Source organism: Megalobrama amblycephala, linkage group LG13 (assembly GCF_018812025.1).
Source record: "Megalobrama amblycephala isolate DHTTF-2021 linkage group LG13, ASM1881202v1, whole genome shotgun sequence".
In the NCBI taxonomy this organism is placed as follows: Eukaryota; Metazoa; Chordata; class Actinopteri; order Cypriniformes; family Xenocyprididae; genus Megalobrama; species Megalobrama amblycephala.
Window position 1 is genome coordinate 20,212,559 of NC_063056.1, and position 114,987 is coordinate 20,327,545.

The 114,987-nt window shown below is 36.2% G+C and overlaps 6 protein-coding genes and 1 long non-coding RNA gene across 20 annotated transcripts; 2 read left to right on the forward strand and 5 right to left on the reverse strand.

Annotated features, from left to right (window-relative positions):
* Nucleotides 1–12,477: 12,477 nt before the first annotated feature.
* Nucleotides 12,478–14,948, reverse strand: LOC125243532. Of its 2 annotated transcripts, XR_007179061.1 has the most exons (4): nt 14,004–14,948; nt 13,217–13,633; nt 13,016–13,108; nt 12,478–12,639 (listed from the first exon to the last, which is right to left on the reverse strand). It is a non-coding gene; the product is annotated as an uncharacterized LOC125243532 (long non-coding RNA). The 2 variants fall into 2 exon arrangements; XR_007179060.1 differs by having other exon boundaries at nt 12,478–13,108; nt 14,004–14,947.
* Nucleotides 14,949–16,983: 2,035 nt separating this feature from the next.
* LOC125243919 (V-set and immunoglobulin domain-containing protein 10-like) lies at nt 16,984–26,982 on the forward strand. The gene is made up of 10 exons (XM_048153778.1): nt 16,984–17,165; nt 17,799–18,113; nt 18,213–18,521; nt 18,615–18,701; nt 18,895–18,987; nt 23,636–23,719; nt 24,081–24,109; nt 24,864–24,939; nt 26,191–26,259; nt 26,337–26,982. Exons 1-8 carry the CDS (start codon nt 17,114–17,116, stop codon nt 24,885–24,887), a joined length of 993 nt encoding a protein of 330 aa, XP_048009735.1. The 5' UTR covers nt 16,984–17,113; the 3' UTR covers nt 24,888–24,939; nt 26,191–26,259; nt 26,337–26,982.
* Nucleotides 26,983–28,932: 1,950 nt separating this feature from the next.
* On the reverse strand, nt 28,933–32,493 carry LOC125243854. Of its 6 annotated transcripts, none has more exons than XM_048153698.1 (8): nt 32,341–32,493; nt 31,340–31,657; nt 30,927–31,226; nt 30,428–30,487; nt 29,903–29,980; nt 29,463–29,491; nt 29,271–29,329; nt 28,933–29,086 (listed from the first exon to the last, which is right to left on the reverse strand). In XM_048153698.1, exons 1-8 carry the CDS (start codon nt 32,396–32,398, stop codon nt 29,074–29,076), a joined length of 915 nt encoding a protein of 304 aa, XP_048009655.1. In that variant the 5' UTR covers nt 32,399–32,493; the 3' UTR covers nt 28,933–29,073. The 6 variants fall into 6 exon arrangements, with proteins under 6 accessions (XP_048009655.1, XP_048009654.1, XP_048009652.1 ...); XM_048153697.1 differs by having other exon boundaries at nt 29,442–29,491; XM_048153695.1 differs by having other exon boundaries at nt 29,423–29,491.
* Nucleotides 32,494–37,901: 5,408 nt separating this feature from the next.
* Nucleotides 37,902–46,777, reverse strand: LOC125243855. Of its 6 annotated transcripts, none has more exons than XM_048153701.1 (7): nt 40,467–40,652; nt 40,044–40,349; nt 39,406–39,498; nt 38,884–38,961; nt 38,443–38,471; nt 38,240–38,298; nt 37,902–38,055 (listed from the first exon to the last, which is right to left on the reverse strand). In XM_048153701.1, the coding sequence occupies exons 1-7, from the start codon at nt 40,627–40,629 to the stop codon at nt 38,043–38,045; spliced, it is 741 nt and encodes a 246-aa protein (XP_048009658.1). In that variant the 5' UTR covers nt 40,630–40,652; the 3' UTR covers nt 37,902–38,042. The 6 variants fall into 6 exon arrangements, 1 of the variants encoding a protein (XP_048009658.1); XR_007179152.1 differs by lacking the exons at nt 37,902–38,055; nt 38,240–38,298; nt 38,443–38,471; ... (2 more) ...; nt 40,044–40,349; nt 40,467–40,652 and adding exons at nt 44,402–44,491; nt 44,666–44,734; nt 44,882–44,956; ... (2 more) ...; nt 46,172–46,250; nt 46,638–46,726; XR_007179151.1 differs by lacking the exons at nt 37,902–38,055; nt 38,240–38,298; nt 38,443–38,471; ... (2 more) ...; nt 40,044–40,349; nt 40,467–40,652 and adding exons at nt 44,402–44,491; nt 44,666–44,734; nt 44,882–44,956; ... (2 more) ...; nt 46,172–46,250; nt 46,638–46,726.
* Nucleotides 46,778–50,894: 4,117 nt separating this feature from the next.
* setdb1b (SET domain bifurcated histone lysine methyltransferase 1b) lies at nt 50,895–75,693 on the reverse strand. The gene is given in 25 exon segments (XM_048153426.1): nt 50,895–51,560; nt 52,237–52,325; nt 52,479–52,717; nt 53,000–53,087; nt 53,275–53,321; nt 53,324–53,446; nt 55,721–55,885; nt 56,595–56,837; nt 57,175–57,344; nt 57,455–57,571; nt 58,056–58,408; nt 58,658–58,946; nt 64,445–64,576; nt 64,673–64,808; nt 65,215–65,344; nt 65,527–65,717; nt 66,010–66,083; nt 66,169–66,370; nt 66,490–66,784; nt 67,155–67,198; nt 67,275–67,438; nt 68,338–68,564; nt 73,979–74,083; nt 74,636–74,774; nt 75,212–75,693. Coding segments are annotated over 25 exon segments (3,945 nt in total). The 5' UTR covers nt 75,277–75,693; the 3' UTR covers nt 50,895–51,442.
* Nucleotides 75,694–75,725: 32 nt separating this feature from the next.
* On the forward strand, nt 75,726–88,724 carry znf687a (zinc finger protein 687a). Of its 3 annotated transcripts, XM_048153430.1 has the most exons (13): nt 75,726–76,449; nt 76,560–76,673; nt 77,283–79,317; nt 80,564–80,633; nt 80,760–80,844; nt 81,128–81,312; nt 81,400–81,591; nt 81,966–82,128; nt 82,210–82,434; nt 84,817–84,929; nt 85,212–85,308; nt 86,645–87,107; nt 88,296–88,724. In XM_048153430.1, the coding sequence occupies exons 3-13, from the start codon at nt 77,298–77,300 to the stop codon at nt 88,316–88,318; spliced, it is 3,636 nt and encodes a 1,211-aa protein (XP_048009387.1). In that variant the 5' UTR covers nt 75,726–76,449; nt 76,560–76,673; nt 77,283–77,297; the 3' UTR covers nt 88,319–88,724. The 3 variants fall into 3 exon arrangements, with proteins under 3 accessions (XP_048009387.1, XP_048009385.1, XP_048009386.1); XM_048153428.1 differs by having other exon boundaries at nt 86,645–88,724; XM_048153429.1 differs by having other exon boundaries at nt 76,565–76,673; nt 86,645–88,724.
* An 847-nt stretch (nt 88,725–89,571) lies between these two features.
* On the reverse strand, nt 89,572–112,442 carry otoa (otoancorin). Its single transcript, XM_048153427.1, has 30 exons — nt 112,303–112,442; nt 110,771–110,861; nt 110,524–110,627; nt 109,075–109,096; nt 108,619–108,655; nt 108,378–108,510; nt 108,009–108,077; nt 107,358–107,548; nt 105,338–105,501; nt 105,150–105,221; nt 104,558–104,682; nt 104,255–104,397; nt 103,064–103,172; nt 102,750–102,971; nt 102,500–102,661; nt 101,502–101,642; nt 101,366–101,421; nt 101,072–101,192; nt 100,833–100,951; nt 100,546–100,681; nt 99,255–99,448; nt 98,893–98,983; nt 93,746–93,911; nt 93,370–93,554; nt 92,760–92,912; nt 92,270–92,412; nt 91,760–91,896; nt 91,577–91,674; nt 90,297–90,495; nt 89,572–90,100 (listed from the first exon to the last, which is right to left on the reverse strand). The coding sequence occupies exons 1-30, from the start codon at nt 112,405–112,407 to the stop codon at nt 90,021–90,023; spliced, it is 3,768 nt and encodes a 1,255-aa protein (XP_048009384.1). The 5' UTR covers nt 112,408–112,442; the 3' UTR covers nt 89,572–90,020.
* Between the last annotated feature and the right edge of the window lie 2,545 nt (nt 112,443–114,987).

Sequence of the window (114,987 nt, forward strand, 5' to 3'; positions counted from 1 at the left end):
TCACAATTGCGAGTTATAAAGTCCGAACTGGGAGTAATAAACACGCAAATGCAAGAAAAAAAAGTCAGAATTGTGAAATAAAAATTATTATGTTTAAAAGTTATCTATGTAAAATATTATAGGTTTAAATTATTTTAATTATAATTATTTCACGCTGTAACTGCTATGTATGTATGTCCTCTGAACTGCATATGTGAATATTATGAAGACTTACTGTTTACATCAAATTCCTGCTTTAATAGTAGACTAATCCTTGCAGGTGTCATCAGTCCAGGCTGTGAAACGTCTCTGTTTATCTTCAAAGGACGTTTTCAACGATGGTTTTCTTTAAAAATGAAGACTATATTTTTTGCATTCCGATTCCAACATCCAGAGGCACAACAAAACATTTTTCTCTTATTCTGTGGATTTTGCACATTTTCCTTCAATTGCTACCACTATTTTTCTGCAACCAGTATGCGCGCGCAGCTGCAAGTGACGTAATTGTGACGTCTGCTCCAAAGTGGTCTATAGATTTTAATTTTTAAATTCAAACAAGAACTGGAAATATAAACAATCATGTCTAGAGATTTTTGAAAAACAATTATTTCAATCCAAACAATACACATTTCAATCAGAACATATTAAGTGGCAAGACCACTTTACTTTGAACTTTAAACTCAAACGTTCTCTGGCACATAGATCCATGATTGAATGAACTTAACATGTTTAACCTCTGAACAAAACAGATGCACTGTATCTGACTAATCAGACTCATCTTCAGAGTCACAATTCTGGCACACATAAATTGCCTGGCTTAAGGTGCAAGCATCATGGGCCCATTTGTTGCATTTTACACATTTTACGTCTCTTTTGGACGACTGTTTGAAAATGGCTCCACACAGACGAGGCAGAATCTGATGATTCTTGTCCAGATACTTTCCCTTTTCTTAGTACCAGTCAGAAGTCTAGAAGCAGCATTCTGGTAAGCTGTATGAGTGAGGCACTTCCTGATTTTGCTGAGTTAGATGTGCTACTGGGTCAACAAATTTTGATTCTGGAACAACATTCCTGTCCAAAAATATATTCCTAACTCTATCCCTACCCCTAAACCTAACACTACCCATAAGTTATTGTGATACACTCATGTGTAGTCACAAGGTAATGTGTCTTTTGGTATTAATATTTATTTATTTATACATTTATTTAATTATTTATGTATTTATTTCTTTATTTATTTGACAAATAGTTTATTGTACACTGAGTCATTAATTAACACTACTTAAGACTGAAGTTGTAAAAGAATACAACTGTTGCCACTAGAGGGAGTCCGTTGTGGGTTGCTATGGTGATTCATAGCTTATATATTCATTTAAAAAAAAAGAAAATATGTGCCATTGCCATTATAAGACATGTCAGTTCACATTTTCTATGTGTTCTAAACCAATAACTTGTTTGTGTTAAATGTGAAAGTAATTACAGGGTAAAACGGTTGATTGTTGTGATGTAGTCAATTCACATGTAAATAATACACTTTTATTTCAGTTGCGCTAATTTATTAATATAAATATATATTTATAAATGTATATTTGTACGTTATATTTGTTCAGACTTAAAGCAGTGTTTATGTGTTATGAGAGTGACGGTGATCATTTTGTGCAGTAAAACAGTTTCATTTTAAAAGTTACTAATATAACAGTAAAGGCTACAGATGTGTTAATAATGTGTATTTTGTGATATTGATAAGCATAAAGTCAAGATGATATGATGTCAATAAAGAGATGCTACAAGCTGCGTTTGAGGAAAGCCACTGATCTTTTCTTGTGTTTACTTCTTCTGATAATTCAGGGGTTTTTTTGTAATCTGTTTACGTGTTCCACGCCCGGGACTCGTAACATTATCTCTAAAATCAGGGGGAAATGAGAGATAAATAACACAGATGTGAAAGACTCTGACACTGGTTGTAAGCCTAAACTTGACATAAACTTTAAACTTGTCCCTCAAATCTGATCGGCTGAATGGAATTCCATATTCCAGGACCAAAAAAGATTAAATAAAAGCATGTATACAGACTCCAGGGGCCGTATTCACAAAACATTTTATCTTACCACTAAGAGTTCTCCTAAATAGCAGTAAAAGTTCTTAGCTAAGAGTTTTCTCTTAAAACCTATTCACAAAGCTGCTGAGACAAACTTTTACTAAGGAATAGACTGAAGTCTTAAGCTAAGAGTAAGGGTGGGGTTGACCTTGTTGCTATGGACTATACACACAGTGATTGGCTGATGGGGGAGGAGTCAGCGATTTAATCATAGAAATATTGTAGAATGAGGTGTCATGTTTCCATATTAAAATAAAGGTTTTAAAATACAAATGTTGCCCTATTCAAAATAAAATGTTGCCATATTGTTGCCATAAAGGTTTTAAAATGTAGGCTAAGTGTCACTAATTAAACTAGTATATACAGTTAATATATATATATATATATATATATATATATATGTGTGTGTGTGTGTTTTTTTTTTACTCTATTCGATCATTTGTAAGTGTGAACTAATGAAAACCACTGGCACAGGTAATCAGACAATCTTTATTTATTTGTTAAAGATTTTTTTTGGCATCTCATCGTAGATTCAAATCTATAAATCAAAATGTATTGCATTTATGAAGAAAAGGTTCAGCACCTAAGGCTCTGTCGCTATTGTCTCAATGGTGTTCAGTGTCTTTGGGTGGATTAGGACTTTTTGTGATTTGGTCTTACCCACGTAGAAGGCAACGTTCTCAGGACCTTACGCAATGTTTCCTAAAAGTTCTCAAAAGGTGATGAAATTTCTGAACCTTTACAGAACATTCGGGACGTTCCTAAAACGTCCTCTTTTGGTAATGAAAGTGCTGCAGTTCAAGGTTCCTTATATGACTTTAGGGGGACGTTCCATTTTGGTTATTTTATGGTCAAAAAAAGAACGTTACAAAGAGGATATTTGGGACATTAACAGAACGTTCCCACATGGTCCTGTGTTGGTCATTTAATAACGTTCCCGATATGAGTTTAGGGGAACGTTCCATTTTGGTTATTTTATGGTCATGCATGAATGTTACAAAGAGGACATTTGGGAAGTTATCAGAACGTCCTATAGTAATAGTCCCCTAAACATTCCCAGAATGTCCTGAATGTTCCCTGAAGGTCCACCAAATAACATTCCCCAAACCTTAAAAGAACTCCACATCGTGACCGTCTCTGAATGTTCTGGGAACGTTACTAGGTGACAGCCTCGCTAGAAATTTTACGTTCCCAGAACATTCTCAGAACGTCCCCACTGGTGTTGAGTAACGTTCCCAGTATGTTCACAGACGGTCAAGATGTGGAGTTCTTTAAAGGTTTGGGGGACGTTATTTGGCGGACCTTCAGGAAACATTCAAGACGTTCTCTGAACATTTAGGGAACCATACTTTATTTGGAAATGTTCTCAGAACCCTGCTGCCCGTTTCAAAAAAATGAACTGAAAATTAGAGCTGAATTGACTAATAAAAGTGGCTGTTCAAACGAAAACTATTTTTTCTTAAAGGTCTTTACAGGTTATTTCTTGATTAATATTATGAAACCGCTTCTTTAAATTTCAAATCTCTTGCAGTAAGTCATTAGCTGCAGCACATGCATGAACTAAGGTAACTGCTATATCACTGCATCAATAACTACACAGTTACTGTCTTTAAATAAATCAACATGCAGCAAAACATCAATGTTTCTGGATCATCACTGACTGAAGCATAGGCTCTACTCTCCTGCACAATGGTGACCCACAAAACTCAGATAACAGAAACAGAACATTAAACTCTAACAGATCTCTCTAGATCTCTGCATCTTCACTTATTACAAACCACTCTGACTTTGTTTCTTTCATACACATATTCTTAATGAGTATAAAAAACTTTTTTTCAAAATTTGTGTTGTTTTAGACCTCAAAATTTATAAATGTCCTTCCACCGCCCCCAAAACGCATGAACGTGTGACTCCGACCACTGAGCTGGAAGACGCATAAGCGCGGAGAGGAAGGAGCACAGTTGCTTTAGTTGTAATAAAAATAACTTTAAAATTATGAAGATAAACAAACAAGATGTATTTTAGTACCACTATCAAGCTACCGCTAACGAGCTGACAAAGGCAAAGCTAAAAACAGGTTGACACGTTTATTACCATCATTTACACTGTTTTCTGTAAGATTCATAACAATTGTTCTACAGTAACTAACATACACTCAAATATCAACTCACAACTGTGTCTACAACAAAGTTCGACACACACAGATAAAGCATTTGGTGCAATAAAAAATTGTGAGAAAATTAAAATCTGATCAAATGGGTTTGGATGCTTAGTCATTGATGATGATATGAAGTCATACAGTGGTCTTATTCACAGATCTTTGAATATTGTATTTTCATTCACCTAGACATCATAATGCAGGAGAACCTGTCCTACTTTGAAATTATGAAAGTTTTTATCCTTATGCAGAAATTATTCAGACAGTGTCACGTAGATTCACACAGACATCAAGATTCTGCATATGATCCTCAACAATGGTGACAAAATTTTCAGATAAACTCTGAACATCACAAAACAAGCTACCAGAGGTGGAAAGTCCAGGGGTCAGAAAGTAAAAGTCCTGCCATATTTTTTTTCCCACCCACTGAAGCAGTGTTAAAGTTAATGAGATAATTAAGTGATTAATTGAGTGATGATTGAGCATTATTGAAGACACCTGATGATAACAAGCAGAATCACCAAAGGAGAAAAATCACAATTTTTAAGACACCATCACAGAGGTCATTGGTTTGCTTTAGTTGGGCTCTTGACCCTTGACTTTTTAATATTAGATCTTGTTTGGGTTGCTGTAACTGAGTTATAACAGCCAGACAAGCAAAGAGAAAAGATGGTCAGGTAACGTTGGTTATGTTATCACATAATCATTATTTAATCTGAATCACTGAACTCATTTAGAGTCCAATCTCTGAGTTAAATTTACATTATTGATTACAGCAGCACTGTGATTCTACAGCACAAGATCCAGTTTTTTTTCAAAATAATTCAAAGGTTTCATCAAAAGTTGTTCTTAGAAAAAAAGACTCTTATTTAGACACACAGATATCAAGAATCAGTCTGTGAATCTCAACAATGGTGAGAATAATTAAGCAATGTTGCAGTGCATTCTGGGTGCCACCAATCAAAACTCATCCACAGCTCCCATCATGCATTGCTGCATGAATAAATTATGAGATGAATTGTCTTAGTAATTTTCTTTATTCTCACTATTTAAATTTTGCTGTTTTTCTGTGACTTTTTAGTAGCTTGTTTTTTAATGTTCACAGTTGATCTGTTGATCAGAATATGTTGCTTGTCACCGTTGTTGAGATTCACTGGCTGATTCTTGATGTCTGTGTGTGCCTAAAAGACAGACTTTTCTTTTTTTTTGATCAGAACAACTTTTTAAAAAATTCTTATTTTATTGATAAAGCTGATCTTGTGCTGTAGAATCTCAGTGCTGCTGTACTCAATAATGTAAATCTAACTCAGAGATTGGGCTCTAGATGAGTTCAGTGATTCAGATCAAATAATGATTATGTGAAACCGTAACCAACGTTACCTGACCATCTTTTCTCTTTGCTTGTCTGGCTGTTATAACTCAATTACAGCAGCCCAAACAATTTCTAATATTAAAGAGTGAAGGGTCAAGAGCCCAACTAAAGCAAACCATGACCTCTATGGTGTCTTAAAAATTGTGATTTTTCTCCTTTGGTGATTCTGCTTGTTATCATCAGGTGTCTTCAATAATGGTCAATCATCACTCAATTAATCACTTATTTATCTCATTAACTTTAACACCGCTTCAGTGGGTGGGAAAAAAAATATGGCAGGACTTTTACTTTCTGACCCCTGGACTTTCCACCTCTGCAAGCTACTAAAGTCACAAAAAAGATATTTTAGTGTCACCATCGCTGAGGATCATATGCTGATTCATGATGTCTGTGTGAGTCTAAAAGACACTGCTCAAAACTCTGCATAATGTATAAAAAAACCCTAATAAAAAAGGGGGTAAAAAACCTTCAATTAATGCAAAAGTAACATTTAACACACTCAGATTAGATTTTGGTGATGATCAATGAATCAGGACACTCCATGATGATTGAATCACCAACACAAAACAACCAAACTCATCTGATCAGACTTTCTCCTGCTTTTTTTGCAATAACTAATGTGTTTTGAAAACACAGTTAAAGCAGCCAGAGAAAATCAAATGTTAAAAATGTCAAGAATCAAGAGCCCATCTAAAGCAAACGCTCTCCTCTATAACGGTGACTTCAAACTTTATTATTTTCTATAAAACACCCACACAGGAGGCGACATTCTCGTGACCTTGTGCAGCTTTGTCTAAAAGTTCTCTAAAAGTGACTAAAATTCTAAAACTTTACAGAATATTTGGGACATAAAACGTCCTCTTTTGGTAATGAAAGTGCTGCAGTTAAAGGTTCCTTATATGATTTTAGGGGGACGTTCCAATTTGGTTAATTTTATGCTCACAGAAGAACGTTACAATGAGGATATTTAGGACATTAACTGAACGTTGCTACATGGTCTTCTGTTGGTCATTTAATAACGTTCCCGATATGAGTTTAGGGGAACGTTTTATTTTGGTTATTTTATGGTCACACAAGAACGTTACAAAGAGGACATTTGGGAAGTTAACAGAACGTCCTATAGTGAAAAGGTGCGTTCACGTGGCCTCGTAATTCCTGTAGTTACGAGATTCTAGCTTGTAAAAAGCGTTCACGTCCTCGTAGAGCTCGTAATTACAGCTTGTAAGCTGGGAGTTTTCTGAAAGCTCCCAGATATACCACGTGGCTGCGCTGTACCACCTGACAGCTGTAGATTCATTTAGGCGTTGACAGTGCTGCCATGGAAACGCATAATTCCCAGTTCAAGGACCAAAAGGACGTGAACAGCTCCGAATATAACGTCACGTGTTGTCATTTCAAGATTCCGGTAAATACGAGGTGACGTGAACGCAGCTATAGTCCCCTAAACATTCCCAGAACGTCCTGAATGTTCCCTAAAGGTCCACCAAATAATGTTCCCCAAACCTTAAAAGAACTCCACATCGTTCTTGCATGACCATAAAATAACCAAAATAGAACGTCCCCCTGAAGTCATATCGGGAACGTTATTAAATGACCAACAGAGGACCATGTGGGAACGTTCTGTTAATGTCCCAAATCTCCTATTTGTAACGTTCTTTTTTGACCATAGAATAACCAAAATGGAACGTCCCCCTAAAGTCATATAAGGAACCTTAAACTGCAGCACTTTCATTACCAAAAGAAGACGTTTTAGGAACGTCCCGAATGTTCTGTAAAGGTTCAGAATTTTCATCACCTTTTGAGAACTTTTAGGGAACATTGCGCAAGGTCCTGAGAACGTTGCCTTCTATGTGGGAGGTTGTCCTGCTAAAAATTTTACGTTCCCAGAACATTCTCAGAACGTCCACTGGTATAAGAACGTTGTCTAGTAACGTTCCCAGAACGTTTAGAGATGGTCACGATGTGGAGTTCTTTTAAGGTTTGGGGAACGTTATTTGGTGGATCTTCAGGGAACATTCAGGACGTTCTGGGAATGTTTAGGGGACTATCACTATAGGACGTTCTGTTAACTTCCCAAATGTCCTCTTTGTAACGTTCTTGCGTGACCATAAAATAACCAACATAGAACATTCCCCTAAACTCATATCGGGAACGTTATTAGATGACCATGTAGCAACGTTCAGATTAATGTCCTAAATATCCTCATTGTAACGTTCTTATGTGACCATAAAATAAACCAAATTGGAACGTCCCCCTAAAATCATATAATGAACCTTGAACTGCAGCTCTTTCATAACCAAAAGAGGACATTTTATGTCCCAAATGTTCTGTAAAATTTCAGAATTTTCGTCACTTTTAGACAAAGTTGCACAAGAACTTCACCTTCTGTGTGTGTTTTTTATAGAAAATAATAAAGCTTGAAGTCACCGTTATAGAGCACCGTTATTTTGTGACTTTAGTAGCTTGTTTTGTGATGTTCAGAGTTAATCTGTTTATCTGAAAATTTTGTCACCATTGTTGAGGATCATACGCAGAACCTTGATGTCTGTGTGAATCTACATGATGCTGTCTGAATAATTTCTGCATAAGGATAAAAACATTCAAAGCAGGACAGGATCTTATGCATTATCATATATCTACATAAAAGAAAACACAATATTCAAAGATCAGTGAATAAGGTCACTGTATGATGATCAAATCAACAATGACTAAGCATCCAAACCCAATTGCTCATATTTATTTTCTCACAATTTTTTATTGTAACAAATGCTTTAGAAAAACACAGTTACAACAATGGGAGAAAAAATAAAGTCAAATTGTCAAGGGTCAGGAGCCCAACTAAAGCAAGCGCTTACCTCCGTAATGGTGATATCTATAAATTTTGATAAAACATCAACACCTCATTAAGAAGATTTGTATGAAAGAAACAAAGCCAGAGTGGTTTGTAATAAGTGAAGATGCAGATATCTAGAGAGATCTGGGGCCTGTACCATGAAGCTGGATTAGCTGGCTAGCCAGGTAAGTTTCAGATTAGTTTGCGCCAATCCTGAGTTTTAGGTACCATGAAAGTAACTTGACTTTTAGCGGTGTTCATCGCCATGGTAACTTAGGCTCCACGGCTAACCTGCTCCAGGGCAGGTTATGTTCTGGTTCAGAGATCAAACTGAAATTGGACCAATCAGATGTGAGCAAAGTGACACTGACACACCCAACGCAATAAAGTCACTCCCCCAGTTTCTCTTCCTCCAAATTAAAGGTCATTATGTAGTAAAAACAAATATTTAATGATGAAATTGTCTGGTTTTAATGATAATTACCTAGAATTATTTTATGATTTATATATGATTTGTATAATTATATGATCTATATTTTTATTAATCCATTACACAAGTTTAGTTTAACAGTTGTTGTTTAGCATTTAGTTTCAATGAATATTAATATATATATGTAATATAAATAAGCTGTAAATAAACTTTAAATATGACTACATGTGACCTTGTATGTTTAAGTCTCTATCGCTATATATTATCAACTATATAAACTAACTTCACAACTTTCACTTGCAATGATAGAGAAAGATCATTTCTTTTATTTGTCCTCTTTCACAGACAAGTATTTTCCATTAGTGTGAATGCATCTAAATTCTTCATTTTCAGCAAAAGAGTTTTGAATCGCGCTGGCTCTCTCGCGAGAAGTGAATCAGAGTTTATCTCTGCTGCAAGGCATGTGATTGGCTGTTCACCACTGATGTCATGGATTCATGTGCACGCGCTCCCCAAACTCAGGATCAAAGCCTGAGTTGACAGAGAAAGTTGATGATCAGCATCATGGTACCAACAAAGCCAGATTGGAGTGGTTTGGTTTTGTCAACTCGAAACTAATCCTATAACCCTGAGTTTGTTCATCTACCATCATGGTACAGGCCCCAGGGGCCGTATTCACAAAACATCTTAAGGCTAAAAGTAGCTCCTAAATTGCAGATTTAGGAGAAACTCTTAAAAATAATGGGCGTGTCAGTCCTAATTTTAGGACTCCTAAATTTTTGCTCTAAGAGTATTTCACAAAGCATTTTAGCGCTAAAACTAGCTCCTAAATCTGTGAAACATTAGGAGTAGTCAAGAGGACTCCTAAGTCACTAAGACCAAATCACAAACAATCCTAATCCACCTAAAGACACTGTTCACCATTGAAGGAATAGCAATAGAGCCTTGGGTGCTGAACCTTTTCTTCCTAAATGCAATAAAATGCAATGCAATAAAAAAAAAAAAAATTGATTTATAGATTTGAATCTATGATGAGATGCCAAAAATTAATCTTTAACAAATAAATAAATAATAAATAAATATTGTCCGATTACCTGTGGCAGTGGTTTTCATGGGTTCACATAATTTAATAGAGTAAAAAAAAAAAAATATATATATATATATATATATATATATATATATATATATATCTCGTCTGTGTATTTATTCCTCTTCTCATGCTGATTAGAAAGACCGTTTGAATGTGTTTCTCCCAAACTTTGTTTATAAAACATAATTTGTCGGTTGAATTCTGCATTCTCATCCAAGAGGTGGACAATTAACTGTATAGTTTAATTAGTGACACTTAGCCTACATTTTAAAACCTTTATGGCAAAAATATGTCAACATTTTATTTTGACTGTGGGAAAATTTTTATTTAAAAAACATTTATTTGAATAGGGCAACATTTGTATTTTAAAACCTTTATTTTAATATGGAAACATGACACCTCATTCTACAATATTTCTATGATTAAATCGCTGACTCCTCCCCCATCAGCCAATCACTGTGTGTATAGTCCATAGCAACAAGGTCAACCCCACCCTTACTCTTAGCTTAAGACTTCAGTCTATTCCTTAGTAAAAGTTTGTCTCAGCAGCTTTGTGAATAGGTTTTAAGAGAAAACTCTTAGCTAAGAACTTTTACTGCTATTTAGGAGAACTCTTAGTGGTAAGATGAAAATGTTTTGTGAATACAGCCCCTGTTATTGTTTAATGTTGTTTGTGTTATCTGTTTTTTATGTGTCACCATTGTGCTGAAGGGTAGCTCCTGTGCTTCAGTCAGTGATGATCCAGAAACACTGATGTTCTGCTGCATGTTGCTTTATTTAAAGACAGTAACTGTGTAGTTACTGATGCAGTGATATAGCAGTTACATTTAGCTCATGTGTGTGTTTTTGTCAGCTAATGACTTAATGCAAGAGATTTGCAATTTAAAGAAAAGTTTTCATAATATTAATCCAGGAAATACCTGTAGAGAGCTTTAAGTGAAAATAGTTTTTGTTTGAACAGCCACTTTTATTAGTCAAGTTTTTGACAAGGGCAGCGGGGACGTTCTGAGAACATTTCCAAATAAAGTATGGTTCCCTAAACGTTCAGAGAATGTCTTGAATGTTCCCTGAAGGTCCACCAAATAACGTCCCCCAAACCTTAAAAGAACTCCACATCGTGACCGTCTGTGAACATAATGGGAACGTTACTCAACACCAGTGGGGACGTTCTGACAATGTTCTGGGAACGTAAAATTTCTAGCGGGGTAGTGACTTAGGAGTCCTCTTGACTACTCCTAATGTTTCACAGATTTAGGAGCTAGTTTTAGCGCTAAAATGCTTTGTGAAATACTCTTAGAGCAAAAATTTAGGAGTCCTAAAATTAGGACTGACACGCCCATTATTTTTAAGAGTTTCTCCTAAATCGGCAAGTTAGGAGCTACTTTTAGCCTTAAGATGTTTTGTGAATACGGCCCCTGGTCTTCAAATGACAAACATTTTAGCTATAGAAATGATAATAATAATACTTGCACTTTCCCAGTCTTACAGTACTTGGCTACAATCAAGATTCAAAACTCACTAAAGTAGGCTATAGCAAAATTATGCTAACAATACATGGCCAAAAACTGAACAAACATCAGGGTAAAAACACTAAACAGTTTGCACACATAGCGACCTCTAATGGTCACTTTCAAAAAGAGCATCTTACAATGCTTATGTCACAGAGACGAACTCCGTGATTCCCTCCTCTGACCATCGGAGGGAGCCCTCGCCTGAATACTAACAAACACACACACACACACACACACACACACACACACAAACATTACATTTCCCGCAAACCCGTGCCTCGGACTAATTATCCCGCCAGCTGTTGCCCATAACCCGGACTATAAAAGACTCTCATACACATCTCACCTTCGCGAAGTCTTGTATTACCACGGTGTACATTTCTGAACGTTTATATCCTGTCTGATTGTCTGTTGCTGAACCTTCCATTTACGATCCTCTGCCGCCTACCCTGACCCTTGCCTTGTCTGCTGTTCTGTGAGTGATATCTGCCTGTCCTGACCAGTGCCTGTGTATTGACCACGAGTCTGCCTGTCCCTTGCTGTACCTGTTTGCCCCTGTTTGACTTTGCCTGTCTGACTACGCTCTTGTACAATAAAGCATGCAAATGGATCCCAGTCCATGTGATGAATTATTACAACTTACAATATTATACTGAAATATCTTAAACTGCTTACATGAATTCATTTTGTTCCTGTTAACAGAGTCCATATTTTAACATTACATTTCTATGATACAACCTGAAAGGGAATTTAAGTATTTAGGTCCAACTTTATATTAGGTGGCCTTAGCTACTATGTACTTGCATAAAAAAATAAATAAATACAATGTACTTATTGTGTTCATATTGGTAGGTAGTTTTAAGGGTGGGGTAAGGTGTAAGGGAAGGGTCAACAGTGTAATTATAAATTACAGAAATTAATAACAGATGTAACTACATGCAGGTATTTTTTAAAATATAAGTACAATGTAAAAACATGTAATTACACAATAAATGCATTGTATCAAATGATTAGTTTAATTGTAAGAACATAAGGCCACCTAATATAAAGTGGGACCAGTATTTGTTGTAAAATATTAATAATTATGAAAACTCACCTTTTTTACAAATCACTCAAAGAATAACAGCAAGGAGAACAGCTAATGCAGTAACTACAACAATCACAGTCACTGAGGGAGAGAGCAGAGAACAGTACATTCAGACTTGAAAATAAAAAAAAATATTCGTGTAACAAATAGGATTTAATTTCATAGTCTTTTTCAACAGTTATAGTTGGCGAGGAGCAGTTCTGCACACAATCATACTAAGTGCCATGACAAACAGACATGATTATTTTAAAAGTTACACAGTATCGGGCATTGTGGTCATGATGCATCTAAAATGATATATCATGACCATAATATGTTCCTTGAGCAAATAAGAAAATAGATGCTCAAGTACATTAACAAACATTAACGTTCATTTAATTCACAAAGATTGTGATCTGCTGTACTCTCTGCTGTGTCTCTTAAAGCTTGAAGAGAAACAGAGTAAGACAGTGATTACCTTGTATTGGCCTTTTTGATTTGTTTCTAGTTAAAGGCTCCTCAGAGTTTGTGGTGTGGACCGGAATCACTGGAGTCATTGGATCATCTTGAGCTGTACAGGATGAGTGTTAGTTCAGATGCATCATACTAGAAAATATGACAATCATATTTTAATAATTAGCTAACACACAAGATAACATTAGCATTATGCTTGTCTAACCTGAATACTTGTTACTTGTTGTGGTTGAGGTCTTCAGCTCATTTTTATAACCTGACATCTCCACTCTCTGTTGAGATCTTCATTCAGGAGTGTTGTAGTCAGATTGCTGATACAGTGTGTTGAGGAGAATAATATCTGATATCTGGAGTCTGTCATCACACTAACACCAGCCTGATTCACCCAGATCAACTGAATTCCATCAATACAGATCAAAGTTTCACAAGGAAAATCATTATATGAATTTAACTGGCAGAAGACAGTCACAGAGCTGGGCTGTGATTCCCAAAAGCATCGTAAGCCTAAGTTGATCGTAGAACCATTGCCACCAATGGAGCTATGATCAACTTAGGCTTACGATGCTTTTGGGAAATGCTACCCTGCCTGGTCTGATCTCAGTCTGTGAGGATGATGAAGAGACTGAAATAGAAAATAAACAGAAATCATACAAGAGTTTTCACTCTTTTCATTACATAATTTAAAGAAAGAATTTTAAGAACGCTTTTTAAGAACTCAATACTATCTCTGTTTTTAAAAAAATATATTTAGTTACCACTTGTAGTGCATTATGGGTTCAATAAGTAGTATCTAAATACATTTTTTAAATACATGAGAGATAGTATATTAAAAGTATATTTCATGGTGTCTAAAAATAGCACAGTTGAGTACACTTAGATGTTCTTAATATTATCTTAAGTACTAAAGAAGAATTTTTAGTATATTAAGTACAAAATTAGCGTGCGAAAATAGAGCACTTTAAGTACATTATAGAAATGTATTTTTCTTTCACCTGGGAGTCTGACCCCAGACTCAGTCTCTCACGTCCCAGCAAACATTTGGACGTTTAATGACTGTTGAAAAGACATCCCTCCGACACGTCCTGTCATGGTTGACAAATAGTTCCAAAATGAAATCTGAATGGAAGTCTTTGACATTATCTTATTAATCAATTTATTCATTGATTATTATATATTGAAGTAAACGTAGCTAAAAGTCAAAGTAACAATTAATACATGCAACCCCAGAGAATTGTAGCCATGTACAAACGTAACTGAATGCATTTTTAGGAAAAGTTCTGTGTTACATATTTTAACTGATTTATGCCGTCCTATGGTGACTATTTTTGGCCAGGGACACAATATTGCTGTCGGACCACTGTTTGCCGGGGTCTTTCTCTGTCATTCCTCTTTATCCCTAAAGTAGTTCAACTGTAGCTGAATTTTGATCTGTTATAGATCCCTGTAGTTGATGTGCGGTCAGAGCGAGCATTATTACAGAGCAGACGCACATTTTCATCAGAACCGCACAACACATGAGTCTCATCCACTCCACTGATATGTATGTATTTTTAAATATAATTCTTTCACAGATGTCTTAGAGTGTGTAGAAATGTTTTACCTGTGAGAAATGATTATCAGTCCCAAAAGAAACAAACAACACTTTTCAACCATTTTCTGTTTCTGTCAATCTGTCCCTTCTGTTTAAAATCATCAGTTCCTCCTCTGCTTGCTTCTTGTGGTCACACAGACACAGTTTTTGGAATGCTTGTCTCACAAAAAAGTTTTGTGAGAAAGATGTGTGCTTCTCCCACATGCTTATGAGCAAACTGGGTTAAACACTGAGGGAATGAACAGTGCAGACTAGATTGTGGGAATCCTTCACTTCATGTGTAGACTCATAAAGACTAGCATGAGTGTCCAGTTCCTCACCAGCTTCTACAGTTAAAAAGTTGACAAATTCAGTGCTATGAAGCAACTTGCTTAAAAAAAGAAGATGAGGAACTACCAACAGAATTCACACCCATCATTCTACAGACTAATTAAGGAAAAAAGGATTGCATGGGAAAAATACAATATTTTATTTCTTGCTTAATAATGTTTAGGAGGAAACAAGGATTTGTTTTTTCAGTGAACACACACAAACACACAAACAAACAAAAACAGATGTTTACTCGCATCATATGATGTAATATTCTTACATTGTATTAAACATTATTAAAATGTCAGTGGAAACTGATCAGGTGGATTTACAATCCTTTCCTCTTATTTTATATAATCAATAGGCGATCGTAGTCTTCTTAAATCCTGTGCATTCTGACTTACTAATATTATGTTTGTTTATTTGGTCTCTGAGATTAAACTGTTTGTCTGATTCATGTCAAGAACAAATAAGAAAGTTTACTCATTTAGCTCAGTTTCCAAAATAAATATGCACTTGTTTTGTTTTATTTTACTGATCATTATATGATCTACTTAATTGAAGAAAGAGAGTTTACAGTTTGACTTTTGTTCGATTTTAAGAAGTCTTCTGTAAAAAAAGTATTGCAGGACTTAAGTTAAAAAAGTACATTTACAATTGAAAATATATATTATATATGAGACGTGTGCTTCTTTTTTAACTGGCCTATGGGAGAATTTGTTTATTACAGTGGCAGAATTAACATTAGTGTCTTTGTGATTAATGATTTTTTTTTTTTTTAATGACTGATGCAGATAACAGAGAGCAGGGTGGCTGATAAAATTACACTTGTTCATTTGGATTCCTGTAACACTTCAAATAAAGAGAGTAAAGGTAATGAAATGAGTGATTGTGTCTTGGACGAGATGCTAATTTTGTAAAAGTGCACTGTATTCCTGTCACATAAGGGTTCAGTCACTGGCTATGTTTCCATGATCAACCTATTTTTATGTGAATTTTGAGAAATGCTGGATGTGCATGATGTGCATAAATTCTAATAATGTGCACAAAAAACTTCTATTGAGGAAGTTCTTTTTTAAGACATGCACACAAACTATGGAAGCACATTTACAGAATAAGCCCTTTAATTCCTCAACAGAGGATGTGATTCAAAACTTGACTCATTGGAATCATTATATGGGTAATGGGTTGGTTGTAACATTTTTAATAAACTGTTACAACTATTCCCACCCCAAACAGTCATAACATAGCTAACTGTTTTAGCATGTGGATTTGAAGTTATCATACAAAGCATCAAATTAAACTAGAGAAAAAGCTACTTCAGGTTATGTAAGTTAAATAATTAAATTCAATGATTGCTAGGTAAAAAATAATCTTGATGAAAAAATTTACTTTCTTACCTGAAAATCTTTTTTTTTTTGGTCATAAAATTTACAAATTTGCTCACAGTCGCAAGCAATTTTTCTTGTAAGCTCAAAAAGACGATATGAAGTGTATGATATTGATGACGTTACCACAGCTCTTTTCTGACCCTTTAAACTTACACTGTTACATCAGGATTTAAAGTTTGAACTCTCCTGTCAACATTCGGTTCACACAGACGCAGTCTTTTCTGCAGTGTACAGATGCACATTTAAGAAGATCTCACAGCTGAATTCAAACAAGTCTAGATATTCAACACATTAGATATTCAAAGATTTGTTTAAATTATATAAATGCATACTTGCTCAATGCTGATGTAAATAAGAGAGTATTATATTTATGGCAAATAATATGAAAAAAAAGTGAACATTATAATACTTTTTGTTTATTTTGTTTAATAGTACTTACTAATAAAGGAACAGGGACCATAAACTAATGAAGACAAAAGAAATAAAAAATTAAAAAAAATAAGTCAGGCACACCGCTTCCAACACATCGTCCACAGAAAAACATATGCTGATAAATATCGACCGATATATACCAGTCTTGGCGATATATCAGCCTACAACCAAAATTCATGTTCATTGGTCAATGCATATTTTTCATTCTGTACAAATAGGCCTATAGAATGACATAAGTGTCAGACATCTGTAAAATTGAAATACATGGGCATGTGACACACTTCTCCATTACACACTTCCTCTGTCAGTGAAATGCAGCTGTTGCGTGAGAGTCAACCTCAGTTGGACAAGTAAGAGGAAAGTTTGTTAAAAAGATAAAATGTGTCATATGTGTCTGCTGGAAATGATCATTCTCTGTCCACTTCTAACAGGTAATGAAACATATTTTTAAAAACACACACATATATATATATATATATATATATATATATATTAACATTTTTTAAATCTGTATAATTGGAACAACCATTTATTAAAAAATATTAAAAAAGAATTTTTAAAATTTAGATTGAATTGATTGTTATGATCTCATATGCTGTTTGGTACATACCATTTTATTATAGAATGCCCTGTCCATGCAATAAAAGTCAATGTGGTCCAAACCTGATGTTTTGATGTTTGGTTTTCATTTTGTATAAATATAAAGACCAATGTTGCTTTGGACCACACTGACTTTTATTGCATGGACAAAAACAGTTGAAACTGTTGAAAATATTTTTTTATGAAATGCATACAGGTTTGAAACCACAGAAGTAATTGTAATAATTGCTACATAAGATTATATTTCAGTGGTATTCACAATGTCCAGTTTAAGTTAATTAATTTTCTGCCTAAAACAGGACAAAATCATTCTAATTTGTGTCTCATTTAAGACATAGCCTACTTTGTTTTTTACACGGACTATTTTTATCTGCTGTGTCATTAAAGGTTAAATAATTAACGCAGATTTTTTAATTCCCTGTTTTTATATATTAATAAGTAATATGAAATGAACTGTGTTTCAGGTATGACTGTAGCTGAAGTAAATCATGTGTTCTGCAGTTCTGGTGAAAATGTCCATCTGCCCTGTAATAATACTCTTTCTAACTGCACATCAACTACATGGATCTATACCAGACATTCAGAGACAGTTGAACTGATTGGTTTAGGGATAAAGAAGAATGACATAGAGAGACGTGAGAGACTGAGTCTGGGGTCTGACTGCTCTCTGAACATCAAGACAATCACACAAGAAGATTATGGGCTTTACACCTGCCAACAATATGTGAATGAACAAAAACAAGGAACTGATGCACCTGTTTATCTGCATTTTCTTCATGGTCAGTGTTTCTGTAATTTTTTTAATAACACCTTAAAACTCACATGTAATGAAAAGAGTGAAGTCTGTAGTATGACTTCTGTCTTATTTTCTGTTTCAGTCTCTTCATCATCCTCACAGACTGAGATCAGACCAGGCAGCTCTGTGACTCTCTACTGTCAGTTGTATTATTATGGAGTGGATTGTGATTATTTAGTCCATTCTGAGGGAATTCAGCTGGTCTGGGTGAATCAGGCTGGTGTTAATCTGACGACAGACTCCAGATATCAGATATCATTCTCCTCAACACACTGTGTCAGCACTCTGACTACAACACTCCTGAATGAAGATCTCAACAGAGAGTGGAGATGTCTGGTTATTCAGAGAAATCAACCAAAGACCTCAACCACTTTTACTGTCAAGTATTCAGGTAAATTATTTTTATTCATAATGTTATTATTTTTAACTTTGTATTGATCATCAAGTATAAAAATGTGATTTTCTACAAATTCATCTTTTACAGCTCCAACTGAGACAAAGACATCGAATCCAGTCATCAGCTCAAAGACAACCACAACTGTAAATAAACCAGTAACTTCTACACAATCAGGTACATAATCAGCTGTTGAATGTTTATTACTAAATGTAATTTAAATATGTTTTTGTATGTATGTCTTTCTCATTTAAACTGATTTCAATAGCTCTAATTTGGAAAATGAGTGTCCTTAACCTGATATTGTTCATGCATTCAAATATTATTTTTCTTTTTCCACAATATGGCACATCTAACCCAAAATTCATAGCATCAGCTACATCTTCAGCATTGATCCTAGCTACCACATCAAACTCTGAGAAGAAAACAGGACCTACAGCACCAGCACGTCCAAAAAAACTAGGTAGGCCTATGTACTGGCATTCTCATTTCAGTAAGGTTTTTTTTTTTTTTTTTTTTTAACTCATTTTGATTTGGAGAACTTAAAGGGGCTCTATGTAGGAATGACACTCAGTGGTCTAAATAGGTACTGCAGTCCAAATTCAAAATATTGTTTGCCCCTCTATTCAATATTCTGTTTCACTTGGAAATATGTCACAACACTGGAGAAAAGATGTTTGCAACTTCTGGTTCACGCAGACTTTAAGGCAACAGCACGTGACAAAATGACGTCCGCATACTTCTGAGTCAGTGCCAGTCTATGGTCAATGCAAGTTTAATTCTTATCACTGTTATAATATCAGAAGTGAAAACTGGCAGAACTGTAAGCTTTCATGGTATCCTACATGCAAAAAGCTCTGCTTAAGGCGGATTCGCACCCAGTCAATTGCATTAGATCCCCCCAGGAAACAAGACTAATTATCTTATATCATTTTCTTATATAGAAAATCCATCTTAATTTAACAATTTTTACATATTTGTACTTGAAATAGGACAAAAAAATACTTAGTAAGAAAAGCATTTTTGCAGCGTGAATGAATGAATGAACTATTTAAACATCACTTGCACTTTAAAAAGGGGGAGGAGACCAAAAGAAACTCTGGGTTTACCGAAGAAAACCTGCTCCTGGCCAGGGTAGGTTCACAGAGTAAGATACCATGGTAACTGACTCTGAGTATAAGTTACCTCTCTTTTAGAAAAGGGCTTAACTTACCCTGCTTTCTCGGGTTTGACATACCTCCCATTCTGAAACAGAAAACCCAGAGTTTCCCTCAGTTCAGGGTTAACATACTCACAGTTCGCACTTAACCTCCTTTCTGAAACGGGCCCCAGCAAACGCAAATCAAAAGCCATGTGCTGAAACAAAACAAGACATGAGCCTTGTCCAAATACTCACACTTGTGGTCTTTTCACTTGACCACTTTTCTACTTACATGACGTATTTCCTGTATTTGGCAGGAAAAGTGTTCAAGTGGGCATGAAGACCACAAGTGTGTGTAGAACTTTTGATTACCCAATAGGACACACTTATAGTGTTGCAAAAAAAATGCAAGCGTTTACAGAGCTTTTTTGTTTTAATGTGTGATAGTTGTAATTTGTGATAAAAAAGCAGTTGCAAATGATGTACAAAATACAAATAGCCTACTCATTTTTGCATCAATAAAATGTGCAACACTTTATATTTTACTACTAAATTATATGTGGGCTATCATAATAATTAATTTAACTTACAGTTGTAGCGAATTAACTTAAAGGGGAAATATTAATAATTATTATAACTCATTATGATTATTAATTATGATTAATTATGAATATGTAAATCTGTTAATCAGATTAACTGGATGTAGCTACATTAAGATTAATGTTACAATCAATTAACCTGTTCGTCCAGTGAACACTTCAGTGTTGATTGTTTATTAATTCTAAGAAATGGTAATTTCCAGGTTATGGAAAAACATTCTTATTGTACCGTGCTACTTAGAGCATGTAGTCAGGATCTAAATCACTTAACAGGCAATGTTATTAGCAGACGGAGTCTTTATTAACTAACTCACAAACACATAACTAAACTAACAAACACATAACATAACATAACATACACAAAGGTCACACACATACGTAGGTAAGAATGAGCAATGATAGAGTTGAACCGGAAGTGGAACTGAAGAGTTTGGTTCCAAAACGCGATAAACGCCATTTTCAAAAAATTGAGTTTCCACCAAAATCAGTATTGTATCTGGTCGGTATTGAAAAGTCATTTATTAATTTTGCGCAAAATGCGATATCCGTCGTGTTATTCTGTCATGTTTTCTCCCCTTTCTTTCCAAAACGCGACAAACGCCAGTCTCCCTTCTCTACAGAACGCGATATATCCGCTCAACCGATCACAGCGCTCCATTCCACCCACTGTAAACATTGAAGGCTTTTTTAAAAGCCATTTTTTAATACCAATGTACTCGGCAAATGTGTTTATTTAACTGTGCGGTGGCGCCAGATACTCTTTAATCGGTAATGACAAATAATTTATAACATTAACAAGATTCATTTTGGGAGTGACGGCTGAATGTATTTTTAGTAAAATGCCTGTATATAAGATAAATATTGGCAAAGTTTAGACTCTGTCATGTATATGAATCAACTTACTTTGTTGTGTATTTTCAATTTGAAAAATAACTTTTATATTGATGGATTCATTGCATTTTGAAAAAAAGTGTCATGGATTTATTGCATTTTGGGGAAAAAAATAATACGTTTTTATAATAAACTTTTTAAAATCAAAATGTAGATTTGAATTTTTTATGTTTTTATAACCAAAAGATGCTATGTGAAAGTTTGAAACAGAAAATAGTGATTTTCATCTTGCCACTTTCTTGGTAAAGAAAACACCTTTTTACTCAAATTAATCAAAATGGAGTTATTGCGTTTTGGAACCAAACTCTTCAACTATTAATGGAGCTATAGGAAAAAGTCAAAAACAATTTGGAAATGAATCATCAGTTTCCTCAGTAATAAAACACATTTGCTGACAAAGGTAAGTTTTACAAATCAATACTAAATCGCTGTTTAGTGTTCAAATGTATGATGCTTGCAAGATGCCTTTAGGCTGAGGAGCCTCGGATCTGCAGGTTGAGGAGAAATCTTGATGATTCGGTCTGAAGTTGTTGCCAGTATCTTCTGCGTTGGATGATGAGCACATGGCTGGGTTGTAGGCTGAGGCCTGCAGCAAGGAGGGGTCTGTTCAGTCATCCAAGAAGCAAGGAAAATGCGAGGGAAGGTCTTTGTGCTCTACTTTTACCCTCTGGTCAAAGTCCAACCTCTTAGGGTTGATGTGGCCAATAAAGATGTTGTATTTCCAGGTGACAACACACCCCCTGTCAGGGCTTTTACGACCGAGCAAGATTAACTGGCCGAGTTTTTGAAGAAGAATTATTAAAGATTCTTGTAATACTGATGTGTTGCACAGGTATGGACATACCGCATACACAAGCATTTAAATCTTCTCGATATTAACCCATAGACACTAAACATGGCATAACTGAAGTTACCTTAAATGTATCATAATACAATGAGTGTAATACAACAACAGTAATAATGGATACCATTTCCTGGGGATGGGCATGTTCATTTATAGAACAGTCTGTCTATAAATTAATGCAGGAAAGTCTGTGTTTCTGTGGGGATAATGCAGGAAAGATGCACGTTTCGTGGGTCTCTTCTCTGCTCTCAATGTAGCAACCACATTCTTTAGTGCAATAAACTTGTAACTGAGAACTTCTCGGGGGATGGGGGACAGGCCCCAGAGTGCTTTAGGGTGCTTTCACACCTGCCTCATTTAGTTCGGTTGAATCGTACCAGAGTTCGTTTTCTCCTTTGGTGCGGTTCGTTTGGGCAGGTGTGAAAGCAGCAATCGCACTCGAGTGCGCACTAAAAGCGGACCAAACAAGCGTACCGAGACCTGCTTGAAGAGGTGGTCTCGGTACGCTTTCAAACGAACTCTGGAGCGGTTCGCTTGAGATGTGAAAGCAATCCGACCCAGTTAACGGACCAACGAACCAAATGACATCATAATTCATAACGGAAAATGTGATATAAAAAGCGGTAGTGTCTGATTCTGTGAGTGAGCACATTATTTACCACAGATGTAAACCAACGAGCGCCTCTGTTGTGTAATTGCAATTCTCCGTGTGAGAATGCTGTCCCGACAAAGCCTTTTTCCTGCTCTGCTTCATTATAAAATGTATATAGTCTCTCTCGACACGCTGACAACAGGTCGCTTAGTACACAGCGCTGGGAAACCAGAGACGGACCGAGAGAGACAAAGAGCGCGCGTTTGAATTTGCCGCAGTATTAATATGAATGTAGTATATAATTTAACAGCTGGAAAGACGGCTACATTTATAAAGTGTTTGCGTGTGTCTCGACAGTTACAAATAAAGCCACAATAATCTCATGGAGCGAACTTGTCAATCATTATTTTGATGGATGACGCAAAGAAAACTCTGACCAATAAGAGGACAGTTTTACTCGCATGTGACTTGCCTAAACGCATTTTGGTACGCTTTGAAATGTTGCCATGTGAAAGCGAACCGAACCAAGAAGAAAATGCAACATTGTAACAAATTTAGTCCCTGTTTCGGAACAAAACAAGCGATCCATAGGTGTGAAAACACCCTTAAACAATTATTGGTTAACTATAACAAATAATTGTGTCTGATTTGTCTCAGTCGTTACACAGTGGAATGTTTTCTTTGACATCTCGTGATTTCGGGGCATGTGAGAGCTCGAAACCGAATGCTCGCAACAAGACAAAGCGTACGAGGACAAGCGAATGCGTGCGCACACAACAGTATCCCGACACAGAGCCGAAACCAAACTAAACCGAAGTGCGGGGTCCGAACACCACGTCCCACACACAAGACAACTCACATGGACAGGAAAGCGTACGGCCAGAGCGAACTCAGAACCGCACGCTCAACATGACAAGACAGTCAGAGCTCTATCACAAAACCAAGAATACATAGACCGAAGTGACAGAACCCTGACAAATATATATATCTGCTGCTGTTTTCATCTGGATCTGAATGTGTCCCTCTATATTATCTTTCTTTCAGTGATTGTAATTGTTGGTGTTGTTGCTGCATTGGCTGTTCTACTTCCTGTTGTTATTTTTTGGGTGATTTGTAAAAAAAGAAGAGGTGAGTTTTTAATTTTAGCTCATATTTTGGGAAAACAGAGAAAAACATTCAAAGAATTTACAGACAGTTTTATCGTATAAATATTAATTTGGAAAAATGTCATCATAAAAACATTTGCTTTTTGTGACATTTTGCTAATTTGATATTTGTGTAATGTCTGAAAATTTGGTCATCATTTACTAACACTGATGTTGTTCTGAACCTGTATGACTTTATTCTGTTAAATTTAAAAGACAATATTTTGAGAAATGTGTTAATAATAGTTCTATTCTACAGCATTAGAATTCCTCTAGAAAATTGTCAAAATCAATTAATGACATGCTGTATTTTACACTTCTGTTTTGTGATAAATATTCCTCAGATAACAGAAGAGGGACTAATGAATTTCTGGTAAGTACCATAATGGCAAAACCCATGAGCCAATTTTTTATTATTTATTTATTGTCTCTATACAATGTAAAAAAATATTCCATAGTTTTTACAAAATAATTTTGGCAGCTGTGGTTGCCAGAATAATTTTGTAAAAAATACAGAAAAACTTTAAACACATTTACAGAAAAAACTGTAAATTTGACAGAATAAAACTGTAATTTACAAACAAGAAAATTTGAATGTAAACCAGTAAATTCAACAATGCACACTAATACTAAAATCTGTTTTGTACCTTTAACATATACTGACAACCAGCATAATAATGTAGGTGGTAAAAGAGAAAGCCACATGAAGAACTAATAAGAAACATGATTTTTTTTAAATAAAATACTTTCAAATGTGGAGTGTCACACAGGGAGTTAAGGGAATATCAGTTTACAGTTTTTGACTGTAAATTATACATTGACTTGTTCTTTTTTACTTCTAAAAATTGTAATATTTAAGGCATTTTTCTGTGAAAATTATATAAAATGTCTGGTAAGATGCGGGAACTTACTGCTAACCAATTTTTGGTTAACAGTAAGTTAAATTTTTGGTTACAATTTTTTCCCGTAGCGTTTTTACAATATTTTGCCGTTAAAATCACATTTACTTTTTACAGTGTAAGCTTGGATGGACTGACCCTATTATATGTATACTGTTTTTTCTCACATTAGATAAATGCAACAGCTAAATATCAAGTTAGTTTATTTGTACTATTTCTTGTCTAAAGGTCACAGATATGAAAAAAATATAATGGAACCCATGATACAATCAACATTTCCATTCATCCTACAGCCAGCACTAATGTAAGTGAACCATATGATTCATCTTTAATAAGCGATTCATATTTGTGTATATTTGACCGTTTCTGTTGCCCATATTATCCTCTGTAATGTTAAGTATACTATAATGTACATTAAAACTGTTACACGGCTACTCACCACCAAAAATCAGACTCATTCTGACCCTGTCTGAAATGTTCAGTTTTTAAGGGAAGGCTCCTTTAAGGCTTGTCAAGGCCACTGTTATGATTGGCTAACGTTATTGCATAGGAAACAGTATCAACGCCCTCTTGCTATTGCATGTGAGTTGTGGCTTGTTTCCATCGAACGGTATAGTACAGTACTATATGATTGGGGTCAGTAAACCCTGAAACGGCAACAGTACCCTTACTTGATAGGCATGCTGTATGCCGGGAAGTAGCAATCGACATCATTCTCAAGCGAAGAAGAAAGTGACACAGTAAACAACAATGAAGGACATGCAGCAGATCTTGTTCTTGCTTCTCGGCATGGTATATCGCTGCGTGCCGACATGCAACAGTATTGTTTCTCAGCTCTATATTTAAAAAAACGGCAGCTCTTATGTTGTCATTTCCCTTGTAGCCTGTGAAAGTGACAATTCTTTGTCAACCAATCAACATGTCTCGCTCCACCCTTTAGGTACCGGACTACTGTGTTAGGCACCCCAACGGAAGGGTCCCAAAATATGGTTTGGAATTTTGGTACCATTCAAATCTTCTAACAATCGAAATGGAAAAAATAGGGTACTGTACTGTACCTTACAGCTCGATGGAAACAAGCCATAAGTGTTTTGAAAACATTATCCATATAAAACCATCATTTAGCCTAAGCATTATGAATCATTTACTTAATGTTTGAACGCTGTCTGTTGGGGTGTGGGGTATAGGGTTAGGGGTTACTTTCTGTTTTGTCTTTTTTTTTTTCTGTAGCATTGTGTATCTTCTGGCACACCTATTACTCCGACCAGCAGCTAAGCATGTCTTGGACTTGTCGCCATCTATCTGCAAAATGATTTAATGTGCAGAAAAAGTCACTAAAAAGCCATCACTAGCTTACACAGACAAGTGGAGTAACACAAACAATGAATGTCCTGTTTACAAATATTACATTTTCACGAAACCTTTAGGTGAAAATGTCACATGACACAACATCTTTTAAAATATTTGCAGCACCTGCATAATAATTAGCCTACTTTAAAAGTAGTGATGGATAAGCTTTTGTACTTTGGTTCACCATGTTTCCACTGATGTTTAGGAGCAGAAAGATGATGTGACTTATACTGAGGTTTTCATATACAGTAAAATCCAAGCCAAAAAGAACAAGGTGGGTAAACACTTCCTTGTATTTCCATCATCTTTTTTTTTTTTTCAAAATTGACAATATCTGTGATGTTTACTCAGGTTCATGGTGAAGATACAGTGACTTACGCTTCCATCAGTGGAGCAACAGCTGGACCTCAGGATAACAATAGTCAACTTTATGCCTCTGTGAACAAGAACTGTGACAAATCAATCAGTCATTAATCATACAAAGACCTCATAATATCATGAGGAGAGAAATGCCTAACTTTGTTAACCTGTTGACTTGTTAAATACAGTCTTTAAATGCATGTTAACAAACAAACTCAAGTGTTGAACACATGTTTTTTTTAGGACGTTGAGTAACAGTTTTAAATTATAAATCATTCCAAATCTTCTATTTCTCTTATTTTTGCAACTCTTCATTCTCCAGTAGTGTTTTTAACAGTCATTCTGAATTACGTACTGGACAACATCCTCATTTGTGAATAAAGTAGAGATGATCGGAAGTGTTTTACTCAACAGAGATGTAGAGGAAGAGCTTTGCTGTCAAATTCTGCACTGTCAGCCAATCATCTTTCTGGTGATTATGTACTATGTAGGGTACAACTAAAGTCACACCCTAAGAAAAAAGGACCTTTCCCTTCTCCCATAGTTTTTGATTGCACTTTTTTTTAAAAATGTTTTTAGTGAAGTGAACTGATGAAGCAACAGATTTTATGTGAGAATAAATCATAAGTGTTTGTTTGTTTGTTTGTTTGTTTGTTTGTTTGTTGTTTATCGTACAAATATATGAGGTTGTATTTTTTTTTTTCAGTAAATAGTCATTAAAATGTCCATTTAAAAAATACAGAAACAAAATTATTTAAAAAAGTAAAGATTCTGAAAACATTGAATGAGATCCCATAATAATTTTAAAATAGCTTTACAATAGTAATAATTAATGTGATATTTTATTATATGATTAATATAATATTTTTAAATATAATGGTTTCATTATAATATGGTGATTATTACACACAAATTAATACTGTATGATTTACCATCTGAATCTAACTATGTCAAATAGAAAATTCTGGTATCAGTTGCAACATGGCTTATTTCTCCAATCAGGAATGAGCATAAGAGATTATATTCATATTACGTATGCTCAGTTAGTCCCTCTTGGAAGAAAGCATCCACATGTGACCAATCCTTCTGCAACAAACAAATTTCAAGCTAAAAAAGTTATTTTTTTTTATGATCAGATTTGCAGATTTTCTAAACTGTTTGCATGAAGCACTTTAAAGTCATATTATTTTAACCAGTGTTTTCTTAGCTTCTAAAAGACATAGCTTGCATATGTCAAAGCTATTGTGTCAAGCTAACATAGCAAGTTTGTCATGGTTGTCAGTGTGGGGACATCTCTTATCACAACATTGGCGTAAAACCTTGTCATCACAAAATTGTATGTATTATTATTAAAGAACACCTTTTAATAGTTATGTGTCTCTCCCTTCTTTAAGTAAACAGCTTTTATTTAAATTAAAATCAGACTAGACATACATTTGATCTGTTTTGTGTTTTCATTATGCCACAAGAGAGAAAATGAACAGATAATGGTTTCCCTCTGTTCTGATGTTAGCAGCAAACATATGAAGTGTAAAGCTAGGACACTGAGGTCTGAGGCAAAAGACTGCCATTTTCCACATAACCTTGCAAGAATAAGAATATATTCCAATATTTACTTAAACACACAGTTCAGTAAGCTAAGTTCACGGGAGTATAATTCAATTTCAGTGTGTTGATTTTGATTTTAAAAAATGTTTTGTAGTAAGTTACCAATGGTATTGTAGTAATTTATCAAAACCTGGATGTCACTTGATTTCCCTTTTACAAGTCTTTGTCTTTATACAGCCAATTTAACTTAGTGAAGAAGACCCAGTCAGTGTACAAGTAACATAAATAGATTTGAAAATGATGGTAAATACTGGTTTTATTACATTTTAATAAATGTTGCAACTGCAGCTGTGGACTGTTGCAACTGTCCCGTTATGGGGGCAGTTGCAACATTTGACTTTGTCTATTCAAGTATAAATTATACATATATTATATACACATGGCAGTGTGGGTGGGTAACTGACAGATGTATTGTATTAAAATTTTCAAAGGAAATGCAAAAAGTGTTGCAATCGTCCCTACTCTCCCTCTAAATGACATCTAAACAAAAACAGAAGCAGTTCAAATCAATATAAATTTATATATATTTATAAATGATTTTAAATAATTTATAAATAAATTGATATTAATGCTAATTATTACATATCAGCGATTTAAAGTCTAATAACAGCATATATATATATATATATATATATATATATATATATATATATATATATAATTCTAAATCGGACATGAGCTGCGGTGTAGGTGGAGTCGTAGGCAGTGAATGGTGGTGATTGCAAGTGATGTCACTTGGTAAGGAAGTGGTTACTGAGAGTTTATTTTGCACATTGTGATTTCATCGACATCCAGCTGCTTAAAACTTCCTGTTCTCTGTAAAATCATGAAGGGTTTGGTGCAGAGGTTGCTGGGTTCCTGTGACTCATCAAGAGATGTATCTAAATATGGATATTGCTAAAGGACAAACACTTCTGAGAATAAGACACAAATAATCCATTATAGTCAGATAGTACAAGAATAAACAGCTGAGATGATATTAGGATATTGACAAGTCTTTAATATGCGATTCATTCTTAAAGGCAGCATTCATAAACAAACGCATTGATCACAAACATTTTGACTTTTCCTGATTCTCTTCTCTCCACCAGCCACTGAGTTTGTTTCCATGTGGTAAATTCTAGAAAGAGTATCTTGAAATAAAAAATATGAGAGTTACTTATATATTTTTTTATCCTATAAAATAAAATACATTTTGTTGTGATAAAATCTCTTTGTGTCTATTTATTTTTGTTTTATTTGGTGAATCTTGGGTCATTTCCTCTGATTCGGAGCATCAGTGGACACTGATGAATGGATGTGGCAGTATCTACTCACATTGCTCTCTTTGACATGTTTTCTGCAGGAATCCCAGAATACGTCACATGTGTCAGCAGCTAAACATCAACAGACACATAAACAAATATGGTACATGTGATCTTGTATTTTTTTTTTATTGTATACAAGTGCTAGAGTATATAATTATTTACCTTCATGAATTGGTCTTACCAAATAAGAAATAAAACTTACATCAGAATCAACGACTTCTTCTTTGCTATCTGAAAAATTATAACAAAATAAAAATATTGGACAACAAATAGCACATCCACATTTCTTGATCAATGCTATAACTTGAAACTGTTGAGTTCACTTTTACTCCTGTTGTCATGAAGTGACTTTTTATTTGGGATTGTATTCTCTATAAAACATTTAATGTAGCCGTCATTTCATCATGTACCCTTTTTTTTTAAGTCTCTTGGGCTCACCAAGGCTGCATTTATTTGATCAAAGATACAGTAAACAGGGATATTGGGACATATTTTTAGAATTTAAAATAACTGTATATTTTCTGTATATATAAATTTTTAAGTCACTGATATCCCTTCACAGCAATTCTACAACCTGAAAGTGACGTTTAAGCTTATATTGTTTCAACTGTTTGTTAAATATTAAGAATTACAATAACCTACCAGCCTTTTTTGTATGAATCACCCAAAGCATAACAGCAAGAAGGAGAACGGCTAATGCAGGAATGATAACAACCATCACTAAGGGAAAGACACATTCAGGGTCAGTTGTGTTTAATCCACCTTGTTATTTTGTACCCTACATATTACTAGAGCATTTGGAAATGAGGTTCTTTCAGAGTATGGAATGTGTTTTGGTGTATGAACTGAATTGAATCAATCATTTGAATTATTTGAATGTCTGAGCACAACATTAAGCTAGAAACACTCTTTTGACAAATTGTATTTAATCTTATTTTAAAGCTCCACAGACATGATTATTTAAGTTTTCATTAACACAAACTACAGATTGACATATTGTGTCTCATTTTAATATTTCTTGAGCAAAATTCAAAGATTTAAAGTTTCAAGCACACTGACAAACTTGTTATAAGAAAGTTTGTAATCCACTGTACCTGAGAGAAATCAGTTATATTTGAGAAGAAAAGAGACACGGTAAAACACTGAGGTGAGAGAGACAGTGATTACCGAGTGTAGGAAGTTTTGGTGTGGTGTGGACCAGAATCACTGGTGTCACTGCAGATTGAGCTGTGTAGGATGAGTGATAGATTAGATCATACTCCAAAATATGACAATTATAAAAATAAAAAAAAATGTTAATTATGACAAAATCACAATGAATAACAATTTTTATAGCATTTGTTTGTTTACTTTTTAAAATAAATTATTTATTATTCCTATTTTTATATAAGCTATTTTTATAATACATCATTGTTCATTGTTCATTTTTTTCATAATACATTGTTAATTTATTCAATTTTAAATGTTAAAAATGTATTAGTGAAGGTAAAAATTAACATTAACATTAATAAATGCTGTAAAAGTATTGTCATGTTATTGCATTAAAGAATTGAACCTTATTGTAAAGAATTGCCTCAAATTTAATAATATTTCTGACATTATTTCTATTTCTATTTCTGACATTATGAGGGCCTACTAAAACTGGTTTATAATATTGTTTTCTCACCTGAATTCTTGTTACTTTTTGTGGTTGAGGTCTTCAGTTCATTTTTCCTAATGAGACATCTCAAATCTCTGTTGAGATCTTCACTCCGGAGTGTCAGATTGCTGATACAGTGTTTTGGGGAGAATGATATCTGATATCTGGAGTCTGTCATCACACTAACACCAGCCTGATTCACCCAGATCAGCTGAAGTCCCTCAGTACGGACCAAAATATCACAAGAGACTCCATAATAATACAACTGACAGGAGAGAGTCACAGAGCTGCCTGGTCTGATCTCAGTCTGTGAGGATGATGAAGAGACTGAAACAGAAAATAAGACAGAAATCACACTACAGCCTTCACTCTTTTCATTACACATATAAGTTTAATGGAAGAATGTGGTCTTTTTAAATTATATGCAATCGTAAAATTACCAAGAACATGCAGATAAACACGTGCATCAGTTCCTTGTTTTTGTCCATTCACAAATTGTTGGCAGGTGTAAAGCCCATAATCTTCTTGTGTGATGTTCTTGATGTTCAGAGAGCAGTCAGACCCCAGACTCAGTCTCTCATGTCTCTCTATGTTATTCTTCTTTTGCCCTAAAGTAATCAGTTCATCTGTCTGTGATTCTTCGTATTTATTATAGGTCCATGTAGTTGATGTGCAGCCAGAAAGAGCATTATTACAGGGCAGACGGACATTTTCACCAGAACTGCATAACACATGAGTCTCATCCACTCCACTGGTGCCTGAAACACAAAACTCTGAGTGATCATTATGCTGATCACTGATCATTATATTGTATAAAATAAAACCACATAAACAATGGTACATGAAGTAAAAAAAATTTTTTTAAATCACTCTGCTAGCCAATATAAACCAGTGTTTTAACAGAGAAAACATTTGTAGATTTGTTAAAATCACCAACATGCTCTTAATATGAAAATAAAATTGCATCATGTCTCAGCGTGCACCATTGTGTCCAGTGCAGGATACACTAGTCTGGTTTCACAGACAGGGCTTATACTAAGCCAGGATTTGGCCTTAGTTCAAATAGGATATTTATAGCTTTTATAAACATACCCTAGAAAAAAAAATTACTGGTGTGCATCTTGATACGAAACAATGGCTCATTGCCATTGATCATATTTTAAGATATGTCAGTACAAGCTACTTGCAGTTAAAACAGCTCAAACATTGTATTTTAGTCTTGGAGTATAGCTTTGTCTGTGAAACTGGGGGAGTATGTACACAACTCAGAGATCACAACATGAATAGCTTCAAGAATAAAGAGCTGATGTTCAAACAAACTCTTTACAAGTTTAATTCCACTAAACAAGGAACTGTAATAGCATGTTATAATACATAATATAATAGTACAATATAATACCATAATATAATAGTCTTGTAGAGGAAATATGGATTTCTTTACCTTTGAAAAATGAACAGAGAATGATCAGTCCCAGCAGACACACATGACACTTAGCCATTTTATCATCCCTTTCTGTCAGTCGTCCTCTACATTATGTGGTCACGACTCTTTCTTTAAACATCATCAGCTCCTCCTTTCTTTAACTTCCTCTAACATGACCATCTGAGAGTTTACAACTTGCTACAGTTGTTATTCAGTGACATTATGGCAGTGCATAATGGAGAGGTGCTGCTTCACAATCCTCTTTTATATATTTACTCACATTCAAGTGGATTTTACAACAAATTTGCCTTTTCACTCATGCTTAAAATTAATTTACAGTACATATTCTCTAGGAACTGTCACTCAGAGGGACTTCTTGTACCAGGGACTTTGTAGCGAATTAACTCAAAGGGGAAATATTAATAATTATTCATAACTCAATATGATTATTAATTATGATTAATTATGAATATGTAAATCTGTTAATCAGATTAACTGGATGTAGCTACATTAAGCTTAATATTACAATCAATTAACCTATTGTCAAGTCAGTCAAGTCAAATTTATTTATATAGCGCTTATAATTGTTTCAAAGCAGCTTTACATATTTAGGAGCACAGAAAAAAGAGAAGTGGTTAAAAATAAGCTGTACAAGCAAGCGTGGTAATATGTAACATATACAAGATGGTGCTACATTAAGCCAATGTCGGCTGACTCCCAGGGGTGGAAAAAAGCCCCTAGGAGAAAAACCCAGCATGCTAACACTGGGAAAAAAGTCCTAGGAGGGAAAAAACCCCTTGGAAGATATATATAATACATGTAAATGGATATGGAGATCAAAATCTGAATTATACATTTTTATTATAGAGATTAAAAATAGATTATATATAAATATATGTAAGCGGATACGGAGATTTAAAAATCTGAATTATAGGTGCAGCCAGAACTGGATCTGTAGGCCCATTGTCTCCTGGGCTACGTTGTAGTCAGGTCCAGACACAGGTTCTCCATCTGATCTGGATACGGCCTGGATCCAGCACCCGGCAAACCTCAGGATAAGCAGAGAGACTGATATTAGCGTAGATGCCATTCTTATTCTGATGTACAGGTATATCTAGTGTTATAGGAAATGTTCTCGGTTCCGGCCGACCTAATTATTGCAGCGTAACAATCCTTTAACGGATTTGAAAAATGTTAATGTATTGATAATGTGTTATGTGTATGCAAGAGCAAAGAGATGTGTTTTTAGTCTAGATTTAAACTGACAGAGTGTGTCTGCTTCCCGAACAATGCTAGGAAGATTGTTCCAGAGTTTAGGTGCTAAATAGGAAAATGATCTGCCGCCTTCAGTTGATTTTGATATTCTGGGTATTATCAACTGGCCTGAATTCTGAGATCGCAATAGACGTGAAGGACTATAATGCACCAAGAGCTCGCTTAGATATTGGGGAGCTAAACCATTTAGAGCTTTATAAGTAAGTAGCAAGATTTTAAAATCTATACGATGTTTAATAGGGAGCCAATGTAATGTTGACAGAACTGGGCTAATATGGTCATACTTTCTGGTTCTAGTAAGAACTCTAGCTGCCGCATTTTGGACCAACTGTAGTCTGTTTAAAAGCCGAGCAGAACAACCACCCAGTAGAGCGTTACAGTAATCTAGTCTTGAGGTCATGAATGCATGAACCAACTGTTCCGCAATTGTCAGTGAGAGCATATGTCGTAATTTAGATATATTTTTTAGATGGAAGAAGGCGGTTTTACAGATACTAGAAACATGACTTTCAAATGAAAGATTGGTATCAAAGAGCACACCCAGGTTCCTAACTGAGGACGAAGATTTAATGGAGCACCCGTCAAGTGTTAGAGAGTATTCAAGGTTTTTTCGTGAGGAAGTTTTTGGTCCAAAGATTAGAATATCAGTTTTTTCTGAATTTAATAATAAGAAATTTCTTGTCATCCAGTTTTTAATGTCAGCTATGCATTCTGTTAGTTTTGTGAATTTGTAGGTTTCGTCAGGGCGCGAGGAAATATAGAGCTGAGTATCGTCAGCGTAGCAGTGAAAACTAACACCATGCTTCCTAATTATCTCTCCTAAGGGCAGCATGTACAGAGTGAAAAGCAACGGTCCTAGTACTGAGCCTTGTGGTACTCCATATTGAACTTGTGATCGATACGATCACAAGTCCCGTGAACACTCAGTGTTGATTGTTTATTAATTCTAAGAAATAAGAAATGTTCATTTCCAGGTTATGGAAAAATAACATTCTTATTGTACCGTGCTACTTAGAGCATGTAGTCAGGATCTGAATCACTTAAGAGGCAATTTATTAGGAGACGGAGTCAGAACCAAACAGGTATTGTGCACAATCTTTATTACCTAACTCACAAACACATAACTAAACTAACAAACACATAACATACATGCAGGTCACACACTAGGTAGGTAAGAATATGAAATGATAGAGTTGAACCGGAAATGGAACTGTTACTGGAGCTATAGGAAAAAGTCAAAGACAATCTGGAAAAGAATCATCAGTTTCCTCAGTAATAAAACACCTTTGCTGACAAAGGTAAGTTTTACAGATCAATACTAAATCGCTGTTTAGTGTTCAAATGTACGATACTTGCAAGATGCCTTTAGGCTGAGGAGCGTCGGATCTACAGGTTGAGGAGAGATCTTGAGGATTTTGTCTGAAGTTGTTGCCAGTCTTTTCTATGTTGGATGTTGAGCACATGGCTGGTTTGTAGGCCGAGGCCAGCAAGCCTAGGCCTACAGGCCTTGGCCTGAAGAGGCCTGCAGCAAGGAGACGTTTGTTCAGTGGTCCCAGAAGCAAGGAAAGAGAGGGAGTGGCATTGTTCTCTAGCTTTTAACCTCTGGTCAAAGTCCAACCTCTTAAAGCTTTTACGACCAAGAAAGATTAACAAGCTGAGTTTTTGAATAAGAACTATTAAAGGTGCTAAAGAGGATGTTTTGTTTTATACATTTTTGCAATATTACTTGAAACTGTCTTCACGAACTGATAAAAGACTATTTATTAGGTGCACTGAAAGGAATAATATTAATATACATCATCTGTGCACGAGGTAGGGCCTTAAAAACATCAGCCAATCATTTACGCGATCATCGCGTAAACGATTGGCCCTCTGGCTTGTCAATCACTGCCGTGACGTTCCTTGTGAGAGAGGAGCGCGGCTGCAGTAACTTTCCACACTCCACAGGCGCCGCATGCAATGTTTTTGTCAGGAGACAGGAGTAACAACTGCAGATTATGAGTTACCTGCGGTGAGTCCGACATAATGAATCCACTAACACAACACAGTGAATGCCGGTGGTAAACACTCGTGTTCCGATACTCGTGCACGAGTATTGGGAGGCGTTCCTTTGAAATGAGCTTTGAAGGAGGGGGGCTGTTCTTACGCATGCGCTCATTTCAAAAACTCACTAACAGTCTTTGGATTCTCAGTCGACGAAAAAATCCTCTCTATCACCTTTAAAGATTCTTGTAATACTGATGTGTTGCACAGGTATGGACATACTGCATACACAAGACACTAAACATGGCATGATTGAAGTTACCTTAAATGTATCATAAAACATACACATACATACGTGAATACAATGATTGTAATACAGCAACAGTAATAATGGATACCATTTCCTGGGAATGTGCATGTTCATTTATAGAACAGTCTGTCTATACATTAATGCAAGAGAGTCTGTGTTATGTGTGGATAATGCAGGAAAGAGTCTCTTCTCTGCTCTCCATGCGGCAGCCACATTCTTTGGTGCAATAAAACTTGTAAATGAGAACTTCTCGGGGGATGGAAGCCAGACCCCAGAGTGAGCTTAAAACTATTGGTTAACTAACAAATAATTGTGTCTGATTTGTCTCAGTCATTACAACTTTTAGCGTACAGTTTTTCTGTTACAAGCTCAATATGTCACATCTCCTCTAGAGCAGTGAATCTCAACCTTTTTTGAGTAATGGACCCCCATCATATTTGGAGCCATCCTCAAGGACCCCAGAATAAAATTGGCTAATTGGTATCATTAATGTCTTTGTGATGACCAAATGCAATCATGTATAATTTACTACTATGTTGTTGATTGTCCTATATTTAGAAATGTTAGTTCTTCAAAAATTCTTATTCAGTATTTTATAAGGACCCCTGGCATTCTGTCAACCACTAGGGGTCCATGGACCCCTGGTTGAGAAACACTGTCTAACGGTGTACTGTTGTTGATTGTGAATATGAGAACTCACCTCCCAAATGAACCTGTGAACCCAATTTAGAGACTTTTGCACACAAGTCACTCCTTTTAATATTTTTCCACATGATATTAAATTCTAGTTAAGTTATTAAAAAGGTGCTCACTATCCATGACTCTTAAAAATACTCTAAAAGAATCATCACACTCTGCTAGTGTTCATGCAAAATTTTCTCACAATAAGTGCTGTTTTTAGCCATGTGAATACTAAGAATCAAACCACAGGATGACATTTTTGGTCTTTGGAGAAATTGAGACAAAAGTACAATTTTGTCTGTTTTTATAAACTTGTTGACCTACAAAAGCACATTTACACAGTATACACTGCCAATCACAAATACAAGAGTAAAATGAAAAGAAAAAAAAAAAAAAAAACTTGATCAAAACTACATATATGAATGAGGAACAAAAGTTAAAGGATTAGTTCACTTTTAAATAACATTTTCCTGATAATTTACTCACCCCCATGTCATCCAAGATGTTCATTTATTTCTTTCTTCAGTTGTAAAGAAATTAAGGTTTTTGATGTAAACATTCTAGGATTATTCTCCTTATAATGGACTTCAATGGAGCCCAAACAGTTGAAGGTCTAAATTACAGTTTCAGTGCAGCTTCAAAGGGTCATTTTCGGAAAAAAAAAAAAAAAAAGTAAAAGTATATGCTTTATATAAACAAATGTTCACCTTCTAAGTGCTTCCGCCAAAACTGCGTTTCCGTATTCTCCAAAAAGTTTACGCTGATTGTCCTACACCTTCCCTATTCTACTTACAGAAAAAAAATGTAACTAGTGCTGCGTTCGTTCTGTAAGTAGAATAGGGAAGGTGTTGGACATACAGCATAAAATTTTGGAGAATATATGAAGACTTCAGATGCAAAAGCCTCTAAGTGCCATCTGAAATTTTCTTATAAAATGAACAGTTTTATCAAGCTTGTATGTTTATGTTGAGTTATTTCACATTAATGGAAAAGAAAATGACCTATTAATTGCCATTAAAGTGAAATTACTGAACCTAAACATATGAGCTTGATAAAACTGTTCATTTTATAAGAAAATTTCAGATGGCACTTAGAGGCTTTTGCATCTGAAGTCTTCATATATATATCAATTCTAAATCGGACATGAGCTGTGGTGTAGGTGGAGTCGTAGGCTGTAAATCATGAAGGGTTTGGTGCAGAGGTTGCTGGGTTCCTGTGACTCATCAAGAGATGTCTCTATGGATATAGCTAAAGGACAAACACTTCTGAGAATAAGACACAAATAATCCATTGTAGTCAGATAATAAAAGAATAAACAGCGGAGATGATATTAGGATATTGACAAGTCTTTAATATGAGATTCATTCTTAAAGGCAGCATTCATAAACAAACGCATTGATCACAAACATTTTGACGTTTCCTGATTCTCTTCTCACCACCAGCCAGTGAGTTTGTTTCCATGTGGTAAATTCTAGAAAGAGTATCTTGAAATAAAAAATATGAGAGTTACTTATACATTTCTTTATTCTATAAAATAAAATAAATTTTGTTGCGATAAAATCTCTTTGTGTCTATTTATTTTTGTTTTATTTGGTGAATCTTGGGTCATTTCCTCTGATTCAGAGCGTCAGTGGACACTGATGAATGGATGTGGCAGTATCTACTCACATTGCTCTCTTTGACATGTTTTCTGCAGGAATCCCAGAATACGTCACACGTGTCAGCAGCTAAACATCAACAGACACATAAACAAATATGGTACATGTGAAAAATGACTGTTATCTTGTATTTTTTTAATTGTATACAAGTGCTAGAGTATAGAATTATTTACTTTCATGAATTGGTCTTACCAAATAAGAAATAAAACTTACATCAGGATCAACAACTTCTTCTTTATTATCTGAAAAATTATAACAAAATAAAAATATTGGACAACAAATAGCACATCCACATTTCTTGATCAATGCTATAACTTAAAACTGTTGAGTTCACTTTTACTCCTGTTGTCATGAAGTGACTTTTTATTTGGAATTGTATTTTCTATAAAACTTTTAATTTAGCCGTCATTTCATCATGTACCCTTTTTTTTTTTAAGTCTCTTGGGCTCACCAAGGCTGCATTTATTTGATCAAAGATACAGTAAACAGGGATATTGGGACATATTTTTAGAATTTAAAATAACTGTATATTTTCTGTATATATAACTTTTTAAATCACTGATATCCCTTGCAATTCTACAACCTGAAAGTGACGTTTAAGCTTATATTGTTTCAACTGTTTGTTATAAAATATTAAGAACTACAATAACCTACCAGCCTTTTTTGTATGAATCACCCAAAGCATAACAGCAGGAAGGAGAACGGCTAATGCAGGAATGATAACAACCATCACTAAGGGAAAGATACAGAAAGACACATTCAGGGTCAGTTGTGTTTAATTCACCTTGTTATTTTGTACCCTACATATTACTAGAGCATTTAGCATTGAGGTTCTTTCAGAGTGTGGAATGTGTTTTGGTGTATGAGCTGAATTAAAACAATAATTTGAATTATTTGAATGTCCGAGCACAACATTAAGCTTGAAACACCCTTTTTACAAATTGTAATTAATATTATTTTTAAAGCTCCACAGACATGATTATTTAAGTTTTCATTAGAACACAGACTACAGATCATTTTAATATTTCTTGAGCAAAATTCAAAGATTTAAAGTCTCAAGCACACTGACAAACTTGTTAAGAGTTAGTTTGCACAAAGTTTCTAATCCACTGTATACCCAGAGAGAAATCAGTTATATTTGAGAAGAAAAGAGACACTGTAAAACACTGAGATTACCGAGTGTAGGGAGTTTTGGTGTGTTTGTAGTCGAGGGATCCTCATAGTTTGTGGTGTGGACCAGAATCACTGGTGTCACTGTATCAGATTGAGCTGTGTAGGATGAGTGATAGTTCAGATACATCATTCTCCAAAATATGACAATCATTTAAAAAAATGACATCATATGAAAATATGGCAAAATATGACATCATTAAAAAATATGACATCATTAAAAAAAATGTTAATTATCAACATGAATAACACTTTTTATGGCATTATTTAGTTTAATTTTGTTTACTTTTTAAAATAAATTATTATTACTATTTTTATATAAGCTGATTTTGATTTATAATACACTATTGTTCATTGTCAACTTTTTTCATAATACACTGTTAATTTATACAATTTGAAATGTTAAAAATGTATTAGTGAAGGTAGAAATTAACATTAATAAATGCTGTAAAAGTATATTCATGTTATTGCATTAATGAATTGAACCTTACTATAAAGTATTGCATCAAATTCAACAATATATTGTTAAATATATGCTTTTTATTTCTGCAATTCTTGTACACTCTTTATCCTCGCTGAAAGATAATATAATTTCTGACATTATGAGGGCCTACTAAAACTGATATATGAGATATTGTTCCCACCTGAATGCTTGACAGTGGCTGAGGTCTTCAGTTGGTTTCTCTGAGTAACCAGACATCTCCACTCTCTGTTGAGATCTTCATTCAGGAGTGTTGTAGTCAGAGTGATGATACAGCGTGTCGAGGAGAATGATATCTGATATCTGGAGTCTGTCGCCAGATTCACACCAGCCTGATTCACCCAGAACAGCTGAAGTCCCTCAGAACGGACCAAAGTATCACAAGGGTATCTATCATATGAATACAACTGACAGTAGAGAGTCACAGAGCTGCCTGGTCTGATCTCAGTCTGTGAGGATGATGAAGAGACTAAAAGAGAAAATAAGACAGAAATCAAAAGACATACTTAATTTTTTTCAGTAATGTGTGGGTTTAAAGGGAGAATTTGGCACTTTTTAAATACAGTTTGCATTATCCTACAATTACCATGAAGAACATGCAGATAAACATGTCCATCAGATCCTTGGTGTTGTCCACCATTTTGTTGGCAGACGTAAATTCCATAATCTTCTTGTGTGACTTTCTTGATGTTCAGAGAGCAGTCAGACCCCAGACTCAGTCTCTCACGTCTCTTTATGTCATTCTTCATTTTCCCTTTGGTAATCAGTTCAACTGTCTCTAAATATGTTAACCTGAACTACCAACAGGATTTAAACTGGGTTCAGAGATGGTTTTTGCTCTATGTGGGTTGAACAATGTGGTCAAACTTCCATGCTCAGCAGTCACATGTTTCGAAACAGTGAGGGCACAGCTCTGAAAACACATTATTATATTATATATATATTATATTATAACACAGTAAGCATAACATGTAGCATAAAACACAACCTTAAAGGTGCCCTAGAATTGAAAATTGAATTTACCTTGGCATAGTTGAATAACAAGAGTTCAGTACATGGAAATCACATACAGTGAGTCTCAAACACCATTGTTTCCTCCTTCTTATGTAAATTTGATTTGTGCAAAAGACCTCCGAAGAACAGGCGAATCTCAACATAACACCGACTGTTACGCAACAGTCGGGATCATTAATATGTACGCCCCCAATATTTGCATATGCCAGCTCATGTTCAAGGTATTATGCTGTGTTCATGTCACACGTGATGTTATATTTGGAGCTGTTCGCGTCCTTTTGGTCCTTGGACTGGGAATTATGCGTTTCAGAAAACTCCCAGCTTACAAGCCGTAACTACGAGCTCTACGAGGACATGAACACTTTTTACAAGCTAGAATCTCATAACTACAGGAATTACGAGGCCGCGTGAATGGACCTTTAGACAAGCCAGTATTAACATCTGGAGCTGTGCACAGCTGAATCATCAGACTAGGTAAGCAAGCAAGGACAACAGCGAAAAATGGCAGATGGAGCAATAATAACTGACATGATCCATGATATCATGATATTTTTAGTAATATTTGTAAATTGTCTTTCTAAATATTTCGTTAGTATGTTGCTAATGTACTGTTAAAGGTGCCCTAGATTATGTTTTTAAAAAATGTAATATAAGTCTAAGGTGTCCCCTGAATGTGTCTGTGAAGTTTCAGCTCAAAATACCCCATAGATTTTTTTTTATTAATTTTTCTAACTGCCTATTTTGGTGCATCATTATAAACGCGCCGATTTATGCTGTGGCCCCTTTAAATCCTGTGCTCTCCGCCCACAAAGCTCACGCTTGCCTTAAACAGTGCCTTAAAGGTGCTAAAGAGGATTTTTTCGTCGACTGAGAAACCAAAGACTGTTACTGAGTTTTTGAAATGAGCGCATGCGTAAGAACAACTCCCCTCCTTCAAAGGAACGCCTCCCAAAACCCGTAAACACTCGTATTGGAACACGAGTGTTTACCACCGGCATTCGCTGTGTCGTGTTAGTGGATTCATTATGTCGGACTCACCGCAGGTAACTTATAATCTGCAGTTGTTACTCCTGTCTCCGGACAAAAACATTGCATGCGGCGCCTGTGGAGTGTGGAAAGTTACTGGAGCGAGCAGCCGCGCTCGTCTCTCACAAGGAACGTCATGGCAGTGATTGACAAGCCAGCGGGCCAATCGTTTACGCAATGATCGCGTAAACGATTGGCTGATGTTTTTAAGGCCCTACCTCGTGCACAGATGATGTATATTAATATTATTACTTTCAGTGCACCTAATAAATAGTCTTTTATCAGTTAGTAAAGATATTGCAAAAATGTATAAAACAAAACATCCTCTTTAGCACCTTTAACAAAGTTTACACAGCTAATATAACCCTCAAAATGGACTACAAAGTGTTCGTCATGCATGCGGCATGTATGCGTCGGATTATGTGAGTATTGTATACTGTTATATTGTTTACATTTGATTCTGAATGAGTTTGAGGCTATGCTGCGTGGCTAAAGCTAACATTACACACTGTTGGAGAGATTTATAAAGAATGAAGTTGTGTTTATGAATTATACAGACTGCAAGTGTTTAAAAATGAAAATAGAGACGGCTCTTGTCTCCAAGAATACAGTAAGAAACAATGGTAACTTTAACCACATTTAACAGTACATTAGCAACATGCTAACGAAACATTTATAAAGACAATTTACAAATATTACTAAAAATATCATGATATCATGGATCATGTCAGTTATTATCGCTCCATCTGCCATTTTTCGCTGTTGTTCTTGCTTGCTTACCTAGTCTGTTGATTCAGCTATGCACATCCAGACGTTCTGCCCTTGTCTAATGCCTTTCATAATGATAATGTTGGGAACGTGGGCTGGCATATGCAAATATTGGGGGCGTACACCCCGACTGTTATGTAACAGTCGGTGTTATGTTGAGATTCGCCTGTTTTCCGGAGGTCTTTTAAACAAATGAGATTTATATAAGAAGGAGGAAACGATGGAGTTTGAGACTCACTGTATGTCATTTCCATGTACTGAACTCGTTATTCAACTATGCCAAGATAAATTAAATTTTTCATTTGAGGGCACCTTTAAATGTGGTTAAAGTTACCATCGTTTCTTACTGTATTCACAGAGACAAGAGTCATGTTGTTATTTTCATTATTAAACACTTGCTTTCTGTATAATTCATAAACAGAACTTCATTCTTTATAAATCTCTCCAACAGTGTGTAATGTTAGCTTTAGCCACGGAGCATAGCCTCAAACTCATTCAGAATCAAATGTAAACATCCAAATAAATACTATACTCACATGATCCGAGGCTGCATGACGAACACTTTGTAAAGATCCATTTTGATGGTTATATTAGCGGTGTGAACTTTGTTTATGCAATATATTATAGAGTTGCGAGCTTGGGGGTGGAGAGCGCGAGCATTACTATAAACAATAAACATAAACAATGCCATAAACAAACAAACAAACACCTTTAAAACAATGATTCCAAAGTTTTTTATATGGCACATACATATACAGTACATATAAATACATTCATGAATACAGTAAGAGAACAGATAAGAAGAAGTTGCAACCAAGAAATTAAAGATAATTAAAAATGTAAACAACCCAAAGTAAAAGTTTAACAAAGTAAAGCAAAAATAAAAATGGTTTAATAAGCAATGCCACACACTTTTGGTTATTTGACACAAGAAACTACCAGGGTACATCTGACATATCTGAGATAAATATTTGTATTAGTTCAATTCTGATGATTACAGATTTGTTTTTACAGATGTTTTACATATTTTCTGGAAAAAATATAACAGCATTCATTTAAAGTGTAAATTCCCATTTTAAACATTTCCAGCAAACAAGAGCAAGTTCAGTATCTTCTGTTTTTACTCAAAGACACAAAAACATTTGATTTAACTTTTGAAATTTTTGCTCAAAGTACGTTTGAAAAACCCCTGAAATTTCATATGCACACTGCAATGTCATATTTAAAATATTTAACACTCACACTGTCTACCTGGTATATTTTTGTATAAGAGACAGTCTATACATGCTAAAAGCAAGAGTACAATCTTTACCATGTTCTTCTCCAGGAATATGACATGTTTTAAGACAGACATCCAACTGATAAACCTTCTTTCCAGTTGATGGAGTTGGTTTGTCTTATTTCTATGAAGACTAAATCAAATCAAATAAGATAACATTTCTGACCCTGACTACAGATTCAGAATAAATCTGAATTATACAAAATGTTTTTCCCCTTCTAATACACGTGGTTGAAAATTTGGTAAACATTTTTACAGTATTACTTTTGAATTGTGTCTTTGTACCCTTTCACAATACATTTACCAAAATATTAATAATATAAATTAAAATAAAAGTTCTGTTCCTTCACATACAAATATATAATACTCCCAAATTCTCTTAATAGTTTGGAAAAACTCCTTATCTGCTCATAATATGAAGGGGTATTTTTTTCTACTTTTTCACAGAGGCGTGAAAGTCCATCCTGAGCTGCATATTCTGTTCCTCTGATGGTAGCGTAAGTCACTGTGTCATTAGAATGATCCTGAAAGAACATCACAGATTTTGTCAATCAATGTGGAACCCACAGCTATTATTACTTAATTTATCTACAAATTCAGAGCTACATATCAACAGCAAAGGAGGGTGTTATTTTCTCTGAACAGGATTTTCATTGGCACTGATGGAAGAACAAGTGAATTTGGTGTCTTCTACTCACATTATCCTTTTGTACTTGCTTATTACTGGAAGAAGTAACCTCAGAATAGGTCACATCATCTGTCTGTTCCTAAACATCAATGGAAACATGGCAAATCAGGTTTAATACAGAAAAAATACATCTGTCACTACACTGCTCTATTATAGAATAGACAAATAGACATATAATGAATGAACTTCAAACTTAATTAAGTTTTAAGTCATTTTGTTCACTCACATTGGTGTTTGGTGTAGAAGGAGTGGACATGTTGATTGTTTCGTATGTCCTTTTATGTTCATTCACATCTTTGCCCTTAGATAAATAGTTATAAGGAACTGCATGAATTACAAACTTCATTGAACTTTAAAGACAGTAATCCAGTCTAAACCACTGTCATTACTAAACTCACCACAGAGCTGTCAGTTCCTCCTTTGTCTGAAAAAAGTGATGAAAAGTGATTTGATGTGAGTATTTACATGCAAAACACAATGTTTCCAATGGTAATCACATTCAAATAAAAAAGGCAAGAAGTTTGTTGCAGTGTTAAAATTGATGAGGAAAAAGTTTCTATTTTCACTTGATAGTTCTTTGTGATTGATCTCACAGAAGTTCTCAGCAGGAAAACAATTCAGAAGTTCATAGTTCAATATCCACATAATCCAATTCTGTTATTCATACACTTACCAGGTCTTTTTTTATAGATTACACAGAAAACAGCAACAAGGACAACAGCTAATGCAGCAGCCACAGCAGAAATCACTACTGTCAAACGAGAGGACATAAGGAAACAGTCATATACTGGTGAATACGGGTACCATCTGTAATGAGTGCGTTCCCTGATCTTTTGCCTCATCTTGCCCTGGATTCTGGTTTGCAATTGTATTAAATATATTCTGCAAACGCATCAATGTCAATATACAGACAAATACAGTGATAAAAAGCACCATTCTTTTCAATATTTCTGTGACAGGTTTTATTCCTCAAAGTTAATTTTACTCAAAGTTTAGATCTGGAATCAGTCCGATAGTATTCTATTCTATTTCATGAATAATTCATTTATATGATGCTTTATGTTCTAACAACATTTTTGAATTTTCACAGAAAATGGTTTTGGGAATTTTGCCATAAAGCAGAGGTCTCAAACTCAGAGTTTAAAAACAGAGTTTAGCTCCAACCGCTCCAACTCATCTACATTTCTAGTAATTATTAAGACCTTGATTAGGGTGTTTAATTAGGTTGAATTAAACTTTGCAGGACAGGGGCCATCCAGGAACTGAGTTTAAAACTACTGGCCATAAACTAAACAAACTGCAGAAAAGTAAACATTAAAAAATAGTTGTTTCTCATCTAAAATAAATTACTGCAGTACTATGACTGATGCCCCTACTGTAAAAATATCCAATAAGAAAATGCACAACTGTATTGTGGTAAAGTATTTTTTTTCTGTTTTCTGTGGATTTATGATAGACAAAGTTAATCTGTAAATAACATCATAAATTGTCATGTTGCTTGACCATCATTATGTACCTTGTACATGAAAATCCTGATGTGTTTGTATTTCCTCCAGAGTTTGTGGTGTGGACTGGAATCGCTGTTGTTGTATCAGCTTGAGATGTACAGGATGAATGTTAATTCAGATGCATCATGCTGTTTAATATATGATCATATTTATCAATTTTGATTACTTGACCATCACATACCATAAAAGTTACAAATTCTTGCTGTTATGTTTCAATTCCATTATGTACAGAAGAATTTGTTGGGCTCTTATTACTGAGTGTTGGAAGCGATGCTTTGAGTTCACTGTCAGAGTGAAAGAAACTTTTGATTTTTTGTTTTAAACCCTTGTTTGTTTGTTTTTTCTGATTATATTACAAAGATGAACCATGGTTTTACTATATTTTACTATAATAAAACAGTTGATTTTCATAAGGGTAGTCCTTGACATTATATGAGGGTTTTTTAAAACTGGTTTATAATATTGGTTTCTCACCTGAATTCTTTGTTACTTTTTGTGGTTGAGGTCTTCAGTTCATTTTTCCTAATGAGACATCTCAAATCTCTGTTGTAATCTTCCTTCCGGAGTTTCAGAGTGCTGATACAGTCTGTTGAGGAGAATGATATCTGATATCTGGAGTCTGTCGCCAGATTCACACCAGCCTGATTCACCCAGATCAGCTGAAGTCCCTCAGTACGGACCAACATATCACAAGAGACTCTATATGAATACAACTGACAGGAGAGAGTCACATAACTGTCTGGTCTGATCTCAGTCTGTGAGGATGATGAAGAGACTGAAACAGAAAATAAGACAGAAATCACACTACAGCCTTCACTCTTTTCATTACAAATCTAAGTTTAATGGAAGAATGTGGTCTTTTTAAATTGACCATACAATCGTAAAATTACCAAGAACATGCAGATAAACACGTGCATCAGTTCCTTTTTTTTGTTCATTCACATATTGTTGGCAGGTGTAAAGCCCATAATCTTCTTGTGTGATGTTCTTGATGTTCAGAGAGCAGTCAGACCCCAGACTCAGTCTCTCATGTCTCTCTATGTTACTTCTTCTTTTGCCCTAAAGTAATCAGTTCATCTGTCTGTGATTCTTCGTATCTATTATAGGTCCATGTAGTTGATGTGCAGCCAGAAAGAGCATTATTACAGGGCAGACGGACATTTTCACCAGAACTGCATAACACATGACTCTCATCCACTCCACTGATACCTGAAACACAAAATACATCTGAGTGATCATTATGCTATATATTTTATAAAATGAAACCACATAAAATACTGGCACACAAAGTAAAAGATTTAAAACGTTATTTTTGTTTTGTTTGCTTAAGGCAATCACTCTGCTAGCCAGAATAAACTAGTGTTTTATCAGAAAAAAACCTTTGTAGATTTGTTAAAATCACCAACATACTCTTAATATAAAAATATGCACCATGTTTCTGTGTGTGCCTCTATGTCCAGTATTAGTGCATTCAGAAAGAATACAATATGTACTGACACTATAACAGATCACAACATGAATAGTTTCAAGAATAAAAAGAGCTGATGTTCAAACAAACTCTTTCCCAGTTTAATTCCTCTAAGGAACTGTAATAGCATATTATAATAGATAATATAATAGTACAATATAATACTATAATATAAGTCTTGTGGAAATATGGATTTCTTTACCTTTGAAAAATGAACAGAGAATGATCAGTCCCAGCAGACACACATGACACTCAGCCATTTTATCATCCCTTTCTGTCAGTCGTCCTCTACATCATGTGGTCACGACTCTTTTTTTAAACATCATCAGCTCCTCCTTTCTTTAACTTCCTCTAACACGACCATCTTAGAGTTTAAAACTTGCTACAGTTGTAATTCAGTGACGTTATGGCAGTGCATACAACAAATTTGCCTTTTTTTTTTTTACTCATGCTCAGAGGAACTTCTTGTGCTCAGGGACTTTTAGGGTACAGTTTTTCTGTTACAAGCTCAATATGTCACAATTCCTCTAGAGAACTGTGTGGCTGTTGTTGATTGTGAAATGAGTTCTTTGGTGTGAGAACTTGCAGACTGTTTAACATAAATATGGTCATCTCTGAACCCAATTTAGAGACTTTTGCACACAAGTACATCACTCCTTTTAAAGTTACTTTTTTCACATGTCATTAGTTATTAAAACAGTGCTCACTATCCATGATTCTTAAAAAAAAGTATTTTGAAATTATTAAAGGTCCCGTTTTTCGTGTTTTTTTGAAGCTTTGATTGTGTTTATAGTGTGCAATATAACATGTTCATGTTTCGCGTGTAAAAAAAACACAGTATTTTTCACATAATTTACTTATCTGTATAACCGCTGTTTCCACTGTCATAAAAACGGGCTGATGACTTCCTTGTTCTATGAAGTCCCTCCTTCAGAAATACGTAACGAGTTCTGATTGTGCCAGCGGTTCCTGTGTTGTGATTCGACAGCAGTTTAGCGCATCTTGCCCGGAAAGGTCACGCCTCTTACCATAACGTGGAGATGCATGCGCTCAGTGTTATTGTAAACATGTCTTTAATTTTACCCTATCAATTTGAGCCGGAATCAGACCCGGAGATTGGACTGCGGGATGAAAATAACAGCGTTTCGACGACATGGCGACAAACACACTCTACAAACGCAACTCTTGTGTATTCCTGTGGGCGGAGGTTAGTCAAAAAACTGTTTTAGTGACGTCATTAAAGAAGGAAGTAGAGGGATGTAGTCCAAACTGGCCGTTCGATGTAGGCGACTTCTGTTAAATAAAATATCTCGCTCGGCATTGAACTTTGAGCTTTAAAATTTTACAGATTTTATTTATACTCTAACAACAACATTACACACTAACTAAAGTTTGAAACATGGGATCACGAAGAACGGGACCTTTAACATTGACTCGTTTTAATTAAAATAAAAAATGAATTAAAGTGAAATCCACAAAATGATCCCATGATGGGAACCCCTAAAGGTTGTATATATGAAGCAGCTCCAGAGCCTTTTAAGGTTCTTGTCTTCTAGTGTTTTAACATAATGATTATAATGTGCTTTGCTCTCTCCAGCCCTGAAGAAATACGCCAGATCCAGGGTCCTAAATTAAAATGAACAAATGAAATTTAGCCTTTGAATTTCACAGTGGCACATGTCACTCAATTAGTTGGATGTGTGTGTTGTGGCTAGTTCACCCAAAAATGAAAATTCTGACATTTATTACTCACCCTCATATCTTTCCACACCTGTAAGACCTTCGTTAATCTTCAGAACACAAATTGAGATATTTTTGTTGAAATCCGATGGCTCCGTGAGGCCTCCATAGGGAACAATGACATTTCTTCTCACAAGATCCATTAATGTACTAAAAACATATTTAAATCAGTTCATGTGAGTACAGTGGATCAATATTAATATTACAAGAATATTTTTGGTGCACCAAAAAACCCCCAAAATGACTACTTATAGTGATGGCCGATTTCAAAACACTGCTTCAGGAAGCTTCGGAGCCTTATGAATCAGCGTGTCGAATCAGCGGTTCGGAGCACCAAATTCACGATTTCAGCAGTTTTGCGGTTTGACACGCGATCTGAATGCAGTGTTTTGAAATCAGCCATCACTAAATAATTTGTTATTTTGTTTTTGTTGGCGCACCAAAAATATTCTCGTCGCTTTATAATATTAATAATGAACCACTGTACTCACATGAACTGATTTAAATATGGTTTTAGTACATTAATCAGGGTTTATGCAGGTTTCAGTAAGTCAAATTTAAGACCTTTTTAAGACATTTTAAGACCATAAAGATTGAAATTTAAGATCTACACGACGCATTACCAAAAAATATTCAAATCAAAGAAATTCTGAAAAAATCATTTTATTTCAATGAATTCAGTCATTGAAAAAGCATTAATTTAATTTACAGATAAAGCAATCACATTAGTAACCTTCCACACACATCAATGTGCCAAATGTCCAAAACCTTAGGCCCAAAATGAAAATAGGCTAAAACAAACTTGCCCTCAAATAGAATAGATTTCATCTCATATTTATTTACATTACAAAACAGCATATTAATAGCCTAATAAAGATTGAACAGGCTACTCCAACCCATGTAACAACCAATGTAGCGCACACACACACACACACACACACACACACACACACACTCACACCAGATAATCCATTTTAGATAGATAAATACTTACCTCGGGATAATTAGAGTATCTATCTAACATGGATTATCTGTCCCATGAACTGTGAGCCCAGGTACCTCGACTTAACAATTCCATTGTTCCAGAACAATGGCCTGGTGGTCTGATTTTGGCTTTCATTGAACGTTACGACATACGGTGATAAACTCCCCCAATCCAAATCTCGTAATAGATGACAGAATCTTCATTTTTGGGTGAACTAACCCTTTAAAGCGCTTGAAAGATGGTTTCCCAAGCATAAAATAATTTTCATTTTATTGAAGACTTCCAAGATAACTGTTGTTGATGCTTATAGCTATTTTTCTGTCAAGGACATAATTAACATGTTTTTTTGTTTATTTTCCATATTAGCTAACAAGTAAAACTAAGACTCACAATCTCTGACTCAGTTTAAATGACGTGGTCATAAATCTGTTGGCTGTTTTTTTTGACTCATCACACTCTGCTAGTGTTCATCAAAGTTTCTCACAATAAGTGCTATTTTTAGCCATGTGAATACTAAGAATCACAGCACAGGATGACATTTTTGGTCTTTGGAGAACTTTAATTCAAATTGCGACAAAAGTACAATTTTGTCTGTTTTTATAAACTTGTTGACCAACAAAAGCACATTTACACAGTAGCATATACACTGACAATCACAAAACCATGAGTAAAATGAAAAAAAAAAAAAAAAAACTTGAATCTTCATAATCAAAACTACATGTATAAAAGAGGAACAAAAGTTTGACTAAAGCAAAACATTAGAGTCTTGAGATTGACATACGTATGTAAAAACTAAACGGCTGTTTCCAGTAAGGATTGCGTAAACCACAGTGATAGATGCCATGGGCCATTTGGGGTTTAAGGCGGAACTCTGTGAAGTGGGACAGTTGAAAACACGCAAACATACAATGTTTTTTAATTACTTCAGTAAGTTCCTGAACAAATTCCTCTTCGTTCTGTGTCTGCTCAGTTCTTATCAGTAGCACAGACCTTACCGGACAAATCCAACTTCCAGGAGCTCCAAGTAAGTGTTCACTGGCACGTCTACAATAGGAGACCTTTAGTTCGTGTGTGTGTGTGCACGTGTTACAGCAGTCGTCCTCTGCATTCTGTTGATCCACAGCAGCACAGAAGCTCCTTGCCCTCTACACTGCCAACTTCATAATTATAATCCCATGTCAGTTCTGTCCCTGCTCGGATTCGCCTGTAGAAACACACAGGTTAATACAAAAACTGTAGATATGTTTACATGCAGCCAAATGAAATCATCTGTTAATATTCCTACTAATAGCTCAAGCAGAATGAAAAACCTTCATGTAAACACCTCAAATCAGAAACCAATCTTATATGGTGTAAATCATAAAATGATCTGTAAAACAGAATAACTGATCTAAAAACCAATGAATCTGACTACTTTTAAAATTGTTATGGAATATTAATATCAGTTTTTGATAACAAAAAAACTGCACACATACAGTATGTGAGAGACATAAAAGCAAGCAAAATAAATTTGTCTGATAACACAAATGGCCTGTATTATTTTGTTTATATTTTATGTTTTTCATTATAATTAAATGGAAATACAAAATAAAATTCATCATTTTAAATGCTAAATGTAAATTTAGGCATCACGACATTATAAAGTACAAAATGAAAAATAAATATTCATTGAGAAGTGTATTTAAATTATTAGTGTTTTTAAAAATTAACTTAAGGTGAGCGTTAGATGACGACAGCAGTAATATAGGTGAAAATAGAGGAAATTAGCATGCACAATTAACCAATTTATAATATCTAATAAAAACAAAAAACTAATATCGACATTAAATTATTCCTCATTCAATTGCACAAAAAACACTGTTTGATATCATCATGCTCACTTGCTAGCAAAGAAGGCGACCCAGGGGAAGCGCAGATCATGAGTGTCGACGAACACATTCTGGACGAACAGATTGGGGCTGCAGCTATGCTGTGGGACAAAGACAGCAGAAGAGAGGATGTAAACACAGTAGGTGCGAATGATCATTGAATTAAAAATCAAGTAAAGAATCCTTAGATATGATTTTAATTAATAAAATGCAAATGTCAATTATAAGTCACTCATATCTGGTATCATACTCACATTGAGGTAGCGTCCGAGGTTGCCTTCCAGTTTGGCATCAATGATATAACAAGATTCCTCCCCATCGAAGAACTGGCGGGTGTTTTTAGGGCCACCTTCGACCCCGCCACCTCCATGTCCATGAGATGGGCCTGACCCACCTCCTCCTCCACCCCCTCCCCCCGTTTTCACCATCATTCCATGGGACTTCAAAGCAATGCCACGTGTGGACTTCACCGCCACCTGCCTCTTCACCACAGCTGAGAGACACAGACAGAGAGATCTAACAATGTTCTATATAATGGTGTTACAGGGACTTGATGAATGTAAGACTATCTGACTATCTCTAAATTTAACTAACAACAAGATGAGCATCTCATTCATAATAAAGATGTACGATGTAAAGGGTTAAAAAGCTTTTCTGCCTATCCACCAGGAGAACATGCAGATTCATTAAGCTGACTGAAGTGTGGCAACAGTTTCACTTATATAAGAAAGTTCACGGATGGCGACAAGCAATTTGACCTTTTCTTCCATCTTACCCTGAGTCTTTTTCTCTCTCTCCTTGTTGTCATCTGATCCTGAGCTGATAGTTTGCACATCATCACTGTCAGAGAGGGTCATCACATCCTAAACAAAAGACAGATAGAGAGATCATAATAAGAATGGCAGAGAGAGAGAGAGAGAGAGAGAGAGAGAGAGACATCAGTGCATCAGAGTGAAACAGAAACAAAACAAAGAGGCAGAAACAGGAACAAAGAGACATTTCATGTGAAAAGAAAAACAGGAAAAAGGATGCATGAAAAACAGCAATCACCTTCTTCTCCGTCTTCATGCCTCCCTCCACCTTGACACTCTGATTGCAGAAGTGGAGGACTGGCTGGTGAGCCAAGATGCTACTTTACTCTTCCCAGTCTCCTCTGGCATGGGAGGGGGCTTCCTCTCCTCACCCGCAGAAACACTTAGTCCATCCTTACTGTCCTGACTCTCTACAGCAATGAGAGAAAATGATGGGAAAATGAACTATTCTGAAATTAATAAATTTACTTACTTTACTTCTTTTTGCTGCAAAGATAAAATATATTGTATAATATATACAAAACCAAATACATTTTATAATTTAACATATGAAATAATACATATGAAAACAATATATATTAGTATTACATTAGTAGTAGCAACTGTTCAATTTCACCAGAGAAATAAAATCTATATTGTCTATATATATATACACACACACACACACACACACACACACACACACACACACACACACACACACACAGGTCCTTCTCAAAAAATTAGCATATTGTGATAAAGTTCATTATTTTCCATAATGTAATGATAAAAATTAAACTTTCATATATTTTAGATTCATTGCACACCAACTGAAATATTTCAGGTCTTTTATTGTTTTAATACTGATGATTTTGGCATACAGCTCATGAAAACCCAAAATTCCTATCTCAAAAAATTAGCATATCATGAAAAGGTTCTCTAAACGAGCTATTAACCTAATCATCTGAATCAACTAATTAACTCTAAACACCTGCAAAAGATTCCTGAGGCTTTTAAAAACTCCCAGCCTGGTTCATTACTCAAAACCGCAATCATGGGTAAGACTGCCGACCTGACGGCCATCATTGACACCCTCAAGCGAGAGGGTAAGACACAGAAAGAAATTTCTGAACGAATAGGCTGTTCCCAGAGTGCTGTATCAAGGCACCTCAGTGGGAAGTCTGTGGGAAGGAAAAAGTATGGCAAAAAATGCTGCACAACGAGAAGAGGTGACCGGACCCTGAGGAAGATTGTGGAGAAGGACCGATTCCAGACCTTGGGGGACCTGCGGAAGTAGTGGACTGAGTCTGGAGTAGAAACATCCAGAGCCACCGTGCACAGGCGTGTGCAGGAAATGGGCTACAGGTGCCGCATTCCCCAGGTCAAGCCACTTTTGAACAGCACTGGACTGTTGCTCAGTGGTCCAAAGTACTTTTTTCAGATGAAAGCAAATTTTGCATGTCATTCGGAAATCAAGGTGCCAGAGTCTGGAGGAAGACTGGGGAGAAGGAAATGCCAAAATGCCTGAAGTCCACTGTCAAGTACCCACAGTCAGTGATGGTCTGGGGTGCCATGTCAGCTGCTGGTGTTGGTCCACTGTGTTTTATCAAGGGCAGGGTCAATGCAGCTAGCTATCAGGAGATTTTGGAGCACTTCATGCTTCCATCTGCTGAAAAGCTTTATGGAGATGAAGATTTCGTTTTTCAGCACGACCTGGCACCTGCTCACAGTGCCAAAACCACTGGTAAATGGTTTACTGACCATGGTATTACTGTGCTCAAGTGGCCTGCCAACTCTCCTGACCTGAACCCCATAGAGAATCTGTGGGATATTGTGAAGAGAAAGTTGAGAGACGCAAGACCCAACACTCTGGATGAGCACTCTCGATGATCGAAGCATCCTGGGCCTCCATAACACCTCAGCAGTGCCACAGGCTGATTGCCTCCATGCCACGCCGCAGTGAAGCAGTCATTTCTGCAAAAGGATTCCCGACCAAGTATTGAGTGCATAACTGAACATAATTATTTGAAGGTTGACTTTTTTTGTATTAAAAACACTTTTCTTTTATTGGTCAGATGAAATATGCTAATTTTTTGAGATAGGAATTTTGGGTTTCCATGAGCTGTATGCCAAAATCATCAGTATTAAAACAATAAAAGACCTGAAATATTTCAGTTGGTGTGCAATTAATCTAACATATATGAAAGTTTAATTTTTATCATTACATTATGGAAAATAATGAACTATCACAATATGCTAATTTTTTGAGAAGGACCTGTATATATATATATATATATATATATATATATATATATATATATATATATATATACACACACACACACACATATATACACACACACACACACTAATAAAATTAAATTACTACTAATAACAATAACAAAAACAACATTAATAACAATAATAATAAAGTATTATAGTATTAAAAACTGTTCAAGACTTGTTCAAGACACCACAAAAATAAAATAAATAATACATTGTATAATATATGATAATATTATTATTAGTAGTAAGTTTCACGAAAATCCAATGCGGACCATGTTCTTGACAGGTTTTGTGACAATTTAAAAGACCTACACACACAACTAAACTTCTACTCAAGTCTGCCCTCTAGTGGCATGTCTTCTGTCTCTGTGATTTAATCTATCTGTCCTCGTCCTCACCTCAGACTCATGTGTCCTCACCTTCTTTAATTCCCTTGGCCTGTCTGCGGGTGGTGTAGCTCCTCCACACCGAGCTGGTGGTGTAATACGTGTCTTTCACAAATGTGTCATCTGAGCTGTCACTTTCATCTTCATTAGAGTCTTCGTCTTTGTCATCGTCGCTGTCTTCAGAAGAATCATCTTGGCCTAGTAAGTGGATAAAAACAGTAGTATTATATACATGTGAGAAGATTATAACCCTCACCTGCTGGATATACATTACAACAATGAACTTGTGCTCAAGCTCAAAAAGTTAAATCTATGATACAACACTAACATTAAAATGCATGTGAGTAGCAGTTTAAAAAACCCCAACCAAAAGCCATTTATATTAAAGAAACAAAAGCAAGCTTTTAATGCAAAATACTTAATATATATATATATATATATATATATATATATATATATATATATATATATATATATATATATATATATATATAGTTTAAAAAAGCATGACTGTATAACATTCCTAGGTAATGTGATGAACTACACCTGCAAGGAGACCTGTGTGAACTTAAGAAGAACTGACTTCACACTAAATCACCTAGAGGCCAGTTAGTTAAAAGTGATTATTGCAAAGGTGTCTCAGAATAGTGAAGTTAGAAAAGATCACTTTAATTTGCTTTTAATGCATTGAAGACTCCATCAATATGGCTAAATACATTTAGGGGCCAAATACTTTGAGCTTCACCTTCACCATAGTAGGATTCATAATTTTGACATCCAATTACTGTACTGCGTCAGACCTGGGTGGTGTCATTACTTTTTTTTATCCCCGAAAATATGGATATTAGTAGTAGTAGTAGAATAGTAGAATAAGCAGAATAGTCAGATGTGTGCATAGGTCTCTCACTTTTGCCGGTAGTGCTGCTGTTACGCTCCTCCATCTTGGTGGTGGATTTACCGTGTTGGGAGGAAGCAGGTAGTTTTACCCTGCTCATGTCCACCCCGCTGCCCTCGCTGTCGGAGCAGTGGGCCTCACTCTCGTAACCTTCTTTAAAGTTCTCCACACTCTCAATGTGGTCTAGATTGGCAAAGTATTCGTCGCCCATTTCCAAACCTTCTTTATCGGCAAAGTCATCAGTCAGGATTTTACCTGAGAAAGAAAGAAAGAAATATGGTTACACTTTATTTTAAGGTGACATAGTTACATTGTACTAACTCAAATAAGTAGTGCTGAGTAATATTAATTAACTACATGTATGTACTATAGAGTTATGTTTAGGGTTTGGTTCGGATAAGTTACTTGTAACTATGCATAATTTACTGTTATTACTATAGTAAGTACATGTGTAACTAAGTCACCTTAAAATAAAGTGTTACCACAAATATTAATGTAAAACAATAAGAGGGAAAAGCTTATGCAAAGACTAAACACTGGAGTGGTGTGCTTTTGAATAAACTAAAGTCCAAATCTTTTATAAGTGTGTTACCTGCATAGATACAAACAAAGGAGCCCTTGGCAATGTCATCAAGGCAACGAATGCCCCAGCCCTTATTCTGGGTCTTAAAGAGCTGCAGTCGGACCTGCAACCCATGCTGAACCAGACGGTTAGTACACATCTGCGCATTACAGCGACACCGCTTATTACATTCATAGATTCTGAGAATGTAAACAGAGTAAGAGAAGGGGAAAAGAGAGACATTACAATTAAAAGGAGATAGAATCAACATGAGAAAGACACTATGGAGGGTTGGTTATGCATCACAGACCCTGTGGGGAGACATTCTTCCAGTCTCTTGTGATGGTATCCAGCGTTGGGGTTGATCTGTCCACCTGGAGTACATCCTGTAGCCTGTAGAGTCAGCTGATGACATGAACACTTGGATCTACAAACAAGCAAAGGTACAGAACAAACAAAATCAGGTCTTGTGTACTCTTTGTATTCATTTTCAAGAATAAATTATATGACTCCATAATAAAATGCAATGAATTCCATTAATTATTTAAAAAGTTTTTGGGGAGTTGCGCCACTTGACACTTAAAAAGGCAAAATTATCTGATATTTTGATAGACTTATCGACTTTGACATAGTCTCATGAGGGTCTGCAAGGTCTCTATAATATAAATTTATGTTTTATGTTTTTTCTGCATGTTACCTTGATGAATAAAAGGTGAACAGGACAAATAAAATTAAAATAGGAACTAATGCACAGATAAATCTGTCACAACAAGATCAATAATATGCATCATGCTGACTTGATTATTTCTTTTAAAAATATATATATTTTAAAACAATATGCTAAACAATTTTAAAAAGGCTTCCCCATGACATTCTTTTACTAATGTTGAAAGTTAATCAATGATACTAACTTGTCTCTGCAGCCATCAGTGCAGTCACAGCCCACCAGGAAGTCTGAGCTGGTGTTAATAAAGACTCCATCTGCTGGGATCCTCTCTTTACTGTAGGCCACACTGGGTGGAGGTGTGTTGTCGATCTCATTCACACAGGACAAGGGAATGTCTTCACGACCGCTTGTTATGTCCCGGATAAAGTAGAAGGGCCTCTGCGGTTGGAATCGGCGGTCAACCAACACATAGGGGTCCAGACAGAACATCTCCAAGAAGATGAAGTCACAGTGTGTCTGGAAGAGGTAACGCTGGATCTCTGCCATATTCCTCAGACTCAAGCCACATGGGGACTTGTAGATGACGTGGAACGACATCTGAGCAAGAAAGGAAGATGGTTAATAAAAATTAGTATATTCATTAGTATTGATCATTATGCTCTAGATATTTACAGCAACCATGGAAAAAACCCTTTTCGTTTGAGGCAAAAAAAGGCCCATAAACTATTGTACATAGTATAGTGAAGAATGAACCATAGTTCACACAGATGTCACTTTCAAATGCAGTAAGCAACTTGCTGAATTCAAACAATGGTAAATGTGACAGCACCTTAAGACATAACAAACCTTTCGGTTAAGGCGTCTACGGCCTGTCATGCGCCGGAATTCATATAGCAATGGCGTAAGAAGTGGGTTGCGACCTCGGTGCAGGTTGGGACGAGTGGGCCGGATGCGCTTTAGACAGTCTGGAGTGCAGTTGTGTGTAAGGTAGAAGAGTCTGTCGTTTGGGGCCTGATAGGATGGTTCCTGAGGAATACGCTCACTTGTGTAGGTTGACACAGTTGTCTGCAAATTATGGGACATTGGGGTGATTGGTGTCAACGTATGCACAGGTCCAGACTGCAGAAGAAAGAGCCTGCAAGTAAGAAAATAAGATGTTGGCATATTGTGTTGTTGACCAAATCTACTTCTTACATTTATTTACTCTGCAAAAAAAAACAACAAAAAAAAAACATGTATTTCTGAATAACTCTGAATTTGATTTGAGTCATTGGATTACAAAATGTTCTGGACCTTGTTTAACTATTTTGCACTTGAGCAGACCACTCAAGACTATACACTAATATCACACGCAAATGTTGACAAAGAGAGAAAAAAAAAGGGAAATGTGGCATACACACTAGAGGCTGACCGATTCATCGGTTTTGCCGATTAACCTGCACCGACAGCTGATTGGTGAACCAATGGGTTATCAGCAAAAATCGATACCAATAGTTTTTCCTGGTTGCGTCCGTAGCTGGAGCGGCTGAGAGGGCGCTGAGAATGGTCTGCTCTGCTGGCATTATACAGAACGTGAGCGGCCTCTAGAGGCAAAAAAAAAAATGTCCCAGACTCCTCGTGTTCATTTTAACACGCGAGGCTGTGCGTTGCACGAAGAGCATGACAATTCAGATGCGCATTTAAAACACCGATAGCGAAACGGTATGCATACAGTACATGTTGCCATATCATTATAAAGTAATTCATTTGTTGACTAGATGCTGCATTAGCAGAGAAAGAACAGCAGTATGTTTGCCGTCAAGGCTGAGAGGACAGGAACATTAGTAGTACGTAGTGGCGGAGCCAGGATTTTTTCATAGGGGTGGCCAGGCAGGGGCCAGCAACCAGTCTGGGGTGGCACAGAAATCTTAATTAGTTCAACATAAAAATTTGTCTGATTATAATGTAGCTACTGGACTGTGCCTACAACACAACTGAATACAGTTCGTTTTTAGCCTACTTAATTGTAATTGAGATCAAGGTATGCTGAGTGAATTTGACCCTTTTTTTTCTTTTTTTCTTTTAATCATTCCCCACTTGCAGGCATATTAATAAAGGGGCTCGTACTATAGCTAAATTTCAACTTGTTCAGTCACTTCTGGTTCTCAGAACCCCCAATAGCTTGTTCTTCATTGTTGCATCTCCATGGATGAGACAGATAACTACATACTGTACTTCAAAGATTATTCAACCTTCACTGAATTTTATGTATAATCAATGAACTCTTCAACAATTCTGAGTTCTGAATTCTGTCTGTTTCAAAAAGTAACCAAAAAAGTAAACACTAAATGTTTGACTTTCTGTATTGTCAAAATAAACAATTGCAACAGTTCTATCATACTTAAAATGAACTCATTAGGCCTACAAAGAAAAATAAATGTGTTCTCTTTTGAATTCCCATTTGCTGATGCATTTAAATGTGATACATTTTTATTTGTACTTTATAAATTAACGCAAAATTAGCATCTTCTAGTACAAATGCACAGTTCACACATTTATTTATGCATTAAAAAAATAAATATAAGCTTGTGCCTTATATTGTGATCTCACATAGCAGAATATTTTAGTCCAGAGACATGTGACACATATATAGGCCTACATGCATGCAGTTTTAGCGCAGCTTTAATCGCCTTTTTTGGTTATTTCATGACTTAATAGACAACAGAACTACGACTTTGCATTTATAGTGAGTAATATACAGCGCACCATATTTGCGCGTGATTGAAAAGTGCGCGGACTTGCAACCCACCAGCTGAGAAACATTTACGTAAGCTATAGCTATATATAATGTTCGCCGTTCACTGTTGTTCTGCTGAATCTCATTCGGCACCTGTATCATTTCCGCGCGCGTTTGACTTGCGCCTGGCGCTGAGGCGAAGCTGGAGTGTGCGTCTGAAAAGTCTCCCATTTTTTGTGGTCTTAAAGAGACGGTTCTGCGTTTAAAAAAAACGCAATTCTTGTCAACAAAAAAAAAAGTAGATAGAAACAGCAATTGTAAGCGGGGTGGCCAAGTTTAGGCCAAGGGTGGCCACAGCCAACCCTGGCTCCGCCCCTGGTAGTACCTCCTCAAGCCCTTACAAAAATTCGCAAACTGACCGAAATGTTTAACCCTCAGGGGTCTGAGGATTTTTGGGACCCTGGAGAAGTTTTGACATGCCCTGACATTTGTGCTTTTTTCAGTTGTTCATAAACATATTAATGGAAAAAGTGTCATTACACTGTATTCAGCACAAACTAGGCTACAATAATATGTGAGGAACATGTATGTACATGTTTGTGTTTTTGAAGGAATAACGTTTATGCGTGGTTATTGAAAAAACAAAAAACTTAAGTCACTGAAATAAAGCCAAAAAATATATATTAAATCTTTGTTCACAAGACTTCTGGGTATTTGAGGTTGTAGACTAGAGTTTTTGGTTCAAAATGAGGTAAAAATGATGTTGCCTACTCCTTCATATAAAACAATAGAGAGATTTAAATTTTCTAAAAAATCTTTGGTCAAGAAACACAGTATGCGTGGAGGCGTGACTCCTCATGTATAATGGGTGATTCTCACCTGAGAAGACAAAAGAATCATATAATAATGACCTGAAATGACTTGCATATTAATGAGGCCTTTCAGTCAGGTAGGCTGTGAAAAAACCCTGTGATCATGATTCAAATCTCATCATGGTGTAAATCAAACATACAGAAAAAACAGCAATACTGTGAAATATTATTACAATTTAAAATAATGGTATTCTATTATATTCTTTAAAATATAATGTATTTCTGTGATGCAAAGTGTCTGAACAATTATGTTACCTCTATGGCATTTCATATAGGCTTTTAGCTTAAAAGCATGCACATTTGGAGAAATATTGATGGATTCTCATGTTTATGTCAATTTTCTATACAGAGGAGTAATATTTATTCATTATTTATTGTCGTCACTGTGAACGCTGGATACTGTGTTTACAATTCATACTTGCAGCCTGAGGGCGCTCTGTGCACCTTTAGTCCACAAATGCCAATGCTAAAGAAGAATAGGCAATCCAGGAAATAACTGAACTAACAGAGGCCAGAGATCGCTAACTATGGCTATTCAAAACACTTTTCAAGACAATAAATACACGATTGAGACAATGTATGCATGTATTGACTGAATTTGCTTCTGAATAGCGCTGGCTCCGTGGGCGTGGCCGCATTAGTGGATAATGAGCTGAATCAAGGACTTCTGACATGGCTCTCTTTTCATACAGATTACATAAACACAGAATGTTTGTTTTCGATTTGACTTACACGATTTAAAACCTGACATTTCAACGTTTTTTTCAGACATAAGTATAATTTTTTTGTGATTAGTATTCACTAAGTTACAGTTCATTTTCTGAGAACTATCAGATTGGACTTCCTTCAGAGGGAGACGAGAGATCACGCATCATGTAAGTTTTCTTTATTTTACAAAAAGCACAACATTTCTTTATTTTACAAAAAGCACACACAAAAGAAGATATTCCACAGATTAAAATGGTGTATAACTCTTAATTGTATGTGCAACATTAACAGAGTATTTTGAGTCTCTTTCACACTGGTAAGAAAAAAACCGCGGTGGTATCGCCGGCGATACCCTCAGACCTCAGAGTGTTAATGTCGCAACTGTTACCATCTGCTTGCATCAGTTTATATCCAGCTGGTCACTTTTATGCGTTGATTAGCTGGCAAAGTTGCAGATTTAAACCTAGTGACGTGACTGCTTTCTCAACATTGATATGTTCATGTAGTCAACAGAAACAAACTCAGAAATGCATTCGAGTTCTTTTTTTTAAATCATCACTGCAATATATATTTTGTTATTTTGATTAGATAATCATCGAGTGTTCTAAAATAGAAGCAAATAAAGTGAGAGACTATAGCTGTGTCTGAAACCGCTCCCTATCCATTATATAGTCCACTATATCGGGTGTCGGCCATTTTGTAGTGGTGTCCGAATTCTGAGTGAACGACTTCATTCCCTACATTCGTTCACTACTTTATACCCACAATTCTCTCTGATTTCGAGTGTAGATTCGATGTACACTTGCTGAAGCACTATTTCCCAAAATCCAATTTTTTTAACCTTTTCTTTTTTTAATTAATCACTACTTGAATAAAACCTACTAAAATGTAGGGGGACATTATTATATAGATGAATTTTAAAAAAATGAAATTATATTAATAAAAAATATTTTCATTATTAAAATATATTATGTAGGCATTAAATCAATTTAATGTGTTTTACTAACAGCAATGTGTTTTAATATTTTGCGGCACTGTTAACTCATTAATCTTTAAAAGATGATAATTTAGTGGATGATTTAAAAAAAATCGTTAATCATAGGTAGCATATTCAAATCATAACAGTCGCCTGAGGGCGCTCAAAGACCACGTAATCTGTGAGCGTGAGAGTTTCTAACAACTTTATTAAAAAGGATAAATACATGAAATTATGTACACTTGTTAATGTGTTTATTTTTGTTTGCAGTATTTTATAGTATTAAATGATTATGAACACATAAGCATGACAAAAAATTACATAATTGATTAAACTACAAAGCTGGCACGTATGATTACAAAATAAAGTCATTATGATTGTTATTGTTATTAACATTATTTTATAATGTAAATAACATGTAGGATAAAATAGTTTTAAAGCGTGTCGAGCCGTTTCTGAGATCTCCGACGCACAGTGTATACGTCAGCGTCCGAATTCACTCACTTCATTTCGTTCACTCCATACAGATATAGTGCACTCAAATGCCATACACTATATAGGGATTAGTGAATGAGTGAACGAGTGAGCGGTTTCGGACACAGCTTATAACTGTAATTTTAATGCTCTGGCTTTTGTGTAGATATTTAAAGATGGCCACCTTTAAGCCTGACTGTTTGGATTTATATGAAATGGTAACACTTTACAATAAGATTCCATTTGTAACATTAACTAAGGTTAATAAATGCTGTAGAAGTATTGATCAACATTTACTAATAGATTTCAATTTTAGATTTTTAATTTTATTTTATCTGAACCTTAATGCACTATGAACATGAATGATTAAAATATTAATACATGCTGTAAAAATGTATATTGCATAATGCAAATAGTTCATGTAAGCTAGCTAATACATCCTTGTTAACAAATATCAAAGTGTTATCTAAGAAATTTACATACATGTTTCTAGGTTATAGCTAAAGAAACACACATTTGACATGTAATATTTTAATGTTTAAATTATCTTCTGTAGAATTTGTTGTGTAGAACTTATTTTATTATTCATGTTTATATATTTATATAATTTAGTAAATTTTCATGGTTCAGTACTGTTTTTTTTTTTGCAAAAAGTTTAGCACTGTTTGTAATTGGAGTGTTATGTTTGTTTTTTTATTCCAGTATCCATTTTAAAAACTATCGTTCGATTAATCGGTTATAGGCAAATACGGCCCAACCTAATTACCGGTATCAATAAAATCCACTAATATATATATATATATATATATATATATATATATATATATATATATATACATACAGATCACAGCAGTGACAAGTACCCAGTCCCTGGGCATCGCACTAACCTGGATGTATTGTTTTGTTGAACAGTGCCAATTAGTGGTTTGGGCTGGAGGTCAGAGGTCACAGCCTGACGAGGCTGCAGTGCAACTGGACCAGTGCTCTTCTTAGCCATTTGACTCTTTAAACTGGGACTCCTGGAATGGAAGAGAAGGAGTTAAACATGCTTTAACACTTGACTTGGATCATCAAATGCAGTATTATGAAAGAACAGAAGCTCTTGAAGCACTCACTCTGTGCGGGTAGGCTGTGGGGGTCCGGCAGGCAGCGGCCGAGGTGGTGGGAGCTGCGGGGCTATAGGCCGACTGGCACCAGGAGTACTGTTGTCACTAGTGTACTGCACTACAGGGCCTTTTGTCCTCAATGCTCCTAAAAACAAAGTTTTAGTAAGACGCAAACTGAAAATGAATGCAGAGAAGGAACAGACCAGTAAAGACGCTCAGAATAATAATAATAATAATAATAATAATAATAATATACAGAAGAATAATATTTTTGGAAACACTTGCAAAATTATTATTATTATTTTTATTTTTCAACTGACGGATGATAAAAATAATTGATAGCAAATCAAAATCCATCCTGCTTTAAAGGTTTTGCCATTTAAAGTGGCAGGCAACATAACAGCAGTGTGTGCTTTTAATAATGCTGAGTTATTGTCTTTAGTTATCGTTCTTCTATCGTTCTAAACAGGCCTTAAGATTCCCTTTCAAAAGACAGCTGAGCTTCACATGTAAAAGATGAACACGTGGAAAACACAAAGCAATTGATTTACCCATATTAGGCCGCTGTCTTTGTTGACCAGCCATTTTCTTCTCTTGACTGTTAGCTGTGTTCATTTTCAGATTAAACATGGGTTCTAGTCGTGTAGAACCACGATAAATCCACTCACTCCGCTTATCATCCTGCAACATCGAAAACAATATTGTTCATGGTCAAATGTCATTAAACAACATGCAGTGACTCTGCACATGAACATAATTGTTAAGGGACAATCAAAAGAGATCCAGCAGCAAATGTATGATGTTTTTATTTTTAAAAAATCTTTAACTATAACACTTCTATCTGCATGTGGTGCCAAGCTGACCAGGAAAAGCATTTTGACAAGGCTGCCATCCACTTCTTCCACACGGCTTTTCCACCATGTCCCTTCCCATTCCGTCTTTATAATTTGCCCTGGCTTCAGCAACACCATGGGTCTGTTGGGATATGACGTGATGTACTCCTCAATGAAATCTCTACATGATGCATCCTCAATATCCTCCCATGTCTTTTTCACTGAATACAGGTTGAGTGAGAGAGAGAGAAAGAGAGAATGATCCATTATAACAAATTTAATGCAATGGCTACTATTCATTGATTATTATTTTACAAATAAATCAGATTTAAGTTATTTCTTATTTAATTTCTTATTTAGTTTATTTTAAAATTGTTCATTTGATTTGTCCTTAAATTAAATAAAATTATTATTAAACACATTAGCATTAACAAGTATTTGACATTACTTAAATCAAAGAGAAGGTAAAAACAGTAATAGCAGGAAATTGAAAAAAGAAAAATGGTTTCTTACATGGTCTGCAGATAGGGTAGAGCTCAGGCAGGCCCACGTATGAGGCATAACCATCATCAAAAAAGATCAGGAATCTGCAACATCATTCAGTCAGAATATTAGTTTGACTTCATGCAATGTCTTCTATCCAACAATCCCAACATTTTCTTTTCATCTTACCTCATACGGTTCTTGCTGTTGGGCATCTCAGCGACTACACCTGCATAGAGCCAGACTTGATTGCCATCCTTGTACCTGGCAACAACACGGGCACCAACAAACAGTCTCTCCAGTGTGGGGTGATAGTCAAATGCCACATGGTTGCCAGAGAGAAGACTCTTCCCTTTATTCTCAAACTTCACTTTGTACTTCAAATTGTTCCCTGTGAACAATTGATATCAAAAGAATGGATTAAGCTTTGAGATTAAATTTTACCCTTCTGAAAACACACATAGCAGTCGTGACATGTACAGTACAATTCAATAAACCGTATGCACTTACCCACTTGTTTGATGGCAACAAGTGTTCCACGATGCCACGTCTTGGTTCGTTTTTTACCCAAAAGTGTCATGTCGAGCTTGATGTTATCCTGTTTTAAATTAGGGTTAGGTTGTGTGGGTGCGTTCCTTGGGCCTGAGGACATAAACACTGCTGGAACAGCCAGAGCACCATGGGTTTGTGTGGAGGGGGCTTTAGCGGATGTGGCGATACCCGATGGGGCTGCTCTGTTGACAGTCTGGGCTAGGTTCTGCACCTGCTGAGATGTTCTTTGAAGGGCAGCTGAAGCCTCCTTCAACTATAAATATAATCCAGGAAAGGAAACATCAACTAAAGCACCTGACAAATAACTTTATGAAGTAAAAATAGTAAAGCATTATGGTGCAGTAACAATTTTGGCAAATTTTCACAAGCAAAAAGGTCATGTCAATAGTGAATTCATGTCAATAGTACAGCTCAGACAGAAGTCACTTTCAAATCAAGCAGCTTTCTGTTGGTCAATGCGGCAAATTTGCGTGACCAACTTGAGCCCAATGCAAAATCTACGCCCACACACAAAATTCTCGATCATGTGGATTCCTATGGAAATGACTTGATTTCGCCCATTAAAATTCATCGAAAGATTGAAAGTGGTTTGTCAAGTTATTCAAATGACATGTCTGTCTTACCGCTGGGTCCTTGGCTGGAGTTACAACCTTCTTGGGAGGAACCACTGGAGAAAAACACACTTGTTACTGTACAATTTTTACATCTATTAAAAAAAAAAAAAAAAAAAACATCTAACTTACCACATCCCACAGCAATGACATCATCATCATCATCGTCGTCAATCTCAATGACCTCAGAAGTGTTTGCCCCGCCGACACCCTCATCCTCCGAACTGCTCTCACGATACACTAGACCCATCTTACTGTACACTTCCTTCACCAGAGTTTCACACTGAACCACAGACCTGTAAAAACACACAGATTCATGCACTTCTTCCAAATCCTAGATTTCACTCAAACAGAGACCTACAGCAACACACAGGAATAGAAACTTGCACCTGCTAAACTCGTGCTGTGCTTTTGATCAGCGTATCAGTTGCTGAAGTTGTTTACCACATAATCATTTTGTGTGAGTATTGAATATTTCTTGAGAAACTTACAAAGAAACTGTTTGTTTGACTAAAGTTTCATTGAGAGGACAGATTCTTTCTTTACTTTTTTTTCCTTAATTCACTGGATCATCAGGGCACCACAGTGGATGCACGTTTAGACAGCTCTTTCCATTTCTGGTGGTTCTTGGCCAGGACTTTTTTCTCAACAAAATCAGCCCCAGTCCATTCTTTGATATTGTCTGCCCACATTTTCCTTTGTCTCTCTCTCTTTCTAGCACCTTCAACCAGGCCCTGGAGAATGGTTTTGGCCAGCCCAGAGAATCTGGTGACATGTCCATACCATTGAAATTTCCTTTTTTTCCCACTGTTGCTAGGAGTTCTTCATAGGGCCCAGCATGCTGCCTAATGGTGTTGCGCAATTCCTTGTTAGTCACATGGTCTTTGTAGCTGATGCTCAGAACCTTTCAGAAGTGTAATTTATGGTTTGGATCCCTCATCAGATATCATTGTGCCAGGGTATTTGAACTGGGACACTGATTGCAGGCACTGGTTCTGGATGATTATTTTAGACAGTTTGTCATCAGTTTTGTCTTATCAGTGCTGATTTTGATCGCATATTTGGAAGATGTTTTATCCAGGTATTCCACAAAATTTCTAAGAAACAGTTTGGATGTTTGACTGAAGTCTCATTGTTGAGAAGAAAAATACTGTGTTGATCTCAGTGCATAAACTCTCACTGACTTTATACTTACTCTGAGGCATTAGAGCAAAGAGCGTCCATATCAGCGACCTCCTTCTCCCTCTTTTCAACCCATTCCTGCAGCTGCTCCAGCTGAGCTTTCCTCTGCCGCACAGCCTCACTGCCATCCACCTGCTCCTCGATCCACCTGCGCAGCTCATCCAAAGAGACCCCTAACTCCTCCTCCAACTCTGGATCCAACTCCATCTCTGAGCTCAAACTGGCATCCACCTCCATACCCTTGAAAGAAAAGGAAAACAGGGTTAACATGTTATAAAAGACTATCACAGCATAAATCCTAAAGTTACATCTAAAAGGTGCATTCTGTAGTTTAGCTGGTAGACAGATAAATGCTCCCACTAATAAAGGGTTAGTTCACCCAAAAATGAAAATTCTGTCATTAATTATTACTTAAACCAGACTTTTGTTCATCTTTGGAACATAAACAAAGAGGTTTTTAATGAAATTTGAGAGCTTTCTGTCCCAGCCATGCAACATAGAGATCGTAAAACTAATCCATATGAATTGCTTCAAAAAGAACTCAAGATTTGTTCCCGCGCATCAAGTACGGTTGAGCTTCTGTTTATGTTCACCGATCAATGTTTATATATGAATAAATGCCTAAGTTCAATCTGTTCTCCATATAAAGAGATCGAGTCTCTTCAGAAAATTTAGAGTAAACCACTCAATTCATATGGATTAGTTTTACAATCTCTTTATAAACTTTTATTTTTATGAAATTTTCTATTATAAAGTCCCATTGCGGTCAGAAATTTAATTGGCTTTTCCAGAACATTACTTTTTTTTTGCATGATACACTTTCAGTTGAGAGTTGAAGAGGTTTCCAATCACATATGTTCTCCAACAATGACATTTATATTAAAATGACCAGTATCATACTGGTCAATGGGTGAAAAAAGATGATGCATGCATTATTTGTTATTAATGAAGATAAATATACAGCAAATCAATCAATAAATAAAGAAAACTAACACATTACAACAAGGTTTCAATTGTTTACATCAGTTAAATATAATCTCAATTAATAAATGTTAAAGTTGCATCTGTTAATGTTTTAATGGACCTGAGATAATATGAACTAACAATGATGAACAGGTGTTTTTAAGTAATGTTAACAAAGATGAATAAATGCTGAAACAAATTGCTCATTGTTAGTTACTGAATTAACTAACAAGACCTTACTGTAAAGTGTTACCAACAATTCTATAGTTCACAAACTTTTTAAGGTGAATATGGTCAGATCAATTTTCTTTTAAGAAACAAAGTTGAGGCTGCTCTGTGCCTGCTCAAAATTCAGACACAAAGCCACTTAAAAGCCAGACTGTATTATGACTGCTCTGAACCACTTCAGCCCCTTGAATCAAAGTATAGAGTTGTAAATTAAGGAAAGATAATGCCAACAAAGATAATTTGAAACCAGTCTTCTATTTTCCCATGATTGTAGTGAAATACATAACTGTAGCATACATACCTCACATGAACAAAATAACTTGTCTGTAAACATTTAAAATGACCCCCGTTTATGATCATGTAGATGATATAATGGCTACAAATTATTGATAATATTAACTGATATTTACTCAATAAGGAGAAAAACCGTATTCAACACTTAAAAAAATAAATGCATGTATGCCAGGATGTGTACTTCAACAACCACAATTCCTGCAAGTCAAGACCTATAAACGGCGCGCAACACACGGATGAGAGGGCTAAACAGATCACTATGCACATTTCTGGTTAAATAAATAATAATTTAAAAAAAATACCATAGTACATTGGTTTTCGTAAATCACCAACATGTGAACATGTACAAAACAGATCAGTAACATGCAGTCAAGTTAGCTTCATTGAATTGTGTTGATGCTAACTGAGTTAGCTTACCTGCCCTAACGTGCCTGTGCCTCCAGCTCTTTTGTGAATTTCTCCTTTTCGCCGTGTTTTAAATGACCGGCAGACAAAGTGTAGTACGTTTAAAGCTTTTTCCTATACCGGAGACATTTTAGTAAAATTGTTTTGATTTGTATTTTATTTTGACATGAATTCCACGGTCATCGAACAATCTGCACACCAAAGAACCCAATGAATGCGTTTGCTTGGTTGATGATGATTGTACATGCTTGACCAATCCGCTTTTGCGAGACGAGTGAGTGGCAGTTGAAGTGATCAATTGCGTGCAAGTAAAAACTAGAACACGCCCCCTACAATGCAACACGCTGTGAAAATGCCTGCACTACTGCGCTAGAGTACAAAGCGCCGCTCAACGAGAATCAAATACAGTAAAAACAGTACAACTGAAACAATGAAACAATTTATTAAAATACTGGCCACACCGCAACACTATTATTAAATATAAAACTTTTTTTCTCCAAACATAAAAGACTTGTAAGCCTATAGCCAGAACCCACACTGTGCATGTGTTATCCTAAAACAACACATTCATTGTTGACTTTTATGATTCTTTTCGTCATTGGGAAAAAATGTTTAAAATTACCACATTAGTTGCCTATTGGCTGTTATTGCAGCATCTTGTAATGTTTAAATTTTAAGTGTTGTTTAGCCCACTTAGTTTAAATGTAACATTCCTGAAAAAAGTAGCTCAATGAAGGCATTTTTGTTACACATATTTTTATGGTTTATAAAACACCACCATCTCATGTTGGAATGACAAGAAAAATTGGAATGTTATAAAGACTCTGCGATTATGTACATATTTTATAATCATATAATTCATTGAAAATATCAGTTTCAATAGAGAATAGAATGCTAGGCGCTGCACAGACCGATCGGCCTATGACATCAAAGTACCGCAAGAGCGATTCAAAAGCATAAGGAGTCGTATGCTCTTCAATCACTCTCGCAGTACTTGGCCTGCGTCTCAATGCACGTACTATCCATCCTAAATAGTATGTAACTTTAGTAATATTCAATACTATTTAGGTTGGATAGCATGCACATTGGGATAGAGCGTTTAATGTCATACACCGAACGGTGTGCGTAGCGCCGATGCATCTCGAACAAGCCTAATGAGAAGGTGACATCACTGCGTTTTCACTCCGCCTTGCATTTCGGGAAGGCGTTGCCATATAAGCAGGATATGCTATTCGTTGCCATGGTTACTTTGACAATGAGACTGAGAGAAAGATCAAAAGAGAGAGAAAGCAGCTTGATATTTGTTTGCATTTTTGCAATGTGGCACAGTTTCTTGGGAAGTAATGTAGAAGGAGGAAGCAAAAGGAAAAGGGGTTCTATCGGGAGAGGCTAAATAACACCGGAAAAGCATCATTACTTAGAGAAACTGTATGCACGTACTCTTCTGATGACAAAATTTGCGTGACGCACACTGTACGCTGACTCTCGCGTACGCGTAAAAAATTAACTATACTTTGGGCTTTAATCTCTCCCATAAACTCTAGGCTTGTTCAACTTCATGCAGCACTGCACAGACCGATCGGCGGCTGACTTGAAGCAGCGCATGACGGTTAGAAATTTTGTCCGACTTGAGACAGCGCCGACCCCACGTCACTGTGACATATGGCATCAAAGTACTGCAAGAGCGATTCAAGAGTAGTTGGCTGAGTCAGCCAGTGCAGCTTCTCAAGAGCGGCTGGACGGGCTCTGATGACGACAGAGCTGTTCCACGATTGGCCGGATTCACCGCATGACAAGGATCATGTGTGTTTCATGTTTATTCTGAAACCTTCAGTTCCATTAATGCTCAAAAATTTTTATTTTTATAACAGTAAAAGCTTATTTCATGTAGTTGTGATGTTATATTGTGTCAAGTTTATCAAAATAAAAAAAAAAAAAAAATGTAGACCCCACTTCACTGGTATTTAAATAGTATAGGCGTATGTTGAACTTTATTCTTGTACAAACAGATGCTGTATTAAGCAGTACATAAAGTATTGAGTTCAAATGTCTCTGAAACATCTGTGTATTTGACAAATATATTTAATTTATTTTATTATAGATGTGATAAAGTATGCAAACACAGAGCGAGTGCCACTATGAGAAGCAGAAAGTGTACAACGTCTCCGTTTTCAGCTCCTCCCAGACTGTATGTGGCTACTCTCGCCGATCAGTTACCTTGTATAAAACAATGGATGTAGTGTCCGTGACATCACCTGTGGGTTTCTGAAGAGCATTTTTAAAGGTAAAAGTTGGCGGAGCCAGCCGTCACCATCTTGGCAGCGCGTCACCACGTGTCACTTCCAGATAACCGAAAATAGGCAAAGAGGCGAGATGTGGGAGGAGCTGAGGTGCCCGGTTGCTAAAACCACTTCCACCTAGCTCAATGTGATCAAGCTACTTCAGGCTAAGGAGCTAATGCTCTATGCTACTGGTAGCATAGAGGTTGCTAGTCGGAGGCATTGGCGGTTGATATTTGAATGCTTCCACCTTACTAGTAGTTGGCTTGATGGGTGCTTTGTGTCCTTTGCCAAGTGGGTTGCGGCTTAAGGATATCAAAGGCCGCATCAATTGTGCGCAGGAATTGCACTGTGATTGCACATCCACTGATCTGGAGATACATCAGCTTCTGCTCACAATATTCTCTAGGGCATCAGCCACACTGCTACTGAAGAGCTGGGCTGCAAGATTGACCTTCATTTTCTGATTTCACCACTGAATGTGCACCATTTTAGGTTTGTTGCCAAGATGCAAGCCTTCCTTCTCCTGAAGTTTGTGGAGCTCTTCAATGTACCGCCACCTTATTTGCTGGCCATCTTCTCTCACCAGAACCTCAACTGTTGAGAACACATTCCAAAGAAGCTTGAGCATGTGACATGGATCCATGTGTGATACTCAGAATGGAGAAAGTAAGGTCACATGTCCATGATGCTCAAGTTGGCACCAAACTCCCTGATCACTGCTAAGTTTTGGGAGGGTCCAACACACGTCAAGGAGACAACCCTACCTCCGATTGCATGAAGCCTAACAAGGCTCTCTTAGATGATGCTTGCTCTCTCTGGTCCTGTCATGCTGTTGATAAGAAAGTAAGTAATGGGAATCTTCCAAGACTCATTGATTGCAACAACCGTGAGGACCAGTGCTTGTGTTGTGTAGCCATTGGTCCTCACCAAAGTCAGTTTGCTTATGAATGTACATTTCATCCATCATCAATGAGCGAACTGTGTCTTTTCCGATTTTCTTCTGCACAGCAACATGAATTTTTAAAGCTGTGAATGAAGCAACAGTAAATCCAGGATCTGCAGAGATGCTACTGTACCATTTTCTTATTGTCTGAGGATGAGGCAAAGCCAAGAGAAACTTCTGAATTGCTGTGAAAACACTGACCTTTTCTTCTTTTGGATTCTCTGAAAGATCTCCCGTGGAACATCATCCTACTGTACATTACTGACATAGCGTAAGAGTGACCTGATGCTGAGTGTGCTCATTTTCCACTCCGATTCGTGTGTTGAATGCTGCTACATAAAACAAACTTCCTCACACACATTTGCTGTAAGAGCAATGTCATCATGCATAACATCTTGAGCAACAAAGGCCTGTTCAGATGTGTCTTCCATCATCATGACATTGCTCTGATTGGCAAAATGGATGTTGGTGCTACTCCCATTGTCTACATATCCAACCTCCTTGTTATTATTTACAGCAGAAATAGGGATGCCACTTACCACCTCATTAATACTAACCAAGCTTCTTCTTTTTGGCTTTTTTTCTTTGCCCTCGGAGAAAGAGAAAACGGTAGGCACGGCGGTATCCTTCAGACATGTCCTTCCCTAATAAAAATGACAAGAAACATAAAAAAATATGACATTATTGCAGAGTAAATGGCATAACAGTTATTCATAACAGAAATGTACGTGTTTATGTTTCATTAATCGGTCTATCACTAGTATGAGTGTACAGATTACACATTAAAAATTATAATTGCTATTAAAAGAATATGTAACAGTTCTCAATAACTGTCACTATAGAATCATGCTGTGTTCAGCTGTCTCACTTGGAGAATAATTTTTCCAACATGAATTTGACAGAGATTTTTTTTTAGCAATTCTCACTTTGTGATAGGGTATTTGCATTAAATGCAATGAAATGTAAAGGTTGGCAAAAAGTGGTCATGTTCAAGCAACAATGGTAAAATCTTCATTTGTATTTTTGCATTGGTGAGACACTAAACTTCACTGGTGTGTCACTAATTTCACCTTAACCGTGACCTCATCAAATATTTAGTAATGTAATGTAAATTAATGTATGATGGTCAATACTTCACCAATTTCAATCAATAACTTGCTTGACTCTCTGTAAGGTATGAAACAAGGTCTCTGTACCCTGGAGTCAGTGGTGAAGTGATGACTCTCGAAGTGTTCACTGCACAGACGAGAAGCCTTGTTAGGAGTCCAATTCTGTTGTTTCATGTTGAGCATCCACTGATCCAGCCTGAAATGGTCTGGATCACCAAGAGGAAAACTTTGCACAGACAAACAGATAGTTACCTCCTTCACTTTACATGCAAAAAATACAACTTAAATTACTACAGTGTCCAAAAGGTCATAATAAATGTATTTAAGCTTTAAAAAGTTTGTGGACATCACAGTCCTCATTCTGTTCCATTGCACTGTCTATTCTTGAGTAATTACAGGCCTATTTCCTACACATATTTTTGAGGATATGTCAACAATTGAAACAAATACTTCCAATATAGTCTGTGTTAGTAAATGTTACGCTATTTATGAGATAACATTATATGGCAACGTTTCAGACTGTTTTATACAGTCTATGGTTTCAGCCTACAGCTAATCAAAGTCAGTCGAATTCTGGAGTGTAGTAAAGGTTTAAATAAAATTATAAATAATGAATAAATTATTTTAAATAAATAAATAAAATTATATTATAATTTCACTCACCGGAAGAAATGGAGCCCAGACTTCTTGGACGGTCTGTTATTGCAATTAACCGCACAGCAAGCCATATTATTTGAAATTTGTATGAAACAGAGATGACAAGTTGAGCGGCTGGAATTAGCTGAGGTGAGCTGACGGCTAACAGACAGCAGGCTAATAGTGACAGCAACAGCAATCCTGTCACCTGTCACTCAAGTGGCCACGCCCTTAATTATGCAGAACTTTAAGGCTTAATATAATTCAAACGGATGAGTTATAAAAAAAATCACCCCCCTAACAGTTGTCATGAAGGGCAAAATTAACTATATAGACCAAAACCATTTTGTGTACCAGGCTGTAATCATTTTTTTTTTTTTTTTGCTGTAAAGTCAGGCTTTTTAACATGGAGGGTCTATGTGATTGATTCCCTTTTGGAGCCTGTCTCTAGCGGCCAGTCGATGAATTGTAGTTTAAGTCACTTCCGTGTTGAATTCAAGAAAGAAACCGGAAGGTTGCTGCTTGTGTCTCCTGATAGAGCCCCTTTCCTGTCGTTTCCTCCTTCTCCATTTCTTCCCAAGAAACTGCGCCGTATCGCAAAACTGCAAATAAATATCAAGCTGCTCTCTCTCTCTCTCTCTGTTGCTCTTTCTCTCGGGCTCCGTCCCAAATGGCACCCTAAACACTCGCAGTCTTTCTACTAGTCCGCACTTTTGTGACGTGACGCCGCTTTGACTGTCGGGAAGAAGTCTAGTGCGGGCTCAGCAAAAGTGCACATCGAGCGCAAAGGGGGCGCTCGCGAGCACCCTTCTGAAAACTAAAATAGCAAACTGGACACTTTACGGTTTCATCAACGGACACGCGCACGCGGAAGACATTGTAAGTCCACAAGACCGACAGTGCATGAAGTGTGCAATTTGGGACAGGGCCTAGCTCTAACTGTCGAAGTAACCATGGCAACGGATAGCGTATCCTGCAAATATGGCAACGCCTTCCCGAAATACAACGCGGATTGAAAACATCGTGACGCAACTCCTCGTTCTCGGACATCGATAAACCACAGCAGCAACCTACTGTACATTACTGAACAACTTTGACTTGGCTCCGTCATAAACACACACTTTAATGCAATACATTTCCTGCATACATCTGTAAATCAGCTTTGACTTCCTCTTCCGGAGTGAACGGGTTGGTGAACTCAGCGAGTGGACCGTGTGTGGTTATCATGGGCATAAACTCCATTTCGCTACTGTCACACGCAACAGGTAGGCTACGTTAAAAATACTGCGTCATAGTTTGACGACAACGACCGCTGGTGAAGCAGCTGAACACTATCAAATAACGCATAGGAAATCAACTGCTCTCTTTTCTGCAGTTCAGCTCTAACAGTATCGACGTTTGCATATGTACGCTGGAAAGACTTGTTTTTCTTCAGAGGTGACGCAAATGCTGTGCGCCGTCCTGGGTCACTCCGAGAATATTTGGCCAGGTAAACAAAAGTTTTACGCTTCAACTCATGAAGCAACACATTCATCGCTATAATTATATAATAAATATATATATGAATAACCATGATCATTGTTGTATTTTTCAACGTTAGACGTTGCAGACTGCGACTGTAGCTGTTGTGCTAAACACTTTAGCAACACTTTCATTATGGCGACTTTCTTTTTTTTTTTGCAATTGAACTACATTCTCTGTGAAAATAGGTGTCAGAACCGTCGTGCAAAAGGCACCTAATATACTTTTGGTCTAGTTAGTATATGAAAAGATTACTGTACAGTTCATATTTGTAGATTACACGAGAGCACTACCTGGTGGTTCTAACATTCATAAATTGAATAGCAACTGAGCAAAGCTACTGCATTAATGTAGAATGTCTTGTTCAGAAGAACGTGTGTAATAGGAACTAACGTTATACATTTGATAGCCTACTTCCTGTAACTAATCCCTGAGATATATATATAGGGGCCTATATAGAGAGAGAGAATTATGTGCCATTTATATTTTTCCACGTGTTGATGCATTTGAGCGCAAACAATTTTTACATTATGATCAACTGTTCAAATCTATGCTAATGGGATGTCATGTAATGCAGGTATTAGCCATCTACATGGGAATGGGGGACATGAAGACACCAGATTTCGATGACCTGCTGGCAGCGTTTGACATTCCAGACATTGATGCCAAAGAAGCAATTCAGTCTGACACCGATGGTAATCATAATGACCGCAGTGGTGTTGTTGGAAAGGAGAGAAGTGGAAGTCCATGCCTAAGGCCCCCAGAAAGCCCTGAGTCTGTTCCTTTAGCTCCTCACAGCGACCCTCCTGTGGTCAGTGTGATTGTAAAAAACAGTGTACATTCTGATGACAAAACTGAAGAGGATGTAACTGGAGACTTTCCTGGTGCTAATACATCACATGAGTCTCCAGGTCCCAGAGAAGATGACCTAATGCCTCCAGATCCATTCATCTATAATGGACTCAAAATTGTCTCAGATGGGGCTACACAACCCTCTACAACACCAAATCTGACCCAGATGCAGCCCAATGGGCCACTTTGGTCTCTCTCTTCCTCTAGAGTATCTAATGATGACAACCAGGATGGCATTTCTTCTAAACATCCTGCTAGCACTTTCTCCCCACCTCAGTCCTTACCCCTGACTGATCCCCCCATCTTATCTAAACATTTAATTAGTTCAAACTTTCCCCCCAGAGTTGATTGTGAGGAAGCACAACCATTAAATGGCAATTTGAGGGCAGGAGTCCGTCGTCATTTATCTGAAGATGAAGACTCTGAACCAGACCTCGGTAGCCCTGCACTCGTCATACAGGAGAGCCCAGATTCCCAGCTGTGCTCTGCTCCCAAGGTACCACGATTACAACGATCCCCTTCAAGTGTGTTTCAGCTGCCCTCTCCCTCGTCCCCTTCCTTACCAGTGAGTAACACTCAAATTGAGGAGCCCCCAAAACTTCTACAAAGCAGCGTCAACCCAACATCCATGACCTCCAAAAATGATTTGCCGGCTAAAGAAAAAGACATCGAGCACATAATAGAGGAGAGAGATTCTCCTGAGAGCCCTGAGCCAGAAATCCCTCAACCTCATACATCTCTACCCTCAAATCAACTCGGAGCCAATGAGCCAGAACAGAAGGAGAGAAGAGAAGAAGCCCCTCAAGATCAAGTTATTGACATGAGTGTAAGTGTGCAGGAGAAGAGCGGTCTTCACAAAAAAAAAGATTATGATGGAGCTGAGGAGACCGAAGGGAAATCTGCAGAGCCTAGTTTGGTAGATTCAGCCTCTGAAGATGTCACAAACTCCAGCAAGACCTCCGCCAAGCCTCTCAAAGTGAGAATCAAGACTGTCAAAACGTCTGCCGGAAACATCACACGTACTGTATCTAAAGTGGCTCCCAAAGGAGGGGCCTCCAAGGGTCCAGGCGGCTCCAAAGTTCAAGCAGGGGCCCGTAAGTCAGTCCACAGGGTTCAGAAATCTGGCGCTGCTTCTCAAGGACCACCTCAGGTGACGATGTTGCCCGTGTCCACTCTTCAGGATGCCAGCACAGCCATGTTATTTGCTGCCAGCAGGGCACAGAATCAAATAGCCACCACTCTCTCTGCCACTGCAGTCAACATCACCAGAACATCAACCCTGCCATCCATCTCCTCTCTGGGGCAGAAAACGATGAATGGGAACCCTGGGACAGCCAAACCAGCCTCCATTGTGAACAGCACAGGAGCTGTGATCTCACGCAGCCAGTCTAGCCTCGTGGAGGCCTTCAACAAAATCCTCAACAGTAAGAATCCACTGCCAAGTTATCAGCCGGACCTCTCCACCATGCCTCCCCCTGAATGGGGTCTTCGATTGCCCTCAACGGGATATCGTTGCCTTGAGTGCGGGGATGCGTTTGCCCTGGAGCGCAGCCTAGCGAGGCACTACGATCGCCGCTCTATGAGGATCGAGGTGACCTGTAACCACTGCTCCAAACGCCTGGCCTTCTTCAATAAGTGCAGCCTGCTGCTCCACGCACGAGAACACAAGGAGAAGGGGCTGGTTATGCAGTGTTCACACCTCGTCATGAGTCCTGTCAGTGTGGAGCAGATGATTGGCCAGCAGGATACCGTGCCTATAGGTTTGTGTCTCTATCAGTATATTTTTTACAGTAGATACACTCGGAAAAGAAAAATACTTATGTGACTTTTCCTCAAATTTAGAAATGCAATCAATGGCAAAAATTATAGAATCACCTCACTTAGAGGATGTCCACCCAGATATTTTTTTACTTCATAGCAAACAAAAAATCAATCACAGATATGATACAAAAATGTTTTGTTCAATAGCTTAACATTCTGGCTTCATGAAACATACCTCAAACAAATTCACTTAAATTTTTTTTAATAATGCCATTTTTCTAGATCAAGTAGAGGAAAAAAGTATGAAATCACTCAATGTTGAGGAAAAAAATTATAGAATCATTAAAAACAAAGCAAAACGAAAACACACACAGTTATTAGTACTTTGTTGCTCCTTCTCTGGCTTTTATTACAGCCTGAATTCTTTAAGTCATGGACTTCACTAATAATAAAAAAAATATTCCCTATCAAGGTGGTTCCAACTTTCTCAAATAGCTGTTGACACATCAGCTTTGCAGGATGGAGGCTTGTCATAGACCAGTTTTTTTTTTTTTGGTTAATTTATTTTTTTATTTTCACCATGCATTTTAAATTGGTTTGAGATCTGGACCATTTGCTGGCCATGTCATTGAGTTGATATGCATTTCCTGAAGAAAAGCTTTAACACTTTTTTTTTTCTCTGTGGCAAGATTCATTATCATCCTGAAAAATGACTTTGTCATCACTCATCACCAAACCTATTTTCCGATGGAATAAGAAAATTAAATATTTTTTGAAATCCTGAATGATGTAATTTGCTTCTTAATTTGAGCTTACCATTATCTTTGTGTCTGAACAAAACATTCTAGTAGTAAAAATAGACATAAAACTCATAGTCATGTTATAAGTTTCAGTAGCCAGTGTGCACACAGGGATCAGGGAGCAGCGTCATCACTGTCCATTGACCAATCGCTATCTCAGTCCACAGGGAATCTGTGCACTGCAAAGGACTTAAACGTTTAAGTGGAATAATTCAGCTGGGGCTTGCTCTCTCCGCACCCCTTTTCAAAGAACAGTCTCTGGATTCAGTGCATTGCTGGCTTATCCGTTAGGGAGATGAACTGTAAATGACATTAGGTTAACAGTGCTGTAGATAATTGGCCACAATAATCTATAATAACACAATTCATTAACCCCTGTCTATTTCAGAATGATTTAGCTAATGTGTGTGTAGTATGTGCTTACAGTACTCTCTGTATATTACAGGTATACTCTCTCCTGCTCTGCCTGCCCTTAAAGAAAGTGGTGGCCAACTGACACAATCTTCTGATAACAGGTAACTGTGATCATGTTTATTTCGTTTTTATGCTTGAATGAATGAGAAATAAAAGAAAAGGTTGTCGTTCTAATGAAATGAATAGAGACTGTGGTAGAAACTGTCTGATTCGTTCAATGTTGTCAGCTGTCCAGAGTGTTGGAGTCCATTCAAAGGGAAGGCAGAAATAGCAGCACACTTTCAAGAGGTTGATCCTGGTGTCACTGACATGGTGAGTGAGTGTGTGTGTGTGTGTATTAGGACTCGACAATAAGCAATTTTTTCTGCTGGTCCAGTCAAGTCCATGTTAACACTTAAACATTTTTTTTTACTTTTAATAATATACCTTATATACTTCAGAAAAACATTATTTTTTTTATTTTTTTTAAAGTATAATTTAATATTGTTTAATAAATAACAGCACTGATTAAATAGTAAAAAATTTTAATATGAATAACAATTAATAATATAATTAATATTATTTCCGAAATGATTACATTTTGATTTCTCTCTAGTGTTGTATGCAGTGTTCTCCTCAAATGCCACTGTGGAACTCATGCAGTGCTGCAGCTCACCGCCGGTTACATCAGCAGCTTCCTCCACTGGTTTGCCCTGAATGTGGTGTCATCTGTCAGCTTCAAGACCTCAACACTCACCTGAATCAAACCTGCCTGCATTACTCACGTCGCCTTGGATATAGGTATCCACATATAGTAGTGCTATATACTAGTAAATCCCTTGTTTTATCCATTACTTTTGTGAAGGAGCTATTTCCTCTTTTCTGCAGATGTGCCTGTTGTCATTTGGTGTTTGGAGGAGTGAATAGTCTGAACGCTGTGAAAAATCACATGCAGGCGTCTCACTGTGAGGTCTTCCATAAATGCCCCTCCTGCCCCATGGCTTTCAAATCACCCTCTGGTGCTGAAGCCCACTGCACCTCCCAGCATCCTGAACTCCCTGAGACGGCAAGACAGTCTAAGTAAGCGTAAACAGTTTGTGTGTGTGCTAGTGTTGGAGAAACTACTTTGAAACTGCAGCCGTGCCACAAGCTACTTGACATTTAAAGTAGTTATTAAGTACACTTCAAATTGAATTGAAGTTATTTAAATGGATAATATCTTTTATATGTCTCTAAAACTTGCACAAAAACGAAAAGGATCTAATTGAGGATGGAATATTAGATTAAATATTTGCAGATTATAAAAGTGTGCAGTCAGTTGTCTCACTGAGACATGCATCCTTAATAACTGCAACATTCTGTAAAAAAAAAGTTTTGATTTCATGTTGACTTTAAATGTTTGCATAACTTTTTTTTGAGGTGCTAATAATTTTTTTTTTTTTTTTTTGTGACAGGGAGATCTATAAATGCGTGTTGTGTCGGACCGTTTTTACCCAGAAGGCATTGCTCAATGTCCATTTCGACACTCACTTAGCTAAGCAGAAGATGCACGTGTTTAAATGCCCTGACTGTAACAAGCTCTTCACGCAGAGAGGTTCCCTCCTTGAGCATGTTAAGGTTGGTTTTGTTCAGCTGAGACAAAAATGAGCTCCATTCATTGATAAACATTATAAATGTTTGACCATAATGTCTCTCTAGGACTCTCACAGGGACATTTATGACACTTCGGCACAGAACAACTTGGTAAAGATGGATAGCTCAGATGGGGAGGAGTGGGGGCGGGATGAAGACAGAGGAAGAGTGGCAAGAGAGGATGGGAACTCTGCTGCCCCACATATCCAGAGCTGGAGCTGCTCACAGTGCCAGACGCGCTACAAAGAGAAAGAGAGCTACATCACCCATATGTCCGAGCAGCATGGCAAGGTCAGGACATCATCGAGCAGGATGCAACAATAAGGATTTATAGACGGAAGTTCAGATTTCAAGTTGGATCTTTACAATTTTTTGGAAAGAAATTAAAGGTGCAATATGTAAGAATTTTGCAGTAAAATATCCAAAACCCACTAGGCCAGTTATATATTTTGTTCACTTGAGTACTTACAATATCCCAAATGTTTCCAACTACTTGTAAACCGTGAGAAAATTGGAATTTTAACCAAGGATCTGGGACGTGTGAGGAGTCACACGTTACCCTCGGTTTTATTTCGTAGAAACCATGGAAACACCAAAGACGCTTTAGTATATTACATGTTTTAATAGACAAGGGAACAACTGTTTTGATATATTTTTATACAATAATTTTTTTTTATTTTGCTAGTACCATGCGTTACCATGCCTCAGAGAAAAACACTTTTTTGTGAAGTAGCTAACATAGCATAATCATATGCAGCTTTATTTTTAGTAACAGTAATACTGAATTTTCTCCATCATACAGTACGTTTTAAAATTACTTTTTATGCCATTTATCAACACAAGCCATCCAGAATTTTAAATGATATTCTAAAATTGATCCATCTTACTGCAGTGTGTCTCACAGCAGCCACCGAGCAAATGCACAGAGTAACGTTATAACATATTCAACACACTCAAATGTATCTAATATAATAAACAGAGCTGTGTTACCTCATACCATAGCCTCATACTCATGACAGGAAAAGCAGAAGCGGCGCCGGCGACTGTGTCATAATAAAAGTTCAGCTGCCTGCTGCGTGTGTTGCGCAATTACTCCAGCGGCCTTATTCAGCTGCCACAACTCTCGCTCCTGCTCTGCTTCGTACTACAGCAACGTTAATAATCGCAACCATGAACATGATTTCTTCCCGAGTCCAATCCCTATTCTTTTCCACCGGCTACGCCTTTGTTTTGAATAGGCCTCTAGCGACCTCTAGCGGACAGAAAATATTACATATTGCACCTTTTAATACTTTTATTCAGTATTCGTATTGTGCAAGTGACAGTAAAACATTTCTAATGTTACAAAAAAATCTACTTCAAGTAGATGCTGTTCTTTTTATCTTTCTATTCATCAAAGAATCCTAAAAAAAAAAATCACTGTTTACACAAAAATATTAAGTAACGATATTAAAGGTGCCCTAGATTCAAAAATTGAATTTACCTCAGCATAGTTGAATAACAAGAGTTCAGTACATGGAAATGACATACAGTGAGTCTCAAACTCCATTGTTTCCTCCTTCTTATATAAATCTCATTTGTTTAAATGACCTCTGAAGAACAGGCGAATCTCAACATAACACCGACTGTTACGTAACAGTCGGGGTGTACGCCCCAATATTTGCATATGCCAGCCCATGATCGAGGCATTACACAAGGGCAGCCAGTATTAACGTCTGGATGAAAGGCATTAGACAAGGGCAGAACGTCTGGATGTGCACAGCTAGGTAAGCAAGCAAGGACAATAGCAAAAAATGGCAGATGGAGCAATAATAACTGACATGATTCATGATAACATGATATTTTTAGTGATATTTGTAAATCTTTTTTCTAAATGTTTCGTTAGCATGTTGCTAATGTACTGTTAAATGTGGTTAAAGTTACCATCGTTTCTTACTGTATTCACGGAGACAAGACTGTCGTTATTTTCATTTTTAAACACTTGCAGTCTGTATAATGCATAAACACAACTTCATTCTTTATAAATCTCTCCAACAGTGTAGCATTAGCCGTTAGCCACGGAGCATAGCCCCAAACTCATTCAGAATAAATGTAAACATCAAAATAAACACTGTACTTACGCGATTAGACATGCTGCATGACGAACACTTTGTAAAGATCCATTTTGAGGGTTATATTAGCTGTTTGAACTTTTTTTATGTTGTTTAAGGCAAGCGTGAGCTCTTGGGGCGTGGAGCACGGGATTTAAAGGGCCACACACCCTGAATCGGCTCATTTCTAATTATGCCCCAAAATAGGCAGTTAAAAAAATTAATTAAAAAAAATCTATGGGGTATTTTGAGCTGAAACGTCACAGACACATTCAGGGGACACCTTAGACTTATATTACATATTTTAAAAAAAAGTTCTAGGGCACCTTTAAGTATAGAAAACAATATATATGTATTTTTTATTTGATGAATACATAATGCATCACATAATTTATTAGGGTAACATTTAAGTAAGTTTTTTTTTTTTTCTTTGTTAAATTTAAGTGTTTTCTGATTTGTCCTGAACTAGCAAACCTAATGTAACGACAATGTCTCATTCACACTATAGTCACTCTATAATGACTGCATTAATGGTATATAAAAACACATTGACTTTTTGTGCTGTTGACATTTTTGTTTGAAGGAACTGAAGAAGTTTCCATGCACTCTTTGTGAAGGCTCCTTCTCTTCATCCTCAAGTTTAAGACGCCACATTCGTGTGAAACACAAAGGCATCAAAAGAGCTTTTTATTGCCAGTGAGTATAAGACATGTAAAGTAGCCTAAGGAAGTATTTGTCAATGAATTACATGTAAAACAAAATATCAAATATCAGGTGCCATTTGCAAACAAATCATGTTAGACCTTTTCTTAAAACTAACACAATTTTTAAGTGTGGCTTAATTGTCCAAATTCAGCAGTTTTGCTCTTAGTTATCACTGTTTTATCCTTATAACTAGGCATACATAAACAGGAAGTTAAACACTCATTTCTTTGAGATCCTTTAGAAGTTATTTACTGTAGTATCTTGTTGCGAAAGACTTTGTACAGGTGGGAAGAGGAGTTTCAGCAGTAAGCTGATTCTTGAGAAACATATTGAGGCTCAACATGGAGGAGACAGACGAGCAGCCAAAAAGGTAAGAGCTCAAATACACTGTCAGGTGGACATAATATGTCCAAAGCCTTGACCACCTGATGGTGATTTTGTTTCCTGAGGGTCAATATAGTCTTAACATTTGTCTATTATTAGGGGTTCCTACTGCTAGATGCTGTAATTTTATTGGTGAATTGTACAACTGACTGTAGCCTTTGAAAATATGATCACAAATAAGATATTTGTTAGTCACCTCATCGTGTTTGCATTCATTTGCATAAAGTTAAACTTTTCACAAATTCATCTGGACTCTGGAGTCTCTGGACTAGGGTTGTCAAATGTACTGACTTTGTTGCCAAGTTGGTACTGAAATATTACAAATGTGACAATACCAGCATTTCCCCCTAGCATTTTGAGTGCTGTTGAGCAAATTCTTAAACACCTCTGATTGGCCATTGTGTTCATGCGTTCATCAGATATGTCTGTGATTGGCTACAATGATCAACACTTCAAAAACATGTTGTAAATAGACATCAATGATGCTCTTCACCGAGCGCTTACACAAATACACAAGGGTGCATTTGAATCTCTCAGCAGATATATTAGGCATGCGCTGATAGACACCTGCTTTCAAATGCTCCAGTGTGAATCTGTGTAAGCACTGGGTGAAGAGCGTTTATGTTTTTGAAGCGTCGATCATTGTAGCCAATCACAGACATACAGTCAAACCAAAAATCATTCAGACATTTTTGATATATTTTTACTAGTGGGTGCAGGACAATATAGTTCATTTATGTAAGTGAGGCTAGCAAATTAAAGTAAACCGTGACATACCCAAAATTTCTTCATACAGTGGACTACCAGTAAAATTGATAAAAATTTGGAACCAAAAATTATTCAGACACTTTGACCTGACCATGTTTTGCTTAAGTGTTATCTGACATAAGATTTTTTTTGTTTTTTTTTTTACACAGTTTAACTCTGAGAACTTGTCATCTTTTATTACCATTTTTTTTAAACTAAAGTGAATAAACTATTAATGAATGAAATGTTCAAGGTGTCTGAATAAATTTTGGTTTGACTGTATATGTTGAGTGTGTGAACACAATGGCCAATCACAGGTGTTTGCGAATCTGCTCAGCACTCAAAGCGGGAAATGCTGGTAGCGGGAATTTTAACACTCGTTTTAAGTTTGAAAGAATAGGTAAGTCCACACCAAACTGTATTGATAACTGTACAGAAATCAATATCATTAATTTGAACGATAACATCGACAGCCAATCAGAATCCATCTTGCTTTTTGATCATTACAGCTGTAAATGACATAACTGAAGCGCGAGCTTATAATCAACTGAACAGTCTTTTTCTCTAACTCTTAGGCAGTTCCTCAAATCACAGATGCAGCTGACAGCTCATCTGAGCATGATGGTGCTACTTTGGGCGGGGCCTCAGTTGAAGCAGAAAGCCAATTGGCTGAGAGCAGCCTGACCAGACATAGCAAAAGAGCTGCAGCTGAGGAGCAGGAAGCCACGGGATTTCGCTGCATGCCATGTGGTTTTACCACAGAGGACAGGGAGGAATTTCTCCAGCATATTGTCTGTCACCGTGACGGGGGCAGCACCTTTCAGTGTCAGCAGTGTGGGGCATGTTTCGCATCCACCTCCTCTCTCAGCAGGCATCTTTTCATCAGCCATCGTGTGCGTGATTCTCCCTCCGATCACGCTGAGGCATCTCCTGTCACTGGTTTAACTTCTGGACATGTGACCTCTGACTCTGCAGTTACGGCATGGTCCCCGGGGTCACCATCGAGTGTAGGGGGGACACAGGTAGAGGATGGGGAAGGTAAGCACACCTGTAAGGTGTGTGGACGTTACTTTAGCAAACCTGCTGATCTTAATACACACTTCAGAACTCATGGCATGGCCTTCATCACCGCATACAAAACAGACAAACCAGCGTAGAGAGACAGGAAAGAATTAACACGAGAGTGAAACTGATGAAACCTGGCAGGTACATGTCCAGGAACATATGCCACCCCAAAATCAAAAACAAAAAATAAGAAATTATATTTTACTTGAAGAAAATGAAGCCTAATTTTAGGACTGTTTTTAATTTTAAGATTTTTTTTTTTTTCATTATATTTAATTTATTTTGTGACTTTTTTTTTTTAATTAAGCACACATATTCTAATTACTGTAATAAAGTATAATATAATATAATATATATATAGCCCTTTATTTATGCTGATTTAAATAAAAAATTACAGCCTCACAGTAACAAATAACATCTAATCTAATTAGACAAAATCTCAAAAGTAAAATGTCCAGATATACGGTTTTGGCAAGAAAATGTGCTTAATTGTTATGAAAATGTATATTTAATTAAAGTAGATTTAAATTTCTTTATGCAACATATAATTTCTTTTATATTTTTTTCTTCGATTTTGATCGGGGTGAAATGTGAGCAGTATTTCTGTGGGATTAAGCAGAAAGTGAATGTAACTGAGAGTCTGCAGATTAACATTTAGGTTTGTCGCAGGCTTTTAACACCACATTCACATGAGAAATACACTGCGCCGGGGCAAATCATGTTTGTAATAACATGTAGTAACTCTACTAGACCAGTTTTGCAAAGTCGAGGAGAGCCTGATGTCGATCAAGTAATGCTGTAGTGTAGGAGTCACTTAGGTTTGATCAACCTATAAAGTGATCGCAACAAGCTCTTAATTAATCTGAGGGGTTAGGAGAAGGGCAAGACACTGAGCGCCATGTCTTTGAGTTCTTAACGTAATCTGAGGGTCATGCACTTGTTTACCGGTCCTGCTATATTTCTGTGCCTACTGATTCTATTTTGCAAACAAAAAAGATGCAGTCCGTTTTCTCTAATGCAAAATGCAGCTTACTATTAATAAAATACTGTAATTACTAACAGTTTAGCACAGCCAAATGATCCCAAATCAGGTGACTCCTTTGTGCTTGAATAATTATTTTTGTTTAATGTCTGTATTTCTTCTATTTGTGTTTTCCATAGATTCAAATCAGGAAACTTGCTGAATAGTTGCTGATCTTTAAAATAAGAATGAAATAAGTGCCTTCTTCATTTAGTCTTAAGATTCTTTAAGACAAGATTACACTTAAAGGCCTCAGATGATCATTTCCTCACTGGGAGGAATTTATTTGTATTGTGTGTGTGTGTGTGTGTGTGTGTGTGTGTGTGTGTGTGTGTGTGTGTGTGTGTGTGTGTGTGTGTGTGATGGAGTTGAAAAAGTTATTTTTATTTTTTATGTTTGTGCTGGAGTTATGTTTTATTGATGCCTTACACATCATGTCTTCTGGTTTTCTTTTTAAATATGATTAATAGAGCCTGTTGTAATGTAACCTCTTGCATTCTCTTTTGTTTTTGGCTGTTTCATATTGATTTTGTTCAGATAAATAAAAAATTGTAATGGCTAAATCATTATTTGATGCCCTGTTATACTGTATATTCTCAACTTATAAAACTATAAATCACTTCAAGTGGAAACTACTTATTGTATTTTTTTTTTTTTTAAGATATACATTTTAGTCCAGATTCCAGAGAGATAAATCTGTGGGTTATCTAAAATATTCAAAAGGATTTATTGAAATCTCACTTACTTTTTCATTAATCTTCACTAAATCTTGCTTACCTACTGTAACTGGAAATTTTGGTAATGTTTCAAATGTAATTTATTCATGTGATGCAAAGTTTAATTTTCAGCATCATTACACCATTCTTCAGTGTCACATGATCCTTCAGAAATAATTCTAATATGCTGATTTGCTGCTCAAAAAACATCAGTGTTAAAAACAGTAGTGCTGCTTAATATTTTTGTGAATAAATTGACTTTTTCAGAATTCTTTCATGAATAGAAAGTTCAAAAGAACTGTTATTTGAAATAGTTTATTAGAACAATGTCTTTACAGTCATTGTTTGCTTTACTGTGATTACTGAATAGAAGTATCAGTTTCTTAAATAAAAAAAAAAATAAATAAATAAAAAAAACTTGCTGACCCCAAACTGGATGGTAGTGTATATTGCAGTTCTTGATATTTGCAAGGGATCTGGGAGTTTGGGAGACCAAATGTGTTTCCATTACAGCCTAAACTCTGACAATTAATGAGGCATACTAGCCATTTTGAATAATTTTCATAACTTATCTTTTAGCCGACAACAGTAGACAAAGACCCTTGTGCACCAGACAGAAGGTTGAAGCAAACCATTGAGTCTGTTACACCACATGAGGGTGTGAAAGTCTGGTTTGACTGCATTCAAATTTCACACTTACTCTCTTTACAGACATACCTTTATTAGCCTCATGTTGGGGTATAAATTATTTAAATTCTGTTACCAAAGAACACAACTTTTAATACAAACATTTAACTGGAATTAAATAAATTGATAACAAAACTACACCTTGGATATATTAATGAAGTGTGCACAGTATATAATATCTCTCATAGAATAATAAATCAGCATTTGAAAAGATCTAAACAGCGGAATTATCAAATATAGTTTCTCTCTAAAATACATTTAATGGGATAGACCCGCCTTATCAAACCTCAGCCTCATCATATTATCGTTGGCTTTAGTCTAATCACTAAGTTGTGGCTAAGTTTTAAATATAGTCATTCTTAAATGGCCAGATACTATTCTACAGGTTTACATGATCATACATCAACATGCAAATCTGCCATCTAAAACATGCCATCCTGTGACCTTTGAACCTTCTTCTTCTTAGAGAATATATCTAAGTAACATCAACATGATGGCCTGCATGAAGAGGACACATCCTGTCATGCTCTCGACCGCTGCGCCTGGAGTTGGAAGAGAAACATAGCTGTTTCAGACTACAATTTTTTTATATATAATAAAATTGCAATTAAAAGGTCCAAATTTAATAGATATTTAGCAGATTTTTCAACATTTTTCAGTGTCAAATTGATAAGATGTGTGTAAGTTCTGGACAGCTATCACCAACACAGGTTTTTCAAACAATTTCCTGTCACTCGCCTCCTTTTAGTGGCAGTGGGGCTGATCCACTGGAGCTTGTACTGGAGGATCCAGTGGACACTTCAGCACGTGCTGTTTTCAGTCCCACGGCTTCATCCAGTGCAGCCCTTTGATCGGCTCTCAGTCCCGCGCGCTGTGCCTCTGTTACCATGGCAGCATTATCAGGACCCAAAGCCTTCAACTGGCTGACCGACAGTGCCTAAACACAAATTATAACAGTAACTTCTTTATTATTGGATGAGAACAAAACCTGAACTGAGGTGGATAAAGACCGCTGTTTTCTGCAGAGCAGCTTTGTTTCATAATTGAAGAATTTTGCAACATCAACATTAATGTTATTGAACTAAACTGAATCAACAATCGACTGCCTCAAAGTGTATAACTACACAATAAAAGGTTTAGTTCACCCAAAAGTAAAAATTCTGTCATTAATTACTCAATCATATCGTTCCATACCCACAAGACCTTCGTTCATCTTCAGAACACAAATTAAGATATTTTTGATAAAATCCGATGGCTCAGTGAGGCCTGCATTGACAGCAAGACAATAAACACTTTCAGATGCCCAGAAAGCTACTAAAGACATCTTAAAAACAGTTCATGTGACTACAGTGGATCAACCTTAATGTTAATGTTGTGCACCAAAAAAAAGAAAATAACGACTTTATTCAACAATATCTAGTGATGGGAAATTTCAGAACACTGCTGTTGTTCAAGGCATGTATCAAACTGCCAAACTCGCGTGATTTTAGTAAACGAGGTTTTGTTACATCATAAGTGTTTCGAAATTTTTATGGTTCACCACTGGGGGGCGTAACCACTGATTCAAAACAAAAGATTCATAAAGCTTCAAAGCTTCATAAAGCAGTGTTTTGAAATTGCGCATCACTAGATATTGTTGAATAAAGATGTTATTTTGATTTTTTTGGCGCACAAAAAGTATTCTCGTCACTTCATAACATTAAGGTTGAACCACTGTAGTCACATGAACCGTTATAATATGTCTTTAGTAGCTTTCTGGGCATCCCAAAGTGTTAATTATCTTGCTGTCAATGCAGGCCTCACTGAGCCATCGGATTTTATCAAAAATATCTTCATTTGTGTTCCGAAGATGAACAAAGGTCTTATGGGTGTGGAACGACATGAGGGTGAGTAATTAATGACGGAATTTTCATTTTGGGGTGAACTAACCCTTTAACTGCGTCCCAATTCAGAGGCTACATCCTTCAAAGGCCGCATTGGCCGCAAGTTTGCAAAAGAGAGAGAGAGAGAAAACTTACAGCTAAGCGATCAGAAGGTATGAGAGGGATGGCGGATGGTTGAATGAATGGCAAGATGGTTGAATTTAGACGTCCCAGCTCAACAGCGCTTAGACCAGCTATAGAGACATTCAATGACAAAGGCAGTTCTCACATTTTAATCGTAAACTAGTTAGATATTAAACTTAAAGTAGTTTTCCTCACCAATGATGTTGCCCATTACACTAACTTGAGCTTCAGTCCAGGTTTCTGGCTTTCCAAACACAGCCACTGCCTTTTCCTTAAGACGATCACTAATGTTCAGAGGACAAGAAACACGACCCACTGCCTCTATTGCGTCTCTGGTAAAGACATATCACAGGACATCACAATGACCAGGTTTATACAGCATTTGCTCAGCAGTTGTTTTGTTGTGCTGTAGTGTACTACATAAACATACTTGAAAATGAAAATGAAGACTTCAGATGCAAAAGCCTCTAAGTGCCATCTTAAATGTTTTTCTAAAATGAGCATTTTTATCAAGCTCGTATGTTTAGGTTCAGTAATTTCACTTTAATGGCAATGAAAAGGACCTATTAATTTCCATTAAAGTGAAATTACTGAACCTAAACATACAAGCTTGATAAAAATTCTCATGTTAGAAGAAAATTTCAGACGGCACTTAGAGGCTTTTGCATCAGAAGTCTTCCAATATAGCCACAAATGTGCAAGTACCTGAAGCTAGTGGAATTGAGCTGATCAATCTGGGTAGGTTGTAGACCACAGATAAACTGACCCAGTCCCGCCATCTCCAGACGTCCTAGTCCAGCCACGCTGATTCCAGACACCCTTTCAAAGGCCTGCCAGACTGCTGTCCTCTGCGGAATTCATCACTTTCAGTATATATGTTTGTTTTTCTGCCTTGCTTATTTATGTTTTTGTATTTTTTGTAAATACATTTATATATTTAATTATGCTAAATGCCAATAAATAAATAAAAGTCTCTCAAGGCTGAATTTATTTGATAAAAAATACAGCAAAAACAGTAATATTGTGAAATGGTATTACAATTTCAAATAACTGGTTTCTTATTTAAAATTTAATGTATTTCTGTGATCAAAGCTGAATTTTCAGCATCGTTACCCCAGTCTTCGGTATCACATGATCATTCTGAAACCACTCTAATATGATGTTTGGTGACTGAATATGTGCTTGTTTGTATTACCTGTGTCTGGATAAAGTTGCAGGCAGACAGTGTTTCCAGAGTGTCCACTGAGGCAATGCTGAGGTTGCCCAACTCTTCAACACTGAAACTCTGGCAGATGCAGCCCAGTTGAGTAATCTGGGACTCATTCAACATGGTTACACTACCCCATGCCTGATGTAAAAAAACAGACATTTTGGAACTATAAAGGTAAGAATGAAACAGTCTCTTCTTCTCTCTAATTGTCGTGTTTTCCATCGCCTTTTTACATTTTTCCTATCATATGCAGAAACGACTGTTTATACATTGCACAGTGTTTCCGTGACTGCCCAGACCACGTAATTATAAGGCATGCAATTGGTTGTTGGTTGCTAAACATATAGTTGTAATATTCTAACACTGCATTGTTTATAAGGACACAAATGTTTATAATGACATGGGTAATACAACGTAAACATGGGTTATGAGGACACTTCAACCAAATGGCTTAAAAAACATACTAAATGGTTTTTTTTTGTTTTTGTTTTTTTTTTATTTAAAAAAATGCAGACAGTTTCCTGTGATTGGTAGGTTTAGGAGTAGTGATAGTGTGTGTGTGTGTGTGTGTGTGTGCATGTCTGTGTGAGTATACCTCCAAAGTTTTTGTTCTGAGTGCAGCCAGTTGTTCTGTGCTGTAGTTGTTTATCTCTCCTAATGTTGGCACGGCATCTTTGAAAGTCAGCGTGGTCATTTTACTGAACTGGAGGGGAGTCCAGTATACATTCCCCTGTTTTAGGTCCTCAATATAAATGAGTGTAGGCTCTAGAGTAGACCCCACTGTGACAGAAACCGCCATTGCCAGAGAGAGAAAATCAAGACAATGGCATATTTTTAGATAGAAAGTTCATTAGTATTTCCACTATTGGTTATTCTCTGAGAATTATTAGAACATATCTGAATATCTGAAGAACTATCTGGTTTCACCTATATGTTGTTTCTCTACCACATGCACTTTCTTGCACACATACCTTCACGCTTCCTGCGACTTTGTAATGTGCTACTTGTTTTGAGCTCAAAAAGTTTGCGGCGAAGCGCAGAGAGATCAAGCCAAGAGCGGAATTCCTTTGGAGGAGGAACCACAGGCTGACTGGGCAAACTATCCATCAGATCTGACAGATATGACTTCAGCCAGCTCTGCAAGACAGAAGAGCAGGATGGAGGGATGGATTGGTAAATAGAAAGGACAACATATATATATATATATATATATATATATATATATATATATATATATATATATATATATATATATATATATATATATACAGTACAGTCCAAAAGTTTGGAACCACTAAGATTTTTAATGTTTTTAAAAGAAGTTTCGTCTGCTCACCAAGGCTACATTTATTTAATTAAAAATACAGTAAAAAACAGTATATTGTGAAATATTATTACAATTTAAAATAACTGTGTACTATTTAAATATATTTGACAAAGTAATTCATTCCTGTGATGCAAAGCTGAATTTTCAGCATCGTTACTCCAGTCTTCAGTGTCACATGATCCTTCAGAAATCATTCTAATATGCTGATTTGCTGCTCAATAAACATTTATGATTATTTTCAATGTTGAAAACAGTTGTGTACTTTTTTTTCAGGATTCCTTGATGAATAGAAAGTTCAAAAGAACAGCATTTATCTGAAATACAAAGCTTCTATAGCATTATACACTACCGTTCAAAAGTTTGGGGTCAGTAAGAATTTTTATTTTTATTTTTTTGAAAAGAAATTAAAGAAATTAATACTTTTATTCAGCAAGGATGCATTAAATCAATCAAAAGTAAAGACATTTATAATGTTACAAAAGATTAGATTTCAGATAAACACTGTTCTTTTGAACTTTCTATTCATCAAATAATCCTGAAAAAAATATTGTACACAAATATTTTGTACAATTGTACATATTAAATGTTTCTTGAGCAGCAGATCAGCATATTAGAATGATTTCTGAAGGATCATGTGACACTGAAGACTGGAGTAATGATGCTGAAAATTCAGCTTTGCCATCACAGGAATAAATTACTTTGTGAAATATATTCAAATAGAAAACAGTTATTTTAAATTGTAATAATATTTCACAATATTACTGTTTTTTACTGTATTTTTAATTAAATAAATGTAGCCTTGGTGAGCAGATGAAACTTCTTTTAAAAACATTAAAAATCTTAGTGGTTCCAGTGGTACTGTATATATATATATATATATATATATATATATATATATATATATATATATTTGTGGCGAAAAATAACTGTTAGTTTAACTGTCAGTATATAACATCTGTCAGTTATGCATAACACATCTGTTATGGTACAAGGGACTAAAAGTGCCATTTAAAATAAAATGAAGGAATCAATAGGGCTTTTTGTGGATTTTTTTCCCTAACAAAATTCAAATGCTTAAAAAGATCAAATAATAAATCAAAGTTTCAAAACAGCTGCTCAAATGATAAATCAAATGCTCAAATTATTAAATAATAAATCACACTTTAAAACAGCTGCTCAAATGATAAATCAAATGCTAAAATGCAATTTCATTTCCTCATTTAGGAAAGCATGAACTGTATCAAAAATCAAATTAAAACTAATTTGTATTTGATTTTTAATTTTCATCATCAACCGAGTATCCACGTAGAAGGTGACGCTTTCAGGGCCTTGTGTAACATTCCCTAAAAGTTCTCTAAAGTTGATGAAAATTCTGAACCTTTACAGAACATTCAGGACGTTCCTAAAACATCCTCTTTTGGTAGTCAAAGTGCAGCAGTTCAAGGTTCCTAATATGACTTTAGGGGGACATTCCATTTTTTTTTTTTTTTTTTTATAGTCAAAAAAGAACGTTTCAAAGAGGAAATTTGGGACATTAACAGAACTTTCCAACACAGTCCTCTGTTGTTCATTTAATAACATTCCTGATATGAGTTTAGGGGGATGTTCTAGTTTGGTTATTTTATGGTCGCACGAGAATGTTACAAAGAAGACATTTGGGAAGTTATCAGAATGTCCTATAGTAATAGTCCCCTAAACATTCCCAGAACGTCCTGAATGTTCCCTGTAGGTCCACCAAATAACGTCCCCCAACCCTTAAAAGAACTCCACATCGTGACCGTCTCTTAACGTACTGGGAACATTACTAAGCAACGTCATTAACATCAGTGGGGACGTTCTGAGAATGTTCTGGGAACGTAAAATTTCTAGCGGGTTAGTCTACCTGTCATAATTAAATCTATAATTCAATGCTCAATTCATAAATCAAATGCTCAAACCAACATCAAAAATGGCAAATCAAATGCTCAAACGGACAACACAAATAATAAATCAAATGCTCAAACCGACATCAAACATGGCAAATCAAATGCTCAAATTGACACTGCAAATGATAAATCAAATTCAAATGAGGCTTGTCAATCAAGTGGCGTTTGGGTGGAGTTTTGATGCGGAAGAGGAGACTTTCTTGTGTGCAGTTTGGGTAACTGCCACACTTGAGCAAAAAATATGATTCTGTAAATCATAATAATGAGAAACTTTCTTGTAATTATGACCTTTTCTCATAATAATGACTTGGAGGCTGGCGTATGGAGGCTTATAATCAATGTTATAATACATGTTCTATAGAAGCAATTTTTTGGTTATTTAAAGATAACCACACTGCAACATTCTGGGAACATTATTTTTGGGTTGCAAAAAGAAAATCTAAAAAGAACATTCCAAGAATGTTATTATTTGATTCTAAAAAAAAAAAATTAATTAAAAAAAAAAAAAAAAATAGTAACGTTAGGGGCCAAGCTAAAACTTTTTGGTTGTCAGAACGTTAGTTTTTGGTTCCCAGAATGTTCTTTTTTACAGTTTGTTTTTGGTTAGCCAGTAAAGTTTTCTTAACGGAAAAAGAACGTTAGTTTTTAGTTTGTAGAAAATTATTCTAACATTCCCCTAATGTTATTCTAACATTATTTTAACATTTCTCTAATGTTATTCTAACATTATTTTCACATTCTCTTAACGTTATTTTAACGTTCCCCTAACATTATTCTAACATTATTTTAACATTCCCCTAAAGTTATACTAACATTATTTTAACATTCCTCTAACATTATTCTAACATTATTATAACGTTCTCCTAACGTTATTTTAACGTTCCACTAACATTTACTAACATTATTTTAACGTTCCCCTAATGTTATTCCAACATTATTTTAACATTCCTCTAACGTTATTCTAATAGTATTTTAACGTTCCCCTAACTTTATTCTAACATTATTTTAAAGTTCCCCTAACATTATTCTAAAATTTCTATAACATTATTCTAATGTTCCTGTAACATTATTCAAACATTATTTTAACATTCCTCTAACATTATTTTAATGTTCTCCTAATGTTATTTTAACATTGCCCTAACTTTCTTATTTTAATGCTAACGTTATTTTACATTATTTTAACATTATTCTAACATTATTTTAACGCTCCCCTAATGTTATTTTAACGTTCCCTTAACGTTATTCTAACGTTCCCCTAACATTATTTTAATGTTCCACTAACTTTATTCCAACAGTATTTTAACGTTCCCCCTACCGTTATTTTAACATTCCCCTAACGTTATTCTAACATTATTTTAATGTTCCCCTAACTTTATTCTAACATTATTTTAACGTTCGCAAATGTTATTTTAACATTCCCCTAACTTTATTCTAACATTATTTTAACGTTCCCCTAATGTTATACTAACATTCCTGTAACATTATTCTAACGTTCCCCTAACGTTATTTTAACATTACCTTAACATTATTTTAATGTTCTCCTAACGTTACTCTAACATTATTTTAATATTCCTCTAACGTTATTCTAATAGTATTTTAATGTTCCCCTAACTTTATTCTAACATTATTTTAACTTTCCTTAACATTATTCTAACGTTCCCCTAACATTATTTTAACGTTTCCTTAACATTATCATAACATTCCCCTAACATTATTCTAACGTTATTTTAATGTTCCCTTAACGTTATTCTAACGTTCCCTTAATGTTATTCTGACATTCCCTTAACGTTATTCTAACGTTATTCTAACGTTCCCTTAACGTTATTCTGACATTCCATTAACATCATTCTAACGTTCCCCTAACATTATTCTAACTTCCCCCTAACGATATTCTATTGTTCTAACATCAGTAATGCTGTACATCAATACTCATCCAGCTCACCCGCAACCCAGTATAGTATAAGCAATATGGAAATTGGATGTATGGAGGCTTACCATCAACATTATAATAAACGTTCTATATGAGCTATTTTTAAGTAATTGAAAGATGACCACACTGCAACGTTCTGCAACCAAAAAATAATGTTCCCAGTACCTCTAACTCCGATATCATTACTCTGCTGTACATCAGTAATCATCCAGCACACCCGCGACCCACTATATTATAAGCTGTATGGAAAATGGATGTATGGAGGACTATAATTAGTATTAGCTACAAACCATCTTGTTTTTTATTAACTGTTTATAATATTTGCCTAACGTTATTCTAACATTATTTTAACATTCCCCTAAAGTTATTATAACATACCTCTAACATTGTTTTAACGTTTCCTATAACGTAATTCTAACGTTCTCCTAACGTTATTATTTTGTTATTCTATCATTATTCCAACATTATTCCAATGTTCCCCTAACGTTATTGTAACATTCCTATAACGTTATTGTAACGTTATACTAACATTCCCCTAACGGTATTCTAATGTTCCAAGAACTCTCCTGTATATCAGTAATCATCCAGCTCACTCGCACATTCCCCAAAAGCATCGTTAGCCAACTAACATCTATAAAGGTAAGAATGAAACTCTTCTTCTCTCCAATTATCATGTTTTCCATCACAGTTTGACATTTTTCGTATCATACGCAGAAACAACTGTTTATGCACCGCTGATCCAGAGCAGGGTTTCATGATTAAAATGTAGTGTTAACCATGCATCTAAATTACAAATGTGAAACCCTCCTTTACCCAGGCGGTGTTTGGAATGAAGATAACATGGGGTTAAGCGCAGTGTGAAAAGGCCTCATTATTATTATGTTTTTAATGTAAATAAATAAATCACCTGTGGAAATAAATAAATGAGATTCTTACTTTGGATGGCAGCTTTTCAACAGCAGTGTCATTAAGCAACAAAAGAGGACCAAGTGCCCTCGTGTCTTCCTCTGACCAGTAAGCAGGGTCCCTTGTTCAAATGAAAAGACAAATACATTATTAATAGCAATACAAAATGTCTAATTCCAACACAGTTTTAGAGCTGCATGTTTTAAGGCTTTAACAAGTTGGTTGTTTAATGTAAAGTTTTTTTTCAAATGTTTAAAACGTTGTTGTCTTGAAGCCACAGCAGGCATAGTCTCTTTAACAATGAAAAAAAATGGATGTGGGATCTGAGGTCTGAGGTTAAGTGTGAGATTGTAGGTTGTGTGAACACACTGTGGTTTGTGTGATGCTGTTACCCGTATGTGCCCGTAAGCAGTCTGAACAGATTCTCTCTGTGCTGTTGTTGGATAAACTGACAGGACGCGAGAGCCTGCAGGGTGGAGTTCAGAGCCGCAGAGTTCAGAGAGGAGATCCAGGCTGGGTCTAACTCACACACCAGAGGACCTAGAGTCAAAACCTCTGCTGCAGACAGATCAGACACATTCCCCTTCTGCACAAACACAGGATACAGATTAGGACAGTGCCTGCAGTAGTTTCCAACAGGAAAATAGCTTTCACATGTCACATCACCTGAACTGACTACTGGATAATTATACACAATAGCCAAATAACCATTTAGGGGCTGTTTACAGAGAATGTGTTTTCGCATTCGCGCTGCTTTTCCATTGTTTGTCCATGTAAACAAGAGTTAAACGGCATCTTTGAACAGTGTGCTTGCATCTTTTGAAGCATCAAAAGACTTATACACTTATATACAAGACTAACTTACATTTGATTATTCAATTTCTGTACACCTGAATACTGTTTGATCTGCCTGAAAAACTTAACTGTTCATTTCGTTTGTATCATTGTTCTGTTGCATTTACTTGTAATTTGTTAATCTTATTTTATTACTGATGGTTAAATTGTCTATAATAATGTTTGAACTTTGTATTAGGATTTTTTTTTTTCATATTGAAACTGGAATCGAGAATTGAGGAATTTCACTCGTATCTAAAATTTTGGTGTCATAACCTTATTACAATACAAGGTTACATGGGGTCAAATAGAATGAAAACAATAATTGAAAAAAAATCCAATTTATTTTAATATGATTTGGTTGGTTGGTTGGATGGATGGATGTGAACCACTGACCCAACCAGGCCAGTAGAAAAAATTCTTAGCATTGAGCCTTGCAGTTTAATTTCATAAATTGAAAACAGCTTTGTCATTATGCAAACTGGCAATAGAAAAGCTGTACTAAAACATCGTCTTCCCTTCTTCATCTTCTACTTCTTCCGCTATTTGTCTCAAGTACTTAAATTAAGTGATGGTTAAAGAAATATGACATAGCGTTAAAAAAGTTTTTAGTCAGAACACTATTTTTTGTTGTTGTTGCTTTAATCCCTGAAAAACAGTGCAGTATTTTTTTTTTAGCTAACTCACATTACATCATGATGAATAAGTTCCATGCTACAGTTTTTCTTGTTGAATTGAATCTTTTACTCAGAAATGTGTCACGTTGGTTGCAAACAGCAACACGTTAACTTAAGATATGTGGGTTTTTTTAGACATGAAAAGAAAAGCGTGTGCCTGTGCACGTATTACCAGGCAGCCGATCGCTCTTTTGGTAAGTGCGTAGCGTGCTGGAGAACTGTTTGGCAGAGAGGACAGGTTGACTTGCTTCATCTTCTCCATGAAAGCAGGACACACAGCATCTGACAGGTTTTGAATCTTCTCCACTCTGAACATGTCATGACAGTATGGATACATGTGAGAAAGGAAAAATAAAGAAAATCCTGCCTGTCTTAGCATATGATTTAAACTTAACTAAAATTTAATTAGAAAGAATTTAAAACTTAAATTTATGTTAAATTGCGCTGTTCTGTTCTTACGGTAGATGGATGAGCAGCAGAGCTGGGATGGCCTGGAGCTCAGAGTTTTTAATGTCACTGAAATATCCTGGTCTCTGTTCCTCCAGACTTGCAAAGAGTTTTTGAGCTGCACAGCGAATCTGAGAATGAAAAAACACAAATTCTGTTGTTTTGGTTTTTTTATAGATTTGATCATGGAAAAGTGGCAGAGTTGATGAAAGAATTTGTGTTGGAAGAATGAATGAATATGTGATGTTTACCTGAACCCTGGAGAGCCAGATGCAGGATTTGTTAAGTGTCTGTGCCATATCCAAAGCATCAGTTCGATTGATTTTTTCAATCATTTCACAGGTGACACCTTGTACAGCCTGACCCAACTTCCTGTTGAAAACACAGTAAGCTTGATCAAGATACTGCTTCTTTTTTATTATTAAAGTATATGGTTTATATAAGACCTATTATCTGTTTACTTAAGATTTTCACTTTCCTATTAAAAAAAAAAGATTCTTTAATGGCTATGTAAAGTTAACTGTTGCAATAATAAAGAGTCTCACCGTAATTCACCAAGGTTGATCTTATTACCCAAAATCTTCTTCAAAAGGAAAGTTGACTACAGAGAGAAAAACAGAGAAAAAATTGATGGAATTGTATTAGATTTGGATTTTTAGTTTGAATTTCTAGTTTGCGTACTTGAGCAGCAGTCCAGCCACGTCCCTGAAGCTGGTCCACAGAACTGAGGTCTGCCTTCTCCAGCGTGGACAGAGACAGAGAAGAGAGGAGAGAATCTGGCAACCCCTTCACCAGTTCAGATGCGTTCACATCACGGCGGAACTGAGGAGTTGACAAAATCAAGAGAGAGAGAGAGAGCGAAAAGTCAAGGAGGTGCCATAAGAAGTTTTATTGATACTTTGGTGGTCACTTGCAATTTGCAAATAATAGAGCTTTTCACACTTGAAATAGTTATCCCTGGTATTAGGTATTCTAAGTATATCTTAAAGGATTAGTTCACTTTCAAATAAAATTTTCCTGATAATTTACTCACCCCATGTCATCCAAGATGTTCAGTCCTTTCGACTGAAGAAAGAAGGACATGAACATCTTGGATGACATGGGTGTGAGTAAATTATCAGGAAAATTTTATTTGAAAGTGAACTAATCCTTTAAGCATTCCCAATATGTCATTTCACACTAAACCCTGAGTTAATGTTCTTATTTGCATATTTGTGGTGTCAGTGTCACTGACTGGATAAACTGTGAACACGATATGTTTACAAAAAGACTCAAGCATCTTCATATTCATATTCATATTATTGCAGACTGTACAGACGGTAGGCTAGTATCAAGTTTATCCTGAATGGACTTTTTGAACTATAAAAGGTAAGAATAAAACAATCTCTTCTTTACTCCAATTGTCAAGTTTTCTGTCACCATTTGGCATATCTCCCCTCAAACGCATTATTTGGCAATGAAGGGTCAACACCACAAAAGTGGTGCTAACCTTGCTTCAGAGCTGGATTTCATAACCCCGGGTACAAAGCAGTGCTAACCCCCGCTTCTAAATTACAAGTGTGAAACATTGCTTTACCCAGGGTTAAAAAGCAGTGTTAAGAATAATGATAACTCAAGGTTAAGCCTTAATAAGAGTTTCTTTCTCCTTATCCTTTCCATCTCTTTCTGAACAAACTTACCGCTTCCAGTAATGCTGTTCTTTGTAGGGAGGACATCTTCTCACTCATAGTTTTCAGGGCTTCATTTCCCAGCAAACCTTCTGCCTTCACATTCTTGAGGACGGCACTGGCTACCCCTCTCACCATCGAACCCAGAGACAGCAGCTTCTCACCATTTATATTCTACAAAAGAAAACATTCTTGTGAAAACAATAAATGGGTAAATCAAGAAACAAAAAACAGTTCATATAAGCTGAGCAGAAAATCAAACCGTAGCATTTTCCAACAGTTTCTGAGCCAGAGTTTTAGCTTGAGCTGGGCTCCATTTGGCCTGTCTAAAGCTGCTGAGGGTGTTGTTCAGGTCCTTAGGGGTGAAGCGGGACAGTATGGAAAGGGGAAGAACAGACACAGAGGATCCCAGAGACTGGAGCATCTCAGGAGAGGAAGCACCGCTATCTTTCTCCAGAATGTTCTGTACTAACTGTCTCTTCACCTGAGGGAGGGTCAAGTGGAAAGACAATAAGTTTACAGTTATGCTATAAATATTTGGGAGCAGCAATGGTTCAATAAAGTGGCAGTTCTGACCTTGTCTATTTCAGAATTTTTACAGGCATCAATCTGAGACAGCAGTTTTCTACTTAGATTCAGATTCAGAGACAGTGTGCCATCAATAAAACAAGCCAGAGAGCCCAATCTATGAAAACAGAAAAAATTGGGATTGAATATGTTTTGAAGATGTTCTTGTATATAGAGTGAGGGGGAATCCATGGACTAAAAAAAAAAAAAAAAAAAAAAAAAAAAAAAAAACTAAAAACATAATTGTGATTTTTTTATGTTGCAAGTTTGTTTTAAACAAATGTGACATTATATTTCATAGTGTGACTTTGTATCTCACAAGTGTGACTATATCTCACAATATGGCTTTATTTTTTGCAATTGAATTGCAACTTTGTTTCATGTATGTGCAGCTTTATATTTCATAGTGGGACACTCACCAGCCACTTTATTAGGTATACCTCTCCAACTGCTCGTTAATTCAAATATCTAAACAGCTAATCATATGGCAACAACTCAGTGGCATTTAGGCATGTAGACATGGTAAAAAAAATGGTCCGCTGAAGTTCAAACTGAGCATCAGAATGGGGATGAAATTTGATTTAAATGACTTTGAACATGGCATGGTTGTTGGTGCCAGAAGGGCTGTTCTGAGTATTTCAGAAACTGCTGGATTTTCACACACAACCATCTCTGGTTTACAAAGGATGGTCTGAAAAAGAGAAAATATGTAGTGAGCGGCAGTTCTGTGGGTGAAAAATGCCTTGTTAATGCCAGAGATCAAATGGCCTCCAAAGTCACCAGATCTCAATCCAATAGAGCCAATAGGACGTGGTGGAATGGGAGATTCGCATCACGGATGTGCAGCTGACAAATCTGCAGCAACAGCGTAATGCTATCATGTCAATATGGACCAAAATCCCGGAGGAATGTTTCAAGTATCTTGTTGAATCTATGCTATGAAGAATTAAAGCAGTTCTGAAGGCAAAAGGGGGTCCAACCTGGTATTAGTAAGGTGTACATAATAAAGCGGCCAGTGATGTCTCACAATTTTGACTTGATTTATTACAAATGTGACTCTCACAATGCAACTTTTTGTAATTGCAACTTTGTTTCTCATAATTGCAATCACAATGTCACAATCAGTGTATTACGGCTGTTAACTTGAATATCATTTACCAAAGCATGCACTTAACGCACACTAATGATGCAGATCCTAACCTGTCCATGTTTTGAGTGAAATTGTCACTGCTGGAACACTCTTGTTTCAAACGTTGAAAAAGTGTCCGGCCCAGGGCGGGCTGCATTCCACTAACATTATGAAAAGATGGAGAGAAATCTGGAGTCCTGAAAAACTCACAAAGCTGAGGAAAAGAAAGATTATCATTGAATTTGCTGAGAAATAGGTGGTTTAGGTTTTAGATGGTTATTATTGCTGGCTCTGAGACACAAACACCATGGAACAATACACATTATGTGTATTTGTTTGCATATCATGTCACATATCATGTCACAGACACTGACCTCATTTTTAGGGATTGTCTTTACTTCCTCTAAAGGCAGTCGGGATAGGAAAGGTCCCATTATTGCCAACATCCTAGCCCTCAGCCAGAGCAATCCAGGAGGACATATACGGACTGCTGTTGAAGCTATTAAAAGAAAGAAAGAAAGAAAGAAAGAAAGAAAGAAAGAAAGAAAGAAAGAAAGAAAGAAAGAAAGAAAGAAAGAAAGAGAAATGTTGAATGTTTGCTTGCAAAGCACTTTATGTAAAAAAGAGTGCAAATAAATTAATAAATAAAATAACTTAATATTAAATATTAAAATAATCAAATAACTAATTATTATAATTTTAATGTAATTAATAATTCTCCTATCTTCAAATATCAGTATTGTCTATCTTTGGTGTTTTCCACTCTTCTGTTTATGATCCATTGCATCACTGCAGTTCTCTATATAACTCTCCTTTCTTCCACCACATGCTTTTCTGTCTCTGTATTTGTTATCTTTTCTTTCCCAATGTTTCCTCTCCTTCTTCAACACTTTGCCATTCCATTCCAGTTCTTCATTTTTTTTTTTTTTTTATTCCAAAAATTAATTTTTGTTTTCAGTTCTTTACCATTCATTGCAGGATGGTCAGTCGCTTCAGCTCCTGGTCCGCCTGTCACACCCTTGTGTGGTGGGCCATTTTCTAGATTAGTCAATATTATTTAAATTATTATTCAATTATTATTATTCGATTATCATTTAAAATGATTCAGATCTGTTTTGATAATAAAAGCTTATATAAGGTTATACAAAACTTACTCATGGTAGGTTTCTCCTGTGGTTTAGAAGGCAGCTTGTTGGAGGCGGGTGCTTTCAGAAGGCAGTTAAATTCATTTTGTGCAACTCTTTCTTTGACCCACCCTATAATCTCATTCTTCTGTTCTTCAGACAGAACGCTGAACACCTCACTAAACACCTTCATCCTTGAGCATAATGAGGCAGGCGAGATGACAGACACAAACAGGGAAGCAAAATTTTACATCAAAATTGTAGAATAAGGTAAAGGTACTCCACATGCAGGGGTGCACAAACTTTTATGGTCTGGTTCTCAAGGGAGCACCTGGAGATGTTGCTTGGTACTCACACTTTACGCAACACGCTTATCCTAAAAGCTGTCCTCGTCACTTTTCTCCTGACTGCTCTCCTACTATCTTATTTTATTTTATTTTACTAACATTATTGACAGACAACAGCAAAGGCTGCTGTCACTTTAAGAAGGAAAGCATGGACCGACACACATCTGGTTTCTTTCTCAACAGTTCACTTATGACATAACCGAGAGAATACTTGCCGAGACATGCGTTTTGACATAATTTTCTGTGTATGTGTCCGTTTAAGTGCAAGTAAACGCTAAAGAGTAATTAATTTGGTGTTCGAGCGCTGTCTGACTGTCTCTCTCTCTCTGTGTCTCTGTATGCGCCGCGTTTCGGTTAAATTCGACGTCACTTTCCCGCCGAAAACGCGCTCCCTCAGCTGGACTGAGTGGCAAAAGAACCTGCTGCGTGACTGGATTTAACAGGGGAAACTGCGAAAACGCGAGTAAAACTAACGAATTACACTAAAGGTTGGAATTGAATGTGTTCCTTACAACTTGTCAAATAAACCTAATCCATGATATTGACATGCAGCCTGGAGTCGTGTTTCCTGACATTTATATGTGCCCGATTTCGATGGCGGGGAGACACATAAAGCAAATCTGCCTGTGAATATTTTATATAACTACAATATCGGTAGGTTTAAATCCGCGTAATCACTTATATATCAATGTTATATCATCATATTGTCCAGTCCTAAAACATATATAGTTTTATAGTATAGTTTTTGTCAGTGTTGTTTATTTAAAAACACCCAATTATGCAGAATATAAGATGGAAAATAATTAATTGATGAGTTGTCAAACTAATATATAACAATACAACGGTATGATTTTACCTCAAAATCCAACAATTTGACACAAAATGATAACTAAAACATCTTTCTCTGCCTGGAGTCGAGCTGTTTCTGTGAAATGCAGTGATCCATTTGCTTTTTTCCCTGTTGCTTTCTGCAGTTTATAAATATATACCTCAGTGTTTGTGTCAAAGCTATTTGTACAGTCAGTCACAAAGCTCTTTCACGTTTTGGATGTGTTTTGTGTGTTTTTCGCGACATACACGGCGAAAACCAATGCTGCTGCTCAATGGGCTCGCACACACTGGACGCGAAGTTCAGCGCCGCGACACGTCTTTCAAATTCGAACGCGTTGTTTTATATTTTTTTCCGAGTCGTAGCTGGGCGCCGCGGACAGGCGCCGAATGTCGCCGCCGGTGTGCGTACACTATAGTTCTAAAACAATGCGTTCGAATTTGAAAGACGTGGCGAGGCGCTGAGCTTCGCGTCCGGTGTGCGAGCCCCTTCAGTCTTTTGCCACTCAGTGGCCGTGACCGCAGTAGTAACGGTCGACGGTGACGTCACGTGCATACCCTCTATAAGCGAATCACATGCTTGCCGAACCGTTGGACCTTATCCGTACGGATCACGGATTAACTGCGATCCGTTGCACACCTAATAATTAAAGAACACACTTATCGTCATGATTGCTATCTTACCAGAGATGGAGAAAAATCCTACTCCAGTAAGTAAACATGCCCCAGTGAACCGGTACTCAAAATGCGCTTCCCTCCATGTTTTCTGGTGCGCCTCGTTTATTTTTACCGCGCATGCGCACCTGCGTACCACTTACGCACACACCTGTCCACATGTTCAGTCACTTGAGTTTAATAAAAAGGAATAAACTTACATTTCAGCCAGGTGAGAGCTTTGTGAAAATGCTGGAAGAACAAAGCTAGATGGAGGCATTGTTTCTAAGAAAGGTTTAGCCGCCCATAGAAGCTTTGTTAGATCTTCTTTGTTGAGGTCTGTTCCGTTCTGCATAATGGCCATCCAGGAAAGAGGAGCCATGAATGCCCTCATGAAACAACGAGGGCTGTCCTGAGAGTGCAAATGTAAAAAAAAAGAATGAAGAGAAGGTATGTTAATGTCATTCTCCTTCCAAAAGAAGGCAACAAATATGAGACACTACTTAGAAAAGAATTATCCCAAAAAAAGGGGTAGTTCACCCAAAAATGAAATTTCTGTGATTTATTACTCACCCTCATGTCATTCCACACCCGTAAGACCTTCGCTTCAATTAATTAAATTTGAACCACTGCAGTCTTGAAAGTGGTGATTATATTGCCATCCATGGACGAGTCATATACCTCTTGGATTTCATCAAAAATATTTTAATTTGTGTTCCGAAGATGAACAAAGGTCTTACCGGTGTGGAACGACATGGACATTTTTGGGTGAACTAACCCTTTAACTATCAACTTAACTTCATTCCAAATATATCTGGTCTTATATTATATTAAATTATATTATATTTTTTCTCTGGTAGTCCAGCACTAACCGTAGTGTTCCTCATGAGCTCAATCATATGGCCCATGTTGGTGCAGTTCTGCAATTTTTCAGCAATGCTCTGAATTTATTGTAGATTTCCCATCAGGATGAACATAAAATAAAAGTAGAATAAGGATATATGAGTATGTTCCTTTATCTCTCAGTATGTAAGTATATCCATTTGGCAAACGATGCTCAAAGCACTTAGCTAAATCTGTTGCCAAAAAGTTGGATTTTTGGGGTTAGGCTTTGGGTTAGATTTAGTGTGTAGTAACTATAAGCATCTTACTTTAACAACAAAAGAAGTCAGTTGGAAGCCCCCAGTTAGATGTGATATGGCTAGGTGTAATGTGCGTGTGTTTGGAATAGTTAGAGTTACCCAGGCTTGGTCTTCTGCTGTTTCATTGGACTGATTGGAGCGAAGGGGGAAGGATGGAGGGAGGGAGGAGAGAAGCTCCATAAACATAGAGGCAGGGCTCTCCATCATCTGGCCTTGTGTCTGTGCATATGAGCTGAGTGATAAAGGGGAAAATATATAGATGTTTTCCATGCAATGTAATGTGATCATTAGTATTCAAATATACACCTGGCAATATATCATCAGTTCAGTGGCAATCTACCTGTTCAGTGAATTGTTCATTACAGGCATGTGGTAACCTAAAACAATACAACCACATCATTTAACAAAAGACGCAATGCATGACTGAGAAACACAAACACTCTCTCTTTATGACTGGAAACAAAAGGAAAAATATGAGAGAATCTATAATTGCAATCTGACTTCAAAATATCAAATTAGATTTATGATGAAAGATTAGCAGATTATTATGTCTAGTAGATTAATACATTTTGTTCAGGGCGTGGGAGTGCTCGAATGGAACTTTTTTCCAGCTAAAATGTATGCAAATATATCCTACATAGTTTCCTTGGGCACTTGTGTTTGCATATGGTTTATGAAATAATGCCCTCTACATCATTTATCGCATTAAGTACAGGTGCAACACATAAGTAATTTTGATACCATGATTATGTAAGGCTAAATGGTAAATGTGGCTGTTTGCGTTCAGACATTTTACCTTTCTTGGAGCATGTGATCATCTGTCAAAAAATATAAGGAAATGTAATTATTAAATTATGAAACAATGTAAGTGGACAGTGCTATTTGTTCTTCTGAATAAGACTTACACACAAAAAATTGATTGTTGATTAATGACTCATGAATTATTTTATTTATAGATTCCCCCTAGATAGATTCCCATGAATATTGAATATTCATGTGATAAATCGTGTGATGTGTAAAGGAAACCAGTTAAATATCATGTGTGAATGTCACGTTCTGTGTTTGTTTTTTGTTCCTGTTATATTGTGAATGTTCTTATTTCCCTGTGTTTAGTTCCTGTTTCCTTTGTTCCTTTGGTTCCTGTTGCTAGTTTGTTTCTATAAATTGCCATCACCTGTGTCTTGTTTAAGTACTAATTTACCTTTGTATTTAATACCCTCAGTTTCCTCAGTTCTCGGTTGAGTATTGTTTTTATGTTTTGCTTGTTAAATTGTCCTGTTTTTATCATTATTTCAGTTAAAAGTACAAGCTACATCCTCATCTCCTCTCCATGCCTTACCACACCCTCACAATGAAGAGAATATTTAATTGTGGATCTTTTCTAATCAAGCTGTAATTTTGTTAAATTGTGCCAAAAGTGTAAAAATATTGCGTAATTGTGTCCGTTAAGAAAGGGATAATGTACATCCAGCTAGTTGTTATCTCAGAATAAACCCCAACAGGGTGATCAGCCAGGGTTTATTCTGAGATAACAACCGAATGGATGTACATTATCCCACTTATTACACGGCTACTTGCCACATAAGTAATTAATTAGACACGAAATATTGATCTGAGTCGATCTGAGTCCGCTTCCGCGGAGAGAGCAATTGTTCGCGTGGCAAGTTCAAACTAGACAGAAACACATTTAAGAGATATACGGTACAGTCATACAGCATATTACATGGCATTTCGCCACATAAATAATTCCGGGGATAAGATATTGATCTAAGATTAAACTGATTTAAATTCGTACCTGTTTGTTATCTCAATCCATTACAGTAAACAAAACAATAGTTGTAAAATGGCAGCAGCTGCGTTTGTATGAAACTTGAGAGCGGATGACATAATTAAATAACTACACAAAATTTGACTGCTTTTTAATATTTTATTAGCTCACCAAAGGCAAAACTTCCATGAGGAAAACCCGTTGCAAGCATATAACGCATATAAGCATATAACCCGGATGAGCCTATGTTAACTGTTTTCAGCTATTGTCATCGGGGAATAACATACCGCTGGATGCGCCATTGACCAATCAGAATCAGGTATTCCACAGAGTCGTGTAATAAGGATATATAATATGTTAGCTATGAGATTAGTCTCAGCAAGACAAAACAGTCAGCAATTTTATTCCAAAATTTTTTTAGTAGTGCCTATAGTTGAAGAAACACCTATATGGTATTTTCAGTATTAGATAAGTTACCAGTTTCTTGGCCATTTCCCTGAAGTCTGCAGGTAGTTTCGGAAAGTCTATCGTTGACTGGTTACGATCAGGCATCTCTGATGTTGTCCCAGCGAGGGACATTGCTGTATGGAATAACAGCACAGTACACACAGAACATTTTTGATGAAACTAATGAAGTTTTGTTGTTCGTTGTCCTACAACAAGCTTTACAAAACTCTATGTAAGATCCAAAATGATCCAAAGTGATACTATTAAACTAGTTTACCTGTAGCCCACTGGATTAGAAGAGAGAGGATCAAACCCTCTCTATAAAACCCCATCACGTTGTTCCCTGTTCTCTTTCTCCGGATGAAGCTCTATAGACAATATGGATTTAGAAGATTTCGGTGAATTCATCACATTGCAAGAACATTATAAATAATAATTTTCCATAATGCTCTCCTGCATATTGTGTATATAGATATCAGCGATCGCTTTATTATCTGTAATGTCATCATCGGACACAGGTAAATCACATGTGGACAATCCAGACATATCTGATTACATGCAAAACAGTTCCATTCAGATGTATTAATGTTTGCATAGCTTGCATTATTTAAACATGCAAGAACAAAAAGAAAACTGTAGATACTCAAATAATTTATGTAACAGATATAAGCGTGATTTTTTTGAATAGCAATAAAATACATACAAAATAAAAGGTAGGCCACATTAAAATTAAATGGAGACTATGTAATTATTTAACATGTTAACACAAAAACCAGAACCATACTAGTCTCCACCTGTTTTAAAGGGTCCCTGTTGTATATGTGTTGTTCTCACTATGGTTATAGGCATGCCAACTGACTCTCAGGTACTGCATATACCATTCTCACATCTACCTGTGAGGATTTAGGACGATTGCTAGGATACTGCCAGTGTGAGATCACTCTCACTGGAATACAGCTAGAGAAAAACAGCCTTTACGTCTTACCCAGAGAAGCTGTATGTCAAGGCAAATCATTACCATTTTACTATGATTGGGTTTCCTTTGATTTGAATAGCTCATTTGTTTTGGCCATAGAGCATTATGTTGCTGCAAATAATATTTTCAATGGATGAACAGAGCCCACATTAATGACATATTTTGCTTAAATATTTTATTTTTCAGTCTACCTTACAGTAAATGAACCATTAAAGTTACATATCCTTTCATGCATTTTACATCTGTTTGTTGGAATTATATCAGAGTCAATATTTATGTTCTCTAGCAAAGATTGTTGTTTAAAAAGATAAATAGGTTTGTATCTATTAAATAATCCTCCCTTAATTCTTAAACCTTAAAAAAATCATTGCACAGTAACTGAAAAGTGTGGTTACATGCAAATGAACTGGTATTATTTAATCCAAAAATATTATTTAATATAACAGAATCAACCTGACTACTTTAGGTTACACCAAGGTAATTCTGGGGGTGTTAGATCAAGTAAAAACAGACATTCAGTAGGTCCTGATCTCTTTTTACAATGTACAAAATGTACAACCATCATTATAATAGAATACAGATCTTATTATACATCTACTGAAATAAGAGTCCTGTTTAAATTCACAAGCTTTAAATAAAAAGACCCCCCCCCCCATAAAAAAAAACATTTAAATAGTATTATTTTTAAGAATTTTAATTATTAACTCCATTCAGTGAACATCAGTGTCACCTATATTAATATAAAAGTAGTGATTGGAATAAGCTAAAGCAATAAACTAGTAACCAGGATGTTTAAGAGTAAAAATGTTTAAAAATGTGATGGAGGTACTCACTGTGAGTGATGATTTTGAGATCTTGAGACACAAGTATAATTGAAGCTGACGGTCTGCTGAACAGGTGCACACTGGATTCATTACAACATGATTTTCCACTCTCATGTCTTCTCAACCCCTCCCACCCCAGAATATTGAAGAGTATCTAGATGTACAGTGCAGGTGCGACAGCTATGAAATTGCATTTGTGAATTTGTGGGGGTAAGACTTTACTTTCCATCATCTGTATTTTAAATAATCAGACATAAATTCACAGACTTTTCTTATAGCAGTTGAGATTATTATTTTAAATAAACTGGGCATATCTTTCTGTTTTTACATGCTTAATTATATATTATTTTGGAGTTAATGAGTTTCATGTACCATACTAAAGTCAAATGTTACATTGACAATTAGATGTTTCTATGTGAATGAACAGTATCTTATTAGGTCCCTGATGACTTGTTAAATCCAAAAACGAAACATGCTGCTTGCACAATAGTTCACCCTTGGGTAGTCCAAGTGTAAACAGTAAAATGAAAAAGATAAAACTGACCAGCCCAATGTAAAAAACGCCACTAAGTGGGAATGCAAAGATAAATTTGATACAAATTCATGGCAAATCCATGAAAACTGAATGAAAACAATATCTGAATGAAAACAAGTAGTTTAAAATTTTCTATCAAGCAGTTTATGCTAAGAATCAAAGTAATATGTAATAGAAATAATTAGTGAGTCATTAGTGTCAGGCTCAGTATCTTGACATACAATCCCAAATCCAGGAAAGTTTTGTAAAATGTAATAAAATCAAGAATCTGTGATTTTTAAATTCGCTTTAACCTGTACTTAACTGACAAAAGCACAAAGAAAAAATGTTTTCACTGGTCAAATTAATAGTATTTTAATAATAATAATAATAATAATAATAATAATACATTTTATTTATAATGCGCTTTTCTTAAACCCAAAGCGCTACAGTAATAAAATAAAGCAAAAACAACAAAAGCAATACAACAATTCATTAGAGAAAGACAGTCTTAAATAAATGTGTCTTAAAAAACTTTTTAAAATGACCCAACGTTGGTGCATTTCTGACGGGCAGAGGAAGCACATTCCATAGCTTAGGGGCTTTGTATGAAAAGGCTCTTTCCCCCATGGTCTTTAGCTTACATGAAGGCTGGTGAAGTGAAAGAGTTAGCAGAGCGAAGAAAGCGTGATGGAGTATAAGGACTGATGAGATCGCAAAGATACTCAGGTGCAGTCCCATGAAGTACCTTGTATGTTAAAATAAGAATTTTAAAATCAATTCTCGCATTTATGGGAAGCCAGTGTAAATGTGAAAGAACCGGTGTAATGTGTTCACGAGGGGAAGTACGAGTGAGCACACGAGCGGCAGAATTTTGTATATACTGAAGCTTGCTCAACGATTTAGCTGGAAGGCCAGAGAACAAGGCATTACAGTAATCTAACATAGTTGTTATGAAGGCATGTATAAGCCTTTCTGCATCTGCAAAAGAGAGAAAAGGTCTAAGTCAAGCTATGTTTCTCAGGTGGAAAAATGCAGTTTTATAGATGTGTTTTATGTGTGCTTCAAATGTTAATTGTGGATCAAAAATGACACCAAGATTTCGCACCTGTGAAGTGGGGATTATCGTGCTGGAATCAACAATCAAACTGATCTGCTCGGCCTTACGAGTATAGCCGCCACTGTACCAATCTGCATCAATTCAGTTTTGGAGCATTCAGCTTCAGGAAGTTATTCTGCATCAAGATACTGATCTCTGCTAAACAACCACGCAAAGCTATTAATAAGCAATGGACATCAGGACTAGTGGTGATGTAAATCTGCGTATCATCCGCATAGCAGTGATACCCAAGACCATATTTCCTGATGACCTGCCCAAGCGGAAGCATATAAATGTTAAATAAAATTGGACCCAATACTGCACCCTGAGGAACTCCCTGTTGAACAGGCACGGTATCAGATTTGTAGTTACCCAAGCCAACGAACTGGGCACGATTCGTTAAATAAGACCGAAACCAATTGAGGATAGCTCCAGAAAGACCCAACCAATTTTCCAGCCTGTCAAGCAGAAGAGAGTGACATATAGTGTCCCTAGCAGCACTGAGGTCTGATAAGACCAAAATACTGCATGCACTGGAATCTGACGCGATAAGAAGATCATTTACGACCCTAATTAAAGCAGTTTCAATACTATGTCCTCTTCTGAACCCAGATTGAAAAGGTTCAAAGAGACTGTTCAGTGCTAAGTGATTATTTAACTGAATAGCCACAACACGCTCAAGAACTTTAGCCAAGAATGGGAGGTTAGAAATAGGCCTGTAAATGGACAAATCAGAAACATCACAGCCAGTCTTCTTAGGGACTGGTGTAATGGCAGCTATTTTTAGTTGTGGAGGAACAATTCCAGAAGTCAATGACAAGTTCACAATTGAAGTTATAAAAGGGCAGATTGATGCAAGGCAGTTCATAATAACCGAGCAGGGAACCCGATCTAAAATACTGGTAGTAGAGTTCATGGACTTCACTGTACTTATAATAAAATCATCTTCGATCATTTTTTAAACATAAATCAATTTTGATGGTGTCACAAGTATATATTTTTTTTGCACCATGTTCTGTTTGTCACATGTTCTCCTTTGTTCAGTTTCCCGCCTTTAGTTTGTTGCCTTGGTTACTCATTT

Bases quoted from the DNA above. Each gene is read 5' to 3' on its own strand.
- LOC125243919 (XM_048153778.1), top strand. From the start codon at position 17,114: ATGTGTCATATGTGTCTGCTGGAAATGATCATTCTCTGTCCACTTCTA. The intron at 18,522-18,614 runs GTAAATTATTTT...CATCTTTTACAG, and splicing joins TTTTACTGTCAAGTATTCAG to CTCCAACTGAGACAAAGACA. The intron at 23,720-24,080 runs GTGAGTTTTTAA...AATATTCCTCAG, and splicing joins GATTTGTAAAAAAAGAAGAG to ATAACAGAAGAGGGACTAAT.
- LOC125243854 (XM_048153695.1), bottom strand. From the start codon at position 32,398: ATGGCTAAGTGTCATGTGTGTCTGCTGGGACTGATCATTCTCTGTTCA. The intron at 30,488-30,926 runs GTGAGAAAACAA...CATCCTACACAG, and splicing joins AAAAAGTAACAAGAATTCAG to CTCAATCTGCAGTGACACCA. The intron at 29,492-29,902 runs GTAGGTTATTGT...ATAATTTTTCAG, and splicing joins GATTCATACAAAAAAGGCTG to ATAGCAAAGAAGAAGTCGTT.
- LOC125243855 (XM_048153701.1), bottom strand. From the start codon at position 40,629: ATGAAGAATGACATAAAGAGACGTGAGAGACTGAGTCTGGGGTCTGAC. The intron at 39,499-40,043 runs GTGGGAACAATA...CATCCTACACAG, and splicing joins AGCCACTGTCAAGCATTCAG to CTCAATCTGATACAGTGACA. The intron at 38,962-39,405 runs GTAATCTCAGTG...TCTTTCCCTTAG, and splicing joins ACCAAAACTCCCTACACTCG to TGATGGTTGTTATCATTCCT.
- znf687a (XM_048153428.1), top strand. From the start codon at position 77,298: ATGGGAATGGGGGACATGAAGACACCAGATTTCGATGACCTGCTGGCA. The intron at 79,318-80,563 runs GTTTGTGTCTCT...TGTATATTACAG, and splicing joins GCAGGATACCGTGCCTATAG to GTATACTCTCTCCTGCTCTG. The intron at 85,309-86,644 runs GTAAGAGCTCAA...TCTAACTCTTAG, and splicing joins ACAGACGAGCAGCCAAAAAG to GCAGTTCCTCAAATCACAGA.
- otoa (XM_048153427.1), bottom strand. From the start codon at position 112,407: ATGAGAGTGGAAAATCATGTTGTAATGAATCCAGTGTGCACCTGTTCA. The intron at 109,097-110,523 runs GTAACTTATCTA...ATTTTTTGACAG, and splicing joins GGGAAATGGCCAAGAAACTG to ATGATCACATGCTCCAAGAA. The intron at 107,549-108,008 runs GTTAGTGCTGGA...TTGCACTCTCAG, and splicing joins AGCTCATGAGGAACACTACG to GACAGCCCTCGTTGTTTCAT.